Genomic DNA, 144,179 nt, shown 5'->3' with positions numbered 1-144,179 from the left:
CCCCCGCCTCCTCGGGCTGCACTGACAAGCTGAATGGCCAGGGGCAGCCCTCTCGGCCAAGCCTCATCTTGGCAGATGGCCGGCAAAGCCTTTTTTTTTTAAATTATCATTATTCCCGGGGGGCGGGGGACGGGAGCGAAGGTTTCAGGCTAAAGAGCCGCCGTCTCGCAGCGAAGCTGACACTCGACATGCAAGGGAAGGACCCAGCAGGCTAAAGCAGGCCAAGATCTTTGCTTGGGTGCCTCTCTAACCCTTCCAACCTCCGCAGCCTCCCCCACCCCCCCCTTTTTTTTGCAACCTCCGTTCTTTCCAACTGGGTCAAAGACGACCCCGAGCCCCCAGAGGCGAACGCAACACCCGCCCCTCTCTCCGCCAGAGAAAAGAAGGCTTTCGGACGGACCGGCAGCTCGTTTGCTGGGAATGGGGAGAATCCTTGATTTCAGAGCCGTTCCAAGGACAGCACGAGCCCCGTTCCGCGACTACTCGGCCTGCGTCCCCGATAGGAGTGAGAGCCAGCCCCCCCCCCGCCCAAATCCCCCCAGCCCAAATCCCCCCAGCTCCTTTCCCTTGCCCGCTTTAGTTATTTGCATTAGCACTTGGAGGGGTATTTTTCAGCTCTCCCGCATCCGAGTCGAGCAAGAGGAAAGAAGGCCCCGCCACAGCTGAAGCTGCGGGCGCTGCTTCTTACCGTGCGAAGTAGGAAGGAGTTCGGGAGGCAAGGAGAGCGCCGGATCCCACGTCGCCTCTTCCTGCAGCCCGCTCCCACCCACAGTCTCCCTCCGCCGCACGGCTCCTCCGCAAAAATCTCCCGAAAGCGCTCGCTGCCCGCTTTCTCCTTCTCTCTCTCTCTCGCAAGCGCTCTGGCTTGGCTGAGGACAGAGAGGAGGGGCAGCGGAGCTGAGGGGTGGGGACTCCCGGACGATGCCTCCCCCTTACTCTGAAAGGGGAGGGGGAGCGAGCGCCGTCCGGGGCGCGCGGTTGTTTTGCGGATTAAGCTGCTGCTCCCTTCCCTGCTCCGAATTTCTCATTCGCGGTGTTGGGGAGGAGGTGGATGGGGCCCTCTTTCTAGCGGCCGTCCTTCCTCCTACCGGCAAGAAGTCCACATGTTTTTCTGTCAGGAGACACAGCCACATAGGCATGACTTTACTGAGTTGAGGTTTATCATTAGATCACCAAATCTTTTTTTTTTTAACTATTTCAGATACTTATATGGACAAAGCAGTACACGTAGATCAGGAAGGTATCGCCTAGCTTATTTGGACACTAAACCTTGGGAAAGCCCCCTGCAGCAAATCTCATTTTTTTAAAAAATCTGTACAGTTGAGGAAATCTTACCACTTTCCAAAGAGCTCAGAAGTAAGAATCCAATGGGATAGCTGGTCCTAAAAAAGCCTGAATAAGTAGGAACACGTTGAACTGCTACATGTTGTTGCACTAGTAACCAAAGTATTAAGGTGCATAAGTGCTATTCAGCTGGCTGAATTATTTGGATATTTGAGGTATAAGGACTGGTAAACAATAGGTGTAAAAAGCTATTGAAATCACTTGCTTTGTAATGGAGATGAGCACCGCCCCCTAGAGTCAGGAACAACTAGAACATTAGGGGAACCTTTACCTTTATTATAAATGTGGGACAGACATTTTGAATTTAAACAAAACATTTGCTTGACAGAAATGTTGCGAGAGAGTTTGACTTGGTGGGCTCCTAATTAGTTTTCTGCAGAAAAGCTTACAGAAAAAAAACAAGTACTGCATTTGGATCAATATTTGAGGAGCTGTCCATCTGAAAGCCCCCTGGTGATGGGAAACAAAGCTTTACCAGAGGAGAAAAACAAAACAAAACAATGGGAATCAGCCAAAGGGACCCAAAATATGGATGCTTCTTTAAAGTTGAAGAAAAGGGAGAGAAAGAAGGAAATCAGAGAGAATGGACATTTGGTTGGCTGGACCACCCATCTCAAACCCCCTCCCTTCCCCTTTCCAACTTGTTTTTCAGGAGGACCAGCCTCTAGCCTTGGGGACTGAGATATCAAAAGCTAAACCAGCAAGTGATCCCGGCTGCCTTGTCAGATTCCTTTGAACTGACGACCATACAAATAACTCTTGCTCATAACTGAGCAACATCTTTCCTGGCACTTGCCAGGACAAGGAAGATTCAAAGAGAAACAAATTAAACCATAAAGCAATCCGAAAACCTGCCCTTGAAAGTTCAGGTAACGAGTTCTACAACTACCATTCAGAGCTGGCAAACTTCTGAAAAAGATTGATGATTATGGTGTGTGTGTGTGTGTGTGTGTGTGTGTGTGTGTGTCTGTGTGTGTGTGATGAAAACAAGAATCATATTGCCAAATGTATAATTATGTTTATTATTAATCTCAAAAGAGTATCCAATTACAAAATTACTAACGTGAAAAAAATTGCATTATAAACAAGTCCATTAGCTCCTGCAAATGTCTATGGCCCTTTAAATAAGATAACAGTGTAGGTAAATACTGACATATAATAAATTCCCCTTCATCTCCAAATCTGCTGAGTTGATCTCACTTAGTCAGAAAACTACATTTTCTCCTTCACAGTCTGTTTGAGCAATTCAAGCTCAAATAGATTGTTTGATTTCTCACTATTTGATTACTGAGTGCTAAACATATGGACTGTTTTAAAATCTTTAATATTCTATGAAGTTATAATTAGAACTGCTATTTGGGGTAATTCTCTCTGGAATAGTTGGCATTTGAAACAGGAGAAACATTGTGTATTGGACTTTGGCTTTTTAAAGTAGAAACAGTCTGGGCTTAAACAGTCATGTTAAACTTTAGATTTTGTTTGTTCACACTAAGATATTGGCACCTTTTTATGCCTTTTAAATAGGGTTGTCAGGGTTCCAAGTAACACCCCTACAAGATTCAGAGGCATGACTTTCCTCAAAGGTCCATTTTATTAGAGATGCCATATTGGCGCATCTGGGAAAAACCGAATCTGAAAGCTTCCAGGCTTTCCCCACCCAAATGAAAGTTCAAGTCCCTGTCCAGCACCCACATGTCCGTCACAGGGTCCAATCAGGCACCATCACAACTGGAGATGCCTCCCAGTCACACCACTCCAGGTGCAGGGCAAAATGTCCTAACTCTCTGAGAAAGGAATGTTATTTTGACTATATATCTCCCATACTTCATATAACCCCCCCTCTCATTTTACCACAGCATTAAATGTAGCAGGCCTGAGGGACCAATGCAAAATATGACTTGCAGGCCTGACAAGAGTTTTGCTTAGAGCTAAGAGTTGAGATGCATAAAATTTAGTTTCATTGTATATTAATTAATGTTAATATTTTAGAGCTCTGCTTGGACCTTTGGCTGACAATTGGATACAGGGAAGATGCTATTTATTTATTTAATTTGCTTATTTATAAGAGATGGGATATGGGATGGGTATTGCCATGTTTACATATACAATACCATAGCATATTTGAGGCACCTGCTTGTGCAAAATAGGCTATTTCTGCCATCTTCAAATTTTGGTTTTCTTGAAATTTGTAAATGTTGGCTATTTGATTGGGATTGTGTTCAAACAACATTCCAAATTAGCCAACCAGTTTGAACTAGAATATGAAAATCTAGAAAATGAGGTTGTCATAACAGTAGTTTAATCATAGGTATATATGTTTTAGATATAGCCAGTTTGTTGGACTGAAACTAAGAGGTTGTTGAAGAACTGAATATTTCCCCTTAACAAACAGGATTTTATTCTACTTGTTATGCTATAATCTTATATTAGTTTTGTGTATTGCCATATGGCCAATATAAAGTGTTAATCAATAATAATATCTTCTTGGTCTTTTGGCTAAGATCAAGGATAGTATCTGTTCTTGTCAGTTTAATATCTAATATATTGCTGTACACCACCCAGAGTCACTTTCCATGAGATAGGTAGACATACATTTGATAAATAAATATAAACTATACTCCAGTGCTGGGTTGCATATGGTACGCCCCAGTACGGGTGTACCGGAGCCAGCCCGGAGCACCGGATACCATTCCAGTATGGTGCTCCGGAGGGCTCACCCGTCCACCCTCCTTACCTGTGTTTAAAGGCTTTTGTGCTTCTGTGCATGCGCATGGCACGTACAGCACCTGTGCAACGCTCTACGGAGCAGCTGGAGCATATGTATGTGCTAAGACGCATGCATGTGCTGTGCACATCCATGAGGACGCCACCGGGCCCCATTCCAACCGTACTGGTACCATTTGGAACGGGATTTGAAACTCACCACTGCTGTACTCATTACCTAAAGGTATTTTGTAAGATAGCCAAACCCTTCCTTCAAAGATATGAGTAAAAGGCTACAATTCCCAGCCATGATCTGACTATGTTCTGAAGGAGATCCTAAGGCAGCAGCTTTCTGCTCTAGTTATTCTGCTCTAATAATCTTTTAAAAACCTGGACATTTATTGAGTATACATTAACATACAATTAGAAGACACATATTTTGCAAGCATTCGTAACTGTGACCCATTAGGTTCTATTTGTACTTCATGGTAGTTACCTTGTTTTCCAGGGCGCTGCTCTGGAGAGTCCAAAGAAGGGGTTAAACACAGCCAATCTGCCCAGAACTGAATTGAAACTTTAAGCCACGCCTCTGGTGCTGACTCTCCTCAGATTTTTTCAATTCAGCTAGCCCAGTAGATGCGCTTTAAGATTTTCTTCAGTTCTAAGATTGATTCCTTGGACTCTCCAGAGGAAGAATAATTTTTTAAACAGTATATTTAAGGATTTTTAGAGCAGGCTGGTGAGTTTAAATTTAAGTTTGTTTTTTTCCCTTTTTAATTGGGTTTTTCTCACCCTTTCGGCTCTCCTGGAGTCCGGGGCTTTGCTCTGGCTCCTAGAAGCCGCAGGCAGCTGTTGGGGGAAGCGCGTGGGTCGGAGTGCCGACGCCAGCGCTGTTGGGGCACCCCTACTGGGGGGCGATTCCCGCTGGAAGCCCTCCATTGCAATTTGTGCTTCTAGCAAGTCAAATTGCTGCGTGGGCTTCCAGGGCAGCCATTTTGGCTTCTTCCCTCTTTAAATTTGGCGCGCAAAGCTCCGGTGAGTTCCGGCCGCCATTTTGGATTGTGCAATCTTCCGGCTTTACTTTTAAAAGTTTTTTGCCGCAGCTGCCTGGTGCCTGGCTCTTTGCAGGAGCCGCGTGGAGTCAGACTTGCCCGGTGTGACGGGCGACCTGGGCCCCAATCCAAGCAAGTGATAGCGGCGTGGGATCGTGGCCTGCTGGGTCGCCTCCTTTACTCTCCTGCAGGCGCTGGGAGCGAATTCTGCTCGCGCCTAAAAGATTCCAAGCTACTTCAGGCCTTGCAGTTTCTCTGTCTCCTCAGGAGCATCGTGCTGCGGTGGGCTTTCTGGAGGTGGTGAGTGGTGGTTTTCCCATCCCCCTACTGTCCCAACCAGTGATTGTTACCATGGCAGATCAGGCCCCTGAGACTTCTGAGGGTGTCTCTTCCAGAGCCCCTGTAAGACAGGCCGGGAAAGCTGCCAGGGAGGCCATTAGAGGGAGTAAGCCTTACTCCAGGCATGGCCCCAAGCAGGGCTCAGGCCTAGACAAAGATGCATTAAGGCGACAGAAGGCCTTAGAAAAACAGTCTTCCAGAGCCCAACAGCAGGCCCAATCTTCCCTTTCGGTGTCTCCTGGGGAGCCCTCCAGGGAAATTCCTCCAGCCCAGGGAGGCCCCATTTCTGATAGTGAAGAGGAAGGGGATTCCTTGGCCATGGCAACTTCTCCAGGCCATTCCATGGCAGATCAGGCTGATCTCTTTGCCTGTCCCTCTGATATGGAGGAGGGACCAGCTCCAATGGGGCCCTTAGCCCCTCAACAGCCGATCCCCGGGCCCACTCAAGGGGTTTGCCCCATTGAGGACCAAGGGCCTAACCTATCCACTGAAATGCAGGAAATAATTAACAGGGCCATTTCCCAGGGCATTGAGGCAGGCATGCGAAAAGGTGGCAAGCGCACTCGCAAGACCCACCATTTGCAACCCCAGGAGGATTCCAGAGAGATGACTCCTAGCCTTCCACCTCCGTCCCTGCATTCTTCAGTGGCCTCCAATGAGTCAGACTGGGAGGAAGAAGAGGAATTTCTTCCTAGGCAGGAAGCTGAATTCTCTGGGGATGAGGCAAGCCCCGCCAAAAAGCCGGCCTTTTCAGGCTTATTTAATTTGGATAATTTCAAAACCATTTTAGATAAGGCTAAGATCTCAACTCACATGGGGTCCACCCCCCCAGCTCAGGTGGTTGTAGACCCTGATGATCTATCTGGGGATCTCTTTGAGGAACCCATTTCGGTCCAGGAAATAGTTCCTGTACCCAAGATGTTCCTCAATTTAGTTCAAAGACAGTGGGCGCAGCCAGCTACCATGGCTACCCCCAGCAGCCATGACAAGAAGCTATATACGGTGGATGCCAGCCTGGAGGAGCTGCTCAAGCTCCCTCCTATCGATCCCCCTGTAGCGGCTCTTACCTCCTCTTCTGTGCTCCCTCCTGACCTGTTGGAGGGGCTCAAGGCTGAGGACAAGAGAACCGAAACTGCTTGTCACAAGACCCATCAGGCAGCTGCATGGGCCATTAAGTCCTCTGCTTCAGCCTCCTTTTTCTCCAGGGCGGCTCTCCTGTGGCTGAGGCAGTTGTTGAGGAAGATACCTGCCAAGGACGTTAAAGTCAGGCAAGATATCAATAAAATCATGGCAGCCACAGAGTACACTGCTGATACCACTCTGAATGCTGCTAAGTTTGCCTTGCGTGCCCTAGCGTCTAATGTTACTTCCAGACGCCTCCTGTGGCTTAGGCACTGGAATGTGGATATGCGCTCCAAATGGAAGCTTGTTACTGCCCCCTTTAAAGGGGACAAGCTGTTTGGTGCGGTCCTTGATCCAGTCCTTGTGGAAAACAAAGACAAAAAGAAAGTGATGCCATCAGTCACCAAAAAGCCTGATCGTAAAGGTCCTGGCTCTTACAGGAGGCAGGCCTTTCGGAACAATGAGCCCTCCACCAGCTCCGCCCCTTATCATCGGGCGTATCCCCAGCAGGGTGAGCAGTCTCAGGACCGTCAGTCCTTTCGAGACAGAGGTCGCCAGCAGCCCTTCTCCAAGCGGCCATTTCGGGGGGGGCTCCGGCTCCCGACCTTTTAGGAGGTATAAATGACCATCACAGGTCAGCTCCCATAGGAGGGCGGTTGCAGTTGTTCCACGCCAAATGGGAGCAGACCACGTCGGACCAGTGGGTTCTTCAAATGGTCCGCATGGGTCTCACTTTAGAATTCTGGTCCCCCCCTCCCTGCCACTTCATCCGGTGTCCAGTTCCCTCAGGGTTAGTCAAAAGATCCCTCATGGAACAGGAGATAAGGCACCTCAAGGAGATCAGGGCCATAGAACCTGTCCCAGCAGGCCAGGAAGGAAGAGGGTTTTACTCCATCCTGTTTCTGGTCCCCAAAAACTCAGGAGGGTGGAGGGGGATATTAGATCTAAAGAGGTTCAATCACCACGTGACATATTGCAGGTTCAAGATGCAGTCCCTCCAGTCCATCTTGGGGTGCATCAGGCCAGGCGATATACTAACGTCCATAGACCTCAAAGAGGCCTACCTCCACATCCCTATCCGCAAAGCCCACCGCAAGTTCCTGAGGTTCTCTTACGCGGGCCTCCATTACCAGTACCGGGCAATGCCATTCGGCCTGTCATCAGCGCCCAGGACATTCACAAAGGTTCTCGCAGCCGTGGCGGCTTTTCTACGGTCATGTCCGGTCAGACTCCACTGTTACCTAGACGATGTTCTCATTCTGTCATCATCGCATCAACAAGCTGTCAGCGACCTAGAACACACCATGCAGGCGCTCCGGGACCACGGGTTCACCATCAACCTGGAAAAAAGTCATCTCGTTCCCACGACCAGACTGAAGCATCTAGGGGCCGTCATCGACACCACCTCGTGCACGGTATCCCTGTCCCCGGAAAGGGTGGCCAGCCTTCGGGAGATGGTCGTTCAGGTGCAGCAGTCACGTCTAGTCAAGGTGGTTCAGCTCTCACAGCTCCTCGGCAAGATGATCTCGTGCCTGTCAATCATGCCTTGGGCGAGACTTCACTCCCGTCCCCTACAGTGGCTCCTGCTTCCATATCAAAGAACAAACGAAAGCAGCTCAACAAGACTGATTCCAGTTCCAGCAGAGGTACGTCGCTCTCTAAAGTGGTGGTTGTCTCCGGCCCTGTTAAAGGGGTCGCCATTCAAGGAGCCAGTCAGGCTCACCATCACAACGGATGCCAGCCTGTTCGGTTGGGGGGCCCACTGCCACAACCAGCTCGCACAGGGCAGGTGGTCCCCTTCCGAAGCCGCTCACAGCATCAACTGGCTGGAGCTGAGGGCAGTCAGGCTTGCGCTGAAGCGCTTCCAGAGCACCGTTCAGGGCCACCACGTGCGCATCATGACAGACAATGTCGCCACCAAGGCGCACATCAATCGACGGGGGAACACGCTCCAGATCCCTGATGAAGGAGGCGGAGCTCTTGGGTCGATGGGCGGAGAGGTATCTCCTTTCTCTTCAGGCGGAGCACATCTCGGGCACGAGCAACACTCAGGCGGACTGGCTGAGCAGATCCACAGTCGACCACTCGGAGTGGCGTCTACATCCGCTGCTGTTCCAGCAACTGTCCCAGAGGTTCGGCCTCCCGCTGGTGGACCTGTTCGCCACCGCGGCCAACGCGCATCTTCCGCGGTTCTTCACAAGGTTCCACGACCTGAGGGCGGAAGGAGTCAACGCACTGCACGGCCCGTGGCCGAAAGGTCTGCTTTACGCTTTTCCCCCGCTACCTCTTCTTCCCAGAGTCATCAGGAAGATCCTAGCAGAGGAGGCGGAGGTGCTGCTGGTAGCACCGTACTGGCCCAGGAGAACCTGGTTTGCAGACTTGGTGAGTCTTTCGATCACACCACCATGGCGGATTCCTCCACAGGACATCTCTCTCAGCCAGGGGGCCCTTCAACATCCAGAACCCCAGTGGCTGCAGCTGGCCGTCTGGCACTTGAGATGGATCTCCTAAGCAGAGGCAAGTTGTCAGACAAGGTGATTGGCACCATCCAAGCGTCACGACGGCAGTCCACGACGCGCATCTACGACGCCACTTGGAAATCCTTCGCCAGCTGGTGCACGGCTCATGGTACGTCTGCGCCCCTTGCTTCGGTTCCTGTCATCCTGGACTTCCTGCAGGAAGGTTTGGACAAGGGCCTGGCTCCTAACACCCTGAGGCGCCAGGCGGCAGCCCTGTCAACCATCCTCTCAGTTGAGGGCTACGCATTTCTTGGCCGGAATCCGACCATCCGCAGTTTCCTCAGGGGAGCGACCAACCTGAAACCCCCAGTGGTCCACAGATACCCATCTTGGGATCTCAATGTAGTGTTGCGGTCCCTCATCGGGCCCCCGTTTGAGCCCATTAAGACGGCCAGTCTCAGACACCTCACATTCAAGACGGTTTTTTCTGGTCGCTATCACGTCTGCTCGTCGCATATCGGAACTGGCTGCCTTGTCAGTCAGAGAGGACTTGTGTCTCATTCGTAACGACAGAGTAATCCTGAGGCTGGACCCTTCCTTCATTCCGAAGGTCAATTCCTGGTTTCATCGGGCGCAGGAGGTGGTCCTTCTGGATTTTTGTCCGCATCCTCGGCACCCGAAGGAAAAGCGCTGGCACATGCTGGATGTGCGCAGGACTATTCGCAGATACATCAAGCGCACGGCCAGTTTTCGGAAATCCGAATCTCTATTCGTCTCCTTTCAACCAGCTTCTCAAGGCAAGAAGGTCTCTTCATCTACCATCGGCGGATGGCTGCGAGCCTGCATTGCGCTTGCCCACGTTTTACAGTCCGTTCCTGTGCCTCGCAATATCACAGCACATTCGACTAGAAGCGCCGCCACCACAGCTGCCTGGTCTACACAGGCACCGATTGAAGAGATCTGCAAGGCGGCCACCTGGACTTCTCTGTCTCCATTTGTCCGGAATTACAAACTGGACAGTTTTGCAAAGGCGGAAGGGGCCTTTGGGAGGCGTGTTCTTCAGGGCATCCATACCAGCGGAGCGACCCTGATGGCTGAGCCTTCCCGCCCTAGTGACAGTTAGCTTGGGCATGTCCCTTCTTTGGACTCTCCAGAGCAGCGCCCTGGAAAATGACCATTGTCTTACCTGAAGGGTCCTTTTCAGGGCGCTGCAACGGAGAGTCCACCCCGCCCTGGGGTCTATTCTCCGCTGGTGTTTGTGAAGTCACAGTGTTGTTTGTTGTTTCTGTTATTGTTGTTGGACTATTTTTGACTTGTTCCATATTAGACTTCCAGTTGAAGTTTCAGCGCGCAACTGTTCCACGTCTTCATTGAATAAATCTGAGGAGAGTCAGCACCAGAGGCGTGGCTTAAAGTTTCAATTCAGTTCTGGGCAGATTGGCTGTGTTTAACCCCTTCTTTGGACTCTCCGTTGCAGCGCCCTGAAAAGGACCCTTCAGGTAAGACAATGGTCATTCTACTATGCATTTTAGATTCTAGTATTCCATTGCATTTTAGCCTGCACATCTGTTTTGGGTGCTTTCCTTCCCAAGAAAAAGATTAACATAGAAGTCATTCATACATTTTTATTTAGTTCTAATTTGGAGGCTAGGCCAGGTCCTAAAAGTTGATCAAGCTGGAAGGACCTAAAAAGGACCTTGAAGCACCCTCAATTAAAACATTTATTTCCTCATGCATCCAGTGAAGAAAATTATGGCTTCTGTATTTTTATCCAATATCATTTAAAAATAAGATACAAAAGTGTCATCACAAACCCAGCTTCTTGTAAAGCAAGAAAACTTCTACATTTTCACACATACTTGCCTAAATAGTGACTTTCAGATTATCATTAGTATAGTGATCATTTTCACAGAGCATGCTCTGTTAGTAAAATCTTAGAATGGAGAATGGATTGTGAAAAATCCATGCCCCTCTTCAATTGGTGCAAGACTGAGACACAGATGTCAACAAATTCACTGAAAGTCATATAATTTGAAGCAAGAATGACAAAAGTGCACAGATCTGAATCCTTAAATATTAAAAAAAGATCTGATAGTATCTGAGATTATTGAAGAAAGAAATTCTGATGAAGATACGCTTCAGAAAAGTGTTACAAGCATGCATCAAGTTCTTTGGTTTCATAATTCAAGACCACTGCCACAAATGAATGAAATAGGGTGAGAAGATAAGGATTTCAAGGAGATGAAAGTTGAGAGAAGGTTCCTTACAACCAGTGTTGACATACTTTCTTTATCTGTCCTCAGTGACTCACTCTCGCAACAGACCCAAGTTGAGCAACTGGCATGCAACAGCTTCTGCTGATAACACAGCTCATTTGGACGCCTCTCCTATGAAGCATATGGTGAAGGACAGAGAATAGATACCTTATTCAAGACTGCTTTACCTACTTATGTAGAAAGCACCATTGCTGTATCTACACTTGTGTTTTTATACAAGATGCAGGTACCATTATGACTGTATAAAATCTGTCTTGACGTTTATAGAAAATGCTGTTTTTCTATCTTATTCTGAACTGCTTGAGAATGTTTTCCAGATTTCTTTTGGTGTATCTCCCCTCCCCCCCGAATTTCTTATTGGAAGTTAGCAATGAGTAATATTGCTGGTGCTGTCCTTTTCTCTTTAATTTCTTTGTATCACTGTGAAATGAAGAAGCTCAGTGGAAGGAGTTCTATCATGATCCTTTCTTTGGAATTTAATTGAAATTTGGGATGCAGACTACGGAAGAGACCTTAATTAAAGGTGGAAGATGCCAAGACAAACCTTGACCACAACACGATAATTTCAAGAATAACAGTTTTTACTCATTCATTTTCTTCTCTGGAGGAAATGCTCAGTGATCGAATAGAAAAAATGGTAGGTTTTTTTTTTTTACATAGTACTAATGTCTATACTTAATTGGAACACTGATTAAAGACATATATATGAGTGAATAGTACCTCTGCATCACATGGAATTTTCAAAAGTATTGTTGAGAAAGTTGTAGTTGCTAAGTGGCCTGTACTACTTTCTTTACTAGATTAGCAAATATCAAAATAGGAATATTAAAAACTGCGTTATCGCCATATGATTAGCCCATCCAGACCAATATAACAGTACTTCTCCTGACTCTCAAGAAGAAAAAGGTTCAATATTTTCTGTTCCCTAGTCCTGAAGGAATTGAACATAAGCTCTTCTGCACCAAACCATGGTAAGACCAGAGAGACATGGTAGAGATCATACTTATCAGTTAAACAGAGGTAATAGAAATTTAGGAAGGGAAAAAAACCAACCTAATGCTCCTAGCACTTCCTGCAAAAGAAGGTACACGTTTCTAGAATTCTAGGCCATTTTGAAAAGACTTGCTAAACCTAACTGGGTCAGTTTCTGACATCACATTTAATTGTTACTCTATTATTAGTGGATAATAATAATAATAATAATAATAGTATTATTATAAGGTGTCCTTGAGCAATTATAAGGTGTCCTTGAGTAATGTGCTATTATGAACTATTCAAAATCATGGTGAAGTTGCAGCTAGGACTGATAGGTGAAAGTATCAGAAGGAACTTCAAAGGTCAAGGGGAAACTGTCCTTGTATGAATCCATGTAGGTCTGTAAGTAATAATTTTATAAAAATCCATTCTTTATTGTTTAGAGAATTGTATGAATTCAGGCAATTGTTATTTATTGCATAAATTGCTTAAATAAACCCTAGCTAAGCATTGTTTAAACTAAAATAAGACATTGTTTGTCTTATTTTGTAGAAAGAAACAGAATAATGTGTTTTCTTATAGAAGCTGTAGCTTTATTCATCACACAATTATTGTAAACAGATGCATAATATCCTTAAGACATTCCTTTCTATAAATTGTCGCTGCGCTGCGAGGTAATCAGCACAATCCTCTTTAGGCTTACTTTGAAATTAATCTCACCAGCTTTAGCTTAATTTGTAAAAACATATGAATTCAATCTTATTTCGTTTCTTAAAATTTATAGCAAGTTACTTTATAAAGTGTTAAGATATTTCATTTAATAGCTGGATCAGTAAAGTATATAATGTGCCAGAATGCATAGTTATGGTGCCGTGATGGCGAACCTATGGCACGCGTGCCGGAAGTGGCACGCAGAGCCATTTCTCCTGGCACGCAGAGCCATCTCCAGTTCCTCTTCCGGGTTCGGGTGCAGCAGCCAGCTGGTCTTGACATGCATTGGCGTGCCAGAAAGCAGAAGTGGAGCCGCCCGGTGCGCATGCGCACGCTAGGAACGTGATCTTTTTGTTTCCAGGGTGCACATGCGTGTCGGCCATTTGGTGATCTGGTTCCTGGCATGCATGTACACCAAAAACCAGCAACAGGAAGAGCAACGGCCGCGCGTGCCCAAAGACACAGAGAGGGGTTCCTGGCCATCGCTTCTTAGTAGAGCTGTGGTCGGGGCTTCCTTCCCTCCCCCGCCTGACTGGGCTACTTGCATAGAAGCAACTGGGCAGCCACCGGCTGGAAGCAGCAGCACAACAGTCTCCGTAACCAGGGGCGAAGGGGTGGCGGTGGCGAGAACGGGCGACCGCCGCCACTTTGTCTCTTCCCCAACAGTGGGTGTTGTGCTTCCGCTTCCAGCCGGGATGCTGGCGGAAGAGCTGCTGGCAGGGAGGCGAGCTACCTGCATAAAGACGCCGCCGAGGGTTTGGCAGAATATATCCCGGCTGGAAGCGGCAGCGCTCCAGACCGTGGATCCTCATCAGAGCTGCAGGCTGGAGCTCTGAAGAAGTCTGCTCAGGTGGGGGGGAGGGACGCCTGGGACCGCCCATCTTTGCCATCACTACTCCTTTGCTGTTGCGCTGCTTCTTCCAGCCGGGATATATTCTGCCAGACCCTCGGTGGTGTCTTTATGTGGGTAGCTCTCCTCTCTGCCAGCATCCCGGCTGGAAGCAGAAGCGCAACAGCCGCTGTTGGGGAGAGGATGAAGGGGCGGTGGTCGCCCGTTCTCTCCACCGCCACCCCTTCGCCCCTGGTAACGGCGACTGTTGTGCTGTTGCTTCCAGCTGGGACACTGGATGAGCTGCTGGCAGGAAGGCGAGCTAACCGCATAAAGTTGCTGCCGAGGATCTGGCAGAATATATCCCGGCTGGAAGCAGCAGCGCTCCGGACCGCGGATCCTCATCAGAGCTGCAAGCTGGAGCTCTGAAGAAGTCTGCTCAGGTGGGGGGGGGAGGAACGCCTGGGATTACACCTCTCCACCAGCAGCTCCTCCGCCAGCAATGAGCTGTTGCGCTGCTGCTTCCATCCGGGACGCTGGATGAGCTGCTGGCAGGGAGGCGAGCTACCCGCATAAAGACGCCGCCAAGGGTCTGGCAGAATATATCCCGGCTGGAAGTAGCAGCGCTCCGGACTGCAGATCTTTATTAGAGCCGCGGGCTAGAGCCGTGCAAGTAGCCCGCTCGTGTGGGGAGGGAGGGAAACCCTTGCCCACGCTTGTCACCACCGCCCCCTCACCCCCAGTGGCTGTCACAGTGCTGCTTCTGGTTGGGATGCTGGAGCAGCCAGAAGAAGGAGAAGCTGCCGTGGGGGAGGTGGGCGGGGCAGACACCAATTGCAAATGCTTCTCCCCCAGTGCAGTCCGAGAGACAGCAAAGAGCCTCGGGAGGGTGGGGGAGGCTGTTTTCACCCTCCTCAAGCTCCTTGAAAGCTTCTCGAGCCTGGGGAGGGTGAAAAACGGGTCTATCGCTTGCCAAAAGGGAGGGGTCACATGCATGCGCAGGGTGTGTTTGCGCACATGCGCAACGGGGGGGTCGCACGCATAGCATTATGGGTATGGCACGCCTGCATACGACCCCCCTGCACTCCCCCCACTTTTGGCACGGGAGCCCAAAAAGGTTCGCCATCGCTGTTATAGTGGATTGGTTGGAGAGTACTGGCTCCTGCACGAGGCAATGTACATTATGATTGATTGCTGGGTGAGAAGGGGGAATTTCCTTCCCCACCCCGCCTTTTTCTTCTGTGTGCTACTTGATTATTTACATCATGATACATTGATGTGCCTGACTATCTTGTTTGCTGTGTATATAGATGTAAAATATATTTATTTATATAAAACTACGACTTCATGTCCGCATCTCTGGCTCCATGTGGACACCTGCTGCGCACTTCCCTGACATAAAGTGAAAAAATGAAGTTCGGTGAATAGACTCAGTTAATAGTTAATGTTTTACTGAAACAGAAAAGAGAACCAGAAATAAGTTGCAGCATTACTTCTTGGTCTCTCTATGGTTACCTGAAAAACAATGGCATAGCCTTTATACAGCTTGGAAACAAACACATGGTTTGCAGTCTTAGATTCAATTAACATATCACATTAAATAAGATATATTTGCATGGACAGAAGTGAAAGAGCTCAGCCTAAATTGATATCATAAATTAATTCTAAATCTGGTCCCCCGTTAGAAAAAGTAGATACAGTGACAAAAAATAGCCTTATGTTAAGTCTCTGTCATGCACGGGAACTTAATGGTCTTGCAGCCCAATGGAAACTGCATAGAGACAATAATTTATGCATTCCAGATTGAGCAACTGTGGCTCTTTGAAACTGTGCCATCCCAAGGACTGCTTTTATCACTCCCATGTGGAAGAATTAATCACTGGATCATTGCTTCCACAAAGTCCTCTCGAAACAACAACCCTGCCCACGGTTCAATATACTTACATAGATGATCAAACGCAGATGAACTACCAACTTCAAACCTATAAGTAGAAAGTGGGCAAATAGTTTCCTATGCATTAAGATGGAATTGTAGAGAGATATTGGATTTAAAAAAAACATATTTGTTTTCAATTATCAATGAAGATAAAATACAGAAAAACAGGTTTTTTTATTACTATGTTATGCATAAAAATTGCACTAAACCACAGGCTGATTGAAATTTAGATGGAACTATATTTGTATTTCAGAATAATTCACAAAATGGTTCCAACAGGACCTTGACATGATCACAGAAAATGCATATTAAATCCAGCGTTATGGGAGTAGTCCAGCATTTTTTAATCCTCCCCCCCCCCCAAAAAAAATTCTATAGAAATATCTAAGGTACATCAAAATGGAGTATAGCATTAAACTAATTTTAAAACTGTGTTCTTGCTTCAGAATTTCTTTTTGCAATTAATCAAGGCCCACCTAGTCGGTATGAATCAGCCAAATATCAGGGGCCTCTGGAAGTTGGCCAAATGAATCATGGTCAATCATACATTTTGTTTATTGGAAACAATACCATTAAAAGGAGGCATACTAGGCAACATAAAATTTAAAATATAAAATACAAGATTAAAAGCAGATCTTGCCCAGAAATTAACATTAATTGCATTGTATTGCGCTGCCATGAGGTCTCAAGTGTATACTGATCAGGACACAAAGGGCAGGTATACATATGTGTTGTTCTCTGCATGTCACCACAAAACCATCCACTATAAAATATAATAGACAATGCAAATATACAATCCCCATTGTTATAGTGCAAGCACAATTACATGCCTGTGTAGTTGAGTTAGTCTTCAACTTACAACCATTCATTCAGTGATCAAAGTTATGATGATGCTGAACAAATGATGATTATGACTGGTCTTTAGAGTTCCAGCCAATCCAGTACTCCCATAATCCATGTGATCATGATCTGGGCAATTGGAAACTGGTACCAGCATCCCATGATTACATGGTTGTCATTTGCAATTTTCCTTGCTGGCTTCCCCAGAAAGTTGATAGCAAAGCTGCCAGGGATAATGACAAGTCACTGGGATAAGTCTTCGTTACCTGTGCACTCTTCCTCACACCCTCTATGCTTATGCTGACCTCTTATGCAGCCCCTCACACCCTTCCTGAATCACACCATTCCTCTTTCACACTCTCTTCCACTCTTGTATACCCTTGTGTCCCTGCCTTCCACTCTCATATACTGTTTCAACCTGGTACCAGCTACTTACCTTCCTGCCAGACCGGTACTTGCAACTTCCTGCTGGCTTCCCCACTGACTTTGGTTATAGGAAGCTAGCAGGAAATTGCCTCACCAAATGACCAAGGGAGTCAGTTAAGCACAGCAACCTGGCCAACTGCATCATTTAAAAATGGAAATTCTGGTCCCAATTGCTGTTCTAAGTCAAGGACTACTTCTTGTATCCCTAAATGAACAGAATCCAGAGATTAGCAATGAATAAAGTTTTACTAAGTACCTCTCCAAACTATTTTCGCTAGGAATATTAAGATTTTCAGTATTTGTTTATTTAAATTTCAGTGCCACCTGACTCCTCAGTTAAATTGGGTGGCTTACAAATAAAAGTGGCATAATGCAAATAATAAAAACAGAGCTGAATAGAAGATGAAACACCCAATCTTAAGTTAAACAAAACAAAACTAACTAGGGCTGGCTGAGGAATTCTGGGAGTTGAAGTCCACAAGTCTTAAAGTTGCCAAGTTTGGAAACCCCTGTCCTAGATAAAAGAGCTTTTGAAGAGGATAGGAGAGGCAGACCTTGGAGAGCACCCACCAATCAAAACAGACAGCATGAGTTAGTTGGTTCAATGATCTTGTTCATTATGTAGCAGGTTTTTTATTACAAATATAGGTGTAGTGCCACTAAAACAAGAACAGAGAAAGAAATGGAAGTGGTCAATTAAATACATTTTGTATATTATTGGTATGGGAAAAATATGCAAATTATATTCAGTAAAATTATATTTAAGTCAGGTCACACACACCAAATGAAAGAGGAACGTATAGAACTTTTTCAATATAGCTCCAGAATACACTTACCTCTGTTCTAAGTTCAAAACACACCTCCAAAGTATCTCCTTTCTCAGCTGATTTGTTAAAGCCTTCCTGCTCTTATATTTTGTTAGAATGGGATATGGGGAACCTGTAGCCCTTCAAACATTGTTGATCTATCATATTATTCTCAATTCATCACTGCTTGGTTGATTTTGTGCCATGTTATTGTCATTTTTAGCAACTATCTTTTTCAGAATATCTACCCCCAACCTGGTGCTTAAAATGGTGGACTGATCACTGCTGTAATTAATTCCATCCACTTTGTGCTGATCATGGTTTTTGAGTAATGAGTACAAAACATAATAATTTGATCCTGGTTATTTTTGCTTCAACTGAGTTCTTAATTTGTTTTATGTACATTTGTTTGTTTTCTTCATTATCCTTGGATTTCAGGAGTCTTCTTCAACACCAAAGTACAAAAACATAAATATTCTTTTTATCCTGCTTCTTTGAAGTTCCGCTTCTGCTTCCACAGTGTCATAGGAATAACTGAAAAACCACTGTCTGCATAATTCAGATCTTTCTAGGTATAGGCATATCATAGCATCTATATTATCATTTTCAAGGATTTCTTTGCTGCTCTGCCAAATATTAATTTGCAGCATATTTCTTCATTGCTGGGTCCCGCAAATTATAAATACAATGATTACTCTTCATCAATATCTAGAGGTCAAAGATTTCTAAAATGATTTATGAAATAATTTGCTTTAGACCTAAAAATTAAAGGAGAGCAGCAGATTTTTTCTAGGTAACAACTTTTCCTGGCACAAATTCATTTCACCCCAAACTGATTTAAATTAGATTTTGTTTCCAACATCCCTTGTACCAGGGAGGCTATTCCGTAAAATAGGTACTGCTATGAGAAGATGTGCATCCAGATTTCTATCATCCAGTCCTTATGGCAGTAAAAACTCCATAAATTATACTTGCTCTCTTTTAGAACACCCCAGATAAGCTTCAGGAGACAGCTGCAGATGGTCTCTGCCTTAGAACAACAAGTGCATCATAATAGGATATCTTGCATTATCCACATTGCTTTTCACTGAGATGTGACAAGTGGGTATCTTGCATTATCCACATTGCTTTTCACTGAGATGTTTTCAAGGGTTCCGAATGGTCAAAGAGTAGCATTTTGGCTAATCATAAAGATGGTCCTCCTTTCACAGTATCAGTTATGAACAATACATGTGTCATAACAGAAGAATGATCATACATATCCTCTTAAAAACATAGCAAGAGACAGAGAGCATTGCTCTCAAGTGTTGCTACTGGCGATGTAACACATCTGAAGTTCACATGACCCACTGGGCAGAGAGTGACTGTTTACATGGCATACTAAATGAGAAACTATATTAGCACATTTTAGATTAGTGTGCTATGTAAATGCTGCTTGTGTGCTTAACTAAAGGTTCATTATGTCATATAATTGCAGAAAATCAGATTAATGCCGTAAGCTATGGAATAGTGTGTTCTGCACACATAACAACACTCTTTGGAGGCAAGCTAATGTCAGTGTCCATGTTCATATAATTTTTATGTAACTAATTTAAAAATTAGGAACCAAAATGTCAATTTCAGGCCACTTCAAGGAAAGACTGAAATTTAGGTCAACAATCATTTTATGAGTTCAGCTGTTCACTGTTTTTAAAAAAGATTTCTTTGTTCCATTCTTGGGAATATTTTACAAAATGGCTACAAATATGTTGATGAGCAGAAATGTCAGCCAAGTACACTTTATGTTTTCAAAGTATTTTTTTTTTGTGAAACTTCAGGTTTTATCAAATAAGTTTGCTACAATGATCAATTAAACAATGATCAGGTGAAAAATGTGGTTAAAATGCTTAAAATATTTCTGATTAATTATTTAACAGCGTAACATAACAAGCACTTTGATTAGCAGCTGGAATATGTAAATAATAAACTAGAGCTTTTTGCCAAAAGAAATGCAACAGTAGTGACACCTTGTGGTAATTAAGCACATTACATAAAGGGCACATGTCAGAAAATGCAAAATGATGCATCAGTAAAAAACCCCAAAGGTCCTTTTTCAAGAAGCAACTGGACTTACCAGAAAGTCCACCTGCCTCTCGAAAATGCACCTTTAGGACAACCATGTCCTGGATGACTGAGAATCTCCATAGACATCAGGAGAAAATATAATTGATAAAAGGCAGTAAAGGGTAATTGGGCTTTCATTGAAATCCCTAATTAAAATGAGTAGTATACATGAAATAGTGGCATTTACGATAGGGATATAATAAAGAATTCTGTAGCTCTTTAAAAATAAATTTATTGCAAACTTTCTATTTTACCAAACATTGCTTTTTGATGCCATTATGTTGCTAATATTACTCTTACTGCCACAGCTACAACTATATAGAAACATTCACAACTCTATAGTCTCCTATATTTTGTTTTGGTTGTTTGTTTACACACACACACACGTACGTACATATGTACGTACATCAGTGATGAAATTCAAATTTTTTTACTACCTGTTCTGTGGGCGTGGCTTGGTGGGCATGGCAGGGGAAGGATACTACAAAATCCCTATTCCCTGTCCACTCTTGGGGCCAGCCAGAGGTGGTATTTGCTGGTTCTCTGAACTGCTCAAAATCTCCGCTACCAGTTCTCCAGAATCTGTCAGAACCTGCTGAATTTCACCCCTGATATAAGTGTTTTGATTCAGGAATTATATACATACATACATACGTACATACACTTCATTCCTGAATCAAAACACTTCATACTTCTGAAAAATTCTATTGCACTTCATTAAAAAAAATATTTTTAAATGACTCAGGTTTATTGTATGATAGTCATTACATTCTTATTACACATTGCATGTTTTTATTAGATAAACAGTAAATATTATCCAATCATCTGAAATAATCGGTGCCATAGGCTGCAATGAACAATTTTGTTAACACAATTATGCCAATTTTGTCCATTAGCTTTAATATTTTCATAGAGACATTATAAAGTCCACTGCCTTGCATTATTCATTTTAACTGCTCCTATCATTTATTTTCTTAATATGTAAGAGCTTGTATAGATATGATATTATGATATGATGTTTTTTGTCATTAAAAACTTGTTCTATAAATGCTCCACATATTTTTCCCCTCCATCTTTAGTGTATTGGTATTTTGAGTTCTAGGAGCAGCTATTATTTATTTTATTATACATGTTTTTAAAAATCCCTTCTTTCCCCTATAGGTGATATGTCTCTTCCTCAATCTCAGGTCTGCTACTATAGGCCTAGGAGTTTGAGAGTTGTGCGTAGTATCTTAGATACTCCTAAAACTACATTCTTCTAGACAGATGGCTCTGTTGTTGTTCCTGAGATTTGTTGCAGCCAGTCTCCCAACTGGAGTCACAGACCCAAGTTCTCCTACACCACTTGGGACCATTTTGGCCTTTACTTGCCATATCCTCTCTAGTTCTTCCTTCAAGTCCTGGTACTTTCCCAGTTTCTCATACTCTTCCTGATGTTGCTATTACTTGGCTACGTCTATCACCACTACTGTTTTCTGCTCCTTATCTACTACCACAATGTCTGGTCATTGGCTAGTACTTGTCTGTCTGTCTGTCTGTCTGTCTGTCTGTCTGTCTGTCTGTCTGTCTGTCTGTCTATATCTGGAATCCCATGGGATTTAAGCTCTTTTATTCCACCACCTTGTGTGAAACTTTCCATTTGGACATGAGAGGGTATAATCCATACACTGCCCATGTACAAAATGCCAGCTACTTAGTTGTGCCATTCAGTGCATGCTGTTCCTGCATGTATCTTATACCCTGCCACTATATGTTGGACTGTCTCTGAGGCCTCTTTGCAAAAACTGAACTCGGCTCTTGTTTAGTGTGGTAGACCCCCGCTCCTATGGACCTGGTGCTTAGTTCCTGTTCTTATGCTGCCATAATCAGTGTTCTCTCTTTTTTTTTTTTAGTATAAAATATAGTAGTTTACTATGTAGAAATATAGAGGTAATCAGAGTCTGGTTAACAGTCCAAGTCATACAGAGTTCAGTAATTCAGTTTTCAATATTCTCAGTCTAACACACAAAGTATAGCTAAACAGTAGCAAACCACAATACCTCAGTAAACACCAACCAGCTTCTAACAAAACAGAGAGAGAGCTAACGGCCATTCTGGCTCCTTCTTTTTTTTTGGGGGGGGGATGTACTTATTTATTAAAAGAGTTTTGTACAAACAATTTCCCCCCCCTTTTCACCCACCCCCCGCCATACAATATAAATCTCATACAAATACTATACCCCCCCAACCCCCCCACAAAAATTCACTTTCAAATATTATACCAAATACTTTGCCCCCTCCTTTCCCCCCATCTTAAAATAGATTACTCATAACCCCTCTCCTCCCAACAAACACAATATAAATTTCTCTTAGATTAATAATAACACATTGATCCCATTTTCTAAGCTAATTTAACATCTATAACTCTTAATATAAATTTCTCCTAGCATAACAATGTTTCATTAATCCCATCTTCTAATTTATTCATACATATATATTGCCCCGCCCTCCACCCTAACCCTCCCCCACCTCCCACACAAACCCACCCCCCTGACTTCCGCTGTATACCACTCTAACAATTCCAAGCATCCCATATATTATTTACTCTAATCATCTATCAATCTAAACATTCTTACCTAAAGGCTACATAGTACTTCCTAGTCTGATCAGTGTTCTCTTTTAGTCCAGCCATTTCTAGCCCCTCGTAGGATTTTCTAATGTCTGCCAGTTCAGCTGGGTGTCAATGGTACATCTCATGCAAGGTCTTATCTTCCTGGGATCTTTCTCCCATATCTGCTGCTGCCTGCATTGCCTCTACACCTTCTCTTTGGGTACCATTGTATTGATGTATTCCTGGATGCTCTGGATTTTGTCTGTAACAGTGGCTTAGACATTCACCAGACCCAGCCTGACCTTTTGTTGGCTGATGTAGTCTCTGGGTGTTGGACTTCCATACTTTTTCAAGAGCTCCTGGGTCTTCACAGCAGATTCCATGGTCTGCTTTGGCCAGCTTATTACACTAGCAGATCATACAAATTGATGGCATGGGTTTTGTTCTTCCCATTGAGCTAGCTCTTTAGGTCCTGACTTATCCTTGGGTGGTATGTGAATGATACTGTCTTTCTTGCCTCCTCTTGATTCCCGTGTAATTGTGGGATACCAAGGTACTTATATCTGCTATATATGCTGCTACGTGGCCTACTGGTAGTTCCATCCCATTAGTCTTAACTACTTTCCCTCTCATGATATCACTCAGCCATACTTCTCCAATCCAAATGGCATCCCGATGCCCTCAATGTAGATCCTTGTTAGCTGGATCAGGAAGTCAATATTTTGTACATTCCTGGCATACAACTTGATGTCATCTAAGTAAAGGGGGTGGCTGACGGTAATTCCACTCTTGAACTTGTATCCATATCCAGTCCTTGTTATTATCTGGCTGAGGGGGTTCAAATGTATGCAGAACAGCAGAAGGGACAGTGCATCAACTTGGTATATGCTGCAATCGATGGCCACTTTTACGAGTTCTTCTTGCATTGACTTCCAACTCAGGATACGAAGAGGGTGGTATTTAAAAAAGCTGGATTAAACAATTGTGGCAGGTCTTGGTTTATTTTCTCTCAGTGTTAGTAGCAAGAATAATACAAAAGGGCAATTCCTTCCTTCCTTGAATTTAAATAATGCATATGCTGCTCGCTCTCTTTGTGGTTCTTGGCAGCTAAAATATCCATACAATGATATAAGTCAATATTCCAAAGTAACAACCATAACATTAATTGATTGATTGAATAGATAAGTCTATTGTAACTGATTGCATTTTAAAAAATTATTTTGGAAATGTTCTTCCCACCTTCTTTTCTAATTGTTTTAAGCAGATGCTGTTGCAAACCAGCAGGGAGAGCTGTTGTTTGTACTGGACACAGAGTACATGGTCATTGTCTTAAATACTGAAGGTAGACAATCTAAACTTACACAAACCAAAAGCCTCTCTCAGCCTAATCTTTATAGGTCCTTCATTAAGTCTGAGGATGCATGCCTTCAATGGAGCATGCACTTGTAGAATTTGTAGAAGAGGGAAAACAGAAAAATCTTTCATTTTAAAAAGTTTTTGCAGTTCCTCAAAAATGCTTCTTGAAAATCTTCAAGCTTATTTATTCCCTTACCAGAGATATGACGGAATTTATTTCTTTTCATGGAGATTCAAACCAAAACTTGATTTCATCAACAGTATTTAGAGGTATTTCCAATATCTACATTTTTCAAGCTTTTTATAAAACAATCCAGTGCATTTTTCGCACTGCCTCTTGTCCTTTCTATAGAAGTAAACTGCCAAATACAACAGGATTTGCTTCTTAGCAAATTTGCATAGGATTATATTGTTAAAGTTTACTTTAACACCATAAGTATACATTATGGAGGTATGGTGTAATTCCATATGCCTTGTTTTTTTAAGACTCCCAAATGTTTGATCACTGTGGATTTTCTAGAACCAATAAATGTTATAAAATCCACAATTTTGCTTTTCTTACATGGCTCCTTTTCTCCCCTCCCCCTACTCTTCCAAATCTCTTCATTCTTTTCCTAATGTTTGGGTTCCTTTTTATTCACCATAATTGGACAGGATCTCTAAATTCTGATATCTGATTTCTAATTGTTGGAAGGAAAATCCATCTAGTTCAGTTCCAAGCTGGGAGAAAAATGCTGGAAACAACTTGGAGGCTGATTGCAAAGGAAGTTTAATGATGAACAGAACCAACAGTAGTCCTGGGTCAGCTGACAAAATGGAGCTGAGAGTGAGTGGGTTTTATACCTTCTTTGGGCTTTGTGTTTGAACTTCCTGTTCCTGTGCAAACACATGTCCTTTAATATTCTATTGGCTGTTGTCAGATTCCTATGGGGTTATGAAAGGGTCACAATTGGCTCTATAGGCAAAAGAGGAAGTGCAAATCCTAGGTGTTTGTCTGAGCTAATTTGATCTTTATCTGAGCTCCCAGGTTTCTGTAACTTTGAAGTTTGGGCTGCTCTGAAGGGGCTTGCATTCTGAAGGGGTGTTGGGCAATTCCTATTGTGTCTAATGGATTTCGTCCTGTGTTGGATCTTGGGTGAGGGGGCTGCTTCTAATCCTACCATTCTGCCTTTGTTAGCTGTCTGCAAGCAGTTTGAAATATCCTGTCTTGAATGGATTTCTGCCTGAAGTATTTGCTTTGCTCATGAATAGAGCCATCTAGATGTTTGTCCTCTTTCACTAAGCTCTTTATCTCTTAAGTGCTGTGGGCTATTAAGAAAGACACAGGGAGTTACCTTCTGTCCTTAAGAGCATGTTTCTCCATTTCTCCTTTAGGAGAATATAATATAATATTCTGCCTATTTTAATATTTCCTAAAATATTTCATTCTTCTGCGGTAGGGGGGCTTCCCACAAATATGAGTTTTTGCATCAGTCTTTCCGTCCTTCTTTAACTTACTATTCCCAGTGGTTATGCTAAGCCACAATTAAATGAATCACATTTAATCACATTCATTGATTAAACGAATTGATCCAGTTGTCTAAGTTCTTGCTAACATGATGAGCCATAAACTAATAGCAGAGCTATCCAATCACATTTCAGATAGTATATTGCATAAAGCCAGACATTACATAGGAGCACAGTCATTAGGCAGCATTTCAAAATAATAGACTTCTTTGCTGTGATTTTGCAGTAGATTTTGCAGAAATATACAAAAACTTTGCTGTCCTAAATTTTGCTATCTGTAGTTAAATAACTTACCAACCTGATAAGTAAAATAGCTATTTATACAATAAACCTTTTCAGTTTTCAAACTTACAGAATTAAAATAAGACTCTAAGCAATAATAAGACTATTTTGGTTTTATTTATCAAATTTTTGCAACCCTACATCCAGTGGTGGGTTTCAAAAATTTTCACTACCAGTTTGGTGGGCGTGGCTAGGTGGGGGGCATGTGACTGAGTGGGTGTGGCCAACTTGACATCACTCACGCCCACTCAGACACACGACCCCCCACCAAGCCACGCCCACAGGAAAATGTAGGAAACTTTTTGAAATTTCTACCTATCTATCCCTGCTCCTGTTTCCCCTTCTTTAGCACCCCCAAGTTGCATCCCCACTACAAGATTCACATCTTAGAGTCTGGCAGCTCCGTCGCGTTTCTCAGCAGTTGTGTGCACGGAAAAACCTTATACGGTAAAGAAAAACTTTACTGTATAAGGCTTGTGAGTGTGAGGCAATTAATAACTTCTCGCACTCTTGGGAAGTTTTTCTTTACTGTGCAAAGTTTTTTCCGGTACACAATGGCTGAAAGATGCTCGCAGTGGGGCGCAATTTTGGGGTGGCAGGTGGGGCAGGAGATGGGACAGGGCGGGCCATGAGATGCACATCTTACCGGAGACTGGCAGCTCTGAATCTTGCGGCTTTTTCAGGGTTTTCTTTTAAAAAAAACACCTCTCCAGATGAGCTTGAAAACTTCCGAGGTTACTTCTGGAGGGGGCAGTCAGTCAGGCGCCTGCAGCCTCAGAGTCAGCAGCAACTCCCGGCCCTTGCACAGTAAAGAAAAACTTTTCGCGAGTGTGAGGCAATTAACAACACTCGCGAGAAATTTTTCTTTTCTGTACAAAGACTGGGAGTTGCTCCAAGGCTGCAGACTTTGAGGCTGCAAGTGCCCATGGTGGTGGTGGGGGGAACGCTGCCCTACTCGCCCCTCTAGAAGCAACCTCAGAAGTTTTCAAGCTCATCTGTAGAGGTGCTTTTTTTAAAAAAAGAAAAAGCCACAAGATCCGGAGCTGCCAGTGTCCAGTAAGATGTGCATCTCGTGGTCTGCCCTGCCCCACCTGCCACCCCTAAATTGCGCCCCACTGTGAGCGCCTCTCAGCCGTTGTGTGCAGGGAAAAACCTTGCACAGTAAAGAAAAACTTCCCAAGAGTATGAGAAGTTGTTAATTTCCTCACACTCACACAATCTGTAATCTCATGATCTCTGAGAGAACTTCCTAGAACAGAGGTGTCAAACTGGCAGCCTGAGGGCTGAATGTGTCACGCACAGGCCACACTCATGCCAGTTCCACGAACTGGAAAACGTTATGATACGTCCGTGAGGCAATGTGATGCCGCGAGTTTGACACCTATGTCCTAGAAGGTTTAAGGACTGATTGACCAAACTCTAACCTTGGAGAATGTAATCTGATATCCAGTCCTCTTCCAAGCCAATTCTTTAAAAAGCTGACTTTGTAAAATCCCCCAAAGGGATATAATGGGAAATGTGAGAAAAATTCCTAGATCTAAGCATATAGGGTTAATCTAATAGTTTCATAAAATGTGTTCCAATTCTAGATAAATTGAATTTATTTTTTCCCATTGCTTCCATCGATAAATGTTTTCAGTGTTTGGTTAGTTTAGCACAGGGGTGTCCAAACTTGGGAACTTTAAGACTTGTGGACTTCAACTTCCAGAATTCCCCAGCCAGCCATGCTGGCTGGGGAATTCTGGGAGTTGAAGTCCACAAGTCTTAAAGTTCCCAAGTTTGGACACCCCTGGTTTAGCAGAAAACATAAGTAGGATACTGTTTTTATCTACTTGAATAAATCTAGTAGGGTGCTACTTTGCCAGAAACTCTGCTCTTAAAGCACTCTAAGCAAGACAATAGGATTCCTCTGCACAATACTTTTGGGTCCCAACATTTCACTGAAGAAATGTAATATCTAGGTTCTAACTGAAATCAGTACATTTAAATCAGTTTTCAATTGACTTGTGCCTTTATTTTCCACATAGCCAAAATTGATAATTTTCTATTTTTAGAGAAAGGAATTTTAAGTAAATATTTAAAAGAACTTAACCTGATTTACAATGTAAATGGCCTTTGTTTAAATATATTTCCCATGAAATGGGATGTTGCTGCTCATGCGTGAGTATGCAAACTGATGTTTAAAACAATCTCCTTGATCCAGGCTGACCTCTTCTTCTTTCTACTATTTTTAAAGTGGCTCTTTTCAACACAAACTAAAAAAAAAACCTCCACAGCCATAGAAAAACTTGAGCTTCCAGGTTCTTATTTTTAAAGCTAAAGTTTCTATTTTAAAAACATGAACTCATGTCTTTATAAGAATGGCATCAATTTAAATACGTTGATTCAGTTTCCAATGCAATAACGAATTCCTTGGGTTATATTTTAGTCAGATCAGCCAAATGTATAATCAAGCAGTTTAAAAAATGGGAAATTATTTTACATTCTGGTATTAAGAATAATTTTTCCTTATTTTGTGACCTTGTACTAGTGTTGTTTTGGCCAATATTCTGCCTTGCCTATGGATATATGAAGTAGCTTTTTAAGGATCTTTGCCCAATACAATCTTTAATGGCTATTTCTAGGCCTGCTACCTCAATTTATTATGCCTAGGATCATTTAGCATCTAATAAATCATAAAAACCTGGACATGGGCTTAGGATCAAACTTAATAGCAGTCCTGGGGCTTTCTTTAAGGATCTGGCGGGCAGTCTGGCCAAGGTCTTAGTTGCTGTTTGAAATATGCTGGTAGCAGACACTTTGAACCACAGTGTCCCAATGTGGTCTCCCCCTTGCAGTGATCCCATGGTGCCTCTTGGTTTCCAAGGAACTCAGGAAACAAAGTGCTAAAAGACATGTTTAAAGAGTTGTTGGAAAAAAGACAAAGAGCAAAGTTGAAAAATATTGGGAAAGAGCCAATATTTGGGATTAAGTTGTGCCTATAAGAGCAGCAAAGCATCATTATTTCTCTGCTGGGTCTGCTAATAGCCATCTAGCAGCCTATTCAGGATGATTCATCCTTTGATGGAAAGGGACAAGCCCCAGGAATATACCAAGGGATCTTGCAAAACATACTTCTAGTTATCTGATGTATAAAGTCATTCAGATCTGCTTGGAGTTGCATGCTGACTAAGCAACTTTAGTTGAGGTGCTTGGGGCAGTGTCTTATTGCTTATCTGGAATGAGTTTGATCTTGTGACTCCTGATTAAGCGGACCGAGTCTTTCAGATGATCAGCTTAGCCACCAGTTTATTAGATCTATGACTCTACCGGGTTGTTGATGCTGCCCTAGGCTAGAAGTGGCATGTGACTGACTCCATACAGTGGTGTCAGACTCCTTGAAGAAGTGTTCCTCCAGTCTTAAAAGAAATAGTGGAGTACTCCAATCACAAGAGGGCCATCATCAAATCCAAAGTTTTTCATTCAGTTTTCAAGGGAAGGCCACTGAAAAGATGGCCAAAAGATGGAACAACTTCAGAAGAATCTCGATGGAACAGATTATCTGATTCAGATTATCTGAATCTGTTACAGTCATCTTGCAGAACAGGATAGAGCACAGACAATGCAATGATTGTGCACTGAATATCCAGATGCTTCTTGATTGCTCAGCCATGGTCAGTACTATAATAGAATCCTTCTGGAACGTCTGTGGAGAGTCTGTAATAGTTGAAACACTGTGTAATTGTGGCCTCCTCCTTTCTCAATAATCAATTCCAATCAGTGCTGAAAAGGAGAGAAGTCAAGCCCACAGGCCCTCACTTGTAGTGTACCACAGGGCTCCAAATTTTCACATCTTCTGTTTAACAACTACCTAATGTCACTGGGTGAGATCATCCATTGGGTTGGAGTTTGGTATATTTGTACATTTCAACCTCAGTTGTCCAAGTGATGGTGTCCAAATTCTGATTCAGTGTTTTGAGGCTATGTGGATCTAGATGGGGAGATACGGACTCACATACAATACTGAGTAGCTGTGGGTATTTGGACTTTCTGGTCCTGGGGATTTTTCATCTTTAGACTTTAATGGACTACTACTTTTTAACTCAAGACTGGTGCACAATCTGGAAATGAACTCACCGCTGCTGTTGAAAGGATGTGTGGCAGATGTAACAAAGAGTTATAGATTCATCTAGATGGCTTGTTGCACCTATCCTTGGATTGGGAAGCCATTTTGAGATTTTTTTTTAAAATGTAGAAATACTATACATTTCTACCTTTTGTTTTTGAGTAAACACACTATTCCAAAAACCTTTAAAAATGGAGCAGGAAATATTTCTTACCCTATTTTTTTTCTGGAAGAAAAAATATTTTTAATTCTGAAAATCTTTATTTCAAAAATATTTCAAGTTTATCCTTCGGGCTGTACATATAAAATGAAACTTACTCAACAATTGCTTTCAGCCTTCATCAAAGAGTTTTTAATTGTGAGATTTTCATATTGCCAGTTTAGAAGATCTAGGAAGTGTAAAAGTACGTGAAAAATGTGTTTGTATGTGCTAACATGCTATACACATGTTCAGAGATATTCGTGTCTAGGCAGATTATTTTAGACATCACATCCTAAGCTTGCTTGGTTGTTTTTTTTAAAAAAAATACAGTTATTTAGAAAGAACTTCCTTCACCAGTCTATTTTCTTCAGCTTTCAAATTCTCTGTGGTCACTTTATGGGCTGGGCCAGGAAACAATTTTGCAATCATTTATATGGTTAGGAGTCATGTATGAGTCAAACTTTTCTTGCATATTAAGAAAGTTCCTTTCAGCTATGTTCATAATCTATAGCCATTAAATTGTTTTTATGATTGTGTATTTGTTATCATAAATATATTATTCCTCCCCCCCATACTCACTATACAAGATCAGAAGAAAAACTGTTTTTCAAATTCTTTTTCTTGATGATTTGTTTCTATTTCTATATAAAAGTGTACATAAAGAAAGACTTAGTATAGATTGATACTTTAATTAATACTATCTCTACTAATACTAACTATGAAGTCTTAAACAGAGAAACATATAGCTCTTATGTTATTGGACTATAATTACCATGATACGTCACCATTGGTCATGCTGATTTGGACTGGTGGACAAATTCAGTAACATGATATATATTGCTCATCTATATATATATATAAGCCAAGTACCACTCACTCATCACGAAATATCCAGAACTGTAAAGACTACAAACTTGAAATTTGGCACATATGTTAATCTTGACTTCTAAGTGCTCGCTAAGAAAGGATTTTTCAAAATGACCATCAGATCATTAGTATTTCTTATACAGTAATTAACACGCTCTGATGCTAATGAGTTCTATTCTCCCTCCCCACCTGAAAAGAACTCTGTTCCAACTGCCAGTTGCCTTACATTCCATTACTTCAGTTCAAACTCCACTCCTTCACTCATGAGCAGCCAGGGGCTCCTTACTGTACTAAACATCAGTACCTCACCAAAATGTCTACGCCTTCCACCAATGGAACTGCTTCCGGATTCAAGGCGGTGGGAGCGATATTCCTTTCTTTGTTTCAATCACTGGCAACCACTGATCCAAAGGATTGTGAACGAATTTCTCCTGTATAGCCTTATCACATAGTTTCGTCGTGAAGCACAGATATCCAACTAGTATATTATATAAATTCATGTAATATCATATATTGCTCATATCAACCCCCAGAAGAATGACAAATTTAGATGTTATGAAGTCCAATTGCTTGCTTGTAAAAATTATTCTACCCTCCTTGTTGTCTGTTTTTAAAGCCAAATCATTGGGATTTTTTTTGAGATATTCTAGAACACAACTCATATAATGTTACTTTCAATCAGTCACACATTTATTTATTTTATTGGTCATAGACCAGCATAAAATAACATTAAGGTTCTCTTTTCTTTGAAGTAAATCCTACAATTTGCAATGTGTCCCACTCCACAATAAATATATTATGAGATATAGTCAAACGATTATGTAACAATATGTGTATTTTTAAAAAGTGGTGCAGCCATTTTTTTTTACAATTCAACCCACAAAAACGGTTGAACACAAACACGTGTATCCAATTTTAATGCATCACAGTTACTTTATCAGATAAACATAATATAGATGTGAATAAGGAATATTTATAACAAATAAAATAATTTATTCCTGGGATGGGAAATAAGAAAAAGGGTGAAAAATTAAAACAAGTTATTTAATAATAGATTTCTTAGGCATTAAGGTGAAACTCTGTTTTTACTATAACAGACTAATTTGGAAACTTAGGCAGTAAGAATTTTACAGTGTATCCAAACATCTTGCCTGTTCTTATCATATGAATATCATTAAATTGGGAATACTCAATTATATATCAGCAATCAGCCGAGCACGCTGTTACAAATTAAAAAGATTAGCTCACTGGATCATAAATCATTGTAATGATGACTGAAATTAGCATTTATGATTTAATGCACAAGCTATGTTTAAGAAAAATATCTAAAGTATGTTCTAAAATGGGGTTCTCTATTAATGAGCAAAGAGAACTCCAATAGCTATAGCTGTCTTATATACTACTTTACAACCCTCTCTAAGCACTTTACAGAGTCTACATATAGCTCCCAACAATCTGGGTCCTCATTTTACTGACCTCAAAAAACCACGTTTACGGATAATACACTTAGGTTTAGAGTTACGGACAGTAGTGGGATTCAAAGAATTTAACAACTGTTTCGCTGCCCGAATGATTTATTCCAACAACCAGTTCACCAAACTGGTCAGAAAGTTAACAACTGGTTCTCCTGAAGTGGTGCGAACTGGCTGAATCCCATCACTGGTTACAGATCCATGAATTCAGGGACCAAAATGGACATTGCCAATGGATTTGGAGCTCATGGGTATGGTTAGGATCATATATACTTTTCAAGCGTGCCTTATCTACATTTCCTGGGAAAATACATGGGAAAATCCCATTCGTGGAAAATCCACTTAGGGCCTATGTTTTGCATTTTCCTATGCATTTTCCTATGAAATATAGATAAGGCATGCTTGAAAAGCATATATGATCCTAATCATACCCATGAGCTCTGAATTCATTGGCAATGTCCATTTTGGTCCCTGAATTCATGGAGACCTAAACCTAACCCTAGGTGGATTTTATCCAAATATGATTTACCCATCTATAACAGCTGCAGTGGCACAGTGGTTAGAATGCAGCACTGCAGGGCTAACTCACTACTCACTCCAGGAGTTCAATCCTGACCAGCTCAAGGTTGACTCAGCCTTCCATTCTTTTGAGGTTGGTAAAATGAAGACCCAGATTGTGGAGGGCAATATGCTGACTCTGTAAACTGTTTAGAGAGGGCTGTAAAGCACTGTGAAGCGGTATATAAGTCTAAGTGCTATTGCTATTTTACTAGGGCAGGCTGGAAAAACATGACCCTCCTAACGATACCAATGGGCTCTGAATTCATTGGCAATGTCCATTTTGTTCTGCAAATTCATGCAGACCTAATACTAACCCTAAGTGGATTTTATCTGAATACAATTTTTCCATGCATTTTTCTAGGAAACGTCGATAAGGTAGGCTCCAAAATGCACCCTCCTAACCATAATGATGGGTTTCGAATTCATTGGAAATTGCCATTTTGTTGTCCGAATACATGGAGACCTAACCCTAAGTGGATTTATTGCCAAAGGGAATTTCCCATGCATTTTATCAGGAAATGCCCTTTTTTCTCTACGATTTCATGGAGATCTCAATCTAAGGAGATTACCAATAGATTTTGAGCAATGGATTTTGAGGTTAGGAGGGTGCATACTATTCGAGCCTGCCTTTTGTACATTTGCTAGTAAAATACACGGGAAAATCCTATTATGGTAAAATTGCCTTATAGCTAGGATTGGGTCTCAATATATTCGCAGACCAAAATGGACATCGCCAGTGGATTCAGAGACCATTGGTATGGTTAGGTGGATGCATGCTTTTCCAACCTTCATCATCTACCTTTCCTAGTAAAATACACTGGAAATCCTATTTGGGTAAAATCCATCTATGGTTAGGGTTAGTTGTTCATGACTTCACACAGCAAAATGGACATTGCTAATGGATTTGGAGCTCATGGATATGGATAGGAGCATATATACTTTTAGAGCCTGTGTTATCTATATTTCCTAGTAAAATATTGGGGAAATTCTCATGACTAAATCCACATAGGTTTAGTGTTAGGTCTCCATGAATTCAGAGAGAGAAATGGACATCGCCAATGGATTTGGAGCATATGGGTATGGTTAAGAGGATGGTAGCTTTTGAGGCTGCCTTATCTAGTTTCCTGCGAAAATACATGGAAAATCCCATTTGTGGAAAATCCACTTAGAGTTAGGGTTAAGTCTCCATGAATTTGGAGAGAAAAATGGTCATCAGCAATGGATTTAAAGCCCTTGGCTATGGTTAGTAGCATTCATACTTGGTACTAGTGTGGTGATAGCTTCTTTTATACTTTATGTCTAGAAATAAATTGTAGCAAGTATTTTAAAAATTTCCAGTTGGTATTTTAAATATATTCCTTTAATATGAAAGTTATAATACAGAAGTTGTCTATAATTCACCCTATCAACACACTGACTAATTCTTCTAAGTGGGGTAAAGTTTGTGAATAGTTTTCAAAACAGTTATGGACAGATGTTAAAGTTGTCCAAAGAAGATGTAAATAAAACCCTTTAAGTTGATGCCATATTTCCAGAGTTACTTTTATGCTATGATATGCCCATCTCTATTTCTTTAATTACTGAAAACAATGAAATATGTTAATTCTTTTTTATAATTATTTGACAGTTTCCATGAATTTATCAATTCCCATCTTTTTCTTCTAAGTAAAATATACAATGGCCCAGTAACTGATGCATTTCAATTATTCAAGTTCTACATTCCTCTTCTTTAAGACTTCAGGTAATTCTAGACTTATGACCATTCATTCAGAGTAAAAATGAATGATGATTATAACCGGTCCTCAGAGTTTTGGTTGCTCCAGCACCCTCATGCTTGTGAGCTGCCTGGGATTTGCAAATTCTTGCTGGCTTCCCACTGACTGACTTGTTTGTGAAAGGTGGCAGGAGGTTGCTTTGCCTAGTGACTATAGGATATGGTTAACAATGGTAACCAAGACTGCAGGGTTTGCCATTGATAAATAATGTGTCAACTTCAAAACGGATTGGGCCTGTCGCAGCCATTTTCTCCATTTCTCAGCTTGAAATACTTTACGGGGAGCAGCTTTTGCGGGCTTTTGAATGTCAGACCAGACACCAACAAATTACTATCTCGTGGTAACCAAGGTCATCCTAACAAGTGCTGGCCAGAGACTTGGAAGGGGTTACCAAGGAGACGCCAGAACACCTAATTGGACAATGTGATCTATGACAAGGAGGGAGGGAAATGCCTAACCTTTAATTATACTGAATGGGTGGGAATAACCAGAGCTGGTTTGTTTTTCAACTGTGTCGAAATGATGTACTCAATAAAGCAGTTCTTTGAGAAAGCTAAAAGTTTCAGAGTTGCTGAATTGACTGGGTTCATTACTTGGAACCTTGACACAATGCTTTTGTGCTTTGGTGATGGTAAGTCCAGTCCCAATTGCCTTCATTAGTTGAAGACTGACTAAGCAGTATTTCTACTCTGATGTCTCCATGTTTACTAATCTTCTCTTCTGGGATAGGCTGATGGAGCCTATAAGCCTTTTTAAAATAAAAGTGAAAAACAAAATCTAAACTGGCATTATATATTGAGTTTTTAAATCAAATTCTGAAAACACACAGAAGGCCCCAGCAAACCAAAAGTCAACATCTGTTAACATCAGGATAATTATATAACAATTCAGACACCCTAAATCCATGATGGCGAACCTATGGCATGCATGCGCAAAGTGGCACATGGAACCATGTGGCTTGGCACACGCAGCATTGCCCGTTCCTCTTCCGGATTTCTGCCGAGCATGCATGGACAACTATCAGCTGCCCTTCCTGTGTGCGGCAGTGCTGGAAACTTGAAGAGCTGATCTTCCGTTTTCCAGCGGGAGCATACACGCCAGTCAGCTGATCGTCACACGTGCATGTGTGGCAGTAAACAGAAGAGGAACAAGCGACACTGTGTGCGCCAAAAACCGGAAGTTCATTTTCCAGCGTGTGCATGTCCCCTGGGCAGCTCCTCTTGTGCTCATGCGCATGCTCCCTTTTTGGCACATGGTGCCGAAAAGGTTCGCCATCACTGCCCTAAATGGTTAAGAAAAAGGGTAGCAAATACTTAATGCCCCATGTGGTAGATGCTGTAAAATAATAATGTGTGATTTAGTGATTTCACAGAAACAGTTACTCTATGGTATGCCCTTGAAATGCTAAATTAGTAAAGCAAAGGGAAGGCAACATAATTTGACTAACAAAACAAAATTTGGATAATTGTTCAGTTGTTCAGGTAACTGTACATATTATATTTAGTATGTGCAAATGTATACTTCATGTGAATAATACAAATTAAATGTTTTTGTGACATGAAGATAGCAACCTTTTATGAGAAAAGTAGTAAGAGATAAACAAGTATTTTATTAATGGAAGTACAGTAGCACTAAAGTAACCTAAAGTATTTCCCTTAAGATGAAATCAAAGGAAGTCTCCCAGTCCATGAAAATAACATATAGATTTCCATCAGAAAAGGCTAAGATGCTTTCTGGATATTGTCTTTTTGCAGCCATATATTAATCATCCAGATTTTTGTAGCCCATACAGTCTACTTCATAACTTTTGCAGAGACCTCCTGATCGATGGCAAGATCTCTCTGGATGAACCTGCCTAACAAGCAGCATCATTGTGATTGGTTAAACCACAAACCATTGATCACAAACTATCAACAGAAGGCCAATAAAAAACAACTTATGATTTACTTTGTTGGTCATTGAGTTGTTATTTTCTCAAAATATATTCATTTGACAACCCCTGGTAAAAATTTTCTTGCTCAATTGTCCATCTCGCTAGATTTGAGTTCATTAAATGTGAATTCCACTTAGGATACCATAATGAGAAATATCCAGGGTGCTGAAGACACACATCTTTCATTACCACACAATCCACACAACAAGATGTAACTACAACATTGCCAATTTTTCCAAAAAGTGGCACGGAATAACAGGCGCTGCACAAAGAACCTATTCCAGAGGAGTAAGCACATCCTCTAATCCTCTGCACAGGGAAACTGCCCTTGGACAATTCTGAATTTGCTGCCATGTCGATACCCGTCTTTCTTGGAATGTGAACGCTGGGCAATCCAGCTTTAACAGATTTATTTGTTTTGATGTTATTGCATATTTGTTTATATATTACCGTATGTATGTATGTGTATGTATGTATGTATGTATGTATGTATGTATGTATGTATGTATGTATGTATTGAGATTGTCTTGGCAACGTTTCGGCAAGATCTCACTTGCCATCTTCAGGCTGCTGTCGGCTAGGCTTAAAATGCGAACGGAGCTGCCGTCTTTCTGTAAATCTTGGTGGGAGGGGATGGGGTGCTGGCTTTGTTTCAGTAAGTGGAATGATTGGTTGTGTGGTTTATCATGATTGGTAGATTGGTGCTGGCTGTGTGTGCATTGTTGTTTTGTATTGTAACGGCCTGGGTGGTGGGTGGTGTTCGTTTGTTGACTACGGCTGGTTTCCAGATGTTTGGTAGGCGGGAGGTATCATCACGTTTATTCATGTTGTGGGGGTGTTTCTCTATTTCGATGGCTTCCATAATTTCAATTTCAATTTCAATTTATTAGCGCTTATAGACCGCCCCCTCTCCCGAAAGGGACTCGGGGCGGTGTACAGTCCATGTCAAAGAACAAAATTAAAACAGTTAAAATTACTACATGGGGAATATATATATACAAATATAAAATGGATGGATGGATAAGAGGAGGATAAAAGATGTGCAGGACTGTATTGCTAATAAATAATTAAAATAAACAGACATTAAGATCCCAATACCCAATAAAATTAAGACTATAGAATAATACCCTTAAAAACCAGTAAAATATAAATGCCAGGAGATAGGCGTTGAAATTATGCCAGGCCAGCCAGTCGAAACAGGTGAGTCTTTAGTTTCTGCCGGAAGGAGCGGAAGTCGGTGGTGGTTCTAATGTCGGGGGGGGGAGGTCATTCCAGAGGGTTGGGCCCATCACAGAGAAGGCCCTACTCCTTGGCGTCGCCCGCTGGCATTGCCTAGCGGACGGCACCAGGAGAAGCCCCTCTCTGTGAGAGCGAATTGGCCGCAGGGATGTATGTGGGAGGACGCGATCCCGCAGGTAACTGGGCCCTATGCCATGGAGCGCTTTAAAGATGGTGGTCAAAACCTTGAAACGCACCCGAAAGACCACAGGCAGCCAGTGCAGCTCACGCAGGAGCGGTGTCACATGGGAGTACCTGGTACTCCCCATGACCGCCCGCGCGGCTGCGTTCTGGACTAGCTGCAGTCTTCGGGCGCGTCCCAAGGGAAGCCCCATGTAGAGAGCGTTACAGTAGTCCAGGCGAGACGTCACCAGTGCATGAGTGACCGTGCGTAGGGCATCCCGGTCCAGGAGGGGGCGCAATTGGCGCACCAGGCGAACCTGGTGGAACGCCCCCCTTGCCACGGCTGCCACATGATCATCCATTGACAGCCGGGCATCTAGGAGGACGCCCAAATTGCGCGCCCGTTCCACAGGGGGCAGCTGCTCGCCCCCTATGGCCAGCGTTGGAATTAGCTGACTGAACCGAGGTGCCGGTAGCCACAGCCACTCAGTCTTGGAGGGGTTGAGTTTGAGTCTGTTGTCCCCCATCCAGACCCCGACGGCTTCCAAATACCGGGACATCACTTCGACAGCCTCACTGGGGTGGTTTGGGGTTGAAACGTACAGCTGAGTATCATCAGCGTAGAGGTGGTACTCAACCCCAAAACCACGGATGATCTCACCCAGCGGCTTCACATGTGTTGAACAGGAGAGGCGAGAGGACCGACCCCTGTGGCACCCCACAAGTGAGTGACCTCAGGGTCGACCTCTGCCCCCCCCGTCAACACACATTGCGACCGGTCGGAGAGGTAGGAGCCGAACCACCGTAAAACGGTGCCTCCGACTCCCATCCCCTCCAGCCGGCGCAATAGGATACCATGGTATCAAAAGCTGCTGAGAGATCTAATAGGACCAGGATAGAGGAGCAACCTCTATCTCTGGCCCTCCAGAGATCATCAACCAGCGCGACCAAGGCTGTCTCTGTGCTGTGTCCGGGTCGGAAGCCGGACTGGCGTGGGTCTAGATATTCGGATTCGTCAAGGTGTCGCGGAAATTGCTGCGCCACCACATTCTCAACAACCTTCGCTAAAAAAGGAAGGTTGGAGACTGGACGATAATTAGCCAGCTCCATTGGGTCCAGTGAAGGCCTCTTGAGTAAGGGCCTCACCACCGCCTCTTTCAAGGCAGTTGGTAAGGATCCCTCACCCAATGAAGCGTTCACCAGGCCCAGAAGCCAGCCTCGTGTCACCTCCCAGGATGCCAGTACCAGCCAGGAGGGACACAGGTCCATTAAACATGTGGTGGGCCGCAGCCGTCCACGCAACCTGTCCAAATCCTCGGGGGCAACAGAGTCAAACTCCTCCCAGAGTGGTCTTACAAGACTCACTGTTGACGGCTCATCCGGGCCACTGGAGGGGGCCCATCCGCTCCGGATCTGAGCGACTTTGTCCTGCAGATATTCTCCAAACTCCTCTGCTCTACCCTGCAAGGGCGCCACCCGCGCCCCCTGTGATAGGAGAGAGTGGGTTACCCTAAACAGGGCGGCAGGGCGGTTATCCGCGGACGCAATAAGAGCGGCACAATGTCTACGTTTGGCCACTCTCAATGCCACAAGGTAGGTCCGTAAATAGGATCTTACCTGTGTTCGATCAGACTCGGAGCGTGAGGACCTCCACCTGCTCTCTAGACGTCTCCTATGGCGCTTCATCGCCCTCAGCTCCTCGGTGTACCAAGGGGCTCGGGCGGATCGCTGCCACAGGAGAGGTCGCAAAGGCGCAACCCGGTCCAAGGCCCCAGCCACCGCCATATTCCAGGCGGCCACTAGGTCCTCCGACCGAGCGCGGATCAGGGCTACAGGTAGCGGTCCAAGCTCCGTCTGGAACCTCTCCGGTTCCATCAGGTGCTTGGGGCGGTACCAGCTTGGACGAGCTGGCTCCGCCTCCTCGCGGTGAGGGGTAGCGACAGGGAAGTCGAGCCAGAGACATGAGTGATCTGACCATGACAGGGGAGTGATAACTAGGTCCCCTATTCCCAGGTCACTCGTCCACTGTTCAGATACAAAAACAAGGTCCAGTGTGTGACCACCCTCGTGTGTGGGGCCCTGAATTAGTTGGGTCAGGCCCATGGCTGTCATGGAAGCCATGAACTCCCGAGCCACCTCAGATGCTGCTCCCGTCGACGGCAGGTTGAAGTCCCCCATGACCATAAGCCTGGGGATCTCAACCGCCATCTCTGAGATCAATTATTCTCTTGTTGAGGTGTTCTGTTTTGGAGATTAACCTGGCTCCTTCAAAGTTGATTTCATGTCCTGTAGCTTTAAGGTGCTGGAAAAGGGAGGAAGTTGTTTCTTTTTTTCTTACTGCGTTCTTGTGTTCTGTGATGCGCGCATTTATTCTCCTGTTTGTTTGTCCTATATATGTTGCCGGGCAGATTTTGCATGGTCACAAATATATATACATTCATATATATATGATCATAATGACGATGATAATGTTGTATACTTGTATATTAACACCTTGGACACCTAGAGAGCACATCGCTCAACATAGAAAAGAAATGTATGATATAAAACAATACAAAATATTTCAACACTCCCCCCCCCCGGATTTATTCGTTCCTTGGCAAGTCCGCGGTTACTCGCAGGCCGACGCCTAGTATCACCTCAAGATTTCACGTGCGCAGACCGGCCGTTAATTCTCGCGCTCTCCTCGGTGAGGCGTGAGAAAGCGGCAGAAGCGATGTGGCCGAGTCTAAGCGTAGAAAGGGGGAGGGCAGGCCCTCGCGCTCATGCGCGCGTTTGCAGCCGCGGTCACAGCCGGCGGTGGTTCTCCCCCTGCGCATGCGCCCTTTCCTCCGGTCTGGCTTAGACTATTTGAACAGGAAGGCGGACATATTTGTGAGAGGGCTCCCTCCTTGATTAGCTACTGTACTGAGGCGGTAGTGACTACCCTGCGCCTTTTTTGCCTTCGCTCATCTCTGCCGTTGGAAGGAACTTGCATTTTTTTTTCTCTCTCTCTCTTTTCTCCCCCGCCTCCCCACCCCCACTCGGGCGCCACGACGGACCAAGGTGGGGCAGCAGCAGAGCAGCGGAACTCAAGCAAGCTGCACCTATTTCTCCGAGACTTTTGAATCCCCGGTCGGCATCAGGAAAAAAAGAAGGGAAGGGAAACGCAACGACCGGAGAAGCCGCGGAAGAGGAGAGGAGAAAGGGAGCGAGGAAGAGGAAGAAAGCATCTCAACCGTTACGCGGCGGCCGAAGAGAACTCGCGCATCTGGAGAGCTTGCTTTTCCCGAGCCAGAGGTGGGGGGCTAGCGGGGGCCTCTTGAAGCGGCTCGCCCGCGCTGCCTCCGCCGTGGCTTGAGTACGAAATGAAGCCGTGCGCCGCCTCAGGCCCGAGCCTCGGTGGAGGGAGCAGCTGGATGACGCTCCGCTGAGAAAGTTTCCTGTTTTTCATGGTAGGCCTCGCGCTTTCCCTCCACCCCTCCTTCCCTTCTTTCAAAGCTGCTGCTCTGCAGCTAATAATACCCAAAGAGAAGCGGAAGGAACCGCTACGCTGATCGGGACAAAATGTGGTTCCTTCGACACAGGGCCTCGGGCTGGAGACCAGAGCGCACCGGCGGGCTAGGGAGCACAGCCTAAGAGACCCGCGGGGGCAACCGAGAAGGCAGCGCCTCCCTTCCCGTTTTCGACGTTCGCTTTGCTCGCGCGACGATGTGTAACGGGGGGAGGACAAGGGACAACCCCAGCCAGTCTCCGGCTCTTCTCTGAGAGGGAGAACTCAGGGAGACAAACTCCCCCCCCCAACCCTCTCCCGTCCCCCCCGGTCCTCCAGATTTGATTTCCTGTGGATTAAGGAGACCCGCCTCTTCAACATTATGTCGACGGGAGAAAGCTTTGAGTCCCGGTTTGAAAAAATCGGGATGATGATAAAAGACCCCAAATCTGAGGTGAATTCGGACTGCTTACTGGTGAGTGGCATTGACTTCCTTTTTTGGTTTCTATTAAATGGGAGGGGAAGACTTCCTTGAGGGTTACCCCCACCCCCCCCTCCCCTTAAATACAAGATCTTGGTTGCCTTTTTATTTCTGGAAGTCTTGCATGTATGGATAATGATAGTGATTTGAAGAAGGCTAACAAAACCTTTTTATATCAGCACTCAGTCTAGAAGGGGGCAGTTCTGTTTTCTCAAATTAAAATAATTCATTCTTTGAGGATTATGTTTGGGTCAAGGGATTCACTATAGGGAGTCCTTGATTTATGACAACAATCAGGACTGGAAGTTTCATCACTAAATGATGCAGTTGTGAAGCAAGTTGCACCCAATTTTATGACTTTTTTTTTGCTACAGTTGTTTAGTGAATCACCATGGTTAAGTGAATTCAGCTTCCCTCATTAACATTGCTTGTCCAAAGCTCCCTGAGAAGGTTGCAAATGGTGATCACATGACTCCCAAGATGCTGCCAACACTATATTGCTGGTTGCTAAGTGTCCAGATTTTGGTCATGTTACTGCAGGGAGGCTGCAATATTTGTAAGCGCAAGGATTGATCATAAGGCACTTCGAATGATTATAAATTGAGAAGTATCTGTAATGTGTTGTGGAACTCTCTTGAAAATTGGAACTCAGTTCAAATAAGTCAAAGAAATTGAATTACCTCAAAGAGGTTAAGGTGATTGTGTGATTCATGTGTTTTCCAACCAATAGAATCTGTGTACTATCTGATATTGAAAGGGTTGCCCTAGAGATTGATGGAGGCTTAATGTGGTATTAACACAAAAAATGTTACTGTTACAAAAATAAGATTTAGCTTGCTTATTTACATGCCACATGTACTGATTTAGGGAGTGATAACTGTTGTACTAATATTAGGGATGTGTTCAAACATACTAAACTGAACATTTGGTTAGTTTGTGGCTCTGAAATGAACCTATGTAGTTTGTTTATAGTTCTGTGGTTGTTGATTCAGGCACTTGGTTAAATAAATAAACTATACTTCAGTTAACCATGGAATAGCTTGTTGTGTAAATATAGCTGGGCTGAATCTCGTAGAACATAGATTCCTAATCAATTAAGATTAATCCAGGTAGCCAATGGTTTAGAATCTACTAAATTGACAGATTAAATTGGTGTATTGGTGTATTGAATTTTAGGTAGCTGAATTAGGTCTACACCCTTGTGCATAATTTCATTTTTCATATTAACTCACACGAATAAGTCAATATGGCTTATTTATCCTTCTTTTTCCCCATAATAAAACTGTAACTTTAAAATGTTTGATTACCAGTCTTCAAGACTAGTAATGTGTGTGCAACATCAGGGTATAATAGAACCCTTTCCAGTGTACAATATTGTAAAAAAATGAAAGTCACATGGCAGTGCAAAATAAAGAATCAACCATATTTATTTTATTTATAAAGTTTATAAAGTTTAATTGTCAAGGATGACAAGTATAACTGAAAATAATTAGTGAAGAAGCTTAGTATGAAAAACTAGGCCATTGTTATAATTGCCTTTCTATCCAATCACTGTATTCTACATTCTAAAAAAATAAACTGCCTTTCCTTAATTTTTATCATTGTCTTGCCAGTGTAAAGTGATTATATTTTCTTTCTTTTATAGACAGGAGATATCCATCAGTGCAGTAACTGTAGCAGGCTACTGTATATTTGGCATACACACACTCACAAACTCTACAGTACTCTAGGTACTCCTGTTATGCACCTGCTTTTTATTTATTATATATGTGTGTATAGTATATGTGTACAAGGGACACAGTAGCTCAGTGGCTAAGATGCTGAGCTTGTCGATCAGAAAGGTCAGCAGTTTGGCAGTTCAAATCCCTAGTGCCACATAACGGAGTGAGCTCCCATTACCGTTGTTTGTCTCAGCTTCTGCTAACCTAGCTATTTGAAAGCATGTAAAAATGCAAGAAGAAAAATAGGAACCACCTTTGGTGGGAAGGTAACAGCGTTCCATGCACCTTCGACTTTTAATCATGCCAGCCACATGACCATGGAGACATCTTCGGACAGCACTGGCTCTTCAGCTTTGAAACTGAGATGAGCACCGCCCCCTAGACTCGGGAACGACTAGCACATATGTGCGAGGGGAAACCTTCACTTTTAGTATGTGTATTTGTATATATAAAAATCAGGTGCATAACAGGAGTACCTAGAGCACTGTAGTTGATGTATCCCTTTTGTTGCCCTTGAAAGCTGCCTCTCCCTTATGTATGGAACCAAAATTTCAGCCATTGTGGGGGGAGGATTAAGGAGCTAAGTGGCCCCTTACTTTAAAGTACCATTTTGCTCCTTAAAATCCCCTAAATCTCCTCCTCAGATGTCTCTCCGGTTTTGCAAAACAGCCATTAACATGTTGCACAAAGCCTGGAAATGTCCTTGAAATGCTAGAAGTTTCTCACTGTTGGGTATAATATTGATATGAGAGCACTGCTTGTATCAGTTGTTCATAGTAAATGCTTTGTGTGTTAGGATGATGATTGGAGCAGATTCATTTAACTGTTACTGTGTACCTTTTGAATTTACTTCATGGGAATGATATTTTTTAGCATAGTCATTGATGGTTACACTAAGTCAAAAGTAACTACTAAATGCCTTATTAGTAATAGAGATGTGCATGGCCTCTAGTAAAGTAGGAAGATGTCTGATGTGAATTAGAGTTTTTGCCCAACTAGCTTAGTAGAATTTTCTATGTTTACAATTGGGTTAGGTTCAAGATAGTTATCTTTTGTGTCTAATCTCAAGATTTTAATTTGGGAATAGGGCTGTGTAGCACTTTGGTTTAAAACTTCGAAACTTGATCCAGAGTGTATGAGAGCACAAACATGTTTCTTGTTTAAAATTTTAAACTAATGTGTGTTCTTTCCCTGGATTTCATGGCTGCTTTGGAGGATAATAATGTGACTCTTGGAAAGGACATAGGTGCTTTAAGGAGTTGCAAATAACTTTCTTGGGGTTGAATTAGCCCTGATGCAGAGACTATACTCTGATATTAAGCTAAATTCTAAATTGGTGGAAAAGTGATAACAGATCACTTATCACCTGTTGCTGCTCTACCCTTGTTCTCCTAGCTCTTTTCCCCCTCCTCCTGACCTTATTGGCTCTTTCATTTTGTATTTTGGAAACAAAAGTCTATGTACATGTATAGTCTATAGTACATATGGTTGGGTTAATGTTTTCATTTAATGTATACTGTGTAGCTTTTGATAACCAATATTTTGCCTGCATTATTGTCTAGATAATGGAGTGAATTTATGGTGGTACTGTGAATAACACACAAAGTGAAAATCTCAGCAGAAACTACCTCTATATTTGATTAAGGAAGCTGTCAATTTATCCCTTAGCATATATGTTATGTTTCCTGGCAAGGACCAGATGGAGCACTGATGCTCAGGTAAAGCCTGGCACTTACTTACAGGTCTCTCCCCCGTCTTCTCCCCCCCCCCCCCCCGAAAAATACTGTTAATTGCTTTCTCATTTGTACCTATTCTGAAGTTTATATAAACTCTGCAAATTTTGGATCTTAAGTAGATTAACTTGTGCATGTCTTTCTTTTCTATTTTTTAAAGTTAGTAATAAAATTATGATTTATTGTTTCTTGGGGCCTGTTAATGTTATAATTATAAGGAAATATTAGAAAATATTAGAAAAATCACATGAGCATTAAATTCTGACCTTATTAAAATAGTAAATTTATTTGACATAGAGCTGCAAGTTGCTTCATCCAAGGAATATAAATATATTTAATTAAGGTAGATTAGAATGGAAGTAATTTACACCATAATAAGCAAAGCGAGGATTTATCATTTGAATTGGAAGCACCAGGTAGAAATTCTTATCCAGAAAAATCATGAAGAAAGCTATTTTTTTAGGTTTTTTTAATCCCTGAAGTAAAAAAAATGTAGAATGCAATTAATTAGGAGCAATACATTTAGATGCTTAATTATATTATAATATCATTTGGAGTATAAGGCGCACCGGAGTATAAGACACACCAAGGTTTTGAAGAGGCAAATTTTTAAAAAAGCAGGTAGGTAGATAGAGGAATAGAGAGAAAGAGAAAGAAAGAGAAATACAGTAGGTAGGTAGGGAGAGAGAGTGTGTAGGTAGGTAGAGGGATATATAGAGAGAAATAGAGATAGAGAGAGAGAGAAATACAGTAGATAGGTAGGGCGAGAGAGAGTAGGTAGGTGGGTAGATGTTTCCAGGTGTATTTATCCATGTGCTGGAGAAGGAAATTGCTGACAAACCTTAAGACTTTGTTCTGGCTGGCACAGCACTTGATCAATGTAATTCTCATCAGTTAAAGAGCTTTCCAAAAGGAAAAAAAAAGTTTTAGCACTGTGTTAGCACTCCAAAAAAAGGGTCTGTTTTTTGTGAAAATGGCCCTTTTTTTCCAATAAAAGGCATGAATAGCCTGGGGGGGGGGGTTGCAGAGTGCTCCTGGGGGGGTGGCAAAAAAGAGGAAACAACAGCCCGTTTTTCGCAAAAACTGGGCTGTTTTTTGTCAAAAAAATTGCATGCTTAGCCTTATGGAGGCTTATAGAGTGCTGCTGGGGGCTGGGGGGGTGTCAAAAAAAGGCCCGTTTTTTGCTCATTTCCCAGCCCCCAGGAGCTCTCTGAAAGCCTTCATAAGGCTATTCACGGCCATTTTGGTGAAGGGGCGGGGCTTCGAGAGGCAAAAAAAGCTGTATTCGATGTATAAGAGGCACCCAAATTTTAAGCCTCTTTGAGGAAAAAAAGGTGCATCTTATACTCCGAAAAATACGGTATATCATTACTGTATTGCCATTTTGTATTTTTGTAGTAATTTTGTAAGCTGCTCTGGGAATTATATGGCAACAATTTAATCATATGCATGGCAAGCATAAGCTCTAGTCATTCTCTTAAAGCTCTCAATCACATTAAGTTGTGGGTTGGAGAACAATATATTGTGCTGCTCCTCTTGAAGGTAGTCTTGAAGTTTCCTTATAATGATTACATCTATATTGTCCTACATCAGTGTTGGCGAACCTTTTTGGCACCGAGTGCCGAAACAGGAGCACGCACATGCACCTGTGTGCCAGAAACCAGAAGAGCAGCCACCCAGGGAGCATGCACGTGCTGGGAAGATGATGATCTGGTTTCTGGCATGCACATGCACACTGGCCGCATCATCTTCCTGACGCGTGCATGTGTATTTGGTGGCTCCTCTTCCGGTTTCCGGCGCTCCTGCACACATGAACACTATCTGGCCAGTACGCTGGAACCTGGAAGAGAAATGGCTCGCATGCCTGGAGAGATGGCTCTGTGTGCTACTTCCGGCACAGGTGCCATAGGTTCGCCATCACGGTCCAACATGATTTATTTAATTTGGTTGTTTACTATCTGAATAAAACCACAAACATAGATTTTCTGGATCTGAAGGTTAAGATGCAAGTGTTCAGTTCGCCTGACTTTTTAAAACCTAAATAACCTCAGTTGCTTCCTTGAAGTATTCAGATATTTTAAGGAAGCTATTGGATTTATTATTTTTTTTAAATGGCTAAGATCAGTTGTGGTCTGGGTGAGAGTTGGCAAGAAGAAATTAAATCCAGTGGGCACCTTAAACATCTAGATAACATTTCTAAGTAATATAGCAGTTGTAATCATAAAAAAGCATGATTTATGGATTAGGATTTAAACTTTTTTTTAAAAAAGTTGTGCTTCTCTAAATGATGAGATCTCTATTATTTGAATACTTGATCTTTCATTGCCTTAAGATTTTCACATTATTGTAGCATGATTCAAGTTTTAGCAGTGAAATATTATTTATTATATCAGTAATTTAGTACACCATGATTACTTATTTTAGCTTTATTCTGAATTTGTAGTAATTATCTATACTTTACATATATCAGTGATTTTAGCATAATGCTATCCTTAAAAATGTTTAGATATTTCCATAATGGCGACTATACAATCATAATTATCATAATACAATATTGAAACATATGTGTTATAATCTTTTAAAATTTAACTAGCTTATAAGCCAGCTCTTCCATTTATGAACCTGTTTTATTATTTAGATCTTGAGAGATCCTTTTAAGGATCCTATTATTTACAGTATTTTAAGAAGAAATATTACTAAAACTTTAAGCATATTTTAACTCAAAGTTTCAGTCTATTGCATCAGCTCTGCAGACAGGCACTAGTCCCCAACATGCCAGCAACTGGCCCATGCAAACAAAGCCCCATTGGATGTAGGCAGCATGTGAAACCACGTCCCCTCTGGGCTACAGAAGAATCTCTCTCCACGGAACCAGTCCCTGGTGCTTAAAACATTGGGGGCCACTGTATTATACTACCAGTTATCTAATGAAATAAAAACAAATCAGTTTGGGAAATTAGAATTTCTATAGTGACTTAAAATCTAATATAACATTTTAAACTATTCCTAGAAAGTTCATATTTAAGTATTCAATTTCTGTTTCAGGTGTGATGATGTTAACTATTTTAGTGCTTTCTTATCTTAAATGCATGTGTGCTTTTTAGTTGTTGGGTCTTAACATATTTTCAGTACTCTAAAGAATTGTACTTCTAAATTTGAATTTCTTTTAAAAAGTGACAATAAGATTTCAATCCTATTATTTCTGGGAGGGAGTAATGTTAATGCAGTATCCAATGTTTAGGCTTTAAAAATCTCTGTATCCACCTACCCAAAACACTTTGGTGATTGGCTTAGTCTATTTCATAAAAAGTTAAATCTAGAACCACTGACAGCCAGAAACACTTTGACACTATTTGACTATTTGTCAAAGTGTTTTATGTCATTGTGGCAGATAACAGAGAGTAAGGAAGTCAATAGTTAAGGATAGAGATGTATAACTAATTAGGTATAACAAGAATTTATATTACCTCCTTAGCTTCAAATGAAATAGTTTTTAGTGGCTGAAGTTTTATGTGGAACACCTATTGGGAGTCCTTTAATGTGAATATGTGTTGCATAGAAAATGAGACATGGTGTAGTAAAAAATGCTTTTTTCCTAAAGTTTCTATCAAATGTTATTGTATAAATATTGTGAGATTTTTTAAATGCACTTAAGTTGATGAAAAGAGTCCTTTAACTATAAGGAATCTAAATATAATTTTACCTATAAGAAATAGTGCTTGAAAATGTTACTTGCAACTCAGAACGTATTTTTGGTTACCATATTATGAACAACTTAAGTCCAAGTTTTCATAAGTATCAAATGAAGTTGAAGTAAAAAAATCTCTTTGTAGGCTATAACATACATATCATAGAAGATGGGTACAATGGAGAATTAGTTTTATTTGACATAGTAATAGTAGTAACAGTAATTTAATAGTAACAATAAAAATAACATAGTAACCCTTTATTATTATTTTTATGTAGGGTTTTTTCCAAGATAAAAAAAGATTTTAAAACATACAATCCCAAGCACCTGAATTTATTTTGTTTCTCCAAAATTATTTGCAATTTATTCAAAGAATATTTGTGATATAAACTAATAAGATTTCTCTAAGTTATAAAGTAGATCATAAAACCAACTTAAAATACCTGAGGAAATATCTGACTCTAGTAGCATAAACTTTGTGGTAAAACTTTGTGATTAAAAAAGTCTACAACGGTCATAAGTATGAACCAATTGCAAAGCATCTGAATTTTGATCACATGGGTTGACTTTGTCCTCTCATTGATTGGGCTGAGTCAGATAAGCTCTTTGGGCCATGCTCTGCTCCACCCAGTTATCAACTCAGCCCCTCAACGGGCAGCTGTGATCATCCCAAGCTCTTGGAAAATTTTAAAGAAAGGATTGAACTCACTGTTTACTTGATTGCATTCGCTGCCTCCCTGCCTGAGTGAGTAACTGGCTCTTGGCTGAGTCCCTGGCCAGGAAGAGAGAGAGAGAGAGCACGCGCAGCAAGCCCTTCAGGGCAACGCACAGCTCAGGTAATAAAGAGAGACCTAGAGCAATAATCGAGACTGCCGGCGAGGGGACTCTCCCCTGGAAGCCCCGGGAAGGCAGTCACATCAGAGAGGCTCAGTTGGTGCCAGAGCGTTCCGCCGCTCCCCCCAGGGGGTCGAACGGTAAACCGGGGCGTTTTTAAACACAGCGGAGCGCCCGTGCCTGCCTGCGAGTGCCGGAGAGAGATAGCGGCCCGCAGGAGCTCGCAAAGCTCGGAAGAGAGCAGAGGAAGTGAGAGAGAGAGCTCTACAGCGGCAGCCCCAAAGGCACAAGCCACTTCCATGTGTTCCTAGGGACAGGGACTTTTTGAATTTGGAGCCGGTGGCCATTTTGGAAACACATGATCCAAGATGGCGGCGCCCAGCAGCAGAGGATGCCGGCAGGACTCAAGCCTCCAGCCCAGCAGCCAGCAGCCCCACCGGAGGAGCAGAGGAGCAGCTAACCAGGTCAGAGACTGCTACAGAAGCTGCTAAGGGAGGAGGAGGAGGAGGCAAGGCAAAGGCAAAGAGAAAGCATGTCTCTTCCAAGGGGGCCAAAGAGGCAATATGCAGCTCCAAGCCCCCAAAGTCTGGCTCCAAATACGAAAGGTGGAGGCACCGAGCCTTAGAGCGCATTTGCCACAAGGCCTGCAGCAAGAGGACTACCCCTGGCCAGGAACCTGGGGAAGGATTTCCAGGGATTCTTTCTCCTGGCAGGACTGCAGATGGGGAACCCCCCACCCCACCACAGGTGAGGATTCCCTTTGATACTTCGTGCATCTGGGGGGCTGCACAAGGATGGCACTCACCCCCACGCCCCACAGCAGTGGGACCCCCGCCACAGCCCTTCCCGTCCACACCTGCTGGCACAGGGGCGGGAATACCATCCACATCAGGGACGCCCAACTTCCAGGATATGATGATGTGGACCTTCCAGCAGTGCATGGCAGCAACCTTTCAGCAGCCACAGATGCAGAACCAGGCAGCCCCCGTGCCTAAAGTCTCGGAAGGGCTAGAGACTCAGGAGGAAGATTTTCCAGAATCACCTTCCTCCTCCCAAGGGGATAGCGATTCGGATTCCAAAGAGGGCGAAATTAGAGAGGATAGACTCTCTGAGGACAAAGGCATGCCTCCTCCCAAACCTATCTCCTCCGGATTGTTCCAGCCCTCTTTGTACAAATCCCTTCTGTTCAAGGCCAAGACATCTGCCAAGCTTGGCAACAGGCCAACAAAAGCCCAGGTACAACCCCAGGGGTTTTCAGCGGAAAACATTTTCGAGGAGCAGTCCATCGAGGCCCATACCCAAGTCTTTTAGCTTTTAGCACATAATTTCTTCTTTCCTTTAGTACAATTTCCTCTGGTAAATCTGGAAGATTTTAGTATCCTAGATAATTTTCCTTCTACAGCAGAAAAGTGTATTCACTTTTATCATCTTATTAGAAACATTTTAGAGGTTCCATTTACTTATCACCAGTAAATTTAATCTGGACTAAAGATCTATTTCCTGACATGTTTATGATCAGACATCACTGTATTGTTTGTTTTACTCTTCAAGATTAACCTCTTCCTTCTCCAATTGTTCATAAAATTAGGACCAGGCTGTTCCATAACATGTCTACTAGATTTGAGCTTTTCAAAATATGTTTTGCGCAATCCTAGGTTTCATGAAAATATGATGAGATTCCGTGAGAGTCTAAAGGGCAAAATGTTCACCTAAACGCAGATATTTATCTGTCATAAGATATTTGCCTCTTCATCAAGAGTTCTGGGTTTGTTTGTTTTTTTAACTAGTGGGTTCCGTGGCCTGAAAATGTTAGAAAGGTCCTCTACTAAGATATTTCCAGAAAATTACTCCAGCACTCATTCTTACCAGTCTGTCTTTATCTCCATAAGATAAAACAAAGGAACTGATAACAGCTTGTAATTCTGCCATCATCATTGTTTCTGTAGTGTACTATCAGTAATTGGGAATAGTGTGTTATTGTCCAAATTGCTAATGTTGTATTTCCTACAAATAACTACAAAAATAAAACAATTACTACTCTTACTACAACTAGCATTTCTTACATTATTATAATTTTGGGAGTCATTTTGAAAATTCTATAAGTTTAAATATAAAATCTAATGACTTTATTTTTAGTATTTGATTATTTTGGAAAAATGCAAATGTTGTTTTATTCACAGCTATCTGTATTTTTATTGCATTTCTCTCTAAATAATTAAGTTTACATATTATGTAAGCCATAATGAGATTTGCATGTTTGGCATGTTTAATAATCCAGCCATTGTTTGTAAAAATGGTAATTGCTTAGTGGTATACCCAACCCAGCCAACTGCAATTTATTGAACAAACTGTGGTTAAATAAACCACAATTATGATTTGCAAACTGTCTACACCAGCCAGCATGCAATTTTTGTGTCTTTAATTACTTGCTCTGAATGTTGCAAAACACCATTAATGTATAAGTCTTCCTAAATGTATTTTACAGACATAAATTATAGAACAGATGAATAAGGTTAATTGTTAGTGCTTGAGACTTAAAGAGTTACATTTTAGAAGCAGTTAATTTAATTGTAAGTTTCTCCAAAATTTTGTGTTTTTAAATTATACTTAATTGTAAACCAACAATTAACCAAGTTACCCTAAAATTTCAGGCTCTTAATTATGAGAAAAATAGGTTTCAGCACATCACTGGACTAACACATTCTTAAGGATCTTAACTGGATAAATCAGGCCATTTCATAGCTGGCTGGGTAACTTTGGGCCAGTCACTTTCTCTTTGCCGAATTAAAGTCACAATGTTGTTGTAGGAACAATAGGAGGCAGGATTATTAGGTGTGTTCGCTGCTTTGAGTTGACATGCGTGTTTTCTGCCTTGAGTTTTTTATGGCTACATAGTAAAGATTTCTGTTTTGTCCACTATCTCATACAACAGTTCAATGAAAATGGTTATTAATATTAGTACATTTGTAGAGCTTGGTCAAATCTCAACAAGTCTCCTCAAGCATGCTTTCCCTCTGCACTTACATCATGTGGGCACTTGTATGTCTTCCCCAACCTGTGCTGGTTCCCATACACTTCATCTGTGTTCTGTATACCATCCCTGACTCACACTGCATCCTTGTGTGTCCTCTTTGTCCTATGCTACTCCTCTCATGCATCTTTCCTGACCCTCACTGTATTTCTTCTATACCCAATCTGCCTCACATCTCTTCCACACCATTGTTGTATTACATCCTCTTGCACCCTCCCTGAACCTTGCCATACTCATCCTGCCTAACTCATGCTGTGCTTCTCGTGCACCCCTTGTGCCTTCCTCTTGCCATGCCTGTTAGCAAAATCTCTTGCACCCTTGTGCACCTGAGCTATGCTGCACCCCTCACAGTCTCTCATATTTACAGTGCACTGCCCCATGCACCCCCCCTTGCTGTCTCATATGTCTTCTAACATGGAATTTGCAACTTGAAGGTACATTATGAGAATAGTCTTTGTGATTGTCATGGACAATATTTCTTGGGAGTGAGATGAGAGAATAAATGCAGCACTGCCAATGCATCATTTCTCTTAATTTTTCTGGTTCTTTTAGTAACTTTTAAATATCATAGATCAGCAATGGCGAACCTTTTTTGGCTAGCGTGCCATAAGTGGGGGGAGCACAGGGGGGTCATGTGCAAGCGTGCCGCACCCATAATGCAATGTGCCCCTCCAGTGCGCATGTGCGCACTACAGGCGCGACCCCCTCCATGCTTTTTTTGTCCTCCCTTGGCTCCAGAGGCTTTATAGGAGCCTGGGGAGGGTGAAAACAGCCCCCCCGGAGGCCCTCCGGAGGCTTCAGCAACCTTCTGGAGGCTTCCCTGAAGCCTCCGAAGCAGTCAAAACGACCCTCCGAGCAAACCGGAAGTGCTTGGAGGGTCGTTTTAAGCACTCCGAAGGCTTCATGGACCTCAAGAGGCTTCAGGGACCTTCAAGAGGTTTCCCTGAAGCCTCCGGAACAGTCAAAATGACCCTCTAAGCAAACAGGAAGTCTGTTCCTGAACTTCCGGTTTGCCTGTAGGGCCGGTTGTTTGCGCTCCAGAGGCTTCAGGGAAGCTCATGAAGCCTCTGGAGGGCCTCTGGCGGGGGCGGGCTCTTTTCGCTCTCCCCAGGCTCCTATAAAGCGCTGGCCAGCTGAGTTCACCTTTTTAAAAGCTATTTTTTGCCTTCCCCAGGCTCCAGAGGCTTTATAGGAGCCTAGGGAGGGCGAAAAGAGCCCCCCGCCCCCCCCGGAGACTTCAGGGACCGTCCCTGAAGCCTTCGGAACGCTTAAAACCACCCTCCGAGCAAACCAGAAGTGACTTCCGGGTTGCTCGGAGGGTCATTTTAAGCGTTCCGAAGGTTTCAGGGACCGTCCAAGGCTTCCCTGATGCCTTCGGAGCGCTTAAAACGACCCTCCGAGCAACCCGGAAGTCACTTCCGGTTTGCTCGGAGGGTGGTTTTAAGCGCTCCGAAGGCTTCAGGGAAGCCTCCGGACAGTCCCTGAAGCCTACGGAGGGCCTCCGGGGGGGTTGGGGGAGGCTCTTTTCGCCCTCCCCAGGCTCCTATAAAGCCCCTGGAGCCTGGGGAGGGCAAAAAAAATATGTAAAAATGGGGGGGGGGTCGCGCGTTGTGCACGCATGCGCACTGGGGGGGTGTCGCGCGTTGCATTATGGGTGCAGCACGCCCGCACTCGACCCCCCTGTGCTCCCCCCACTTGTTGCACGCGAGCCAAAAAAGGTTCGCCATCACTGGCCTAGAGGTTATAAGGGTCTGGATGGGGAAGAACTGGCTCTGACTCAACCTTGGCAAGACAGAGTGACTATGGGTTTCCCCACACTGAGCTGGTATGCAATTTGGGATGGCCTTTGCATAGATTTATCTGATACATCAGTTGTGCCCTTTCCTGTACCAGGAGCCCTTACCTATGTTTATTCATACCTTAGCTCCCCTCTGGATTACAGCAGTACTTTTTTCATGGACTGCCCTGGAAAAACAGCTGGAAACCTCAACTTGTCCAGAATGCAGCAATGTACATGAGTATTTGGAACCCATAGCTTTCCCCCTGTAATACCTCTGTTGTGTGAGCTTTGTGTCTTACCTTTTTTTTTCTGGGTGCAATTCAAGGTAATGGTCATCACCTTCAAAGCCCTGTATGGCACAAGGCCACACTATCTGCAGGACTGCCTTTCCCTAAGGACATCTACGTATCCAAGCAGGTCAGATAGTGTGGGCATGCTCCTAGACCTGTGATGGTGAATCTATGGCACGTGTGCCACAGGTGGCACACAGAGGCCTCTCTGCCGGCACGCAAGTCATCACCCCAGCTGAACTCCAAGCATGTGCCTCCCAGCAGCCAGCTGATTTTCGGTCTCTGCAAAACACTGTACAAACCATACATCCAACAGGAACAGGAATTGCCTCACAGGAGCAGATAGAGGTAAATCCTAGAGCGGCAGGAAATGCATCACTGAACTATGGAGATGCTAGAGAGAAATAAAGCTGCATACAAGGCAAACATAATACTTGTAACAGCGTAGGCATGCATGGGAGGGAGCGTAAGCAGGGGTGTGTGTCCCCCTCACCCCATTTTTGGTTCCAGAATGCTTCAGGGAGGCCTGCTAAGCGCAAAACAGGGCAGGCAGGAGGGTTGTGCATTTATGTTCGGGGGGGCGGGGTGCATGTGGGAGTGGGTTGCATGTGCTTTGTATTATGGGTGTGGGCACACACACGCATGATGTCTGCACGTGTACGTGCTTTTGGCACACAAGGATAAAAAGGTTCACCATCACTGTCCTAGACTCTTCCCCTAAATATTGTCATCTGATGGAGGCTAGGAAGTGTGCCTGTTCTGCAATAGTTCCTGTCCTCTGGTATATTCTGCCCACTGAAGTTTGGTAGATGTCTACCCTTTTAACCTTCTGTAGGGCTTTGAAGACTTGGGTCCCCCAAGCATTGGGAGAAGATTAGATAATTGCACATAGAACTGATCTGGCTGCAAGTTTTTGTTGTTTTTAATGTTTTAATGGGTTGAGCTTTATAACTTTAGTATGATTTTGTGATGCCTTTAATTTATGATTAGGAGCCACCCAGAGCTGATTGAAAGATAGGATACTATATAATTGTTTTACATACATACATACAGTATTTGTTCTGGAATACGCATAATTTCTAGCAAGGGGCTCTGTTGAACTTTGGTCAACTCCCTAAGCGTTAATGCTGTGTAATTCTGTAGTGTTAGTTCACCATGCTTGTGAGGTGAAGTTGCACAGATGCTGAATCAGTACCTGAGATATTTGAGAATTAAATGAAGACCGGTAAATTTAGTATACAGCTTTACCAAGATGAAGGTGTATAGATGGGTCTTTGTGAATGGCTTACTTCACGGCACTTTGAAAGTATTGTTCACTTACATATTTTTTAGTTATAGGTGTAAAAGGTGGCATCTAAGATCCTAATATAGAACAACTGTTACCCATCATGCTAATATCTTGGAAAACCTGCATTGATCACCTTTTTTATGCTGAATTCAAATTCTAAACAAGTTGGCACTCAATACAAGTAGTCATCAAGTTAGGACTATTAGGGAATCTGCCCATTAGGTTTGTAAGTCATAACTATCATAAAGCAGGTTGGTCATGTGATTTTATTATGTTTTTGGTGGCAGTTAAGCAAAAAAGGCAGTTGTAAAATGAACTCTGTGATCATTAAGCAAATGAATAGTTCACTATGGGGATAGTTTTGCCAAAACTCTGAAGAAACTGCCAGTTTGGGGCAATACTGTCATAAAAGTCACATGGCCATGGGATATTACAAATAACCTAAATGCAGCCATTTTGCTGAGCCCCTGAAGTGTACTTGGTGGAGAGGCGACTATTGCTATTTTGGATTCATGTCTTAAGTTCCCTTTTTTGAGTTGGTGATAATTTCGAATGGTCAGTAAGGAAGTAAGTTGAGGGCTACTTGTACCTTTTTTGAAAATGTCTTTTATTATATCAATTAAATATGTATGAACATATATGCATAATAATGCTAATTGAATTATAACATTAAATTAGAAGAATTAGAACTGAAGTATGCAAAGGAATGCTAATTGTGCCTGTATTCTCAGATATAAGGTAGATACTTGTTCTTTATTTTTGAATTAGTAACAGAAATGCTCAGATGAGGATGTTAAATAGTATTCTCTCTAAGGTGTTGCCCCAGATGTGTACTGATATTTTGGCACTGGGTTGTCACCTGGCATACAACCAACAGAAAATGGTTAACATCACCCCCTCTAATTAAAAGGAAAAGCTTAAGTTAATCTTTCTATTCTGTGGAAATGGAAATTCTTCTGTTTGGGCTTATGCTCTACTTTCTGGAGGAACAATAGCTATCAGCCAGGAAAAAAATAGGAAGGGACAGAAAAGAAAGAAAGAAAGAAAGAGAGAAAGAGAGAGAGAGAAAGAAAGAAAGTAAGAAAGAAAAAGAAAGAAAGAAAGAAAGAAAGAAAGAAAAAAAAGAAAGAAAAGGTGATTTCTGGTAGTTACCTGGCAGCTGATCAGTGTGCCAGTAGCAGTCTGTGTCTGAAGCTGAAGCTTTTGTCTGATATCAAATTGTTTAGATATATTATCCAGTTCCTAATCCTTTTTTTCTTCCTCTGTAACAGAGAATAAAGTTTTATTTTATTTTATAGTTACAGTTGGGGGCTCAAATGACCATAAATTAGGAATTTGAGGATTATAGTTTTCTGGAGCGAGGGACAGGAGGCTCCAGTGGATGGCATTAACACGCGCAATTGGCCACGAGACTGGGATGAAGCTGAAGCCACGCCTCTGTGCTCCACCCTTTATGTCCAGTTTCATCTCAGTCCGGCCAAAAAGTGAGACCTATTATTTTTCTCTCCTGTATTTCTACCGTCACTGGACCCTCCTGGCAATTGCAGCCTCCCTTTGGAATTGCTCTCTTCTTCTGCCAGTAAGTTTCCTGGCTGGGGCTTTCTTCTACTGGCTTCCAGGGATAGTTCTTTGCCTTCTGAAGGCTGGGAAAGCTCAGGTGCCATTGCAGCAGCAGTTTGGAGCCGCGCCAGTCACGTGGCTGCAACTTTTGTCCCTGGGCGATCGGGAGGCTTGCGGGTTCAGGATTTCCAGCCCCACAGCCTCTTGTCGCTGAACATTGCTTGTGATTGCTCCGGCAGCTGGAATTGAGCCGCGGCGGCGCTGGGAAGAGCGCAAAGGCATTGCGAGGCAGTGAGCCAAGCCGCAGAGCAGCGAACTGGTGTGTGGGCGCCTCCAGCCGACAGAGGCCTTGGCTGAAGTCCCTAAAGCCCACCAAGCTCGGCGCTGGCGTTAGGGCTGCCTGGGAAGTAAAAAGGCGCATTTTTTTTACTCTTTCCCTTTTCTTTGCCTTGCTGCAGCCGAAAAGTGGAGCAGAGAGAGAGAGAGAGAGAGAGAGAGAGAGAGCATCAAGGAGGCTTCTCTTGGAGGGCCATGAGTATTGTCACGTGGCAAATGGTGGAGGAGGCGCGAAGGTCCCCTTCTCCCCCACCCTCCCCTTGGAAGGGTCCCTCTTCCAGGCAGCACCCCACAGCCTTGGCTAGGGCTCAGAAGGTAGCTGCTGCCTCTTGTCCCTCACGTGCCACACAGAGGGATGAGCTTAGGAGGCAAAGGCCCTTTCTAAGACCTTTTCCAGGGCAGAAAAGTTAAGGGCCCAACAGGGCAGACTAAGTGCCTCTCTTCCTCTTTCCAGGTCTCCCTTGGAGGGTGCCCCACAGCCAGTTCCCCCCCCTGCAGACACTCTTGGGAGGTTTTTTGGAGAGCCTTCCCCTTTGCCACCTCTTTACCTGGAGGACCAGGACCTGGATTTGGAGGATTCCTACATGCAGTTGGATCCCAGTTGAGATCAGGCCTTGCCCAGGCCTACCCTGGCTCCCCAGGCTAGGACAGCTCAGGATCCAGTGAATCCCAGCTGAGATTCATTGGATGTGGATGACCTTCCCAGGGGGTTGCAGAATCTGATTGAGAGGGCCATTTCCTCTGGCATTGCAGCTGGTCTACAGCAGCAGGCCGCCTGGTCCTCAGCATCAGACCAGGGCAAGGCCCCAAGGCCTAGCTCCTCTCAGGCACGTCCTCTCTCTGCTCCAGTGAGCCATCCTGTGTCCCCCTCCCTAGTTAGAGAAGGATCAGTTTCTGGGGATAAGGCCCAGGGGGACCCTGATTTGTCTGAGGATGAGGATGATTCCAAGACAGATCCTCCAGCCTTCACTGGCCTTTTCCCGCCAAATTTATTCCGATCCCTCCTGCGCAAGGTGCGTGCCACTGCTCAGATTGAGGAGGGTGAAGGGTCTAATGAAGGAGTTAAAGAGGGATCCAAGGAGGGGGATGCAGCAAAGAAGCCTAGAGGCCTAGTCTTTTCTGAACCCAAGACGGTTAAAGAGGAGATTCCTGCCCCTCACCTATTTCTGGAGGTGTTAAAGAAACAATGGGAGAAGCCTACTGCCTTTCCCAATCCTGGCAGCAATGATGGCACTTTTATAATATTGAGCCATATTTCTCCCAGGCATTGCAGCTACGCACCATGGACCCATCTGTGGTCGCTTTAGCATCACCTACCTCCCTGATGGCCAAGGATGTGGCTGACAACCTTAAGGCAGATGACAGGAAAGCGGAGATGACGCTTAGGAAGACTTTCCAGTCAGCGGCCTGGGCCATCAAGGCAGCAGTGTCTGCCTCGTTCTTCAAAAATATGGCTATGCTGTGGATGGAGAAGATCCAGGAACGCATCCCCCCAGAAAATGTGCGGCTCCACCAGGACCTAAACAAGTTAGTGGTGGTGGCGCAGTTCTCGGCTGATGCCACGTTGAATGACATGAAGTTCACTTCCAGGGCAATGGCTTCGTCTGTTACCTCTCATCGCCTTCTTTGGCTCCGGGGTTGGCAATTGGACAAGTCAAAGTGGCAACTATTGTCAGCCAACTATACTGGGGGCTCTCTCTTCGGGGCTGCCCTTGACTCGCTCATTGTGGAGGACAAGAATAAAAAGGTGTTGCCCACTTCGCCAAAAAAGGCGGAGCAGAAGTCCACGCCGTTCTACCGCAAGCCCTCGTATTGCCCTCAGGAGCAGGAGGCTCAACAAAGCAGGTATTCTTCCCCCAGGCCAGAGAGACAATGTGAGAGAAGTTACAACAGGGATAGGGCCCATTTCCAGCAACAGAGTATGTGCCCCTTTCGAAGGGGGTGCGAGTTCAGAGACCAGCCTTGCTCAGGGGGTGCGAGTTCAGGGACCAGGAGTGCCTCGTACTCACCATGGAAGCCAGTCTGTTCGGCTGGAGGGCGACCCTGGGATCTCAGTTGGTGCAGGGTCGGTGGTCCTGGCAGGAGCTCAGACACAATATCAATTGGTTGGAGCTCTGGGCGATCCATTTGGCGCCTCGACACTTTTGGACCTCAGTTGAGGGTCATCACATCTTGGTCCTCACCGACAACATGGCGGCCAAGGCCCACATTAATCGGCAGAACAGCACACGTTCCAAGGCATTACATGCCGAGGCGATGTCGCTGGGCAGCTGGGCAGTGAGACACCTGCGGTCGATCCTGGTGGAGCACATCACGGGGATCGACAACCATCAGGCCGACTGGTTGAGTCGAGAGACGATGGACAACGGAGAGTGGAGCCTCTGCCTGGAGCTGTTTCAGAGCATCTGCCAGCGGTTTGGATGACCAGTGGTGGACCTCTTTGCCACGCCGGCCAAAGCCCAGCTTTCCTGGTTCTTTTCTCGATTCCCAACTCGGGGAACGGAGGGGGTCGACACCCTTCGCACAAGGTGGCCAGGCAGGCTACTGTATGCTTTTCCTCCCTTCCCCTCATTCCCGGGTAGTTCAGAAGCTAGTCAGGGAGCAGGCAGAGCTGATCTTGGTGACACCTCACTGCCCGAGGGGGGCCTGGTTCTTTTCTCGATTCCCAACTCAGGGAACAGAGGGGGTCGACGCCCTTCGCACAAGGTGGCCAGGAAGGCTACTGTATGCTTTTCCTCCCCTTCCCCTCATTCCCGGGTAGTTCAGAAGCTAGTCAGGGAGCAGGCAGAGCTGATCTTGGTGACACCTCACTGCCCGAGGAGGGCCTGGTTTGCAGATCTCATGACCCTGTCAGAACAGCCTCCATGGCGGATCCCGGAGGGGGAGATAGAGCTGCACCAGGGGAAGCTAGTGCACCAGGAGCCACACTGGCTGCAACTAGCCATGTGGAGATTGAGCGGGAGCGCCTGAGGGAGGCTCACTTGTCGCTGCGAGTGATTAGAACCAGAGAGGCCTCGTGCAGACAGTCTACGATGAAGATGTATGACTCCACCTGGGTTTCCTTCGTGGCCTGGTGTCAGGCGAACCTGGTGGTGCCCACCAGGGCCTCAGTTCCATAGATCCTGGACTTTGTCCAGGACGGGTTGGATAAGGGGCTCTCCCGGGGCACCGTGCATAGGCAGCTGGTTGCCCTTGCTACAGTTTTCCCAGGTGAGGGCCTGATTTGCCCTCACCCAACTACCCGTTGTTAAGACGTTTCTTCAGGGGGTCTCCAACTTGCACCCTCCAGTGGTCCATAGGTTCCCCATGTGGAATCTCCCTACTGTGTTGTGGGCTCTCATGGCTGAACCCTTTGAGCCGTTGAGGACGGTTAGCCTGAATCTCCTAACACTTAAGGTGGTGTTTTTAGTGGCTATCACGTCGGCTAGGTGAGTGTCAGTTGGGAGCAGGGTGGATTTGTGCGTGTTCCACAACAACAGGGTTGTGTTGAGGTTAGATCTGGTTTTTATGCCTGAGGTGAATTCCATTTTCCATTGTTCCCAAGAGGTTGTACTTCCGGATTTTTGTCCGGATCCAGTTAAGGAACGTGAATAGCAGTGGCACCGGTTGGATGTCCGACGGGCCCTGCGTATTTATTTGAAGCAGATGGCCTCCTTCCAGAGGTCGGAGGCCCTGTTCTTATCTTTCCAACCATCGTCGCTGGATAAGAGGGTGACGTCTTCCACCACCAGCCGGTGGATCCGCTTAGCTATTACCCTGGCATACGAGTCCCAGAAGTTGCCTGTGCCGGCCGGTATTACGGCACATTCGACAAGGAGCACTGCCACCTCGGTGGCTTAGGCCTCCCAAACTCCGATAGGCGACATTTTCAGAGCGGCTACGTGGGCTTCTCCATCACCATTTATTCGGCATTACAGGTTGCGTTCGCATTGGCTGATGCGGTGTTTGGGCGCATGGTGCTACAGTAGGTCATTGCAGATTGTTAGTTTCTCACCTATGGGACTTAGCTTTTGTAGGTTCCATCCACTGGAGCCTCCTGTCCCTTGCTCCGGAAAATGGCAGCTGGTCTTACCTGAACTGCTATTTTCGGGGCTGGGACAGGAGGTTCCAGTTCCCATCCTAGGTTAGTTAGTCTAGCTGGGGTGGACGGAGTTCTCCTTTGTCCCTTGTTTTCAGTTCTCGGGGGAGCTCACTTCGATGAAACTGGACATAAAGGGTGGAGCACAGAGACATGACTTCAGCTTCAGTTTTATCCCAGTCTCGTGGCCAATTGGGCGTGTTAATACCATCCACTGGAGCCTCCTATCCCAGCCCCGAAAATAGCAGTTCAGGTAAGACCAACTGCCATTTTCCTAATAATGGCTATCTTGTTTGGGGTGAATGGAGGGAGAATCTTAAAAGAAAAATGAGTGACTGAGCTGAGTTGTGTGCTGCCTGTGTGGGTAAGAGAACAAACTTTAGGAGGAATGATCCTGAATGAGTCTGAAACTTTAATTCAAAGGTAAGTTTCTTATTTAGCAGCTTTGCCTTTCTCTCACGTTCAAATTCAGGGGCAGAATACTTGTATTCTAGTGTTACGAGTTTCTGTGAGATGGTTACTATGACATCAAAGCAACCATTTTGTGACTGTGTCTATGATATCAAAATTCCAAATATGTCAGTTATATCCCTCTAAAACAATATATCTATTGTCTTCAACTAAAGATTACCAAGTAAAGCAGTACAATTCTGTCAAAGAGTCTTTGATAAAAAGAACAAATATATGCCATATTTCTTCAAGATAATTCCTGCATATTTTCAATGAAACAAGTTACACAAATCACATGGCATTTACTTAAGAGAATTTTTTCTCATCTACTAGCTGTGTTTCTATTCTGATATATTTTAGTATAATCTTAAAAGTATCATAAAGCTATAAATGATATTAATGCCCAGATTATTCAATTATGTACTAATAAAACTGAATGCTGAAATTAAATGGTATATTTATTGTACTACTTGTAAATTTCCAAACCTATGTAGCACTTTATGTGCATATATTTAATTGGCACAATATTAATAAATACATAATACTGTTGCCATTTTTTTGAATTTTTTTAATTTTAATTAAACAAAAACACAAAAAAAGAATCATCCTTCATTGCATCTTGTAGAAAGCATGTCAATTGGTTACAGATAAATTTCGTGCATTTCTTCCACAGTCTTATAGTTCATATTAGATTATACACTTTAAAGAAAACATCTTTGTATATCTTACTATCAATGTACCACAATTCTCATTTGACTACAATTATTTGAACATGCTTTTACCTCAAATCATTCATACTTACAGACACAACCACATAATGGCTTTCATTAGCTATTTCAAAAATTCTCCAATAACATTACACCTTTATTATGTATTCTAAGTAAAAGTCAATTGATAAAATTTCTAAACCCTAATCCTAACCCTAAACCAACAAGGAAATGTCAATGGATATTGTTTAATAATATATACATGCTCTGGTATTGGCAAAAGCAACTTGGATACAAACTCTAAACAACGAGTTGGGGAGAAAAAAGGGGAAAAACCTGTTGCCATTTTTGTGTGTTCTTAATTTTAACATTCATTTGAAGTTCATTTGTCCAAAGAAAAAGTTCTAATTATAATTTTACGGCACATGATGTTTTTACTTGTTACCAAGCAACATTATTTCAAATCAAAATGTCAGTGATAATAATAGAATAAAGGACAGTGAAATATAAAATTACAAAAGAAAATTCAGTCAATGAAATCTTTTAATCACAAAGTGTTATATAAAGATACTTTCAATATTCCAGGACTAAAGTACGAATAACTGTTACTATAAGATCAATTTTAAAATAATTTAAATTAATTCAAACTAATTAAATTTTTAAAGTTAAAATTAATTTGCATATGAACAAGAAGAAAATGTTTGTATTTACACTCACTGGAGAAAAAGGATGATGAGAATAAGCAGGCACGTAACGAGGTATACACTTTAAAAGGAATGTGCATGGTCGCAAGTTGCTTAAAAACAAACCAAAGTCTTTAGTGTTATTAGAATCTTGTCAGTATTACGCAACAGCAACTAGAGGGTTCTAATCAACCAAAGTCACAGACTAAGTTTGTTAACCTGTAGTTAGCACTTTTTAAAGAAGCATTGTGGTGCAGAGAAAAACAGCTCAGGAAGAGGTACTGTATTTTTTGGACTACAAAACACACTGGTGTATAAGACACACCAAGATTTCAAAGAGGTAAGTAAGAAAAAAAAGTTTTTGTCTTCCCTCAGCCGCCAGCAGCACTCTGCAGGCTTTAGCAGGGCTGGGGCAAGGCAAAAACGCCCCCGTTTACTGAAGCCTATGGAGTGCTGCTGGGGGCTGAGGGAAGGCAAAAAAACTCTCCATTTTTGCAAAAAAGGCCAATTTTTTTTCAAAAACTGGATGCGGGGGCACGGCTTCAGGAGGCCAAAAATGGCTGTATTCGGTGTATAAGACGCACCAACATTTCCACACTCATTTGGGGGGTGAAAGGTGTATCTTATACTCTGAAAAATACAATATCTTGTATAGGCATTTTATATTTATCATATTTCCCTGAAAAGAGCTCCCTGGATAATAAGCCCAATCAAGCTTTTGAGCGCCTGTCTAAAATAAGCCCTCCCTCCAAATATTGCAACATGTGTGTGTTTGTGTGTGTGTGAGAGAGAGACTTTCCCAGAAGCTTCCGACAAACTTGACCTTCTCAGAAGCTTCTGACAAAATCAATGGGGGAAAATTGTTTCGTATTGCTCCACTCTTTATTCTCTTTGCTAACTGTAATCTGTTTGGTGAGCCTTCTGCAGCTTAATTTACCTTCTTGATTCCACTTCAGTAGATCTCTTTGCTTTCTCCCATTTTATCAGATAATCTTCATTTTCCTGCCTTGCTCTCAATTTTTTCTCTTCATTGCTCATTTCAAGCCTTCTTCCTATCACAGGCAGTAGCAATAGAGTTTACCACTTTTTTCACGGGCGGGGGGGGGGGAGTACAGCTGAATTTGCATCAGAAGAAAGAGTCAGCACCCAATCACTTACCTCATGTTTATTTTTTAAAATATGTTCAGAGTCCAGAGTGACTGCAGTTAATTAAGCAGAATTGTGTTAAAATAGAATAAAAAGTAGATAAATTTTCTTCAGCATTTTTTTTGTTGGAGGTTTCAAAGTAAAAAGGGGATTGTTTCACCCTGGGAAGTCTTTATTGAATAACCTTAGTGAACAAGTTAGCTATTCTAAGAAAATTAATTTCTATATCAAATTAAGACATTGAAATCACATTCTCTGAATATTTAATCTAGTTTCAGAAAATAATAAGAGAAATTCCAAGGAAGACAGTAGTGGAGCTCCATATGGTATTCTTTATTTCTGTTCTAGGAGATTCATTCATATTTACTTCTGTGAGAGAAATTAGAGGCAAAATTAGATTAACTCTTCATACATTCTCAAGGAATTATTTCATTCTCAACTTTTAAAAAGTTATGGTTGCAAACTTCTGGTCATATTAGTATTAATAAATTATATATTTAGTTTGATTGTGGTAAACACATAGACCACAGACGTGAAATGTAGTTTGTCAGTTGAATACAATAAAGCATTGGGAAGAATATCAGAAAGTTACAGTGAAAAATGAGATTGGCAAACTACTCAGAAACTAGAAATACTACTGACAATTATAAATTAGAAAGTGTGTTCTTTGTATCATGGTATGGCGGTCTCTTACAGAAAATCAGCTTTTGGCACCAGTACTTCTGAGGCTTAAGCTCTGCTTCTTTCTGAAACCTGTTTGTATCAGAGTAATGATGACCTAATGCTTAATCAAACCAAGAATACTGTTTCAATAGATAGGTAATTGTTATTTGAGCAACCACTAAACTGAAAATGTACTTTCTGATGCATGGTTTTTAAACATTAAACAAATATACAAAGGGCACATTTATTCTTAAAACAGTTTGGAAGAAAACAACTGGTTATATTTAAGTGAAATAATGGATCAGAAGCTATCTCTGCATGTTTTACAAAATCTAGTCTGCCCAAAAAAGGAAAAGATGAAAGGACATTTTTGCTTGGAATAGAGCCAGTCCTCCAAAAGAGTATAACTGTTTTTGCGCGCTTCCAAGTTTTACCAGTGAGTGTGTGTGTGTATGTGTGTGTGAGAGAGAGAGAAAGAGAGAGAGAGAGAGAGAGAGAGAGAGAGAGAGAGAGGGAACACAAAACATCAGAAAGCTGAATTGAAATAATTGCATTCAGTTTTACTAAAATTTCACTTTTGTTATTAAGAACAAAACATTTTATGTTATTTTTATTGTATTTATGATTATATCTATTTCATAAAGCTATTTATCTTGGAAAACATTCTTATATTTGATTTTTCTTGTATTTTAAGTTAGCTTTGTGCGTGTCTAGATTTTGAATCGATGGCAATAAGAGAAATATTGTTTAGTATGCCATATGTGATGATTCCCAAACCAGTAGAATCTGCAATATTAGCATGAGAGAAATAGCCTATTACTACTCATACCATAGTTAATAGCCTAATTTATCTGTTGCAATATTTTATTTGAGGCTTCACTTAAGGAGCGGCAGTTTGATTCTCACCAACTCAAGGTTGACAGCCTTAGATTTTTCTGAAATTGATCAAAATAATCAAACAATCAAAATAATAAATAATGCTCCTCCTTGAAGTAATGACTTTTTTGTCCAAATGCTCATGTCCAAATTAATATTAGAATATGTTTTATTGCACTATTGGCATGATTCTTTTATAAATTTGTGTAAGCATTATGTCTTGGAGAAGTGATTCTTAAGATGTTCCTATTTTTAGAGTTCTGTTAATAAGTACTCACAGGAGAGGGCTGCACTTGCTAAAGTGTAAAATATACTCCCTTGGAAATTGCTTTGGTCCTCATATCATTTTCTTTAGAAGAATTACCAAGAATTTTTATTTCATGAGTCATTTAACTTCTAGTTGGTTATAATTTTTAATGTTTCACTATTAAAATGAATGAGTGCTAGGGATTAAAACATTTTTGTATGCATACATATAGGTTTTAATATGAATTTACATCTAAAATATGTAAGAATTTAGACTAAAAATACTGTATTTTTCAGAGTATAAGACGCACCGGAATATAAGACCCACCAAGATTTTGAAGATGCAAATTAAAAAAAAAAAGTCTTTGCACTCTGCAGACCTCCCCAAAATGCACTGTTTTTTGTGAAAACGGGCCCGGTTTTTTTTTTTTGTAAAAAAAAGAGCATGCATAGCCTTTAGGAGGCTTGTAGAGTGCTCCTAGGGGCTGGGGGAGGGTGGGCATAAATAAGCAAAAAATGGCCCGTTTTTCGCTCATTTTTGCCTTCTCTAGCCCCCAGAAGCACTCTGGAAGCTTCCTAAAGGCTATGCACGGCCATTTTTGCAAAGGGGGTGGGGTTTCAGGAGGCAAAAAATTGCTGTATTCAGTGTATAAGATGCGCAGTGTATAAACAACCACATTTATGATTGAGATGTAATAAAAAAACTAATACTGTTTTTTGTGATACTCATTAGTTGTGTTTTTTAAAAAATATCTATTTTATTCTTCAGGATGGATTAGATGCCTTGGTATACGATTTGGACTTTCCTGCTTTGAGGAAAAATAAAAACATAGACACCTTTTTAACCAAATGTAAGTATATCTATATATATCTATATATATTCACACACTGTACTGGATTTCTGATTATCTAATCTGTGTACAATTTACTTCTTTAATTTCTTTATATGTTAATAGTACGTACTATATTTTTTTCAGGAGAAGAGAATTTGAAAGTTTTTGAAGTTGTATTCATAACCATTTAAGATTGATGCTCAAGCTTGATATTAAGATTGATTAAATAGAAGGATGTGGAGATTGTAGCTGTGGACTGAGAACTGTTGAGTACACTTGTAGCCTAATGTGTTTAGTACAAGACGTGTTGATGATTCATAACTATTCTTTTTCAACTAATCTATTACATAAAGTTATAATAAAAAGGTTGACCAAGGATGCTTTATAAGCTTCTTGAAAAAAAAGCAAAATAAAAAGAACAAAGTTGTGAAAGGGGAAACATTTTTTATGTGTTAATGCTGTGTTTATTTTTAGAAGCAGCATTATTGCTATGTAGTATTTATTCAGAAAGTAAATGACAAGAAAAATTACAAAGAAGATAGGACTTTGAGAATGAAGTTGGTGAACCTATATGTGAATCTTTGGAAATCCTGGGAGTAAGATCATAACAAAAAATGACATCTGTGTAAAAAGTCTGACTCCTGTTTTTTTTCCTTGTATTTATTCTTGTATTTGGAATGTATTTATACATTCCAAATGTATAAATATAACCTTGTAATGTAGCCTGTATAAAATGTTAATATTCACAAATGCTAGTAAGAATATAAAATAAGAAAAATAAACTGATATGACAGCAAAATAAAAGAAAATGCTGTAAAATGCAGGACAAATATTAGAATTGATAGATTCATTTATCCCTGTGATTTGAAGGAGTTTACATATAGAATGGGAAATAGTCTCCCCACATAGCTTAATATGGATTGAACATACAGATAACCTCTGGGAGAGGAATGAAAAGTTAGATAGGATTACAATATTGTACATAAGTACTTGGGGACTCTGGAAAAGATTTCAGCATTGAACCTTATATTTTGCAAATTTGTGAGAGCAATCAGGCAATTAAAAAATTGTTACCGTATTTTTATGGTAATTTGCAGAAGAGGACAACATTCTTTAATAATCATTTCTAAGAATCTCACTGATTTGAGTTTTCAATAGGTTGATACTATTCTTTTGAAATTTTGCACTAGAAAGAGTTATATCAGCAATTTCAGTCTATATCCCCTGAACTGAAATGTTAATTTTTTTGGGTTTAATCTCATGCCAGTGTTGACCCATGTAGATTAAAATAGCATGTTACCAAATTTGGAGTTAGAGTAACTGTCAGCTGGGAATTTAAATTATTATAGTTTGTTTCCTCCTAGTAGTGCTTTAAAAATGCAGAACCTCTAGCTTATATTTTCATGGTAATTAAAAAAATAACATGAAAATTAATGAAAACTGAACACTAGAAACTCATTTTATGTTTTAACCAAATCTTTTTTACACTATTGTGGATAATTATTTGATGAGAATAGCAAAATGTTCTAATATTTTTTTCTTTTACCTTTTCTTCTAAATTTTAATTTTTTTTAACCATTATTAAAGTTCAGTTCTATTTCTACAGTGAAGTTATATTTGACATTTGAACGTTGCTATGGGAATGAAAAGTAGTGAGATTCAAAGAAGATATTTGTAGCCTGGTTAAGGCTGGGAAATTGTTTATTTAAACAATTTCTTATTTACACAAGAAATGACCAACAAATGGAATATCATTGCTATCTGACACTGCTATATGATATTGCCATAGGTGTATACCAGGGATGTGCGGTCAGGGGAGGCAGGGGAGGCAGAGCCTCACCGCTCTCATCATGAAAATAAGAAAAAAAGGGAAAAGGGAAAAGGCGCTGAGGAGCCTTCTGCACACGTGGTCGGGAATGGGAGCACTCCGTGGTCCCCTTCATGTTGACTCAGGAGTCAGGAAGGAGGGGAATAGGACCACGTGTGCAGGAGGCTCCTCTAGCCTCAGCCTCCCTCCTGCGCACTTCCCATTCCCCGCCTTCCTAAGTCAACATGAAGGGGATCGCGGAGCGTGAGCCGCGGTCCTGCAGAGCGCGCTCCGTGGTCCCCTTCATGTTGACTCAGGAGTCAGGAAGGAGGGGAATTCCCCTCCTTCCTGACTCCTGAGTCAACATGAAGGGGACCACGGAGCACGCTGATGACGTCACCAGCCTCACCAGCCATAAACCTCACCGCACGTCACTGGCTGTATACTATAGGCCAGTGATGGCAAACTGTTTTTGCCTTGGGTGCCAAAAGCACGCACGTGTGCGCTATGGGGTGCACTCGCATGTCCAAATCCATAAGTTAATGCCCCCCTGATGCCGTGCCCCCTGTGCATGCACGTGTGATCCCCCCTGCCCCACACGTGCACTCACGGCTTTCTTGGAGTCTGGAGAGGGCAAAAAAGGCCTCCCACGCCCTCCCGGAGGTCCTCCAGAGGCCAGAAACAGCCCATTTTCCTATGCGCTGCTTGGAGACTCCAAGCATGGGTTAAACTCAGCCAATCTGCCCAGGACTAAATTTGAAACTTTAGCCACGCCTCTGGTGTTGCCTTGACTGCCAGTTTTTCAATTCAGTCAAAGCCCAGTGGATGCGTTTCAGTCTTTTGCAGATTGGTTGGACTCTCCTTTTTTATTTTTCTTTAGTTAATAACAGTTTTTTCTCCCCTTTCCTTCCCTAGAGAGCAGGAGTGGTGATAAGAATTTTCCCTTTTTCTTTCCCTCTTTATCTCACCGTTGTTGGTCTCCATGGTGTCCCGGGCTCGCTCGGGGTCACGGGGGTCAGAGGCAGTTGCCGGTGGAGGCGTGGGTCGGAGAGCCGATGCTCACTCAATCGTGCGTCCGTTTTCGCTGCAATCAATTCCCGGCTGTGGATTTCCATTGTCTCTGACCGTAGCTGGCGCAGAGCCTCGGCAGGCATCACTTTAAAGTTCCGGTGGCCATTTTGATTGCCTTTTTCATCATGGCCGCCATTTTGTTTTTGCGTTTTTCTTGCGGTTTGTTGCCTGTCGGTGCTGTTTTGCCCTGCTCTCCATAGATCGCTGCTACAGATCTCCTGTCAGGCCATCTGGTGGGGTCTTTTCCCTTGGGACTGTGTTCCACAGTAATTGCGGCTCAGAAGTTTTTTTTGCCTCAGTGGTCAGGCTCGTTATCTCCCCGATCTGCCCTGGTGTTGGGAGCGCTTAGTTCGTGCCTGCGGGTTGCTGGCCTCTGCCTCCTTCGGATTCATCCGGCTGCTGCCCTCAGTGTCTCCACCTTGGGATCGCTAGGACTTTTGATCCAAGTTCGCTAAGGTGGTAAGTGCAGAGGCCCCTGTTACATTCAAGTACCCTTCAGATTGCTGGGATGGCAGATCAGGCTCCTGGGGATATTGATCAACCAGGGCCGTCTACCAGCAGCGCATTCTCTAGAGCGGGTTGGCAAGGCAGCCAGGGAGGCCCTAAAGGGGAACAAGCCCTATGCCAGACAAGTAAGCAGCAAGGGATGGACTTGGATAGAGATGCCCTTCGTCGTCAGAAGGCCTTGGAGAAGCAATTCACCAAGGCCAAGCAACACGCCCAGGCCTCCAAGCAGACTCCCCCCAGGGCCCAGACTGGGCACAGGCCTCCCATTTCAGAGAGTGGGGGGAGGGGCAGGAGTTCTCCCCTGAGGTTTTGCTGGCTATGATAGGTTCCCCAGGCTTTCCAGGGCCCTCAATGCAGATCTTTTTGACTGCCCATCTGAAGGGGAGGAGGAACCGGCACCCTCAGGTCATCTAGCCCCGCAGCTCCCACTGGATCAACCATCCATCAAGCACCGCCCTGCGGAGGATCGGGGCCCCGATCTCTCTGTTGAAATGCAGGGCGTCATAGTCAGGGCCATTTCACAGGGGATCGAGGCTGGGTTGCATGAGCGGACCAAGCACCCATGCAAGACCCACCACACTCAGGCCTCAGCCCCTCCCAAGGAGGTTCCACAAGTCCAGAGGCCTTCCTCTCCACATTCTTCTCTGGACAGTGAGGATTCTGCCTGGGAGGAGGACACCTTGCCCAACCCTGAGCCAGATTTCTCAGGGGATGAGTCTGCGGTTCCTGATAAGCCCGTCTTTACCGGTTTGTTAAGCATACTAATTTAAGACTATCTTGAATAAGGCTAAAGCCTCTACCCATTTGGGTTCTTCTATCCCAGAACAGGCGGCCCCTGATCCCTCGGACCTCAGTGAGGGCCTGTTCGAGGAACCTATTCAGGCTCAAGAAATTGTTCCCATTCCTAAGTTATTCCTTAATGTAGTACAGAAACAATGGGCACAACCAGGCACCTTTGCCACCCCCAGTGGTAGTGACAGGTAACTGTATACGGTGGATGCTAGTCTGGAGGAATTACTGAAATTGCCCCCTGTGGCTGCACTAGTGGCTGCGCTCACTTCCTCTTCAGTGCTCCTTCCTGTTCTCCTAAGCGCTGCTTGGAGTGTCCAAGCATGGGTTGACTTCAGCTTGCTGCCCAAGGACTGAGTTTAGATCTTTAGTGTAGCCACGCCTCCTGCTCCCTTTGGAGTTCAGTTTGAAAAACTCAGTTGCCCTAAAAGGACGCATTCGGGAGATCCAGTCGTTGGACAGCAAGCTGGACTCTCCAAATTTGATTAGTGTAGCCTTTTATTATTTTTGTTTTCACTATGTAGCGTTAGATAGTCTTAGGTTTTGTTATTTTCTCGTTGGAAAGCGTTTCTCCTTGATTCTTCACTTCCCTCACGCACAGATCAGGCAGCTTGGAGCTAATCAAGCTTCCGTGCTAAAACACGGTTGAGGCTGCACTGCACTGGGAGGCTCGTCAGTGGCCACTGGTGAGCTCAGGGTCAAAGTAGGAGGTCAGGATCCCTGTTAAAGCTGTTGGAGGACTCTATTTAGCCCGGAGGCTCATCTGAGCTCTCCAGATTGCCGACAGCAGCCCAGGTGCCGTTCCAAGTTTGCAGTGGCCATTTTGGACAGTAAAAAAGGTGCGCTTTTAAAAGTCAAGTCGTTTTCTTCGTACCAAAGCGTGGTCCTTCGCAGATCGCCACTGGGAGGGGTATTAAATGAGTGGCCTTGCTCTGGGTCTCCAGGCAGGCCTCCCCCTCCCCAGGAAGATCCGAAATAGCAACCACAGGGAGTTTGGCTTCCCCAGGCCATTCCCTGCTTTCTCTCAACTGTGCGGATCTTCCAATTTGGCGCCAAAACTCATTGCTGCATTCCCTGCCTGGGCCCATTGACTCTGCTCTCCAATTCCTCTGGGCCAACTCTCATCTAAGCCAAGTGACTTCTAGCAAGTTCAAGCATGGCCAGCAAGAGTGTGGACAAGGCCAAAGATCAGGCAGGACCTCCCGTCAGTAAGCGCAGCAGACCCAATCCTATGGCCAAGGGTTGTACAGCATGTCCTACAAAGGGCAAGCAGCTGAGGTCAGAAAAGGTGTCTAAGGCTGAGGAGAGACTGGCAGAGAGACGCCAGAGAGCCCCAGAGAAACAATTTCAGAGGGCTCAGGGAAACCAGGGGCCTGACAAGGAACTCCCTCCACCTGCTGAGGTTCCTGCTGTCCCTTCCATTGTAGATCTCTCTCCAGAGGAGGTTCCACCGGTAGTGGATGAGGAGGATTTTAGGTTCACCCCAAGCCCCTCTAGGGCATCTCCCAGGTCTCTGGCCTCATCCCTAGATGAGGAGTACAGGGATGAAGCTTGTTCCCTGCTGGGGGAGGAGGGAATTCCTACTTCCGGACCAGGCCCTAGAGCATCACCCCAGAATCAAGATCCCACTCCTGAACTGTCCCCAGCAATGAGGGAGGTGGTTGCAAAGCCCATATCTCAGGGGATTGTAAATGGCATCCAGCAACTGGGCCTCATATTGCCTCTCCCAGGCCATGCCAGAGCCAAGGCGAAAGTCCCTGACTCTCAGGCACAATCGGGCAGGGTCTTTCTGGCTGCCTCCTCGGCTGTCAGCAAAGCGTCTGACACTGAGGAGGGTGTTCAGGATGCACCGGACTTGTTGGAAAACGAGAATCTGGCCCCTGATGTTCTTGCATTCTCAGGCTTGTTCAAGCCCTCTATGTTCTGGGCCATCCTCACCAAGGCTAGGCCTCATTTATTCAGATGGGACTTCCCGCTCAATCAGATAAGACTTCCTCAGACCAGGGCGATAAGACACCTGCCGAATCTCAGGATCCAGGGGCGCGCCTCTTCAAGGAGGCCACTCCTCCCCAAGATCTGGTTCCAGCGCCTCAACTCTTCCTGGATGTTGTCCAGCGCTAATGGGCTCAGCCAGGGTCAATGGCTAACCCCAGTGAAGTGGATAAAAAGCTCTACTCCACGGAGACTGGAATGGAGGATCTCCTGAAGCTCCCCCAGGTGGATGATCCCATAGTGGCCCTGACCTAGAACTCAGTTCTCCCAGCAGATCTGCTTGAAGGACTCAGGGCTGAGGACAAGAAGGCAGAGAAGGCCTGTCATAAGACTCATATGGCCACTGCGTGGGCCATGGAAGTCTCCTCTTCTTCCTATTTCAGCAGGGCTTGGCTGCGTAAGTTATTAGCCAATCTCCCAACTAGCGACATTAGATCTCGCCAGGATGTAAACAAAATAATCGCAGCAGTAGAGTATTCAGCCGATGCCTCCTTTAACGCCACCAAATTCTCATTTAGGGCTCTTGCCTCCAATGTCGCCTCACATCGCCTGCTGTGGCTCTGTCACTGGCAGGCCGACATGAAGGCAAAATGGAAGCTAGCTTCGGTCCCCTTCAAGGGTGGCAAGCTGTTTGGGGAGGCCTTTGACTCAGTACTAATTGAGTCCAAGGACAAATGCAAGATCCTTCCATCTGTCATCAAGAAGCCGGACCGTAAGGGTCACTCCTTTTTTTGCAGACAGCCCTTTCATAATACAGACACCCCTTCTACCTCTGGGGGATACACCAGGCCTTACAACCAGTTGCAGGACCGCTCCCATGAGAGGTCCTCATTCAGCTGGAGCCTGCCCCCAATGGGAGGGGGCCGGTGACAGTCACTTTGTCCGTCGAAAGCAATGGTTTGAAAAACCCTCTTGGAACATTCTGTGGTTTCTCTGCTATCTATTTTTCAAACCGTTCCTTTCGACAGACAAAGTGACCATCACTGGCCCCCTCCCATTGGGGACAGGCTCCAGCTGTATGCCGACCAATGGGAGGAGACAACGATGAACACTTGTGTTCGGAACACGATTCCGTACGACCTAACGTTAGAGTTCCTATCGATGCCTCTACGGACATTCGTCCGCTGTCCCCTTCCCAAATCGCCCCTCAAATGCCAGCTGATGCAGGCAGAGACCAGACATTTACTAGACATAGCGGCCATAGAGCAGATACCCCCGGGTCAGGAGGGTAGAGGATTTTATTCGATCCTTTTCCTCGTTCCCAAGGCATCGGTGGTGGTGAGAGCAATACTGGACCTCAAGAAACTCAACATCCATTTAGGGTACAAGCGCTTCAAGATGCAATAGCTCCAAACCATATTGAGTTGCATCAGCCAGGACGATCTGATGACATTGATCGACTTGAAGGAGGCATACCTGCATGTCTCCATTCACCCAGCGCATCGCAAGTTCTTGAGGTTCCAGTTTGCAGACCACCATTTCCAGGACAAGGCCCTTCCCTTGGGCCTCTTGTCAGCTCCAAGAACATTCACAAAACTCATGGCCACAGTTGCAGTGAATCTCCGATCTCGTCCTGTATGGCTCGTCTGCTACCTGGATGACATCCTCCTACAGTCGTCATCCGTCCCACAAGCACATCAGGACCTCAGCCTCACCATTCGAACCCTTGAGCAGCACGGCTTCTCTGTCAATCGGGAGAAGAGTCACCCGATTCCAACCTCCAGGATTCAACATCTGGCCATGGTGATCGACTCCCATCGCTTGCAAGGTTTACCTCATGCAAGTGGACAGTATAACCTCCCTTGTGGGACAGATCAGGATATCCAGATCAGCCTCCATCGTGACTCTATTCCAGCTGCTGGGCAAACTGATTTCGTGCATTGCTGTAGTTCCCTGGGCTCTGCTATGTGCACGGGAGCTTCAGTGGTTCTTGCTTCCAGTTCAACGACGCAAAGCTAGCAACTCCAAGAGAGTAATGAACATACCTCCAGGGGTCATCAGGTTGCTTAGGTGGTGGCAGTCACCGGCGCTGAGAAGGGGCTCCCTGTTCAAGGATCCAGAATGCCTTGTTATAACGACAGACACCAGCCTTTTGGCTGGGGAGCTAATTTTCAGACACGTGACGCAGGGCAGGTGGTCGCCAGCTGATCTCGCCCACAACATAAACTGGCTGGAGCTCAGGGCAGCCAGGCTAGCTCTTCGACATTTCTGCCAGCACATCAAAGGCCTAATATTGACACACAACATTGCCACCAAGGCGTACATAAACCATCAGGGCAGAACTCGATCGAAGGCCCTGATGTTGGAGGCGGAGGCACTAGGGAGTTTGACCGAACGCCACCTTGAGTCACTGAGAATCTCGGAGTTGGCAGCCCTGTCAGTTCGGGAGGACTTGTGTCTGATACACCCCGACAGGGTGGCCCTCTGACTGGACCCGACATTTATTCCCAAGTTCAACTCCTAATTTCACCGGGCCCAGGAGGTCATCCTCCCGGATTTTTGTCCGTACCCCAAACATCCAAGAGAAAAGAGATGGGGCATGCTCGATGTCCGTAGGACACTACGAAAATACATCAAGCGCATGGCAGTGTTTAGGCGATCCAAATCACTCTTCGTGTCATTTCAACCGACATCCCAGGGTCGCAAAGTCTCCTCATCTACCATCAGACATTGGCTGCACACATGCATTACTTTTGCTCACATCCTGCAATGCAGACCGGTGCCATGCCACATTACTGAACAAATATTACCTCTACAAGGAGTGCCACCACCATCCAGGCACCTTTAGAGGAGATTTGCAGGGCAGCAACTTGGACTTCCTTATCTTCATTTGTTCGGAACTAAAAATTGGACAAATTCGCTTCTGCGGAGGGGGCATTTGGGAGGCGAGTCCTACAGGGCATTCATACCAGCGGAGAGACCCTGGACTCAACAGCTTCCTGCCCTAATGACATTTAGCTTGGGTATGTCCCATGCTTGGACTCTCCAAGCAGCGCACAGGATAATGACCATTGGCTTACCTGAAGGGTCATTTTCTGTGCGCTGCAAGGAGAGTCCAACCCCACCCTGGGGTCCTTCTACGCTGTTTGTTACGTATTTTTGGACATTTATATGGACTTATTTGGACTATTCTTCAACCCGTACAGATCCACGCCTTCATTGAAAAACTGGCAGTCAAGGCAACACCAGAGGCGTGGCTAAAGTTTCAATTCAGTCCTGGGCAGATTGGCTGAGTTTAACCCATGCTTTGGACTCTTCTCGCAGCGCACAGAAAACAACCCTTCAAGTAAGCCAATGTCATTTTCTGACTTCTGGTGGGCCCGGTAGGTCCGTTTTTTGCCTTCTTTAGGCTCTAGAGGCTTTCTATGAGTCTGGGGAGGGTGAAACCGCTCAATGCACAAACCGGACGTTTGGGAACGGACTTCTGGTTTGCATGTTGGGCTGTTTTTCGCCCTCTGGAGACTTCAGGAGGCTTCCCTTAAGCCCCTGGAGGCGAAAAACAGTTCAAAGCGCAAACCAGAAGTCTGTTCCCAAACTTCCGGTTTGCACATTGGGCGCTTCAACGAAACCTCCGGATGGCAAAAAACGCCCAAAAATTAAGGCTGAAAATCAGGTGGCCAGTGGCGCATGTGCGCTGGAGCTGACCGGGCAACGCCTTCCGTGCCCTCAGAAATGGCTCCGCATGCCACTCGTGGCATGCTTGCCATAGGTTCCCATCACGGCTAGAGGCCACCCAACCAAACAGGAAATAGATGAAATTTTTGCTAATCAGTAGGTAGGAAGCACATCACAATAGTAATGGGGGACTTTAACTATCCTGGCATCAACTGGGAGACAAACTGCACCAAGTGAAGGATCAAATAGGTTACTGACAAACTTAACAGACAACTTTGTCTCCCAAAAAGTAAAGAAGGGAACTAGGGAATCATCCACACATGACTTAATTCTCACTAACAGAGATGTAATGATAGAAGGTGTTGAAGCTACAGAAACCTTGGGGTGGGTGGGTGATCGTGCAATATTAGAATTCAGCATTATGCAAGCACAAGCAATAGAACAAAGTCAAACTAGTGTCTTGGACTTTAAGAGAGCTAATTTCAATAAACTTAGAGATTGGGAAGGATTCCATGGATGAGAATTCTCAAGGGGAAAACAACTCAAGAAGCTTGGGAAATTTTGAAAAGTGAAATTATAAAAGCCCAGTCTGAAGAAGAAAAAATACAACTCTCAAAAGAAACCAGCATGGCTGCATAAAGAACGCTCTGATAAATTGAAAGACAAAAAGGATAAAAGTTTGAAAGGGGGGCACATAACTAGGGAAGAATATCAGCAAATAGTTCGAGCCTGCAAAGATGAAGTGAGGAAAGCTAAAGCTCCAAATGCACCGAGGCTTGCGATAAATGTCAAAAATAACAAAAAAGCTTTTTTCAATATGTTAAAAACAAGAAAAAAGTCAAGGAAACAATTGATCCATTGGTAGGAGAAAGTGGCAAGAAGGTGACAAGCAACAGGGAGAAAGCAGAACACTCATTTTTTTACATCTGTCTTTATACAAAGGGAAAAAAGCAGTCCAACCTATCAAAAACAACACCGTGTAAAAAACAGATTAGGAACACAAGTTAAAATAGGGAAGAAAAGGGTTCTGAAGGAACTGGCAGATATGATCTCATAACCACTGAATTATATCTTTCAAAGATCCTGAAATACTGGGGAACTGCCAGACTGGAAAAGAGCTATTGTAGTTCCCATCTTCAAAAAAGGGGAAAAATATTCAGGAAATTATGGACCAATCAGCCTGACCTCAGTATCTGGGAAGATTCTGCAAAAGATAATTAAGCAATGAATTAGTGAGCAGCTAGAGGCAAACAAAGTAATAACCAAGAGACAATATGGGTTTGTCAAAAACAGATCATGCCAGACAAATCTTATTACATTTTTGACAAAGTTGACAAAATTAGTGGACCAGGGGAATGCTGTGGATATAATTTACTTGGACTTAGTAAGGTAGACCATAAACTACTAGACAAAGTAGAAAAGTGTGGCTTAAATAGCATCACCACCAGATGGATTTGTAACTGGTTGACCAACCACACTCTGTATGTAGTCCTCAATGGAACTGCATCTACATGGAGAGAAGGGGTACCCCAACAATTGTTTTAAGCCTAGTACTTTTCAAAATCTTTATAAATGATTTGGCCAAGGGGATAGATGGGGATCTCATCGAATTTGTTGATGAAACCAAGCTACTGTGTTTCTTCTAAAACACGACCCCCCCAAAAAAGGCCAGCACTGTTTTGTGTGTGTGCGTTAAAATTAAGCCCTACCCCCAAAACTTGGCCTTACCTAGCGCATGCACAGCCAGGCTTGTGTGAGTGGATGGCGGAAGGCTTTTTTGGCTGTTTTCACCCTCCCCAGGCTCCTAGAAAGCCCCTAGAAAACGCACCAAAAGCGGGGGGGGGAGATCACTGGTCGCACATATGGCATTATGGGTATGGCATGCCTACACACGACCCCTCTGCACTCCCCCCACTTTTTGGCAGAGGAGCCAAAAATGGTTTGTCATCACTGATATATTTGGTACCTGCTCAATAGTAGTAACTATGAGAGGGATCTTAGAGTCCTAGTGCCATGATGGCGAACCTATGGTATGTGTGACACAGGTGGCACGAGGAGCCATATCTTCCAGCATGCAAGCCATCAGCACCAGTGTGCATGTGCATGCCATCCAGCTCATGTTCGGTCTTCCAGAAGGTTGGGGGAGGCCATTTTCGCCCTCGTCAGGCTTCAGGAAAGCCTCTGGAGCCTGGGGAGGGTGGAAATTCGGGGCCAACTGGCAGTTTGCACATGATCCATTTCTGGCTTCTGGAGGGCCTCCAGGGGGGCGTTTTTTGTCCTCTCCAGGCTTCAGGAAAGTCTCCAGAGCCTGGGGAGAGCGAAAAATGGGCTCAACAGGCCATCTGGAAGTTCAGAAATTGGAGGCTTTCCTGAAGCCTGAGGAGGGTGAAAATGGCCTCCCCTGGAAGCCAGAGACGAATAATTTCTGAACTTCCAGTTGATTTGTTGGGCCCGTTTTATGCCCTCCCCAGGCTCAGGAGGCTTTCCTGGAGCCTGGGGAGGATGAAAATGGCCTCCCATGCCCCCCTGGAAGCCGGAAACAGATCATTTCTGAACTTCTGGTTGGCCTATTGGGCCCGTTTTTTGCCCTTTCCAGGGTCTGGAGGCTTTACTCGGGCTTGGGGAGGGCGAAACAGCCTCCCCTGGCCCTCTGGAGGAAATACCAAGCTCAGCTTGGAGGTGAGCAGTGCGGCACACTTGGGGGGTTATGTGTGTGGGGTGTGCGTGCATACGCATGTGGGATCGCATCCTACCACACACTTCCCTGCGACCGATTCGCTCTCATAGGGAAGGACTCCTCCGGGTGCCGTCCACTAAGCAATGTCAACGGGCGGCACCTAGGAGTAGAGCCTTCTCTGTGATGGGCCCAACCCTCTGGAATGACCTCCCCCCCGATATCAGAACCACCACCGACTTCCGCTCCTTTCGACAAAAACTGAAGACTCACCTGTTCCGTTTAGCTGGCCTGGCCCATTTATAGTTTTATTCTACCTCCTGGCAGATATTTTAATTGGGTATTTTTAGGGTATTTAAATATTGCTTTTAACTACTTTACTGCAGATATGTACAGTTTCTTATTGCCTCCTCTTTGTGTTTGTATTTTCTATTTATTGATGTGTTTTTATTTGACTGTACACCGCCGCGAGTCCCTTTGGGGAGAGGGGGCGGTATAAAAATCTAAATAAAAGTAAAGTAAAGTAAAGTAAAGAGGCATGCTATGCATTATGGGCACCCTCACATTTTTGACACACAACAACAAAAAGGTTCGCCATCACTGTCCTAGTGGACAACCAGTTAAATATGAGCTAGCAGTGTTCTTCAGCTTCCAAAAGAGCCAATACAGTTCTAGGCTGCATTAACAGAGGGATAGATCACGTAAAGGGTTGATACCACTTTACAATGCCTTGCTAAGGCCACACTTGGAATACTGCATTCAGTTTTGGTCACCACAATGTAGAAAAGATGTGGAGACTCTAGAAAGAGTGCAGAGAAGAGCATCAAAGAAGATTAGGGGACTGGAGGCTAAAACATATGATGAATGGTTGCAGGAACTGGGTATGTCTAGTTTAATGAAAAGAAGGACTAGGGAGACATGATATCAGTGTTCCAATATCTCAGGGGCTGCCACAAAGAAGAGGGAGTCAGTCTATTCTCCAAAGCACCTGAGGGAAGGACAAGAAGAAATGGATGGAAACTAATCAAGGAGAGAAGCAACCTAGAAATAAGAAGACATTTCCTGACAGAACAATTAAACAGTGTCTCCAGAAGTTGTGAATGCTCCAACACTTTGGAAGCTTTTAAGAAGAGATTGGACATCCATTTGTCTGAAATGATATAGGGTTTCCTGCCTAAGCAGGGGGTTGGACTTGAAGAACTCCAAGGTCTCTTCCAAGTCTGCTATTCTATTCTGTTCTATTCTATTCTATTCTATTCTAATCTCTATGTTCTATTTGAATATAATTTAAATCATAATTATATTTTTTATGTAAATTTATTTCAGAGACCGTGAGCATTCTTTTTAGAATGGGACTATTATTACAGTTTTTTTTATATTTTCTTCACAGACAAAGACACAATAAATAAAGTAAGAGATCTCCGTATGAAAGCTGAAGATTATGAAGTAGTAAAAGTGATTGGTAGAGGAGCATTTGGAGAAGTTCAGTTGGTAGGTTATTCTATGTATGGAGATTTTACAACTAAGACGTTTATCTTAGTTTTATTTTAAAATAGACATTTCCAATGAACAGACTATTCTTATATGTGATAGATGTTTGTGTCAGTTTTTCTGCTGCCAAAAATCTGGGAACTTGAAAATAAATATTTGCTTTGTATGGTTGGATCTTGCTGCTGTCTTATTAATACTTTCTTAAGTGCATATTTTTCTGAGTGAGTGTTGAAAAAAATGTGCTTTCTTCTAAGAGCAACTGGAAATACAATTCTGTCACTAGTTTTCAGTATGTTATTTGTGAAAATTGTCATTGAATAAACCATGATTATTTTTATGGAAGTAAATAATAGTCTAAACTGACATTTTCTTACCAATTAGTTATTGTAAGGCGACATGATTTGTGCATGGAAATATAATTTGATTATTGGCTTATTCTTGCCTAATTTTTGTGTCCTGTGTAAATTTGTAAGCAAGCAAAATATACATGATTAGTTCAACTGAAAAAAGAGCAACAAAATTACTAAATAAACCGCAAATACTTTGTCTGCAAAATAATATCTGTCTCCTCTTTAACTATAAATCAACCAAATTATAGTTAAAGTAGACTCTTGTTTAGCATGCTCTGTGAATTATATATAACAAGCAAGATTTATTCCATCTTTAAATGTATACTGTGGAAGAATAATTTTGGTTATTATGTTTGTTTCATCCTATTTTAATTAAGCTATTGTTACAGTATAATTTACAGAACCAACTACTATGTTCTAATGTTGCTAGTTGTAGAGATAGATTTTAGCAAGTCATATTGTAATTTTTAATGTAAATATGTGAAGTGCTTATCTGAGATGAGAGATTATATTTCCAGTCTGCACTGCAAGTAGAAATTCATTGTTTTCAGTGGTTTTATTTTAAAACCTTAATTGCTGTGAGAGGTACATTTTCCTGGAGGAAAGTTTTCCTCTTGGAGAGAGGTTATGTCTTTTTCTCCTTAATGTATAATCTACATAAATAATGGCTTCATGCTCTTCCATCAGTGTTTCAAAATCACTGATGTTAGCAACTATTTTAAAATCTAATGATAGTGTTGGGAAACAAGGCATTTTGTGAATAGACAATGTATATAAATAGTACACATACCTTTAGTGAAAAAAAAAAACACTTAAAAGTTGCGTACCCATAATTGGTTGCCCTGCCTACTTTTAGTGTTCATACCTCTGCATTACTTACTACCATTGGATTGAAATAGGTTATTCTATTTCTTTTACCTTAATAGGCCTTTAATATATGCAGTAATAAGCAATATATCAAATTAAATTTGAAGGTACCGTATTTTTTGAAGTATAAGACGCACCGGAGTATAAAACGCACCAAGATTTTGAAGAGGCAAATTAAGAAAAAAAGTTTTTGCACTCTGCAGACCTCCCAAAAATGGCCCGTTTTTTTTGCAAAAATGGGCCCATTTTTTTTTCCAAAAGAAAAGGGGACATGAATAGCCTTTAGGAGGCTTGTAGAGTGCTCCTGGGGGGTGCCCCTCCAAAAAACAAGCAAAAACGATCCATTTTTGTCAAATAAAAAGGGCATGCATAGCTTTTAGGAGGCTTATAGAGTGCTGCTGGGGGGGGGCAAAATTGAGCAAAAAACCAGAATGGTTTTTGCTCATTTCTGCCCACCCCAGCCCCCAGGAGCACTCTGGAAGCCTCCTAAAGGCTATGCACAGCCATTTTGGTGAAGGGGCGGGGTTTCTGGAGGCAACAAATGCTGTATAAGGCACCCAGATTTTCACCCTCTTTTTTGAGGGATAATGGTGCGTCTTATACTCTGAAAAATATGGTACTTATTTTGCATGATATGTATCATTTTATAATTTGTGTTTTATGGTTGCTATAAACAAAACTGACAATTACATATATTATTGAATTAAGGATTTGAATTTTGTTGCAGTACTGCTAGAATAATGCAACGTAGTTAATTCTCCAATATATTTATTAATACAACTTATCTTATGTACTCGCTCTAAAATAAATGGAAAATTGTTTAAACCTTAGACATTTGTGATATTTCAGATGTAATAAATAGAGAGAAAACTACACATTATCTCTATAGATAGGGACAGTAAAATAATTCAGTTATGAATGGATTTAAACATAAAATACTAAATTTATAAAATTAATTCCAAACTCATATGTAGGAAATATTATACTGGTCGGTTATAAAAATTTTACGGCTACATTTACAGGTAAGAAATAACTGGCCAACAATATTTCAAAGTATTTAGTTGTACAATATCTATCCTTGATATGACAACATTCAATAGCATTGATCTTTTCTAAACCTGTGGAGTGTGGGACAGTTTCGCAGAAATAAGTAAATCAATAATACTAGAGAAGAAGAGCTAGACAACAGTGCTCCATGAAATGTGAAAGAGTTTCCTTTTAAGATGATTACTAGGTACAAAACCCTAACCTTTCAACATAGTTAAAGGAAATAGAATGTACTCATGCTGTTTCATTCTTATATTATTTTTTTCATATTATTTGTTTTAAAGGTAAGACACAAGTCATCACGAAAGGTCTATGCCATGAAACTTCTCAGCAAATTTGAGATGATAAAAAGATCAGATTCTGCATTCTTTTGGGAAGAAAGAGATATAATGGCATTTGCAAATAGCCCTTGGGTTGTTCAGGTGATTTTTATTTGAATTCACATTGGCCAAGAGTTATAACATTTGTTTTGAATAAATGTCAAACATTTTGTATAGAGCATATATAATTTAAAGCCATGCTAATTTACTGACCTACAATTTTAAAACTCTCCTTAAATATATTTGTATTTGAATAATTATTCATTCCAATAATTAAGATAACTTAGTATGAAAACAAAAAAAATAATTATGCATAATGCTGATTGATAAGTAATTATAAAAAATAGTCTGTTTAGTGTGTTCATATGAGTTATTCCTCTTATGCTTCTGCTGAATTACGTAGCAGTAGGTGCTGTATTTGGCCTGGTTTAAAATCATATCTCAATTTGTTCAAACAAAATACACATGAACATGCAGCCCTTTTCATCTCTTTGCAGTTAAAAATTTTATAACAATAGTTTTTTTTAAATTCAAGCAAGAAAGTTAGGTTTATCAAGTCTGGATCCAGAAAGTATTTTAATTTAGGTTAGCTATTAATATTTTGATGTATTAAATTAGTATCTATGACTTTCATTGTTGTGGTTAATTATGGACTTTCCTGGTTAAAATTGCAGTCTGTGCAAAGGAAAGAGTTAATAAGTTGCATGTGAGAGATACAATTACCTGAATGTAGACTGTAATGGGGGATCTTTGCTTCCCTATAGCAAGCTTATTATGTGATAGTGAAACCCAGTTCTTGTGTACACAAACACGCATAGTTCTAGACTTATAACCATTTGTTTAATAGCCATTTGAAGTTACAACGGCACTGAAAAAATGAAACATTACAGTTTTTCACACAATAATTATTGCAGTATGCCCATGATCATGTGACCATAATCTTGGCAACTGGCATGCCTTTATGGTTATTGCAGTGTCCCAGTGTTATGTGATCAATACTGTTCAACCTTCTGACAAATCAAGTCAAGGGTGAAACTAGAGTCACTTCACAACAATATTACTAACTTAACAACTGCAGTGATTTACTTAACTGTGGCAAGAAATGTTGTAAAATGGGGAAAAATTCACTTAACAAATATCTTGCTTAGCAATGGAAATTTTGGGATCAATTGTGGTTGTAAGTCGAGGACTGTATATCTATATTAGTTTTTTATCAGTTGATATATTATAAATATAAACTCTATATTTATCTGTAACTTCATTTTTCAAAAAGAAAATAGCAGTTGATAGGAATGTACACACAGTGATTCTAGTCTATTATCTTTCATAGTTGTTTTATGCATTCCAAGATGATCGTTACCTTTATATGGTGATGGAATATATGCCTGGTGGAGATCTAGTAAATTTAATGAGCAACTACGATGTCCCTGAAAAATGGGCAAGATTTTATACAGCAGAAGTTGTTCTTGCATTAGATGCTATTCACTCCATGGGTTTTATTCACAGGTAAGTATCTTTTATATAGTGCATATTCTCAATATTTAAATTGTATTAAACATAATATTTTGAAATTTTAATTTATAATACTACTGGACGATTCACAATGTCAATCTTGAGCAGTTTTGAGGTAATCAGCACATAATTAAATTGTTTCATCCTTTCTGCAATACATTTGAAAATAGAACGAGTCTTACTGTATGTAATTTATAAACCTTGTTTTGAGGTTTATGATGAAATAGTTGTCTGATTAACTTCATATCATCCCACACTGGGTTTGAACCTAGTTCCATGAAGAGAAGGCAAGTACATGTAAAGGATTTTTTCTGTTTCATATTCAGTCCTCTGTATCTTTCATGGACAAGGATAAATTGCAAAATCTTTCTGTTGGAATTAGGGCAAAAGTTTTTTGTGTCCCATTACATTCTTGTCCCATGTGACAATAGGAATTGCCAGTTGGGATGCCCCTTTCCAATAGCTTCAGCTTATAAAAATACATCAAATCCAAACCATTACTGATTAGGTATATCTTTGTTACACTTGCTTGCATAAGCATTGTATAAATGTGTGCTTGGGGCAAACCATTTAAATGACATTAACCAAGACTTTATTGAATGTCAAAAGCATTATGTCAAAATCATGATTTTGTATCTCCATTTATTGTAATTACAATTACTTTATTATAGTCAGTGAGTAGTGAAATGACACCGTTATGAATAAAAGTTAATAGTATATGCGTAATATTCAACTTTTAATAGATTACTATTCCTCATATAATGGTTAACAATTATTATAAAATTAAGTAAATTATATTCCACAAAACATGAAGATAGTATGTCTAGAAAAAGACAAAATAAAATTATTTTAGCATTATAGAGAGTACAGATAAATAGATTATCCTTATTTAATTTATACTTTAAATCTGCCTAATAACTAGATTCATACTGATGTGTTACAAATTTGCTTAAGCAAACAAAATAAATACTTTAATAATTCAAAAAATAATGGTGAAAAAATGTATAGAAGTTATTATCTTAATATAACATACACATCTAAAATAAACCAACTATAAATATGCTTAATAAAATAATGTATTAGTCACTTGTTAAAAACCTATTAATATAGATTCCAGATTGTTCTCTGAGGACGGATTTCTGCAGCTGATGGCCTGCAACTGAGAAGCCGTTTTCCATTCTAGTGGTATACATGCGGACTTGGTGCATGGTTACCGTCATCTGGGCACATATATTAGAAAGGAGATTTCCTTTCAGAGCAGTGACTCCCAACTTTGACAATTTTCAGATATAGAAATTTCAGCTCAAAATTCTCAGTCAGGGCTATAGTGACTTGGGAATTACTCATATTTCATACATCTGAAAATAATGTTTTAGAGGAACAGAGCTTTATATTTCAACATGAAGACTGAACTGGGGTTGAAATAGATGGCAAACAATAGTTACAAAATGCTAATGTATAAATGTATCAGCTAGGAAACAGGATTCAATTATGGGCACACAAATCACCCAAAATAATGAAAAAATGCACAGGTTGTCCTCGACTTACAACAGTGAGGTGTTTAGTGACTGTGTATAGAGTTACAATTGTCCCCCAACATGTGACTTATGACTCAGTTTTGAGATTCTCTCATATCCAGTTCTCTGCTCCTCATGGTCACATGACCATTTTTGACAGTAGACATCCTAGATTTACAGCCATTTGCAGTGCCATCTGTTGCATGATTTGGGTTAGCTGAAAAGGTAATGTAAAGTTACATATTTAACCAATTGAATTCATGTCCACTGTGCTCTCTTTCAAAATCAAAATCTTAGCGCCTTACTATAGAACAGTTTTCATTTATTTACACAAAGAAATTACATGTTCAACAATTACAAAAAGGGAAATGTACTCTTGGAATCTACTCTTATACATGCCAGATCTTTCCCCCCCTTTAATTATACTGCTGTTTTTGCACTTTACTATACTGTGGACACATTACTGGTCAGTTATTGTGGCAGTGAACTTTTAAAAGGATCAAGAAATAGAGGGTGTGAAAGATTTTGTTATTAACCTTGTAGAATTTCTGGCATAAATAATACTGAACAAAATGGAAAAATAAACTAAATTGATGTAAGTATAAAATGTACATCACAATTAAAGGAGAATTTGTTTCAGAAAGGGAAACAAATGTAATTCAGAATTCACTCATTTTCCTAGCCATTGTTTATTTGTGTTCTTCATTTGTGATGAGGCTCAGTGTTCTTGCTTAATAAATAAAAGTTGGTCTGATAATATTTCTTTTACTGTTTTCAGAGATGTAAAGCCTGATAATATGCTTCTGGACAAATCTGGTCATTTAAAACTAGCAGATTTTGGTACCTGTATGAAGATGAATAAGGTTAGTAGGTAAAAACTACTAAATAGCTTTTAGCGTGTGAAGAAAAATGGTACTCTGAAAAACAGATATCAATGTTCATTTAAATTAAGAATTTTAATTGGAGTTCATACTTAATTTTAAACTTTATTTTCCAAACAGATCTAAGAAATCATCTTGCTTCATATACTTTAAAACAATCTTTGCTTTTTTATAGGAAGGTATGGTACGATGTGATACAGCTGTTGGAACTCCGGATTATATATCCCCAGAAGTTTTAAAATCACAGGGTGGTGATGGTTATTATGGACGAGAATGTGACTGGTGGTCAGTTGGTGTTTTTTTGTATGAAATGCTTGTGGGTGAGTATCAGAAAAATATTGTGTAAATTAATTACATTACAAAATAAACTACCTTGTTTTTATTGTCATTAATAATAATTTTAAATTCTGTGTATGACAATAGAGACCAGTCCTAATAAGATTATTTTAATCAAATCTCATTGAGTTCTGTGATGCTATTGTCTCTTTTCCCCCCCAAAAAATTCTGTGACTCTTGAATTTCATTTGCTGTTTATTCATCTGGAATTGTTGAAATTACACCATTTGCAGTCCCTTATGAGCAGCTAGAAGATGTTTCTATTAGAAGAGATTTCAACGCCAATTTTTTAAATATTACCTATCTACCTTTAAAGAAAAACTTATTTGAATTATCTATTTTATCTGTGTGTCATCTTTATCTTCCTCATTTTCCCCCGCTATATCTATTACCTCAGTTTCTTAGAATGATAATACCTAAATGGTTTCTAAAGAAGTGGGCATGAGGTAATCTTGGGAAATATACGATTGCAGAATATCTTTTCTTTTTGTGATTTTGATATGACAATGCTATTTTGAGCTTTTAAAATAAGCATTAAAAATGACTTTTTCTGGCTGAATGGTATTGAAATGTTGCCAAGTTGTGCAATCTAGGTATCTTATTTTATTATTTTAACAATCAGTTGTGTGACTTACAATTTTTTCTTTCTTGTTTTAGGGGATACACCTTTTTATGCCGATTCTTTAGTTGGAACATATAGTAAAATTATGAACCATAAGAATTCTCTTAGCTTCCCTGATGATAATGATATTTCTAAAGATGCAAAAAATCTTATTTGTGGCTTTCTAACAGACAGGTAATATATTTAGAATCATATTGTGAGAAAAGTATTTTTAAATACTTGTAATTATTTTTTAAAGAAACTTAAAAATTAAATGATTAAATGAATTCTTTTAATGACAATTATTCATCTTATAAAATATAGGCTATGCTCCTGTAATATATCAAAAATTGTTTAACCACAAGTTTTGAAGACAAAGTCAATGCTATTTCTTATTTTGTTTATTTTGTTTCTTGTTTTGTAACTTGTTCGTTATTTCTGTGGATTGGATAAAGTTTTGAGTGTAATAGAATAATTTAATAACAAACTATGAATTGTTCTTCATGTATTAACTAAATCATAATCACATCATTATATTAGCAACAAATGAACTTCAAACAGGGTGTATTGTTTTAAAACAAATCATAATTACCGTATTTTTTAAAGTATAAGATGCACCTTCCCCCCAAAGAGCATGGAAATGTTGGTGCATCTTATACACCGAATACAGCCATTTTTGGCCTCCTGAAGCCCCGACACCGCATCAAATTTTTGTGAAAAACGGGCCATTTTTTGCAATGGTTAAGGCATTTTTGCCTTCCCCCATCCCCCAGTAGCACTCTGCAGACTTCAGCAGGGCTGGGGGAAGGCAAAAATGCCCCTGTTTCCCCAGCCCTGCTGAAGTCTGCAGGGTGCTCCTGGGTGCAAGGGGGGGACAGAAACTTTTCTTTCTTTCTTACCTCTTTGAAATCTTGGTATGTCTTATACACCGGTGTGTCTTATAGTCCAAAATATACGGTAAATTACTACAGTTACAATACAATACAATAGTAGAGTTGGAAGGGACCTTGGAGGTCTTCTAGTCCAACCCCCTGCCTAGGCAGGAAACCCTATACAGTTCCAGACAAATGGCTATCCAACCTCTTCTTAAAGACTTCCAGTGTTGGGGCATTCACAACTTCTGGAGGCAAGCTGTTCCACTGATTAATTTTTCTAACTGTCAGGAAATTTCTCCTCAGTTCTAAGTTGCTTCTCTCCTTGATTAGTTTCCACCCATTGCTTCTTGTTCTGTCCACAGGTGCCTTGGAGTTACTTTATTATTTTTATTCTACAGGTTGTTCAGCTTTCTGTGCAAGATCTTAAATGATTTTTCCTCTGGAATTCTTGTCTTGAGCACTTGTACTTTAGACCTGGAGCATTGTTACTTATTTTTCTGCCCTTCGCCAAACTTTAACCCCTGCCCTGATTCTTAAAATACAGCAACATTTTTCTAATAATTTGAAAGATTTGGAAAAAATGTTTTATAGCTATCACATGTTCAGTCAAATGCAGATACAAGTAATGATGTAATGATTACTGATTACCTGGAAAATTGTTTTGATTAAAGTCAGATAAAAATTTTGTGGAGGATTTGTATAATTCTGTATAAGCATTTGCAATTCCTGTAGTATCAAATAAATGTTTCTGACAGCAAACATGCTTTTTACTACTGAGAATGTGGAAAATATTTCCATTCCATATTTACAGCAAAGAAACTGCTAATGTTGAAATAAATTATCTCTTTGCTTTAAAATGGGCTTTGAGTTAACATTTCATTTGTTTACAAATTATTTTCACGTGTGTACAGCATGTGCAGTTTAATTTTAAAATTATTTCACATACAGGGAGGTTAGATTAGGAAGAAATGGTGTGGAAGAAATCAAACGACATCCATTTTTCAAAAATGATCAGTGGTCTTGGGAAAACCTTAGAGACAGTAAGTAATTTACTGTATAAAATATTTTATTGTAATATAATTTTCATGTGTTATATTTTCTTTCTAAATGTTGAAGGAATATAATGTTCTACATTACAAACAGTTGCTGACCTGCTTATTCAAAAGGCCATGGTTCACACAACATTCACAAGGTTCACACTGTTTCATTCTAGAAAGTTTATGTACATCCAATGAGATTTTACATACCTTTTGTCTTCCTCCCCCTTCAATTTCTAAATATGGTTTCCAAATATTTGTTTGTCTGTTTATCATATTTCTGAAACTCCATCTCAAAGAGAGACTTATGGGGTACTGTGATATGGGGTATTTTGGACTGCTATTGAGGAATCATAGCCTTAGCTGAGCTGGTCATCTAAATTTTGTTGTGCAGTTCTTTAAACAGTGGCCCCAAACTTTTTGGCCACCAGGGACCTGTTCCGTGGAGAAAGGTATTTTCCCAGACCAGAGGGGCGTGGTTTTGCATGCTGCCTGTATCCCGCAGATGGGGTTTCACTTATTTGCATGGCTCGGTTACTGGCATGCCACAGACCGGTGCCCATTCACGGCTTGGAGATTGGGGGCCCCTTCCTTTAAAATATACAAAAAATATAAGTACTTATCATAACAAACCCTATAAAACATTTAAAATATTTTTAAAAACACAAATATATTTTATTTATTAAACATAGAATACATCTGAAACACTTGATTCAGGATAAATATTTCTAACCTAGTGGTTAATATTAAATCAACTTATCAAGTTCATAAAATTGTTTTGATTTTTAATTAACAATAATTACTAAATAATTTTTAACCATTCTGAGTTTTTCCTTTGATTTTCTATTATCCCAAAGATTATGTGGTACATTGCAGTATTATAATTATAATGGAAACATTTAGTATTTGAGATAATGGGGCAAAATGAGTAATTGCGACTATTTTATACATGACATCTATAATTTACTTTTTCTCTTTAATTAATAAAACAGTAGTAAAATCTTCTATGTTTTATAGAAAATACCACTATTATATATGAAAATAACTGCTTTGATAAATCAGTTTATAATAGTTCTCCTGTCCCAGCTAATATCTAAAATATTAGAAATATTTGGCAGAATTGAAACACTCAGACCAGCAGTTTGTTATGAGCTACTGTGGAACAGTTTGTGCCTTTTAATGTTACATAATTTTTGAAAGTTTTTAAGTTTCTGGGGGATTTACGCACATGCTGCTCAAAATATAATAAGGATTTCAGAATTGTATGATCTTGTAAAACGTTCATTTTTTCATATCATCTTCATTCCATTTATACATGTTCATATACATATTTTTATACAGTTATTAATCTTTGCTCTTTTGGGGGGGTTTGGGGTAGCTGTAGCACCTGTTGTGCCTGATTTAAGTAGTGATATTGACACTAGTAACTTTGATGATCTGGAGGAAGACAAAGGTGAAGAAGAAACATTTCCTATACCAAAAGCTTTCGTTGGCAACCAGCTACCTTTTGTAGGATTTACATATTATAGTAATCATCAGTAAGTATATGTAAATTTCATATATTGGCTTGTCAGTAAAAGTCATGAGGGTATTTATAACAGGAATATAGCAAATATAACTTCATTATTATTGCAGTCATTAAAAACTGTCTTCTGTAAGCATATTGTTACTGGAAATATTATTAACCATATTGCAGCTGTCTTTAATTTAGAAGTTTATTATCAATTCCTTAGAGATTATTTTCACTTCTGGTAACCTGACTGCATTTTGCTTTGTGTGTATTTTCAATTAAATAAGCCAGAATATTCAGGTAATAGTTGCTCTTATATTGCAGTCTAAAAAACACCTATAGGGATTAAAGCTATGTTTTGTAAATGCAACAAAATCTAATAAGGGAAGAAGAAAATGAAAGAAGGTGTCTGCTTATTTGGAAAATCATGCATGTGTTTAGTAATGCTGGAATGATCTCTTGATTCACTTCAGAAGAATACTTTGGGGCACAGATGTAGCACTCTCTGCACTCTAAAGCACCTGTATTTTTTCCTGAAATTATGCAACAACTATAGAGTTTTGTATGTTTTAAGAAAACATGAGGACAAGACATTTCCCATGAGGACAACACATTTCACAAATAAGTATATAAAAACACGAATATATTACTATAAAATCAATGGTATGATTTTTAGAAACAGCTCAATCATACGTTATCTTTAATAGTAACCTCTTCAATATATTACTTTAAACCAGGATATTGTGACTGATGCAAAATGTTTCAATTTTAAAGTGCACAGTACAGGGAAATGATAAATAAATAAATTGAAAAACAACAATGGAAGAGAGCTTTTGTCTTTTGAATGTTACATGGTGAATGTAGTCTAGTTGTAATATAAATAATGGCAGAGAAACAACACACATACACTCACATACACACAGCTACAAAGAAGACTTTATGATTGGTATAATATTATAGGACAGAGAGATTTTTAATTGATTGCTGACAGTCTTTGCATAGTTAATTGTCTAATATAGAATGTTCTAAGCTTCATAGTATATAGAATTCTATAGGTTTTTTTAAGCTTTGGAAAAACAAAGGCAATTTTTTTAAATTAAGGATATTCTGTTTTTTGAGAATAAATATATTTCTTTTTGGGTCTTTCTAAAACTTCTAAAATTGTGTTTGTAGGTATTTATCCACCTGCAAAGCTAATGCGAATGACAACAGAACAAGCACCAACATAGATAAAAACGTGGTATATTTAATTTTTTTAAAAAAATATTTTGTCATTGGTTAAATTTGTTCTACAATTTGTTTATGTTCTGAGAAATGTCCTATTTTAAATTAGATATAATTATATAATAAGACTTAGACAATAAAAATGAAATTTATTTACACATTAAAATTGTTACTTAAATTATGTCAAGTTTTTTGTTTTACATAAATATTATAATTTGGCTAAATTAAAATAAATTTCTTTACCATAAATTGAAACATATTGAATAAAGTTTATTCTATTACTCTGTTGAATAAAGTAATATTTTCCATATTTGATATACAGTAATTAAGCACAGCATTTTAATACCATTTTTTCAGCTCCAAAATATAATTGTATATTTTAAAAATAAGAAAAACACAAACTTTGGGTGTTTTATGTATTTTAAATAAATAATAGGAAAACAATCAAAATTTGATGCCGGAGCAAAAGACAATTTTATTTTCAATCTATTTCTTTACATAGTTTAAGATACTAACTTCACAAGTCTAATTGTGTTCTAATGTGTTCTCACATGTTCTAATGAAAAGCATTAAAATGATTTAATTAAATATAAATATTCATTTTTATAATTCAACCCAAAACATCCAATGGAGTTTATACTTCTGTCATCTTCTTAATGAAGAAATATAGGAAATTTCAATTAATGAATTTCCCCTTGTTTTCACTAGGATCATTAGGACTAACCTGCACTTTGTCTTTTGGAAAATTTATTAGATCTGTTTGTCCTTTACCAAGACTTTTTAACATACAAGTATCAGAAAACCATTCCAAAAATGTTGTGCATTACATATTTAATTAGTTCTATAAAAAGTATAACATTTATAATTCATTTTGTATTTTGTACTTATAGCTAGAATCTTTACAAAAAAATATTTATCAACTTGAAGAACAGCTACATAATGAAATGCAGCTAAAAGATGAAATGGAACAAAAATTCAGGTAATATATTTTATTTTTTTCAGAATGTCAAAAAATAATTTAATGAAATATCACTTGATGTTATAATAGCATTCAACATATTCATGTATGTCCGCAAACATGCAACAGCTGTGAGGAATTTGCCAAACTACAGATTTTATTTTTGTCATTTCTTGTTCCCATAGGAATTATTGACTTTAGATCTATTTAAGAGCAATAATTTTGAAAACAATATTATACAAATTGCTTATGATAGCACAGACATTTACCAACTGATATTAAGAAGGATATTAAAAGGAAGTTTGTGGAATTTTGGTGGCATTAGCATTTTTGGTATTCAAATTTTAATGGTTTGATATGTATTTGATGTTTTGGCTATATTAATCAGCCAGATATGAAATATTTTGTTTTAGAGGCAGTTAATAAAATTCAGCTCTTATATTCTTTACAGAACATCAAATATTAAACTAGACAAGATAATGAAGGAACTAGATGAAGAGGTAAGTGTTTGTATTATTAGTTTTCCTTATTGATTTTACATTATACTTAGAATAGATGAGAAGAGATTGCCAATACAGTGATCCTCAACTAGTCTGGCACCAGGACTGGTTTCGGAATAAAAATTGTCTTCCATGGACCGAGCAGGGGAAATGGTTTTGCAAACAACCTAGATCTCATGCATGGCCAGATAAAGATTCGCTTGCTCACCCATCGCTTGTGTGGCCTGGTTCTATGGCATGGGGGTTCGGGAGCCTTATGCTAATAGCAAAAACGTATCAGCTTAAATTAGACTATCAAGACACAAATAGGCCTTGATTTTCCTAGGGTTGCACATTCAACTTCCCTCTTATCCTCCATAATCAAATCTAATGCTTCAGTCACAGATTTTCTGCTGTTTAGTATACATGTATGGAAATAGCTAGTTTTAAAAGTTTTCTAAGTACTGGTTTAAAGATGTTTTATTTTAAACAAAATATAATTTACAGTAGGTTAGTACTGTGGGGGAAAAGGCTATTTTCAACATGATGGAATATTGGATATGATTCTCACATCTCCCAGAATGTGAGAGCCAACATTTCATTTGTGGATTTTGATGGATTTTAAGGTGCAAGCTGGGTACTTTAAGACTTATTCAGGCTTAAGATACCTATTGTAGCATTTAAATTTCTAATCGCCCTTCAGAACTTTTTTTTGATCCATTTTCAAAGTGTACATAGTTATTATATAAAAAGTAATATTCAATTGCTTATATATCAGTTTATTATAATTTAAAGTAGCAAATGTATTTCATTGTATTTTATTTACTGTAAGAATCTTTTGATTAAAATAATTGCAGTTCTATATTGTAAATATTCAGATGAGTGCTTAGCTCTAGAGCTTTATTTCTAAAATATTATAACTTATAGGGAAATCAGAGAAAAAATTTGGAATCAACAGTTACCCAAGTAGAGAAGGAAAAGATGCTCTTGCAACATAGAATTGGTGAATATCAAAGAAAAGCTGAACAGGAGAATGAAAAACGTCGAAATGCAGAAAATGAAGGTAAGCTGTATTTTTATTTTTGTTTATTAGAGCAAGAAAACTTTTCATACTATCATCGAGACTTTGGAGGTATTCTAGTCCAATATCCTGTCCAGGGTAGACTCTTTCACTGTCATAAATTTCCATATTATGTAGTCACGGCTGATATATAATGCATCCACATTTCTTTTCTTAGGCAAGGACTGGTAGTCCTTGACTTACGACCACAATTGAGCTCAAAATTTCCATTGCGAAATGCTTGTTAAGTGAGTTTTGCTCCATTTTACGTCCTTTCTTGCTACTCTTGTTAATTGAATCACTTCAGTTCTTAAGTTAGTAACACAGTTATAAAGTGAATATGGCTTCCCCATTGATTTTGCTTGTCAAAAGGTTGCAGAAGGAGATAAATGTGACCTCAAGATACTGTAACCATCATGAATACATACCAGTTACCAAGCATCCAAATTTTGATCACGTGACCATTAAGATGCTGCAGTGGTTGTAAGTGTGAAAAATGGTCATATCACTTTTTCAGTGCTGTTATAACTTCAAACAGTCACCAAATGAATTGCTGTAAGTCAAGGGCTACATGTACATACCCCAATCTTGGATTCCCTCCCACCAAATTTCAGCAATATCAGTGATGTCATACTTGCAACATACCCTCCCATTTCTGCCCTGTACTGAGATTTCATTTTCTCTATTTTCTTTCCCATTCTCTGAGTGTTGTATTCTGACCTAGGCTTCCTGATACAATAAAAAGCACATGACTACGTCCAAAAACCTTCTTTTTATTTCAAAGGCTGTGAATTATATTCATTCGCAGCCGGTAATGAGTCCCAAATAGTTGGAAAGAGTTCTGTAGGAGGCTGCCAAAGTTCTTCGGAATAAGGCTGATAAGCACCCACCTTTATCTTCTTTGGAAACACTGCCAAAGATTTAATTAGCAATTAGCTTGGCAACGCCACATGCAGCAAAGAGTCCAAATGGAGTTTCAGAAGGTAAACTGACCAGCATTAACCAAGTTGCTTCCTGCAAAGGCTCATGTGCCTTTGCTCCTCCTTTATATCCTATGGGACAATCACTTTCAAACTGTACTCCTGAGTCGTCCCTTCTGTTTTAACTGTTCTTGCCTTCTGGCAGCTCTGCGCATGCGCGCACTTGGAACAGGGGAAGCCTGTTCCTCTGCTTCACTGCTGTCTGACTCTGGAAGCTCTGGAGGTAGCACATAACTCCCAGATGGCCCTGGGCCCCTCTCTGCCCTCTGTCCTTTCCCAGACTCCAGGACTGGCCCATGTTCCTCCCCAATCTCCTCGCCATCCGACTCTGCTGCAAGCTCCATAGGCTGCCGAGAGACCACAACACATTGGGTTACAGTCATTTGAACCCTTTAGTACTGTCTTTCTTAGGGTTTGCTTCTCATCTTCTGATGTATTTCTATGGCCCCCTTCCTTCTTATCACTTCCTGTCCGTTCGGTCTTTTCCTCTATTCTTTCTGTTGTCTCCTCCCTTTCTTGGACATCTTGATATGTATTCATTGTCCCTTGTAAAATATTTTCTATTTTCCCATCTGTGCTTTGCATTAGATTGTTCATGTCCCTAAAGTCATAGTATCCTTAATGCTTTGAAACATCAACAGTATTTCTTTTGAACTTCCACTCATTTCCTCCATGTGGAGCATCTCGTCTTATTTTGATAAAGTCGACTTTTACTCAATAGTCCAAAGACCATATATTCAGGCCTAATGTTCCTCAAAGAATACAATAGTCACAGTTCTTTTGTATCCCAGGATTATTCAATCAGACGTTCAGGTAGTCCAGGAAGCTCTCCAAATACTGTGTTTCCCAGAAAATACAACATGTCCTGCTAATAAGCCCAGACCTGGTTTTTGCCTGGTTTTTGAGGTGGGTGTAAATATACGTCCTCCCCTGAAAATAAGCCCTAGTGAAAGGGTGTCGTAGCAAGTACAGGAGGAAGCCCTTCCCTTCCCTGGTCACCTCAGCGCTTCTCGGCTCCTTAATCGGATCAGTTGAGCCGATCCGGCTGCCATTCAAAAAACAGCTGATTTGCGGGTGCTGCTCAGGCCATGGCGCAAGTGCGGCTGCTTTTGCCATCGATTACAACTACAAAAGCAGCAGGAGGCCAACTGATGCACTCCACACGCCTTGCACCAGCCTTTCGAAGGGTACTGTAGCAGCAGTTATCCACAATTTTTAAGCATTATTTCGTCCCGACCCATGTGGTCCAGTGAGCCAGGTGGATCGGGACAAAATAAGGATAAAAAAATTGTGGATAGCTGCTGCTACAGTACCCTTCGGAAGGCCTGCTTGAGTCTCCTGCTGCCAAAGTGGCTGCGCCCGAGACTGCTTTTGGGAGAGGAGGCAAAGGGGAAGCAATCAGCTTCATCTCGCCCTTGCCCTCAGCCCCCCTTCGGATGAGCTCAAGCAGAGAAGTGGCCCGCAGGGTTTCAGGAGCAAAGTTGAGGCTGACAGGAGTCAGGGCGGGGGGAATGTCAAGTATGGCCCCAGCGCTCTTCTTTCCTTGGAAACGGAATCTTGGGAGTGGGAAACGGCATTCCCAGGAAGGGTGGGTATGTCGGTATGTGTATAAAAAACACAAAGCGAGGGAGCCAGCAGCCGCAGATTAAGGAGCTTTGTGAAACGTTACGCCTACTTGGCAAGGAAGGGAGAAGAGATACTTCCCTCTCTTGGCAGTGTTTTGCTTGAAAATATTTGAGAATCAGCCAAAGAGAAGGAAGAATGAGACCTGTGAGGAGATGCTGCCGACACTGCTGCCTGCAGAGACACAGACAGAGCGAAGTTCATTGAAGACTTCTCCGGCCAGCCCACAAGATTATCTGAAAGGAGAGGGGGAGGAGATTTCCTGCACATTGGCAGCGGCATCTTCTCACAAGGCTTCTTCTGACATCCCCAGTTGTATGGATTTCCATGCCTTCCTTTACGGATGTTGCTTCGCACCTGGGACATCGGAAGAAGCCCTGTGAGGAGACGCCGCTGCCAATGTGCAGGAACCCCCCCTCCCACAGATCATTCTTTCAAAACGTAGTTTCACAAGGATGAAGAGGTTGCTGGAGGCGGCGTTTGCATCGGGTTGGGCTTTCTTTGCAAGACGGACAATGTGGGGAGCAAGAGATTTAGGAAGCCTGGGCTGGCGTGGGTCCGTTTCTCCAGTGAAGCATCTGATTCATCCCCAGGGGTGAACGTTTCACCCTTCGTCATCCCTCTGCCCTGGCTTGGAAGCTGCAGAGGAAGCTTGCTATGCCCGGGGAGGGGAGGGAGAAGTGACAGCAAGAGGAGCCACGTCTCGCTCCACACCTCTTGCTTCTCCCCCACCCCACCTGCCACCCGTCTCGTTAAAAAGCGGTGGAGAAGGGAAGTAGCCTGGATTCTGTTAGCATTGGGGCGGGGTGGGAGGAGTTGGGCTGCGAGACATACATCCTACCCGAGACTTGCAGCTCCGTCGTATTCCTCGCTGTTTTGTCCAGGGAAGTTGAGCTTGTGAGATTTTTTTTTACAGGGTGCTTCCCTGGACAAAACAGCGAGAAACACGACGGAGCTGCAAGTCTTGGGTAGGACGCGTGTCTCGCAACCCAACTCCTCCCACCCTGCCCCAATGCTAACAGAATCCAGGCAGCTTCCTAACTCTTTCACTCCCCAGATTGTCCCGGTTGCAAAGAAAGCCCAACCTGACGGAGGGGGGTGACAGGACACATCAGAGCAGTGCTGGCCAGCTGCTCGGCCGGAGCAAATAAGACCCCCCCACCCCCGATGATAAGACCAAGGCCATATTTCGTGGGTCAAAATAAAATAAGACCCTGTCTTATTTTCGGGGAAACACGGTATCTCCTTATATCCTCTCTATAGCTTTAATCATATATCTTAGCATTCAAATGTTGCTTTACTTAGGTATCTCCCTTCTTCTCACAGTTGAACCTCCCATAATGATAGAGTAGATAAGTATAGAACAGTAAGTATCACCACAGTTCTCCAAATAAATGTTATTTATTTTTCTTATCTAAAATTTTCCAGGCTCATAGAGTATGGTATATTTTCATTTGTCAGTAGATGACGTTGTCAGCTTAGGTTTCAGCGTTGTCTCAGTTCTAACAGGAATTTAATCCAATTTTAATTCAATTTATAAAAGCAAAGTCAATTATTAAAGTAAATAGATACAGCATTTTGAAATGCCTTTTCAAAATAACACCTGTCCAATTTAACCATCCAATTTTCTGTGCTTTGGAATTCTTAACATTTCCCCTCTTAATTCCTTTCTTTCCGGTCTGTAGTTTTTCTCTATGTGGTTATTTGCCACTTTAACAAATAGTTTAAGAGTCTCTTCTGGATTTTCCCCCCTCTTTTCTTTTTAGGGTTAGGTTTTAGGTAAAAAAAGGAATCATCTCACCCAGTTCCATTCACTGTTCATTTACACCACTCCTGCACTTTCTTTGTGCCTCGACTGTCCAGCTTCATGGCAGCCATTTTTGTCTGCCGCTTCTCCTTGTGAGGGAGAGGGAAGAAAGCCCTGAATCAAGCGGGAGAGATTTTGACTCTTCACGACCTGCAGGGCACTCCTCTTTTGTTCACCACTCCTCCAGGGTGGCTTTAGCTCCTTTTGGAGTCCTCTAATGGGGAGAACTTGGCGTGGGAGCACGGAGACCCGCTCCTCATGTCTGATCTCGCCACCAGTCAGAAGTCAAGGCTTACTTACTTGAGTGTAGTTCTGAGTATTGGTCTTTTACCCCTCCATGGTTAATTTAAAGTCTGACAGATGACCTGAGTAAAATGTCTTTGAAAGATATTTTTCTCAATCTTTTTGAGATAAAGCGTATCTTTTACAAAAGCCTTTTAGTAGATAATATATCCTGGTCCAGGAATCCATGGTTGTGTTGATGACACGATTCCTGGCTTAGACTAACGTTTCACTTGCAGAATCCTCTGTTCTTTCCTCAGGCCATAATCATCAATAGATGATATGAATGAAAATATTGCCATTGTTTTTAAATAAAATAGAAAGTGTTTGAATTTTGAACATTTTGGTTTAACTTTTGGGATGTGTGTTTTTTAATGTTGTACGCTGCCCTGAGTCCTTTGGGAGAAGGGCGGCATACAAATCCAATAAAAACAAAACAAAAACAAAACAAAAAACATTTTATTTCTGCAATTTCTCTAGAAATATTATTAAAATGTATGTTTAAAATGTTTTTCTTTGCTTTTAGTGTCAACATTAAAAGATCAGCTGGAAGACTTAAAAAAAATTAGTCAACACTCGCATATTACAAATGAAAAAATTACACAGTTGCAAAAGCAAGTAAGTAATTTTGCATATAGTAATTCTCCCGGTTTGCATACTGCTACCCTTCACGAAAGCCCTAAAGATTTAGAAATAGTAGTAAAAACTTGGAGCCAATTTCCAGCAGAGGTAGTGAATCAATCATCAATAACTGAGTTTAAACATGCTTGGAATAAACATATGTCCATTGTCTTAGTAATTAAAAAAAAAAAACCTGAAAGAGCAGACTCGATAGATTACTAGGTCATTTTCTGCCTCAGTTTAATGTGTTTCTATTTTCATAAGATCCTGGACCATAGGATTTTATGAAGTTACTAGTTTGTTATGATTGTTTTAATGATTTTAATTATTAATTATTCCCAGACAGTTGTTTTTCTATTTTGTTCTTCTATTATTATACTATGGTTTTAACTTGTCCCACGTGTTACATTGAGTTGCCTGATTGTACTGTTGTTGAAATTTATTTTTTTTCTTATTAATCTACACTCACTACACCATAATGATAAAGTGATAAAGTCTGTAAATTTATTAAAAAGAAAAAAACCTGAAATATCACATTGGAATAAGTATTCAGATCCTTTGCAAATACACTTGAAATTTAGCTCAGGTGCCTCCCATTTATCTTGATTGTTACTGACATGTTTCTACACCTTGATTAGAGTCAACCAGTGGTGGGTTTCTACCGGATCGCACCGGATTGTGCGAACCGGTTGAAGAATGAACCCGGAAGTAATTTCCGGCCCCGCCCCCTTGGTGTTTTTTTTGCATCGGGGCTGACTCCCCGCCGCCACTGCTGTTCCTTGTCTTCTGGCCCGTTTCCCAACTGGCCTTTCCTCGCTTGGAGGGCTTTGGAGGGAAGCTTCTGCAGAAGCCCGGGTGAGTGACAACAAGTTCCCACCGTTACGAAGTCTCGGAGGCTGTAATTTTCTGAGCTGTGCGCGCGCGCCTGTTTTCCACGGCGTGGAGCAGCAGCGAGGCTCTGCGAGGCCGGCAATGACTCAGGATGCCATCCGGGAAGACGAGGAACGCGAGGGGGGACCGTTGACGGCCTCCGCAATCATCGCTCGCCTCGCAGAGCCTCGCTACTGCTCCACGCCGTGGAAAACAGGCGCGCGCGCACAGCTCAGAAAATTACAGCCTCCGAGGCTCAGAACGCTTCGGAGGGAAGCTTCTGCATAAGCCCGGCCGAGTGACAACAAGTTCCCACCGTTACGAAGTCTCGGAGGCTGTAATTTTCTGAGCTGTGCGCGCGCGCCTGTTTTTCACGGCGTGGAGCAGCGGCGAGGCTCTGCGAGGCCGGCAATGACTCAGGATGCCATCCGGGAAGACGAGGAACGCGAGCGGGGACCGTTGACGGCCTCCGCAATCATCGCTCGCCTCGCAGAGCCTCGCTGCTGCTCCACGCCGTGGAAAACAGGCGCGCGCGCACAGCTCAGAAAATTACAGCCTCCGAGGCTCAGAACGCTTCGGAGGGAAGCTTCTGCATAAGCCCGGCCGAGTGACAACAAGTTCCCACCGTTACGAAGTCTCGGAGGCTGTAATTTTCTGAGCTGTGCGCGCGCGCCTGTTTTCCACGGCGTGGAGCAGCAGCGAGGCTCTGCGAGGCCGGCAATGACTCAGGATGCCATCCGGGAAGACGAGGAACGCGAGGGGGGACCGTTGACGGCCTCCGCAATCATCGCTCGCCTCGCAGAGCCTCGCTGCTGCTCCACGCCGTAGAAAACAGGCGCGCGCGCACAGCTCAGAAAATTACAGCCTCCGAGGCTCAGAACGCTTCGGAGGGAAGCTTCTGCATAAGCCCGGCCGAGTGACAACAAGTTCCCACCGTTACGAAGTCTCGGAGGCTGTAATTTTCTGAGCTGTGCGCGCGCGCCTGTTTTCCACGGCGTGGAGCAGCAGCGAGGCTCTGCGAGGCCGGCAATGACTCAGGATGCCATCCGGGAAGACGAGGAACGCGAGGGGGGACCGTTGACGGCCTCCGCAATCATCGCTCGCCTCGCAGAGCCTCGCTGCTGCTCCACGCCGTGGAAAACAGGCGCGCGCGCACAGCTCAGAAAATTACAGCCTCCGAGGCTCAGAACGCTTCGGAGGGAAGCTTCTGCATAAGCCCGGCCGAGTGACAACAAGTTCCCGCCGTTACGAAGTCTCGGAGGCTGTAATTTTCTGAGCTGTGCGCGCGCGCCTGTTTTCCACGGCGTGGAGCAGCAGCGAGGCTCTGCGAGGCCGGCAATGACTCAGGATGCCATCCGGGAAGACGAGGAACGCGAGGGGGGACCGTTGACGGCCTCCGCAATCATCGCTCGCCTCGCAGAGCCTCGCTGCTGCTCCACGCCGTGGAAAACAGGCGCGCACAGCTCAGAAAATTACAGCCTCCGAGGCTCAGAACGCTTCGGAGGGAAGCTTCTGCATAAGCCCGGCCGAGTGACAACAAGTTCCCACCGTTACGAAGTCTCGGAGGCTGTAATTTTCTGAGCTGTGCGCGCGCGCCTGTTTTCCACGGCGTGGAGCAGCAGCGAGGCTCTGCGAGGCCGGCAATGACTCAGGATGCCATCCGGGAAGACGAGGAACGCGAGGGGGGACCGTTGACGGCCTCCGCAATCATCGCTCGCCTCGCAGAGCCTCGCTGCTGCTCCACGCCGTGGAAAACAGGCGCGCGCGCACAGCTCAGAAAATTACAGCCTCCGAGGCTCAGAACGCTTCAGAGGGAAGCTTCTGCATAAGCCCGGCCGAGTGATAACAAGTTCCCGCCGTTACGAAGTCTCGGAGGCTGTAATTTTCTGAGCTGTGCGCGCGCGCCTGTTTTCCACGGCGTGGAGCAGCAGCGAGGCTCTGCGAGGCGAGCGATGATTGCGGAGGCCGTCAACGGTCCCCCCTCACATTCCTCGTCTTCTCGGATGGCATTTGGAGTGATTGCCGGCCACACAAACCTCGCTGCTGCTCCACGCCGTGGAAAACAGGCGGGCGCGCACAGCTCAGAAAATTACAGCCTCCGAGGCTTCGTAACGGTGGGAACTTGTTGTCACTCGGCCGGGCTTATGCAGAAGCTTCCCTCCAAAGCCCTCCAAGCGAGGAAAGGCCATTTGGAAAAGGGGCTTTGCTCCTGCTCCGGGCTGGAGGCTTCCCTCCGAAGTCTTAGGATGTTCTGAGGAGCCCCCCAAGGAAAAACACCGCTGCCAGGTAGTTAAAAGTACCTCTCTGATTCTGTCAGACTCTGTCAGTCTCTCTCTGATTCCCTCTCTCACTCCCTCTCTGTTCCTCTCTCTGTCTGTCTGTCTGTCTCACTCACACACACACACACACACACTGTGGTCACCTTGTTGAGTGTTCCAATCACATTTGAAACACTCAACAACTGGCCTGCATTTATGGTATTTTGCAGCATTCTGCAGTCATAGGACCAAAATATATGGTTAAAAGCATATATTTTGGTCCTATGACTGCAGAATGCTGCAAAATACCATAAATGCAAGCCAGTTGTTGAGTGTTTCAAATGTGATTGGAACACTCAACAAGGTGACCACAGTGTGTGTGTGTGAGTGAGACAGACAGACAGACAGACAGACAGAGAGAGGGAGTGAGGGAGGGAATCAGAGAGACTGACAGACAGACAGACACACACACACACACACACACACAGAGAGGGGGAGGGAGGGAGAGAAAGATAGAGAGACACACACAGAGTGAGTGATTAAGTGAATGAGTGAGAGACAGACACACCCACATACACAGAGTGACAGAGAGAGAGGAAGGGAGGGGAGAGAGACAGAGGGAGAGACAGACACAGACACACACACACACACACACACACAGAGTGAGTGAGAGACAGACAGACACACACACAGAGTGACAGAGATGGGGGAAGGAGGAGAGAGAGACAGAGATACAGAGAGAGAGACAGACAGATAGACACCCAGAGAAAATGACAGAGGGAGACAGAGAGGGAGAGAGGGAGAGAGAGAGAAAGAGCCAGAGAGAGAGAGAAAAAGAAAAAGAAAAAAAGAAAGTGGGAGAGAGAGATGAAAGAAAGAAAGAAAAAGAACTTATGACCACAATTGAGCCCAAAATTTTGGTTGCTAAGCAAGAGCATCGTTAAGTGAGTTTCACATTTTCCAAGTTAGCCATGCCCACCTGGTCACATGACTGCCAAGCCACTCCCACCAGGTCACATGGCCGGCAAGCCACTCCCACAAAGGAGGCCACACCCACAGAGTAGGTTCCAAAAAAATTTGAAACCCACCACTGGAGTCAACCTATGGTAAATTAAATTAATTGGACATGATTTGAAAAGGTGTACATCTCTCTATAGAAGACCTCACAGCTGACAATGGATAGTAGCAGACCAAAAGTCATGAGGTCAAAGGAATGGCCTGAAGAGTTCAGAGACAGGATTATTGCAAGGCACAGATCTGGGGAAGGCTACAATAAAATTTCTGCTGAATTGAAGGTTCTTAAGAGCAAAGTGGCTTCCATAATTCTCAAATGGAAGAAGTTTGGTACAACCAGCACTTTTCCAAGAGCTGGTTGCCCAGTCAAACTGAGCAATCATTAAGAAGGGCCTTAGTAAAAGAGGTGACCAAGAACCCGATGGGCTGAGCTCCAGAAATCTTATGAGGAGATGAGATAGAGTTCCAGAAGGAGCCCTCCACTGATCTGGGCTTTATGGCAGAGTGGCTAGATGCAATCCTCTCCTCAGTGCAAAACACATGAAAACCCAGTTGGAGTTTGCAGAAAAGCTCCTGAAGGATTCTCATCCAGTGAGGAACAAGATTCTCTGGTCTGATGAAACCAAGATTGAACTGTTTGGCCTTAGTTCTAAACATTATGTCTGGAGGAAACCAGGCATCGCCTATCGCCTTCCCAATGTCATCCCAACAGTGAAGGATGGTGGCGGCAGCATCATGCTTTGGTAGTGTTTTTCAGCAGCAGGGACTGGGAGGCTGGTCAGGGTTGAGGGAAAGCTGAAGAGCAAAATACAGGGATATCCTCAATGAAAGCCTGTTCCACAGTGTTCAAGACCTCAGTCTGGGCTGAAGGTTCACTTTCCAACATGGCAATGATCAATCAAGACAACACAGAAGTGATTTAGAGACAATTTTGTGAATGTTCTAGAGTGGCCCAGGCAGAACCCTGACTTGAACCCTATTGAACATCTCTGGAGGAGCCTGAAAGTGGCTGTCCACCGACGGTCACCATCCAATCTGACTGAGCTTGAGAGGATTTGCAAGGAAGAATGGCAGAAAATCATCTAATCCAAGTGTGCCAAACTTGTTGCATCATACTCAAAAACACTCAAGGTTGTAACTGCTGCCAAAGATGCTTCAACGAAGTACTGAGTGAAGGGGGTTTGAAAACCTATGCCAATGTTTCAGTTTTCTTATTTTCAATAAATTTATAAACAGTTCACTTTGTCATTATAGAGTAATGAGTGTAGATTAATGAGAAAGAATAATTTTCAACTACTATAGAATCAGGCTGCAGCATAACAAAATTAACAAAAGTGAAAGGGGTCTGAATACATTTTGAATGCACTGTAACTAAATCTCTCTTTTTAGGGTAGATATGAGCCATGCTCATTTTAGACTAACCTCTATTTTTCTCCATTGCTCATACAGCTTGAAGAGGCCAACGATTTGCTGAGAACAGAGTCAGATACTGCAGCAAGATTAAGGAAAAGTCATACAGAAGTGAGCAAGTCAATAAGTCAATTTGAATCATTAAATAGGGAGTTGCAGGAGAGATGCAGAATTCTGGAAAACACAAAATTACAGGTGGAAAAGGATTATTTCCAGCTACAAGGAGCACTGGAAGTAGAACGAAGAGATAGGAGTCATGGATCAGAAATTATTGGAGAGCTACAAGGTAATAATTTTACCATAGTGTAATTATAAAATGTAAAGTTTTTTTCCTGATAGCTTGGAATATAAATAACAATTTTGGACTGAGTTACGTTATGAATGGTAGATAAATAAATATCTTATATGTATAAACACTGCATACTTTTATATGTGTAAACACTGCATACTTTATGTAAAACTAAGAATTTAACTGTTCTTAGTAACTGTTCCATTTCCAAAATATGTTTTTTTTGCAGAATTTCAGTGCATAATAGGCAAATAATATGATCTGATTCCTTGTTTTCATATCTAGAAAATAAGATGTATGTATGTTAGTTAGTTAAATTTATATGGCATCTCACCATCAAGGGACTCTGGGCAGTTTACAATGCCATAAATAACAATATAAAACAATTAGGGCTAAGGTTAAAACATAAAACATTGAGGATTGAAAGTTAAAACAAAATAGAAATGGCATCACTGTATAAAAGAATTTAGCATGCCAATCATATGCATCCTATGTTACTAACATATTAGACATGAATTGTTGCAATTGGTTACAATATAGCAGCATACAATAGAGAATCCAGTCTGGCCTTTGGATATGTGTAGAATCCATCCAAATGTGCCCGTGGAGACAAACCTGAAAGAAAAGATACATGCTATTAGAACCATGTGGCTGTGACACTTGCATCTTGATTTTAGACTATATTGTGGCCACCTAGAAGTACAGAAATCAACTGTAGGACAAGTAGAAAGGTGGAGGAAGAAAGAAGAAATTTTAGTAATGTTTTTGTTTGAGGAATGAAAGTCTACTTCCCCAAAGAACTCTGTGGTTTTAAATCCCAAGGGGGGAAAATCAAGCAAATAGTACTATTTATTTTTGATAGCTTCCTATAATAATATGAAAAGCTGTACTTGATTTTAACATAATTTATTGTTCTTACTGATTTATGAATAAATGTTTTTTTCAACTTAAAAAAATAAATAAAAGCACCTGCAAAGTGCTGTTGCAAAGAAAAACTATATACCTTGCATTGTATTTAGTTACAAAAATCTTTGTGGATCCTCATGGGAAGGTAGAGAACATCCTTGAAACTAGCTTAAAATATGTATAGTAAAACTAGGTAAAATATGTTTGTGATTCTAAAGCAAGTTTATGAATGAGTCCACTGTCCCAATTTCAGATATGTTTCTGGCTGGAAAATATATGCAGCCTCAGTTTTCTTTGAAGCATTTCTGGCTTATATAGTTTGAGTTTTAAACATGCAGAATTGATTTATCTAAAGCTTTTATATTTTTGTAGACTGCCTAGAATCCCACAATATAAAAAGAATGTTGACAAAAATTTATGTTTGAACAGAACCTAAATCATAGAATTAAATCCTATGATTTTATTTTTCACAGATATTACGTATTCATCATAAATACTAACTGTTTACTGAGAGTGAACAATAGATGGTGGGTTAAAATAGTTTTCTGAGAAATATATAGGTCACTTAATGACTTTCTAAAAAAAACTTTTTACTTGTGCTACTCTACATATCTGTTGGGAAATTTGTGGATGTAATCTATTTGCATCAATAAATATAAATTATTCAAATCAATAGACTAGCATTTTTATGCAAATCTGATTATTCTTTAATCTGCCATTTTAATTAAATGTGATCACTTAGCTTTTCCTGCATATACTTCATTTTCAATATTTATTTGCATATTATGTACCCATATAAAAATACATGTTTGCACATTTTCAGTTTAATTAATACTTTAATAAAAATTGAGAGCATAGATCTAACATTTTCAATATGCTCTTATTTTCTTAATGAATTATCTTTGATATATGTGAGGTGTTTATGTAGATAAACAATTTTTGTCCATCTGAAGTCATAGATACAGTTAAAAATATTTAATTAATTCTATAGCTCGGATTACATCTTTACAAGAAGAAATCAAAGGTGTGAAAAACAATCTCGAGCGAGTAGAAGAAGAAAGAAAAAAGGCCCAAGACATGCTTAATCATTCTGAAAAGGTAAGGTAACTAAGTAATGAGGCACAAAGTCTTATGTAACTTGGAGTAGAATCATTGTGTATTTAGAATAAAAAATATATCTGCATGTTTTTAGAACAAGTAAATGTACATTTGAAAATGATAGGAATACATAAAATTCAGTAAGACAATGGAAGAAAGTTGAACCAGAAATCAAATTGAGTCCTGTTGCTAAATTATAATTATTACTAAGTGGTAAGCCATGTAACACTTTGGATTTGTGGGAAAGATGGTTGGAGTATATTGGGAATGGACATAGTACCTACTTGCACCTTATTGCAGCAACTGTGTCTACAATTGTATAGAGAAAAGAGAATAGCTGCCATAAAGTGTAACCACCCCTCTGAGCTTCTGTTTTAGCTGGCAAAGTGCGGAGTGGAGTGGAATAGGCAGGACAAATATTCCAGAGCCTCTTTGATTGTTCATAAGGGTGAACAACTGCCATAGTGCTGCAACATTTGTAGTTTCGGGACAAGTTCATAAACACTAGGGGGTGCTTATTATGTAACTTCAAATGTTTGCTAAGGGAATGCTCATAACCCAGGGATTACCTGTATTCTTTTTAAATAACTCATTTTAACTACATTCAATTTAAAGTTATGTTTTTCTTGACATACCTAAGCTTCAGTTTCATTTAAGTGGGCAGAAGCAGGCTCTTACAGCCATTTTACTACTTTTCGAAGGAGATCCTGATCTATATTTTAGCTCTTTTATTCATAATTGGACCTATTTTCTTACTTCTCTGCATCTGTTGATCAGACTGCAACATTTTTATTCAGATCTATTTCATCTTTCTTTTCTTAGTTTCACAGTCAGGCATTTTTCCCATTTCCTTTCATATTGTTTACCATTTATGCATCTTATATTTCAATTCACAGCTTTCCATATGACACAGTCATCACCCAGTGATCCTATACATGTTGACCTCTTCTATCCATGATGGTTTTTATTATTTAGCAATCTAAAAAAATCTATCGATCACATCTGTGCCCAATGAAATATTACCTATTAATAGTAAGGGTAATCCTGGTCCCTTTGACATATTTTGGTTAATATGCCATAAGCAAAACCAACACATAATTTTTCCCTCAAGTACATTTCATTCTATGCACGGTAGGGTTTAGAAACTATCATTCAAGTTAGTATATTATTGCCCATATTCCACAGGCATTTTACTGATACATACTCAGGATCCAGTAGATGTACATCAAACAAAAAGGTATGTAGGAAGAAGAAAGGTGCCGGAATGTATGATAAAATATGAATACTTGTCATATTTGGTATATCTAACACCATTTTATACAAAATATTTTGCAGGAGAAGAATAACTTAGAAATAGATCTAAACTACAAACTTAAAATGGTACAACAACGTTTAGAGCAAGAAATAAATGAACATAACATAAACAAAGCTCGGTTAACTGACAAGCATCAGTCAATAGAAGAGGCCAAATCTGTTGCTATGTATGGTAAGTTCTTAAAGAATAAGCAAAATTAATATATAATTAGTGTTTATATATTTCTCTCTTTAAATAATTGCTTGCATATTCCTTTCTGTTCAGTAAGGTGCTCAATATTCTAATTTGTCTAGTTTCCTTGGCACCATCTAGTTTTCAACCACCTTCTTTTGGGATTCCACCCCCCTCCCGAATTCCCTATCTGGCCTGAAGACCTTTGGTTTTCTGATTATTTCAGAATTATAGCAGGGGCGTCAAACTTGTGGCCTGCGGGCTGGTTGCATCACGTGCTGGTCCTGCTCCCACCCGGTTTAGCGAAAAGTCCCGATACATTACGTGATGATGCTGTGACAACGCGGGTTTGAAAGCCCTGCATTAGAGACTAAGACAGGGGTGTCAAACTTGCGGCCTGCGGGCTGGATGTATTATGCTCTAGCCACCCCACCCCCTTTTTAGTAAAGGGGAGAAAGTTGGAATATGTCATGTGATGACATGTCACAAGTTTGACATCCCTGGACTAAGCAGTCTAACCTGCATACTTTTCTGGGCTTGCTGTAAATTACGCTTTGGGAATTTTGTTTTAGGAAATGGGATACTGGGAGTGTCAAGTTAACTTTTAGTATGATTCATCATAGTTCTGGAAATGCAGTAGATTTCTACAGAATATTAATCTGCTATTGTAGGAAAGTCTCTTTTACCAGAAACATGGCTTGCTGTAATGACATTGAAAGATGGAGCGGGGAGATGCTGCTTAGGGAATGATCACGGGCAGAGAAAGTAACTCGGAATGGAACCTTCTTACATTCTCAGGATGTAAAAGAGACAACAGAAGATTTGTACTATCATACTTACAAGATTCTCTTAATGTAGCCTTACAACAAAGTAGAGTTAACTTGTCTGGTCATGTTCCCTATTTGCCTACCTGGGAAAGCTGATCCCTGCTGAAATGTGGGGTAGTTATTTTCTATTATTTAATTACAAAAAAATCTAGGTACCAGTCTCTGTTTCTCATATTGTTAATAAATTGGTAATAAACAAGAGAGAACAGCTGGCTATTCTTCCATGTATTATCTCAGCGTATGTAATCTATATGAATTAGGTATATCATTATACTACAGGTAACAATTCTAGGAGATTTTTACCGTAGATATTAATATAGCTGCCCCAAATTCTTAATATATTCTCTCACCTCTCAGGATATCTGAAAGATCTCATGAATACATTCTTTTTTGCTTTCTTAATGTACTTTCCACGTAATTCTCACTTAGCAATCACTTGTTCGGCAACTGTTCAAAGTTATGATGAGGCTGAAAATGTTACAGCTGGTCTTGAAAGTTATGGCTATATTCCTGTAACCTACATGATCATAATCCGGGCGCTTGGTAACTAGTGCACATTTATGACAGTTGCAGTGTTCCATGATCCACGATTCCCAGCTCCCAACAAGCAAATAGGGAAGCTGGCAGAAAACCACAAACAGAAGTCAAGTGACATCACATTTAATGGCCCACAGTTATTTGCTTAACAATTGAGCCAGAAATTGAACTGATGTTGTGACTTGGGTTTAGTGACACATTAGTATAAATGCAGTAATTGAGGACTACCTATATTTAGTTTTTGTTGTCTTTTTTCCCACAGAAATTGAAAAAAAGGTAAAGGAAGAACGAGCAGCAAGAGAGAAGGCAGAAAATAGAATAGTTCAGATTGAAAAACAATGTTCCATGTTAGACTTTGATTTGAAGCAATCACAACAGAAGATTGAGCACCTTACTGAACAGAAAGAGAGACTGGAAGATGAGGTAAGACAGTAATTTCTATACTCATGTGAACATTCCTTTTAGGCGTACATGAAAAATTACCTTTTTTCTATGAATCCAAAAATCTCTGTAGCTTCAATACCACCACAAAATTAATTTCACAAATTATTTATTTGTAAACTTCCCCACACCTAAGGCTCTGGGCATGATATTCTAAACTCTTTCCTGAATCTTAATTAAACAGTTTTAAATATAATTGGAAGGCCATTGACAGGTATAGGAGACTTCTTATGAAACTACTTGAACCTTTGTTTTGTTACATTATGAAAAAATAAAAACATTTAAAAGTTTTTTTAATGATAAATTCTATATTAACTTATCTCTGATAACCTTCTCTTTCTCAGTGTTAGCGCAGTGGTTAGAATGCAGTATTGCAGTCTAATGCTACTCAACTGCCAGGAATTTGATCCTGACAGGCTCAAAATTGACTCAGCCTTCCATCCTTCCAAGATCTGTAAATGAGATTTCAGATTGCTGATCCTTGAGCTGGTTAGGATCGAACTCCTGGCATGCAGCAGAATTAACATGCAATATGCATTGTAACCATTGCACCACCATGTGTCTTATAGAATAAAGTTCATTGTAATTTGGAGGAGTTGTAAAAGTTCATCCAGAAAGCATTTATAGTAAAAAATGGTAATCCACCTAGTCTGGGTACTTTTCCTGGTTTAATCTGTGGAGTTGTTTTTACACTTCCTCCTTTATCTGGATCAGAGGAAGTTTGGCTTCAGGCACTAACTTCTGGTCTCCAATCTCAGCTGTGATGTTGTCTTTCCTGAAGACAAACAGAACTAAACTACCATTAATTTTCACCAGAGGTTTCAAAATATTAAAACTTTGGAACTTATTAAGGCAAGCCCTTGTTGCTGTATATTCTTGCTGTACATATTCATATAGAATATAACTCAAAAGGATCACATGGTTTGCAGATGCTGAGCATTTCATGCCAGAATTCTAGATATCTGAAGGCAAAATGCCTTTGAAATTGATTTTTAAGCATATTTTTGATTGAGATAATTTAATGCAAAGAAAAATATTGGTATAAGTATTGTTTTTGATCTCAGATATACATGCAGCAAACCAAAGCTTAAAATAATGTTTTGGAATAGGCATGGATTGTGCCTGCCAGTAAGTTAAAAAAAATACTACCATCTTTTCCTGGGCTCACATGGCAGCCATGGAAGAAAATACATGCTTAAATTAAGGGAGTGCCAGAAGGGTACAAACAAAGTGCTTCAAAGCAGTTGTGAATGTGTTGTTAGCACCTCCATAATTCAAATATATATTTTCCTGAATAATAATGCCAAAGTAAGTATGTAGAAATAAATACATTTTATTGTGTTTTTAGGTTAAGAATCTGACACATCAATTGGAACATGAGATAAATAAAAGAGTGATGACACAGAATGAACTGAAGATGCATGCTATGGAAGCAGATGGTTTAAAGAGTTCTGAGAAACAGCTAAAACAGGAAATCAATGCATTGTTAGAAGCAAAAAGATTAGCAGAATTTGAGTTGGCTCAGCTGGCTAAGTAAGTTACATTTTTTATTACCAAAAAGAACTATATTGTAAAGGACTGCTTTTAGTAATGTGGTTTGTGCTATGTTTTATCAACATTTGACTTCACTATAGTTATACAAACATCTCGTGGAAACTATCCATAAAAATGAATGGCATAAATATTTCAAATTCCTAGACTTATTAAGTTGCCTGTGTTCTATTTAAATAATACTTCTATTACTTGATCTACTGAACATCTAATGACTAAGAGTTCAGAATAGAAATTCCTTTAATTGTTTTTTCCTCAAAGGCAATACAGAGGAAATGAAGGCCAAATGCGTGAACTACAAGATCAGCTAGAAGCAGAACAATATTTTTCTGTAAGTATTATTTATATTACACAAGCATTTAATTATGTTTTCTACAACTAGGATCAATTTATTAATAATGACCTTCACTTTTAGATAATGTTTATGTCTTAGAATGGGAAAAGTGATGAGTGGGGGAGGAAGAACAAGAAACGCACCAACACAGCTGTTTTTTTATTACTGTTCGACTTCTACTTTTTTGTCTACTGTGAAGCTAAAAAAATGATAAACATTAGTTTTTCTTCCAGTTCTGGACTTGCCCTTGTTGACATTTTGGACACGTGTATTAGGATAGGCTCAATAGTATACCTGGCTTGACTTTCTGGGCCTAAAACCCCACCTTACTATATTGGCACCTGTATTTTGAATTTTCAATATGTCTGTCTCTGAAAAGACAGATTTGTTTAAAGAATTGCTATACTAAATCATTTTTTTCACTAAATATCCAAGAAACTACTTTTATAAATGCTTTCTTCCACTTCCATTATTATTTTTAAACAACTGGAACGCTCAAGAGAAAGGTTATTGTGATTGATTTGCTTATGTCTGGCCTATATATCCCAAAAAATCTCCTTAAAAACTCTTCTGAAAATAGAAAATCAGTGAACTAGACAAAGTAGTGAAAAAAAAAATCTTATCATATAGTGGTTTTTCTTTTTTGGGTTTGCTGAATTTTGATTGTAGAAAAACCAAAATTAGCTTTCCCATCAGTAGCTTAAATTATACATTACATTGCATTTCACTGCACAAAAATATAGCACAGATCTAGGAAGAAGCTGTCCCATAGTTCAACCAACTACTGTGCCCTGACCTTATCCATTATTTGATATTGGCCTGATCTTTTTAAAATATATGAATGATATTCCTTTAAGTATATCTTGATGATGAGAGAGTGAATTTGTAAAACTAATAGCACTGGCAATTTATTCTTGAATGTTAATCTCAGTGTAAAAACTACCCAATTATAAAGTAATTATTCAGCTCTTTATAATAAAAATAGCCCAAACTGATTAACAATATATTTATATTAAATCATTGCAATATTTTAATGTGTTAACACTTCACTTAATTCACAATGGGAAGGACAGGAAGAAGGCCTAATTAGAAAAGACTTTCTATAGATCTTGTTCTTATTTTTTCCTTGACAGCATTGATTAAAACTTCATTAAAAGGTGATGTAAATATTCAATCTGGCTTTTCCAAATGGAGATATATTTTTTTTATATCTCTTATGTATGTAAAATTGTAACCGAGTTTTTGTTTCATCCCACATTTGTTTCCCAAATTTCAATTCATTAATCAAGCAGGTATAACTATTTTCAAGCTAGCACTCATGAATCTCAGATTGACTTACCATTATTTTATTTATCTAGATCATTTCTCCCCCCCCCCCCTCCGCCTTACAGATGGTTCTTGACTTATAATTACAATTAGGAAGGCAATTTCCATTGTAAGTTGTTGTGGTTGTAAGTCAAGTCCAGCCTATTACATGACAACTTTTACGTGATCATTACGTGAATCCAACTTCACAAACTGGCAAAAAATGTCATAAAACTTATTTATATGACAGCAGGATGCTGCAGTTGGATGTAAATGCGAGCCAGTTGCCTGAACACGATGCAGGGGTGGGGCCACAGTTGTAAGTGCAAATATAGGTTTAAGTTGCTTTTTCATAACTTTGAACTTCCTTAAGCTAATTGTGGTAAGTTGAGGGCTACCTCTATTTATCTGCTGTACAGGTAGTCCTTGATTTGCAATCACAATTGAGTCCCAAATTTTTGTTGCTAAGCAAGACAGTTATTAAATGATTTTTGCCCACTTTATGACGTTTTTTTGCCACAGTTGTTAAATGAATCTCTGCAGTTGTTAAAATAGTAACATAGTTGACAAATAAATCTGGCTTCCCTATTGATTTTGCTTGTCAGAAGGTCACAAAAGGTGATCACATGATCCAGGACACTATAACCATCATAAATACATGCCAGTTGCCAAGTGTCCATATTTTGATCATGTGATCATGGAGATGCTACAACATTAGTAAGTGTGAAAAAATAACCACTTTTTCAGTGATGTTGTAATTGAATGGTACTATACGAATGATTGTGAGTTGAGGACTACCTATACTAGGCAGCATGAGGTAGAATTGATTTGAGTAAAAATTACACTGTTATTTCTTTGTTGCTGGCTTCATTGTACATTGTAACTTTCATTTCTTTAAAAAATGTTGCAAGCTTTTTGAGAGTGGTTGTAAAAACTTGATATAAATAATACACAAATATAGATTGAATAAAATGTAGCACTTATCCTCATCCCAAGTTTGACTAATAAATGGGACTCTCTGGATTGTAACAATGTCTAAATGATGATGGTGCCTTTTAAAAAAAATTTCAGACACTTTATAAAACTCAAGTTAAAGAACTCAAAGAAGAAATTGAAGAAAAAAATAAAGAAACACAGAAAAAAATACAGGAGCTGCTAAATGAAAAGTAAGTCACTTTTATGGGCAGAGTCCTTCAAAAATTGAGATCGTCATTGATATTTTTGATGCAATAAGTATGTATATATGTATGTATGTATTTTTTACATTTTTGAACTGCTCATCTCCCAGAAAGAGAAAAATCTTTTTTTATCACTTGGAAACAAAGGGATTTAAATATGATAATTTTGTGGATTGCTGCCTATATTTTAAGAAAATAGTTGTATTTTAAAATGTGCCTAAAAAGCAGCTTTGTTGGCTATTGAAATGTATGTACAATATTCAGTGAAACAAAAGTATAAATATGAGCTGTTTGTTTATTATTGTAAGATATAAACATAAAAGCTATAGTCCCAGCAGAAAAGGAAAATTCAGGTATTTCAGTATGCAAGGATTTTTTTTATCTTAAACATTTTTTTCAGTAGCAATAATGATCTCCTCGGGAATCTGATAGGGATTACAATTTATTCTTGTAATTGCCCTGTATTGAAACATAGTAGTGTGTATAATGCACAAGTCACTGGCCCTGAGTTAAACAATGCTGGGCTCACACCTTATCAATCTGAGTCAAACAATCTCATTATGGCTTATAGCATAACTATCATGATGGATAGTTCACAAATATGTCTAAAACAAATCTGATGCCCTGATAGAACTTGCATCCTAAGTTGAGCAACTACATTGCATTATTTCTAAAAGAGCAGTGTAGTATTTTACACAATTAGTATTTTTTAAAAATAATTTTCTGTTGCAGAGAAGCTGTTGTTACACAGTTAGATCTGGCTGAAACAAAAGCTGAATCTGAACAATTAGCCCGAGCTCTCCTTGAAGAACAGTATTTTGAACTAACACAAGAGAGTAAGAAAGCAGCATCACGAAGTAGACTAGAGATTGCTGATAAGGACAACATTGTCAGTCGGGTAAGGTATATTTATATTTTTGTATCATGAAGTCAATTTATTATATTGTGAGAAAGAAATCTATTGTATCTTTAGTAATCTGACTACATCTGAAAGGTGACTATGAGGCATGCTTGTTTTTCTTACAAACCTTTAATAGTGTGATGGTTGCATACACATACCGTATTTTTCGCCCTATAAGACACACTTTTTTACTCCAAAAAAGAGGGTGAAAATCTGGGTGCGTCTTATAGGCCGAATGTAGCCACCTGGGCAGTGGTGGGTTTCTGCTGGTTGTTCAATGAACCCGGAAGCCCCGCCCCTGTCACTCACTCGCAAGTCCATGGCGTTTTTTTGCAGCTATCAGAGAGAAGAAGGCAGCGCGGCGCTGCCTGCTTAAAAAGAAGGATGAGGCTTCTTTTTAAGCAGGCGATCTTTAAGCAGGTGATCTTCGGCTGCAAAAGCCGCGCTGCCTTCTTCTCTCTCATAGCTGCCTGCTTAAAAAGAAGGACGAGGCTTCTTTTTAAGCAGGCGATCTTTAAGCAGGCGATCTTTAAGCAGGTGATCTTCGGCTGCACAAGCCACGCTGCCTTCTTCTCTCTGATAGCTGCCTGCTTAAAAAGAAGGACGGAGAGAGGGACAGACAGACAGAGACACAGAGAGACACACACACACACACACACACAGAGTGAGTGATTGAGTGAGTGACAGACAGACAGACACACACACACACACACATGTACACACAGAGTGACAGACAGAGAGGAAGGGAGGAGAGAGAAACACACAGAGAGAGGGGGAGGGAGGGAGGGAGAGTGAGAGACAGACAGACACACACATACAGAGTGACAGATGGAGGAGAGAGAGACAGAGATACAGAGACAGACAGACAGACACACAGAAAGAATGACAGAGAGAGACAGAGAGGGGGGAGGGTGAGAGAGACAAAGAGCTACACACACAGAGAGAGACAGACAGACAGACACACAGAGAAACAGAAAGAGGGAGAAAGAGAAAGAAAGGCAGAAAAAATGAAAAAAGAAAAGAAAAAAAAGAAAGTGCGAGAGAGAGATGAAAGAAACAAACAAAGAAAGAAAACTTATGACCACAATTGAGCCCAAAATTGAGTGGCAATTGAGCCCCAAAATCTTTTTTTTTCTAGATTTTCCTCCTTTAAAATTGGTAGTTAAAGAAGGATGAGGTTTCCTTTAATGAAATATGAAACATTTTTTTGTATTGGGAATTACAGGATTATAGTTTAGAAAAGATTTTGGAGATCTTCCAGCCAACTCCCTGCTCAGGGCAAGAATCCTCATACCACCTTATATACATCCACTGATTGTTTGAAAACTTCCAGTGATGAAGTCTTAGCTACAGAAAGCAGAGTATTCTACTGCTTAATAGTTCTTTTAAAGCCCAACATACTCAGTTCGTTTATCACATTTTTCGTAGAATGTTATCTTCAGGGTTCCATCTTTGTCCTGCCCCTCTATCCTCAGTATACTTCTTGTATTTTGGCAACCAGAACTGGACACAATACCCAGGTGCAGTCTGACCAATGCAACATAGAGTGGAACTCTCACTTCCCATGAACTGGACACTGTATCTCTGTTGATACTGCCTTAGATCCATTAGCACTTGAGATAGCTGTAGCACATTGCTTGTTCATGATTAATCAGTAGGCTGTCAGAGCATTTGGATCCTTCACACAATACTGGTGCTGAGATAGAAGGTATAGCCAATAATGCACCTATGCATCTTGTTTTCCCTGCTTGAAGTGCATAAGTTTACATTTCTCACAACTAAATTGTTCTTTGTTAAATAAGGGCCAGTGTACAAGTCTATCATTTTCTACCTCAATCCTATTTTCTCACCACCAAGCTTTCTGTAATCTGCAAAATTGATGAGTATCTGTTTGGTCCCCTTATCTGTGTCACTTATGAAAATGTTGAAGAGCACTCTGTTTTGCTCTACAAATCATGAATAATGGCTTAGCAGAATTTGTAAACTATTAGTGAGTTCATAGCTAAGTAAGAAATTGTCTCCCAAGCTGAGTATTACAATACATTGTACTATTTCCCAGGGTAATGTTTAACAAGTAGTTATGACTTGTGAGAAACTGTGTACACAGTTAGCTCTGGTTGAAACAAAATCTGACTTTAAACAGTTAGCTTGTGCTTTCCTTGAAGAATGTTGAATCTGAATAGTCTACTAGATCACTTCCTCATACTGACATACAACCATTTAAGAAGCGTTGTGAGAGTTGTGTTGGAGAACACACAAACCAGCATACAGAGACACTGCAGTTTAAAAAGGTTTTTACTTTCGTGGAAATAGATGTATCAGAGTACATCAAACAGTCCAAGTCATACACGGATAAGACAGTCAGTCATCAACGTCTTTCAGTTAAGGGATAATCCAAATAACACAGTCCATAATAATACAAACAGTCCGTACATAAACTTACAATACCCCTCGCTGATCACTATACGGCACTTCTAACAGCCAGCTTCCAAAACCCTCAGAGCAGATCAGCATCTAACAGTGATTCTGGCTCCATCTTATGGTCGACTGAGGAAACAGGAGCCAATCACATTTACAGCATGATTTAAAGAAACAGGTACAGCATTGTTATGTGATATATATTGCCAATCACAATTATATTCCTAACAAGACCATAACTGGGTATGGTTTTTCAGCTAGCTGCCAATCCATAGCTAGTGGCGTCATCCATCCCACATTGTTTTGTTTCATTAAGCAGCTGTAGTAAACGTGATCAAATCCTTAGTGAAGTATGAGTGTACTACATCTATAGCTTTCCTTTGATCTGTTAATCTATGCACTTTGTCAAAAGAAAAACATGTTTTCATGTCCTATTTTTAATAAACCCACAATGACTTTTCTAAGGGCTTGCAAACTGATCTTTTCTAGAATTTTCCCAGTTGCGATTTCAACATGATTGATCCAGGAGCTTGTGGGGTTTTCCTTTTTTTCTTTTTTAAGTTGATAGAAATTTATTGGTGCATTCATAATACATAAAGTTTAGAGGCGTCCTGACTACAAAATAAGAAATCATGGACAGCTTACAAATAAAAGAAAAAACAAAAACAAATGACCAAAAAGAGATCATGAGTGGTCTGAAAAAAAACACATCAGCCAAAAAAAAACCTCCCACCCAAAAGAGGTTCAACTATCATCTAATCGCAAAACCTGAGAGAATGGCCAGGCTTTTAATAGGTTCCTGAACAAGATCAGGGTAGGAGTCATCCAGATGTTATCAGCTTTTTTCCAATCTTTTGGCACATACCTTGTACTCTTAACAGTTCTCAAAGATTACAGTCAGTGGTACTGAGTAAAATCTGCCAGTTTTTGACAGATTAAATCCAAAGATTCAAATCATCTAAGCAGCTATTTGTTCTTTCACCTATTCTTCCCTATTTTGACTTAGATTTCTGTTTTGCTTCTCCAGTGAAGTTTCCAGCAACTTGGATTACTATTTTCAACAGGTGCAAATAGGAATTAAATAATTTAATTTCCCCCCTTTCCTTATCACTATATTGCCATTTTATCCTATTGGTAAACCAATTGTTTCTTTGATGTTCTTCTTGGACTTATATCACATCAGTTTGACCGTGCTAATGCATAATGTTGTCTTAAACTTAGTATTTGTATTAATATATTTTTGCTAATATCCACATGGGTAAAATATATGTTTAAACTAGATCAAATTTAAAAATAAGTTATGGAAAGATGAATTGCCATTAGCCATATAGTTGTGTCAATTCATTCTTCAATTCCATAATAGAAGCAGTATACTTTTACAAAATTTCTATTTCTTTTTTTCAACAATTAGTCAAATGCAGCTGATGTTATTGTTTTATTTTCCTTTAGCTTGAAGAAACAAATAATACATTAACCAAAGATGTGGCCTTTCTAACAAAGGAGAATTCTGACCTAAATGGAAATATTAAAAAACTTGAAGAAGGTATTTCATATTTTCAATTACATTGTTTGGAAGAAGGCCAATACCTTTTAATACTATCTTATACAGTAAGAGAAATGGTCTTTCAACATTGCAGCAGCAGAATATGGTTTGGTATTCTATAGATATTGCTTTATAGATATGGGAGGGGGGATTTGGCCAAAAGTTGAAAATATTATTGAACTAATTCAGAGATTTTAAGTGTGATTGTAGGTATACTCAAGAAGACAAGATTCAGTCTTTGTAAATTAGGAAAAATGTGAGATAACATGAGAACACAATGAACTGTTGGCGTACATATATGAGTGATTGTCAGAATGTATGAGAAAAGCTATAGGGGGTCTTGTTTAATTTTTTAGGTAAAAATAACATTTTAGGGAAGAAATTCATCAGCATTTTAAAATTTCTTTCAGAAAGTACCTAGTGATTCAGGCAATACTTCTTAATGGGATGGACTCTCATGTTATATAATCTGGGGGAGAAGTTAAAGTGGACGCCTCATTAACTTGCTGAATGGCTTGCATTAAACATTAGAATTATGCAAAATCATCTGGTGTTTATTTGAAATGGGTGTCATCTTCACATCCATCCATATGCTCAAATCAACATAGGAATATTCTTGAAACAGTTTCACTAACCATTTTTAAGATTTTGCACCTTCACACTTTGAGTGGTGAGTTTAGAGGGGTATTACAAATGGTTGAGATAGCCCTTTTAAAAACAAATCCTCATAATTTTTATTTTTCTTCTCTCATTATTTCCACTTTTCTTTGTTTTGTTGTATTAATTTCTCATGGTTTTGATTCCTTTATTTTAATAGAAAATGAAATAAAGCTTCTTATAAACAGAAACAGAATTTAAGAGTCAATAATATACAGGTAGTCCTTGACTTCTGACTGTAATTGGGACTGTAAATCAGTCATAAGTTGTTATAGATGTAAGTTGAGGCACCCTTAATCAGAAGTAATCTGCTGGCCTTTTAGTAGCAGTTGTTAAACAAACAACATTGTCGTTAAACGAGCCTATTCATTTGCAAGCACCATTATGAGTAGCAGTCACATGACTGCAGAATGCTGCATTGGGCTGTACAGTAACCATTCCATGGCCGCCATAAATTTGGTCAACTAGTTGTAAGCTGAGGACTATCTGTAATGACTTAGACCAGTGGTTCTCAACCTTCCCAATGCCGTGACCCTTTAATACAGTTCCTCATGTTGTGGTGACCCCCAACCATAAAATTGGTGTCTCGGTTCCTAAGACCATCAAAAATATGTGTTTTTCGATGGTCTTCGACAACCCCTGTGAACGGGTCATTCGACACCCAAGGGGATCCCGACCCACAGTTGAGAACCACCAACTTAGACAGTCATCCTATATTTATTTAATAATGGGAACAATAAATTTCTCTCAGATTTAAGTACTGTATGATCTGTTTTATTTTTCCATTGTTTGTCACATTGCATGCACATGCACTTTATACCTAATTTTTGAAAACCAAGAATGGCAGTAACTTAAACTTATCAGTTTGGACATTGTGTCAGTTGATATACAGATCTTAATTAGCAAAGAAAGTGATTCTAATTTTTTTTATGAATTGCAAGTAATAACTACATAGTCTAGACTTAACTGTAGTTCATTTGCTTTAAATATCATTTTTATGTTTTATGTATTGTACAAAACAAAACACATTACCATTACGGTTGCTAGGTTCACAAAAAACAGTGAGTCAAAAATTATATTAGGAATTCGCTTAATAAATCAACCAAGCCTGCCTATTCAAAAGCTAAGCACTTCCTATCCTGAATAATTCTGGACTGAATATGTGGGGCAGGACCCTGTTCTGTTTCTATTAAATTAAGATTTAACAAAAGAGAGAAAGTACTTGTAATACTGATGCAATAAAATCCCACATATTCTTAATTTTTTTCAACAAGAGTATATATTGAAAAAAGAAGAGGAATTCAACATAATTAAAACACAGTATGAAAAAAACTTGAGCAATGAAAGGACACTTAAAACACAGGTGAGTGTATTTCGGTAGGTTGATGGAGATGTGTTTTTTAAAGGACAGCTATTTTAGATTATACATTCATTTATTAATAAATTTATATGCAGACCATCATGCTATCCAAAGTGACTCTGGGTAACTTACAATAAATATAAAAACAAATTGCAAATATAAAAACTATTTAAAATTGCAAGAGTTAAACATAAGCTAACAAAAAAACCTTAGGGATTCATGCAGAGTGGGAGTGAGACATTCTCTTATCATTACTGACAACTATTGCCAACCTAGTGCACCTCTATTGGGACCCTAAGTAACCAGCCAGGTTTTAAGGCCCTTCCGGAAGGCCAAAAGAGTAGGGGCGAATGTCGCCTCCAGTCACAGAACGTAGGACCATAATAGAACAGGCTTTTCTGCTGGACTCTGCTAGCCTTGGCTGATGGAATATGCAACAGGCATCTTCTGCCAGAATGAGTGGGACAGGCTAATCCCATTGGAGCCAGACGGCTCCTCAGGTAACATGGACCCATGCCATCAACACCTTGAATTGGACCTGGAAGCAGACTGACAACCAGTGCATCTCATGTAACACTGTTATTACATTAGACCTCCAAAACAGTTCATGCTGCCAAATTCTGAATCAATTGTAGCTTCCAAATATTCTTCAAGAGTAGCTCCAAGCAGAATGGATTTCAGGAATCAAAACAAGAGATGACCAGGGCATAAGTGACTAAGCATACATCTGCTAAAATATAGTGCTTTAGTTCTTCATAAAGAATTTTGTTTTTCTGAATTTTAATTCATATAATAACAGAAAAAATATATATTGGTCAGCCTTAGGGAGCCTGTACCATATTTCTTTTAATTGTGATGTCAGAAAATGAGCTTTGCCTTGTAATGTATATACAGCCTTCTCATAAGCATTTGCCATTATTCTCATTAATAATTAAAATACCTGTATAGAAATTGTGACAGTAATTAGATCAGTAATGAGTTGTCTTTCATACAGATATATTGTTTTCTGAGTAGTAATACATATGGTTTCTTTACATCAAATAAAACTGCGAAACACTGTTGATAGTCAATGGTATCCTAGATAGTTCAATGGTCTGATGTAATAAAGGCAGATTACTACATTTATGAATATTTAGATGACAAACATTTAGAGACACTAATGCTTCCACAAGAGCCAATTTGTTGTTGTAGTTAACACACCAGGCTAAAAATTGAAAGATCATTTATTCTAGTTATGTTTTAGGTAAAGAGCCAACTAAGTGATTTTGGTCCAATTATTTTCATCTCTAGGAAGAAGGCAATGGCAAACTACTTCTAAAAATGTTGCCAAGAAAACTTATGAGACTTGCCTAGTATTCTTCAGGAGTGAATACTGACTCAAAAGACACATGTACAAAAAGTGCTTCCTTAGGTAGCTAATGGTTATTCATATGAGTTAGAATAGAACTCACTTAGACCTATAAATGTATTGCAGATGGATGTGAAATCTATATTTGTTTAGTAACTAATTTTATGTTGTGAAATGTAACATTTGAAGTTGTTTTACTAAGTAAATGGTGAAATGGCTTCCAAGAAAAGATGTTAATTAACTGAAAATAAAGCTATTAATGATCTATTGTCTCTTTAATAGACTAAGCTGAGAATGTTCTTCATAAAATATTCAGATAGAAAAATAATATTCATTGATATTTATTATCTAGATAGAAATCTGTGCTTACTTTCCAAAGTTTGTTTTAATGTGTCTACTTTGATTTTCTCCTATTCAATATGCAATAGGCTGTCAACAAATTGGCTGAGATTATGAATCGAAAAGACTTTAAACTAGATAGGAAGAAAGTAAATATGCAAGATTTCAAGAAAAAAGAGAAGGAAAACCGAAAGTTGCAGTTGGAACTTAACCAGGAAAAGGAGAAATTTAATCAGATGGTAAAAAAATATCAAAAGGAGCTTAATGAAATGCAAGCGGTAAGACTTTTTAACATAATTATCAAATAGATTCACTGATCATATACTTTTTAAAGCCCAAGTTATATTTGAGATTTAAAAAATGTATAAAAACCAGTTTGTTCAAACATTGCGGTTAATTTGTATAATCTCTGTTGACTGGGCTTAGTAAACCAATATCTGATGATATTCAGATACTATGCAAACTTCTTTCAGTGGCCTAGAAGTTCATTTTCCCACCTATTTCCCAGCAGGGAGAAGAATAACCTTAAACAATGTGCTCTACAGTTCTCCATGAAAGTGATATAAGTGAAAAAATGTTTATTAATATTGACTTTACTATTAATTACTGGTAATTACTATTAATTACCAGTTGAATTCATATAAGTATTGGAAGAATGGTTTACCATTCTTACATTTTACTTCTGTTGAATACAGCAACTTGCGGAAGAGTCCACATACAGGAATGAACTTCAGATGCAGCTGGACAGTAAAGAGAGTGATATAGAACAATTGCGTAGTAAAATTTTAGACTTGCAGCTGGGCATGGACTCTACTAGTGTTGCCAGCCTTCAGGCTGATGAAACAGACGGAAGTGTTACAGGTAAGAGAGTAACTATTTGTAATTCTCCATTATGTTAGACCAAAAATACTATTCTGTTTAGATAAGATACAATACATAGATGTTTTTCTTTTTCTCTATTTATATTTTATACATTTGAATGGTAAACAAAAATAGATTTTATCATCACAAGGATATGTGAATTTTTATGTTTACATCACTATTTTGGACAAAAACATACACTAATAATTATTTTTCGTATGCAGCTTATCACCTTCATATCAGAGAGTCCTTAGTTCAAAATAAGTAACTTGAATTTGGATGTATTATATATTTTGATTTTTTTTAATGTGAGAATCGAGAATTTCATCAGCTAATACTTAATTTTAAATTAAGCTTCACATCATAAACTTGTTCTTTCATTTTATCATTCTCTGTCATTTAAAATTGAATAAATTGCTTTTTTCTTATTCTTTATATCTAGCTGATTCTCTCTACATTCCTTATTTATTTCTCTTCTGTTCTTAACTTCTGTGAGTAATGGGACAAATGGGGACTTGCTTGCTCTTTTGCACTTTCATTGTGGCTTTCAATTACTATATATTTATGCAAAATATTTAATTGCTCCCACTCTATTATGAAATTAGGAATATAGTTTTTGTAAAACACCTTTGTGCTGAAACAGTTGGCCATTGAGATCCTGTCAACTAAGTTAAAACATACCAATTGAAAGTGTTGGATGTAAGTTATAACCTCTTTGCAGGTTTTGCAATGGTGCCATGGTAAATGAATTTGTGACTAGGCATGAAAAAAGCTTCAATCCTTGTTCTTCTTTAGCTAAGCTTACTTGTTGCTATTTTATTAGTCTGTTTGATCATTGCTAATGGCTGCATGAAAGCAATTCTTTTCTTTGGAATTCTCTACAAATAAAATGTTAACCAGTATATATTGGTTTTTATACAGAATCAAGAATAGAGGGCTGGCTTTCAATACCAAACAAAGGGAATATTAAACGTTATGGGTGGAAGAAGCAGGTATGCATTGACTTGCCTTTCATAAGCCAAATCAAAGACTGATTTTGACTTGAATTAGAGTACAGATAAAGAAAAATGTGTGTTTACAATGGGAATTAATACATTCAAATTCAGATATGAAATGTTACAGTTGCAGTAAAGAAAACCAGGAGAAATTATTATATGAAATCTTGTCTACTGTTAAAATAATTTTATCTACAGTTTATATTTAAATATTTTTATAATTTATATTTATCATACTGTGCAGAACCTGAAATTATTTAACCCAGATATGAAAATATTTTGATACTAATGTATTTAAAGTGTTACCGAAAGTGTAATATGACTAAATCATTTTATATTATATTTGTATTTGTCTTTCATTATAATATACAGGTGGTTAGTTTACGTTTTTATGGATGCTCATATTACTAGACCTCACACCTTATGTTTGCCCAGAAAAATTGATTTGCTTTATATGACTTTTACCACGAGCAAGCATAACATAGGCACTGATAGTGTCTTTTCGTTTCCTTTTTCCCCACCAGTATGTTGTGGTCAGCAGCAGGAAGATTCTATTCTATAATGATGAACAGGATAAAGAACAATCTAATCCATCTATGGTATTGGATATAGAGTACGTTTACCTAATATCAATTTGAAATATAAGTGAAATAATTTTGGTTTTGACTGTAGGTGATTGTTGAAGTGTAATTAATTTTGGTTACCCTTCTTCCTAATAATTTTCCAAATATTTCCTCTAAACATTCTCTCTTAACCTTTTTTTGGATTCTATATTATATTTATTTCCACATAGTAACAATCTTGTAATTTATACTTTTTTGGTTTATTTTTGGTTTTGCAAACAAATTGAATCAGCGCTTAGGGACCATGTGGATAGATTTTGGTCAGGGTTTATATTGCCTAAGGAGAAATAGTGTTTTTAGAAGATGAAGAATATTCTTGTAGTATTTTCTGAACAATAAGAAAGATAAATAAGTATAAATACATGTAAGTATTTAAGGGTGTATGTGTGTGTGTATACACACTATGATAAATATTTAATGTTCATAAACTTGTAATTGTGAGGTGCAGAAATATAGAACTAATACAATGTAGAATTTATGATTAAAATTTAACTATGGTTGTTACAGAAATTATATTGACATTGTAGACATGTCATCAAATGGATTTTATCCAATATCCACTCTATCTGTTGCCAAAATCAGATTGATCATTATCATTGGAATTCTTTTGTTTTAAGTTGATTAAAAGAATTCAAAATTGTGTTCATTTTTTAATAGTCTAGATTTTGTAAAAATCTTCTAAAATTAAAAACTTCAGCTGTATATTTTACTTTAGTGCAATATGGTGGGCCACTGCAGTTATAATACGTATTATATGTATCTGTATGCATTGTTTGAGAGTATAGATTACATAAAGATGTTTACATTCATCACTATAAAAACTTCATTGGTGTTCTTTTTCTGGTATTTTAATAGTTATGCATTTTTTAAATTTATGAATACTATGTTGGCATGGGCATCACCTATTGTTGTAAGGAATATCACCTGTGAATATGGGATATTAACATAAAACAGTCAATGTTATATTGTTAAACTAGATGATAAATTTGCCTTGTACGGAGAATGATTATTAACACTATGTAATTTCATTTTAGTAAATTGTTCCACGTTAGACCAGTTACACAGGGTGATGTTTATAGAGCAGAAACTGAAGAAATACCCAAAATATTTCAGGTAAAGCGTTTGCGTATTTGTTTTTAAATATTAGTTAACTTATACAGTTTGTTCATTCAGTTAATGTGTATTTATATACCCAGGGACACAAATCTTTACATTTTTTTGTTTTATTTTGCTTTACTCAGATCTTATATGCAAATGAGGGAGAGTGTAGAAAAGACTTGGAAGTAGAATCAGTACAGCCAGCAGAGAAGACAAATTTTCTGCATCATAAAGGGCATGAATTTGTACCAACTTTATACCATTTTCCAGCCAATTGTGAGGCTTGTGCCAAGCCTCTATGGCATGTATTTAAGCCACCCCCTGCAGTTGAATGTCGGCGATGCCATGTTAAATGCCACAAAGATCACTTGGATAAAAAAGAAGAATTAATAGCACCATGTAAAGGTATGGCATGATGTGATTGTTTTTAACTATTGTCCAATTTGTTTCTAACAGTTTCAATGTAGTGTATGCATACATGAAGTTCTTTCAGAAATTGTTGACCTAAATCCTGATTAATTTGGCTGGAATCCAGTGTATGTGTTTGTGTGTATGTATGTATGTATGTATATATGTATGTATGTTTATATGTATGTATGTTTATATAAATCTAATTGAGTTCAGATGGATTTATGTTTTTGAGCAAGCATTTGGTACAGTGTGCTGTTTGTTTGGATCCAACCCTTTTCTGTTTACCTTCAACACTCCAGTGTACTATTCTGATTTTTAGTTAGGTAGTTCATTAGGATGGCAGAGTAAACTAAATAGTCTATGTTTCAAATGAAACAAAATATAAATGTAAAACTACAGCTACACAGTTGAAAAAACTTGTTTTGGTCCATCATCAAAATATTTTTTGAAAATAGATTCTGTTGCAGGTTTTTTGCAAGGATAGTCTGTTCATTATTGTCTCAATCACAATCAAATCCATCATAATTAGAGAATCAAGACCTTCTAAAAACACATTTTAGCTAGTGGACAGTAATACATATCCATATGTCTGCTTCACTTTAATGAGAGGAACTTCTGTGTTTTTTATCCCATTAGATAACTATCTGCCCAATATTCCTTAGGAATTAAACTGGTCTGTTTCCAAAGGGACAGAGGAGTCATATGGTTCCAATGACCCTCTAACAAAAGTTTCACATAAACTTTAACCAAATATAACTTTAGCATTTTGAGAAAATGCTGTGCCCATCTGGAATAGTGAAATGATTGTATTGCTGTTGCTGATCTTTGCATTTGATGACTTGGAAAAACTACACCCAAATATTTAAAGATTATAACTTGCTCTATTGTCTGATCATTTAACTATCAGGATGAACTCTAAGATGCTGTGCAAAAATTGAGATCTTGATTTTACTATAAGTGATCTCATATGCTTTCTTATAACAATACCTAGTAGGTAAGCTTCTTAGATGAATCTTAGGTTTTTATGACTCAGCACCAGACTGTTAATGAAAGTCAGTAAGCTCTTTTATTTTTTATATTCTATGTATTTTAAATGCTATTTTTGTGCATCACTACAGGCTCTCATTGGAAGGAAAATCAGATAGTGATGATAATTAATTTAACTTGCAAGAAAAGTGGGCTATATATTCTTTTTTCTCAAAACAGTTTGGCTCTGTTCGTTTTGTTCCCAACAGTAAGTTACGACGTAACTTCAGCAAGAGACATGTTGCTCTTGGCATCCTGTCAGGAAGATCAGAAGAAATGGGTTTCTCATTTAATAAAGAAGCTCCCCAAAACACCACCATCTAGTTTTGTTCGTGCTTCACCGAGGACTCTTTCCACGAGATCTACAGCGAATCAGTCATTCAGAAAAGTTAAAAATACTTCTGCAAAAGCTAGGTGAGATATGAACAGACACGCATTTTAATCTTTTTCCTAACAAAACCAATTATAAATAGATTTTAATACAAAAATATCTATCAGTATTATCAATATATTTGAACATTGTCACATTGATATAAAGTCATGGTCAGTAACAGGAAATATTATAAAACTAATTACATGAAATGTTTCTTCTGTAAATGTTTTGCTAAAGATAAATTAAAAGCCTATATGGGTATACACAGTCTTTTGGGTTTTCATGTGAAACCAGACGTCATGATTTGTAAATTATAGCTTATAGCTTGGGGGTGCAATTCTCAGTTATTTAAGAATTCATATTAAAATAAATAATGCCTGTACAAGCAATGTACAGTATACAAACCCAATCTTATTATAGTATGCTTTCAATCATACATGTAATACAGGTAGTTTTCGACTTACAACCACAATTGAGTCCAAACTTTCTGTTGCTAAGCGTTGCTAAGTGAATTTTGTCCCATTTTACAACCTTTCTTGGCACAATTATTAGGTGACTCACTGCAGTTATTAAGTTAGTGACAATCATTAGGTGAATCTGGCTTCCCATTGACTTTGCTTGTCAGAAGATCGCAAAAGGAGATCACAGGACTCGGGAAGACTGCAACTGTCACAAATACAGGTGAAACTCGAAAAATTAGAATATCGTGCAAAAGTTCATTTATTTCAGTTATGCAACTTAAAAGGTGAAACAAATATATGAGATAGACTCATTACATGCAAAGGAAGATAGTTCAAGCCTGATTTGTCATAATTGTGATGATTATGGCTTACAGCTCATGAAAACTCCAAATCCACAATCTCAGAAAATTAGAATATTGTGAAAAGGTGCAATATTCTAGACTCAAAAGTGTCCCACTCTAATCAGCTAATTAAGTCGTAACACCTGCAAAGGGTTCCTGAGCCTTTAAATGGTCTCTCAGTCTGGTTCAGTAGGAATCACAATCATGGGAAAGACTGCTGACCTGACAGTTGTGCAGAAAACCATCATTGACACCCTCCATAAGGAGGGAAAGCCTCAAAAGGTAATTGCAAAAGAAGTTGGATGTTCCCAAAGGGCTGTATCAAAGCACATTAATAGAAAGTTATGTGGAAGGGAAAAGTGTGGAAGGAAAAGGTGCACAAGCAGCAGGGATGACTGCAGCCTGGAGAGGATTGTCAGGAAAAGGCCATTCAAAAGTGTTGAGAACTTTCACAAGGAGTGGACTGAGGCTGGAGTCAGTGTATCAAGAGCCACCATACACAGACGGATCCTGGACATAGGCTTCAAACGTCGTATTCCTCTTGTCAAACTGCTCCTGAACAACAAACAATGTCAGAAGCGTCTTGCCTGGGTTAAAGAAAAACAGGCCAGGTCTGTTGCTCAGTGGTCCAAAGTCCTCTTTTCTGATGAGAGCAACTTTTGCGTCTCATTTGGAAACCAAGGACCCAGAGTATGGAGGAAGAATGGAGAGGCACACACTGCAAGATGCTTGAAGTCCAGTGTGAAGTTTCCACAGTCTGAGTTTATTTGGGGAGCCATGTCATCTGCTGGTGTTGGTCCACTGTGCTTCATTAAGTCCAGGGTCAATGCAGCTGTCTATCAGGAGATTTTGAAGCACTTCATGCTTCCTTCTGCAGATGAGCTTTATGGGGATGCTGACTTCATTTTCCAGCAGGACTTGGCACCTGCCCACACTGCCAAAAGCACCAAAACCTGGTTCAATGACCGTGGGATTACTGTGCTTGATTGGCCAGCAAACCTGCCTGACCTGAAACCCATAGAGAATCTATGGGGCATTGCCAAAAGGAAGATGAGAGACATGAGACCGAACAATGCAGAAGAACTGAAGGCCGCTATTGAAGCATCCTGGTCTTCCATAACACCTCAGCAGTGCCACAGGCTGATAGCTTCCATGCCACGCTGCATTGAGGCAGTAATTGCTGCAAAAGGGGCCCAAACCAAGTACTGAGTACATATGCATGCTTATACTTTCCAGGGGTCAGAAATTGTTCTATGTACAATCCTTGTTTTATTGATTGCATGTAATATTCTAATTTTCTGAGATTGTTGATATGAGGTTTTCATGAGCTGTAAGCCATAATCATCACAATTATGACAAATCACAGCTTGAACTATCTTGCTTTGCATGTAATGAGTCTATCTCATATATTAGTTTCACCTTTTAAGTTACATTACTGAAATAAATGAACTTTTGCACGATATTCTATTTTTTTGAGTTTTACCTGTATGAACCAGTTGCCAAGCAGCCAAATTTTGATCACATGACCAAGGAGATGTTGCAACAATTGTAAGTGTGAAAAATGGTCATAAGTCACTTTTTTCCAGTGCTGTTGTAATTTTGAATAGTCACTAAATGAAGTGTTATAAGTTGCGGATTACCTCTATAAGGTTTAAATTATTATTTATATTTATACAGTAAATAATGGTTGCTGTTACATTGATACATGAATTATGTGAACTGAAATAAGCTTATTCGTTTATTTATTCACTCATTCATTCATTCATTCATTCATTCACTCACTCATCCATCTTGTGTGGCCAAGTCTCTTATACAGAACAACCTGGATGTACCTGGTTAACATCAAATTGAAACAACTTTATAAAAATCTCAAAAAACATGCTACAAAAGGCACATATCCTAAGTCCCATCACGGATGTTTTTTGATAGAAGTAACCTGGAACATACTCATTCTATCATATCTTGTGGAATGGGCAGCAATAATTGGAAATAGACAGTTTCACAAGTAGTCTGCCATGTGTCGTTAAGGACTTTATAGGTGATAATCAGATTGAATTGCATTCAGAAACCCCTGCAGCTTGTGAACCACTGGTATTATTTGGTTGTCTCACTTGTAACTGCTTGAATGACTACATTCTGGACTATTTGTAGCTTCTGAGTGGTCTTTGAAGAAAACCACATGTAGGGCATGTTGCAGTAGTTCAAACAGGAGATGTCAAGGCATAATTAATCATGAGCAGGACTTTCTGATCCAGGAATAAACATAGTTTCTGCACAAGATACATGAAGACCCTCTTGAGTATTAGTGCCACCTGCTGTACTTGAGGATGCAACCCCTTCCAGAACTAATTCCCAGTTCTAGGGGATATTAAAACTCACAGAAACTCAGTCTCTTGATGGATAAACTAAACCCTGTTGTCTCACAGCCTGAGAGAAAACCATACGCTGACAGAAAATCTTGATTGTGTTATTTAATTGGCCAGAAGTAGAGACATATAGCAGATTATCATCAGCACATTGATGAGACTTAACCTCATTCTTATGGATGACTTTACCAAATAGATGTCAAATGGGTGTGGGAGTGAATAGACCTCTGAGGACATATGGAAAGCAGGGGCTTAAGCCTGGATTTCTCCTTACCTGCAACCAACAAGAATTGGCCTTGGAGGAAGGAAAACTACCACAGTATCATAACTCTCATTCCAAACCCTCTAAACCTATCCAGAACGATAACATAGTATATGGCAAAGATTGTTGTTCAATAAAGATCATGATGTACCATTCCCATCCCAAACCTACCATAAATCATCAGTAAGTGTCATCAGTACTATATTGGTATGATACCCAGGTCCAAAACCCAACTGAGAAGTCTCCAGATAATCTTTTTTGTGCAGGACCTCTGAAGCTGCAGCCAACCTTCTCAACAACCACCTTTAGAAAGGATAGGTTGGAGACAAAATAAATTTCCTTTAGTACCATTGGATCCAGCAATTGCTTCTAGAGAAGGAGGTGGTCCGAATGCGGGTTGGATTATCTTGTCATCCAAATATTTTATCACCACATGCATCCAACCACATTTCCAAGGAGGCCTTGGTTAGTCAGGAAGGCCATGAATATATAGCCCCAAGAACTCTGTCCACTTTCTTAAGAATAATGGTCTCACTCTCTTATATATATAAGGGAGACTGACTCATATAACTAAGATAGACTGTGCCACATAGGATCTGCCTAGTTGGAGTTTAGTTCAGAGTAAATTTTATGAACCATATACTTTGAATAAATCTCAGAAGTTCTTTTTGAAGTTTTCCTGCCCCCCTCTCATCTCAGGAGGCCCTGGGTCACCTAGTCCGCTAACTGCAGTCAGGATAAGAGTGTAAGAATCATTTTTGTTACTGTTCTTAATAGCACAAGGTAATCCTTAATAAAGGTTTTTACCTGCTTTTGATTACATTTGTTCTTCATCTTCCTCAAGTGGGACTCTAGGCATCTTTTTTGTCATTTCAGACTTCCTGTGAAATCCAAGGGGCTCTCCAAATCCCCAAACAGGGAGAGTAACTTTCTTATTCCACTGTCATCCTCTAATTCCAGGCAGTGACTAAAGCTTCAGTCAAACTGTGCATCCCTCTAAAATGCAGATGCCTAGGACAATACAATCTCATAGGTTATTCCTCTTCTGGTGGGGAGCAGTTGTGGAGAGTTCCAAGGCAATCAGACCACTCTGACTACCAAGAGACTGATGTTAGCATTCTCCACCTTCAGTTCGCTTCATTTCTGTGTTGGACCTGCTTAAAGTCCATGGCTACCATGAATTCCCAAAATACCTCTGAGTTCACACCAAGAGTACCATAAGTCTAGGGACCTGCTCTGCCAATTTACCAGCTTAAATATCAAAGTTGCTCTGCTACTAATTATTCTTCCCATAATCTTTACAGTTCCTTTGAAGTATGATCTCCACTTTTATAATAACAAAAGATACCATCTTTTAAAAGTCTTTTATTTATGACTCTTTTATTCCATCTCTTTCGTCATTCCTTTTGCTTCATTTGCATACTGTGCAGTTTTTATTCAATCATGACTTTTATAATATTGATTCTGAAATCACAGAAGTCATGCAGTTATATTGATTTCATTGTGAAGGTTGTGTTAAGGATTAAGTTTCTCAACTTCCTTCTTATAGCGCAAATGCTTTTATTTTCTTTAGTATTATTTAGTTGTAAGATTAGTGCATACAGTATTCAATTAAACATTCTTTAACTGTAATTTCTGTAACATCCTTGAGATTTAATACTGTAGATTTTGCTGTTTATTATTTTTTGTCAGGGAGCAGGACTATTCATAGATGCTTACACTGATATTTTAAAAGAGTGTTCTCTTTAGATATAAAACAACTGAAATAACTAATACTAAGCCAAATATTTTCTACCTTACTAAAAGCATTGTTGCTACTTTTAATTCTGATTTTTTAAAATAGAATTTGCAAAATTTAGCATTTCCCACCTGTTACTAGGCATAGGGATAGAAAAGAACAGAACTTATTTGGCCAAGTATGATTAGACAAACAAGGAATTTGTCTCGGTACATAAGCTCAGTGTACATGCAAAACAACAGAGTAATAATAATCCTAATAATGATACCAATAAAAGAAGGTAGTAGAAAAGATGAGGATAATCGTAGGATCCAATCTGGGTTGGTCACCAACTCTAGAGATTTAGCCTTCTGAGCTTTTGAATTCATGCTGGAGCCCATCCGCAGGTAACTTCTCTCTATATCTATAAAATCGTCTATACTTTTCTAAAAAAAATACTAACCAAATCTAACAAGATTCTTTGGGAACAGTTCATGTACATTCTTAGCTCTTTCATCTGTGAATTTCATTATTCCTAGGCATTTTAAAATCTTGATCTTTTAAAATATCTTGTTTTTGCATTATTTACAAAACCTAAAACTCCAGTTTAAAAGAGAGATTTTTTCTTCACTTTGCCAAAACTGTTCATTTGTTGCTGTTTGTCTTCCTGCTTTTGCTTCCTACACCTCATGCATTCATATTTTGGATTGATCTCCCATTTTACTCTGTTTCAACATTCTGATCACTTCTCCTTTTTTCACAAACCATACAGTTAGCATTCAGGGCACATGGCAATTATCATGAAATGTTAATTTCTAAATTTCAATAGGTCAAAGGAATATGGATCTGTGGGGGACATTACCCATTCAGAGAATTCAAGTTACTGGTGAGTAGCTCTTGCTTTTAAACCCACTGGTACTTGTGTCAAGTAACAAAAGTAAGAAAGCAAAATTACTTTCATCAAATAACAAAAAAGGAACTTCCTCAAAGTAAAAAAAACCATCTCACCCTAGTATTTCTTAGACTCTTGGCGTTTTTTTGAAAGAAATCTATTACCTTTGCTTTCCTTGGTCCTTTTATATCACTTGCTCAAAATCTTTGTTATGTTATATTGTTCTTTTTTATACTGTTTGTAACAGAACAGTATGTGTATCTTCAAAACAATCTTAATTCTACTATGTAGAACATGGCATGGTGATGGAATCCTATCTTATGAAAAGTACATTTCTCTTAGTACTTTTTACTGCTTCTCTATCTTATGGGTAAACATATCCACAACCTTAACTAACGTTACAAAAAGTTCATTCTAATTCTGATCAACATACTAAGGGCTTTGCTTACAATCAAATACGTTTCATGGGTAAGATAGAGTTTGAAAAAATATTCCAAGTCGATCAAAGTAATTTTGATTATGCCAATTTTTTGTAGATAGAAAAGAAAAAGTCAGTATTATTATATCATTTGTAATTTGAATGTTGGACTTGTTTCTTTTTCCTCAAGAAAGTTGAAGCATTTTACCTGAACTTTCAGGTATTTTTCCACTCAGATATTGCTTTTTTTTTAAAATTGTTTAAATATTCCAGTTAATAGAGACTAGGATACAAATTCATTGAGGCAGGCCTTCCAGTTTTATTCAAAGTTCGTACAATGTTCTTGCACTTAAAATCTAATAAATCTGTGTCTGAAAACTGAAGTATACATCCAGCCATAAATATTTTAAATATTGCATTAGAGATGGATTTATTCATTTTTCTTAAGAAAATAATTTTAATCTTTCTTGCCCCTTTCTCTTCCCAATTTTGCCAAGAATAATGTTAACCTTCCTTTGTTATTCTAAATTGTTTATCAATCCTGATATTATAACAGAAGTACAAACTCAGGTATAAAATAATCGTATTTAAACATTAAAAAGTAAATAGCTTTCCATGGTATACAGGAGTCAAGATTATACAAGATAATTTTGGTAGGTTCTGGTAATTTTAATATGGAAAATTGAAAGAAGGGACACCTGCCCACAATAATGAAAATACTTTAACATCTATTTGAGAAATAGACAGATCTTGCTTTGGCACAAATAATTCAGTGGGGCAATTACTAATATTTAAATTTCTGTACTGAAAAGTGCCACCCAGTTGGAAGAATATAACCACAATGAAATGTTTTAGAAACAGAATTTAAAAGGGTGCTTTGTTATTTATACAAATAAGCAAAAATAATAAAAAATCTGGCACAACTGTTTGTTCCTCCTTTGAAAAGTTCCTGTGAACGGAAGTTTCAAAGGTTAATATTATTTATATCCCATATTTATTATTTTTTGTGAATAACTCAAGGCGGTACTCCCCTCCCCCCCAAAAAAATCCTATGAGGTCGGTTGGGGTGAGAATAACAGAGTTGGAAGGGACCTTGGAGGTTTTCTAGTTCAACCCCCTGCTCCAACAGAAAACACTATACCATTTCAGACAAATGATTGTCCAATCTCTTCTTAAAAATATCCAATGTTGAAGCACCCACAAACGTCTTGCAAGTTGTTCCACTGATTAATTGTTCTATCAGAAAATTTCTCCTTAGAGTTGGTTCCAAGGATTAGTTGTTTAGTTTGATTAGTTTTCATCCATTGGGATATTGACTTTGATGCAATGTCACCCAACTAGCTTTCATGCCTAAGGCAGACCTAGAACTCATAGGTTTCCTGATTTATAAGTTGACCAAATTGGCTTGATCTTAAATATTTGGTAATTTAATTTAGTTACTATGCTATGTCACTTCTTTATCAATACTTTTATCAGGTGGGAAGCTATTATTTATTAATAACTTTAAAAACAACAAGAACTGAGGGAATCACAAAATCATGCAAACTCTCTAACTCTCATAACTATTAAGGAAATGTATTAATATAAAGAGGCTTTGGTTTTCCCAACATGAATATTTTGCAAATATTGCTTTAGTTTAAAAGGTAAAAATATTTTTTTCTTAAATCTATAATGTAATATGAAATGATAGAAACATTTGTAATTCTGGTTTGTTTTGTTTATTCCAGTTAACAACATATGGAAGCTTCATGGATCTGACATGGTGCAGTCTGAAAATGGTGGATTTTTTTTCACCATATAGAAGTGTTCAGACCGGTTGTTCTTTCCGATACAACTTTCACAAGCTTCAGGGCTAAAACTGCTGTTACTCACTCCTCCTTGCTTTGGCATAAAAAGCTCGCTGAGGGTATCTTATTGCGGGTTTGCCTTAAGGTAGATTAGATTAATTACTATGTAATGCAAGTAAAAGCAAATAAAGCTTAGGATTAGTGCTGCCTTTAGAAATTCGTGAAAAATAAATAAATGCTTGTCAATCTTAATGGAATGTGGTAAGTTTTTCTCATATCAGTGAGAATGAAAGAACTATTTACCCTATGAGAGGGGTATTTATATTGGGATAAGCACACAGACTTGAATATAGAAAGAAGGTATCTCAAACTGAGAGAAACTGAAATTTTTATGGAAGACTCGAAGTTGTGCTAAAGCAGCAAAATTTGCTTGAAAACAAAGCCTTATGTAATCACTTGAACTTCAGTGCCTTTTCTGTATTGTTATTAATGCTAATCATTCGTGATAGCTCAAAGTATTACACAGTTTGCTTTACAAAATATTAATTTCACATATTGGTAAAGGAGGAGAAAATGAGTAATTAAGGTAATCTATGCATTATTGCCAAGCCATACAGAATTGTTTTTCAAGTGGCGTTAGAAGTACCGTAACTGTTAAAACAACCAAGTTTGGAAATGTACTTTGGTTCATAATTGTTCCATAATTTGTATAACATGTTTCATTTAACAATTTGAAGTGTGAATCACAGTAAGCATACACATATGTCTATGTATGCTCCGTTTAACATGTAAATTATTGTTAGAATATTTTTATTGGTTGTTGCTCTTTTAGTGCCTTATTCTGAGAATTCTTTTACTGCCATGTCAAATGAGTTTAGAAATTTCAAATACCTATTGCTCTGTGTCAGTAGTTTTATTGATTGAAGTATTGTAGGATCTAGTTCCATTTTCAGTTGTACAATCTTGAAAAAAAACTGTTGGTTACCACAAGATAATTTAATCATATTACAAATAGTAATAAATTTTTTTACCATGAAAACAATTTAAATCTCTGCAATGTTAAAATTCCAGGTAATACAGGAATTGAATACTTTTTAAATTCTTGTCTTGTAGCAGGAATATTATTATGGTATTAACCGTATGATTTATTTTATTTTTTAACCAAATACCTCTTTAGTAATTTATAATGGCTTTGCAGTTATGTATTAAATAAGAAGCACTGGAAAAATGATTCGTCTCAATGGCGATTTGCATGTTTCAAGTGGTGTTGAAAGCCTTAGCAATAGATATGTAATAAGCATATCTGTTAATACAGCAGTAATGACTTGTGCTCATTTAATACAAAATAAAACTAATTTATGAAATAATTATTTTGAAAATGACTGTGGTATTTTTCTCCAGAATACAGTTCCTAGGAAGTTTTATTATACTTTACAGGCCAACTGTTAGCATATTTAAATCTGATGCAACTTGATAGTTTTTTAAAAAATAAATTTTTATAATGTCATACTACATTTTAATACAGGGTAAATTAGTAGAAATTGCATAGGATATTAAAGAACTTGTTTTGATAATTAAATTGTTAAATCCATGTACCAGCACATAATGATTTCCATCAGAAGCCTTATACCAGGTACACAGCTCTTACAATATATTTCCATGAATTTTAATTTATGCATAAACCATAATTGTTAATAGAAATATGTTACATTGATTTCTGCACCCTGGAAATCAGTGATTTTGCTCTGTTACTATATACAAATAATATGGACTCTAGCAAAGCTTAGGTGAGTAATAGAATTGAGAGAAGATTGACAATGTTGAAAAGTTAAAAGAGGTTAGGAAGTTAAAGTATAGTTAAAGAAGGTCAGAGGAGTTTGATTTTGTCAAAGTGGTCTGAGAAAAGAGGACAGAGTGTTTGAGATAGGAAGGCAAAAGACTGGGATGACTGACATGTAGTATGAGAAGGCAAGTGGAAAGAAGGAACAGAGGAGGATTCATGCGCTTGAGATAGTATAAAGCCAAAGAGATGGGAATAACAGGCAAGAAATTTAAAGTTTTGTTAACCGATTCAGAGCTTAGAAAAGGGTCCATAGAGTGGTTAGACAGACTAATAAGTCTATAGTGAAAAAGAAAGTTACTTTGAGATGAAACTGAGAAGATAACCCAGGATATGGTTACTGATTTTTATTGTTTCCTGGTTAAAACCAGTGGAGTGCAAAGGTATGGAATTTGACATATTTTGAGCTTAAAATGTTCTACAATACTCAAAATTGAAAACAGCTGCAGAAAACGGTTTGCAGAAGAGTTCTGATCTCTAAATGGTTCCATTTTGAGTTGGAAACATTTTGCCAGAATAATGGCTGAATGCTTCTAATAAGGTTCAGAATAACCCATTTCAATCTTGAATTGTTTTATATTCTTCTAATTAAAACTTTAAAATTAAGGATTTTTAAAAAGAAAAATGACATACTGTTTCCATGAAGGCAAAATAGAATAAGTATTGTTTTTTAAAAAATAAAAAGGTATAAATATTACCTGTAAATGTGCAATTTTCAATGTTCTTACCACTATTAACAATTTCAGTAAATGGGATGAGTGATGTCTAACAGGAAGACAGAAATAATCTAAACCATACCCAAATAGTAGCTTAATAACACCAGAACTGACATAGAATTATATATTATAGGGAGAGGTATATTGATGCAGAATAACACTAGCCCATCTATGAAATGTTGCCATGCATTCTGGAGAATTATGCCTAAGCCCAAAATTTAGGTTACTCGATTTGTTTAATCTCCAGGGGCTATTTTATAATGTTGAAGAATTCATTCCTGTGATGTGTCATTGTAAACATCTAATCATGCCTGGTTGTGAATTTGGTGTCAGGCCCCTCCCTGCAGTGTCAGTAAAATATGTGTTTTAATGCAACAATTTCAACTATATAATGTATTAGATTCTGTGTTTTTATTACTGTTAAATTGTCATTTTGATGGTTTGTTCTTTGGTATTCCTCAACCCATATGTATATATTTACCACTTTATAAATCCATTTCATGAATCATTTGGAGTAGCTGTTGCCTGTAAAACATTATGCTGCAATAAAATAAACCAATGAATCTTTGAATTGCCAAAAAAGTTGTTTTAGTGCTCCATGGCTTTTTCAGAAGTGTGCTTTCAATAATTAGTAGGGGGGAAACTATCCAATATCACACATTTTATCTTGTTAAAAAAACATAGTGGGCACAATGGATTGGGGTGGTGGGGTGGTTGGGAGAAAGGGAATCCAAGTGACCAGCTGGGAGATAGTTGAAGCAAAGCTGTTTAACAACATTCTTTTTTAAAAACAAAAGACAAGCAAAATTGCATTCAACAACCTTTAAAAGGATTTGCTTCTGCAATAAGCACCAACATTGTAACATATTTATGTATTTATTTTCCTGTATATTTTAGCATATTTATTATTTTCTCTCTATATAAAAGCACTGGTCCTTTACTTCAATACCAGACACTGGAAATTAGTCATCAACTCCTAATTATGAATAATAGGATTAGGCTATTATTTACATTGATAAGAGCTGGTTTGATCTAGTGGTTAAGTACCAGGCTAGAAACCAAGAATCTGTTGGCATGACCCAGTCATTGGCTAGTGGCTTTGATCCAGTCACACACACACTCCAACTTATCCTCACATGCTTGTTGGGAAAATAGGAGGGATATTGGGTATGCTTGATGTTTGAGTTACTTATAAAAATAATAAAGGCAGGATAAGGTTTCCTTACTGTCCCTGTAGTGTTGATCTGTGATCATATCAAATTGAGTACAATCCTCAACATACACGTACCACAGTTGGGATCAGACTTTTCATTGCTTAGTAAGGTGATAGTGAAATGAATTGTGCTTGATTTTATAACTGTTTTTGTCACAGCTAAGTGAATTATATGGTCATTAAGCAAATCCAGCTCCCCATTGGCTTTGCTAGTAAGTGACTAGGAAATCATAAATGATGAATAATGATTCCATTTCCTTGGGATGCTCCAATTGGGATAAATCCAATTTTGATCACATGATTGAGGATGCTGTAAGTCATTCCCCCCCCCCCCCCAATGCTTTTAAAGCTTCAATTGCTAAATAACAGTTGTAAATCAAGGATTATCCATACCACAGAAAATACATTCTGATCTATGGTAGTTGAGCTATTTCAACCTTGCCTATACTTGTTTGAATTAAGTGTTACCAGAGTGGTATCTTTTAATGCATTTAATTTTGCAAGCATTTTACTTCAACAAAGTTCTCATTGCAGGAGATATTCAAAAGAAATTTGCAAATCACTGGGACTATACTGTTTCATAATTAACATTTTCTAAATTAGTCTAATATAATTGCCAACGTTTATTGAGACGCCAGATAGCCAAAATGCTATTTTGCATTACAGGCTAGATTTTGTAATCTAACAAACAAAAGCACAGAAATTACTGTCATCAAATATCAGCTTTATAAAGGGATAACTCAGTATGTTGCTATTATGATTTGTTGCGTAGTTCATGCTGTGTTATGGTCACTATAAGATATAATAAAAACGTGCTTAATTGTAGTTTGTGGTAATTAGTGAAATCTGCAAATTGGATACACGGGAAAAATCACAGGGTGGATTGAAACTTCGTTTTCATGTGTTTGGTAATGCCAAGGAAGAACAATTTAATCTAAATTAATTTAGAATTGTACAAGTCTATATAAGACACTGCTCATAAACCTTATGCCACAAGGCTTGAAATTTT

The 144,179-nt window shown here is 40.2% G+C and overlaps 2 protein-coding genes across 15 annotated transcripts in view; one reads left to right on the top strand and one right to left on the bottom strand.

The window, feature by feature from the left end:
• Positions 1-845, bottom strand: part of GREB1L (GREB1 like retinoic acid receptor coactivator) — a 162,925-nt gene extending 162,080 nt beyond the window's left edge. For 12 of the 13 annotated variants that reach the window (XM_081952993.1, XM_081952982.1, XM_081952983.1 and 9 more), the window contains exon 1: positions 689-845. The gene's annotated coding sequence lies outside the window, so the exon portion shown is untranslated. Of the gene's footprint in view, positions 1-400; positions 420-688 lie in introns of those variants that run through there. The other variant, XM_081952992.1, reaches the window with a different exon arrangement.
• A 39,956-nt stretch (positions 846-40,801) lies between these two features.
• Positions 40,802-142,539, top strand: ROCK1 (Rho associated coiled-coil containing protein kinase 1). 2 transcript variants are annotated; one of them, XM_081952977.1, is made up of 34 exons: positions 40,802-41,918; positions 67,804-67,885; positions 81,713-81,813; positions 84,362-84,499; positions 85,728-85,903; positions 88,205-88,289; positions 88,483-88,627; positions 89,301-89,439; positions 91,068-91,159; positions 92,535-92,694; positions 93,840-93,906; positions 94,781-94,869; positions 95,300-95,348; positions 96,255-96,390; positions 101,606-101,697; positions 107,292-107,538; positions 109,439-109,545; positions 110,881-111,031; positions 112,658-112,818; positions 114,185-114,369; positions 114,649-114,718; positions 117,098-117,192; positions 117,937-118,102; positions 121,973-122,066; positions 123,998-124,086; positions 125,860-126,048; positions 126,466-126,631; positions 127,553-127,623; positions 128,151-128,239; positions 129,284-129,362; positions 129,491-129,752; positions 130,994-131,198; positions 137,134-137,190; positions 139,342-142,539. In XM_081952977.1, the coding sequence occupies exons 1-34, from the start codon at positions 41,826-41,828 to the stop codon at positions 139,343-139,345; spliced, it is 4,131 nt and encodes a 1,376-aa protein (XP_081809103.1). In that variant the 5' UTR covers positions 40,802-41,825; the 3' UTR covers positions 139,346-142,539. The 2 variants fall into 2 exon arrangements, with proteins under 2 accessions (XP_081809103.1, XP_081809104.1); XM_081952978.1 differs by lacking the exon at positions 137,134-137,190 and having other exon boundaries at positions 40,803-41,918.
• The last annotated feature ends 1,640 nt before the right edge of the window (positions 142,540-144,179 follow it).

This window comes from Natrix helvetica (genome assembly GCF_964273705.1).
Source record: "Natrix helvetica genome assembly, chromosome: 4".
Classification (NCBI taxonomy): Eukaryota; Metazoa; Chordata; class Lepidosauria; order Squamata; family Natricidae; genus Natrix; species Natrix helvetica.
The sequence above is the reverse complement of the archived record's forward strand: the minus strand, read 5'-3'. Positions and strand labels throughout refer to the sequence as shown.

Coding starts and splice junctions, on each gene's coding strand:
- ROCK1 (XM_081952977.1), top strand. CDS start 41,826: ATGTCGACGGGAGAAAGCTTTGAGTCCCGGTTTGAAAAAATCGGGATG. Junction 94,870..95,299: donor GAAATGGAACAAAAATTCAG/GTAATATATTTT, acceptor TATTCTTTACAG/AACATCAAATATTAAACTAG. Junction 131,199..137,133: donor AATACTTCTGCAAAAGCTAG/GTGAGATATGAA, acceptor AAATTTCAATAG/GTCAAAGGAATATGGATCTG.